Genomic DNA, 121,896 nt, shown 5'->3' with positions numbered 1-121,896 from the left:
AACAAGCCGATATCCTTTCTTTAACATACAATTTCCTATACTTTTTAATAGGGTGAAATATGAGTTTAATATAAATTTATATACATTTAAATATTTATTTTTAAATCCCTGAACACTGTTATATGCTTACTGTTTATATTTAAATTCATGAGAATTATATAGGCATTTTAAAATAAGAATGCTTATGTCTTCTGTTTAAAAAGTATACTTCTCAGAAACATAATGATACTTGGCCTATTAATAAACAAAATTGCTAAAGCAAAAGGAAATCTGACTTTTGCTATAAATACCTTAAAAATTTTTGTCCAAAAGAGGTATAAAGATTTTTACTTTTGACAGTAAATTCTTCAAAATTATTAGAAGGCAGACAATGGCACAGATTTATTCCAGCTGTAAAATTTTAATTTCAAATGAAACAATGTGATACTGATAACGTAAGAATACAATCAAAGGTGACAGATAACCTAATTCATTTTTCTGGTTTGTTCCAGCCTCCAGGCACCAGTCAAATATCGAAGTCGTATAAAAAGTAGATCCTTTCCCATCTGTAGCCAGCTCCAAAAGGGAACTAGTTTAGAACCTGTAATTTGAAAATAATTAAAAATATTTTCAGAGGAAAATGTAATAGTTAAAACTGTATTTTAGAAGTCAATCTACACCATCTTTGTGAGCTTCTAGTCACCATAATGTGTATTATCTGTATGTAAAACACAATTCCATTTGTACACGTAAAAATGATTTTTGGGGGTAAGTCTTCATGTTGTACACACTGCTTTTCAGTTTCATATACTACAGAGAATTGGGCAAACCTCTGTATATAATACAAGTACAGATTAATAATCTGAGATAGAAATCCAAATTTTACTCTATTTCTACTAAAGATTCTAAATCAGATCAAAGAAATACATCTTAGCTAGGCCGCCTTCTTGTCCAGTGGTTGTCAAATGGTAATATATCAAGCCCAGCTGACTCCATGAGATTTGCCTCCTTGAGCGTGTTTTAAAGTTTAGATTCCTTTATTTTACCCCTTGGAATTGTTTTTAAGTAAGTCAGCAGTCCCCTCCAGTTTCAGTTAACTGGGGTGCTGGGTGGTAAAGTGACCTGGTCAGGACCACAGGACAGTCACTGACAGTTTCCCGATTTAAGGCCAAATGCTCTGGCTTTCTCTTTTTCTTCCTCCCCACCCCCCCAGCTTTACTGAAGTATAATTGACAAATAAAACATGTATTTAAGGTGCACAGTGCGATGATCTGATACCCGGATACACTGTGAAATGATTACCCACAATCGAGTTAACACATCCACCGTAATTTTATTTAAATCGTGGACAAGACAGGTAAACATCTTTAAAACCAAAGTGAATGGTTTCTCTAAAAACAATAAAAACAAAACACCTTGATGTGAAATAAAACTTGGGAGGATCTAAACTCAGAATTTCAGATGGCCCCTGCTCGAGCAGGGAGTCTCGAGCAGAGGGTCTGGGGATGATGAACACAAAACCTGCTCACTGAGTGAAACGGTTAATGAGATTTAACACTCAGCTACCTGAGAAATGCAAAGTGAGCAAATGATCTAAACTGAAACGTACTTTTACTTTCCCCCACTTCAGCGTCCCATAGAGTCCATGCTGGGCGCAGAGCAACACGGACACTGGGATGGAGCCGATCACAACGGGTCTGAGCATCCTCTCACCTGCTCCCCTTCCCCGGCGGTCTGTGCTGCCACCACGGAGATGAGTCAAACTGCTGTAAACTCAGTATGACTCAGCAAGACTCCCAGACGTGAGCATAGTTTGTATGGTTTCTAGGCTGGTTCTTAAGCTTTTTCTGTCCCTAAACAGCTCAGGTTGCTTAATACCACACTGACTTTTCAAGAGGAGGCCATGCTCACCTGGAGGAGAAGTAACTGAAAGTCTCTAGTAATGCTCCTCCCACATGGTGAATTAATTTGGGATCATTCTAAGCTAAGCAAAGGAGAACACTAGAATATATTTTGAATTCTAAACAGTGAGAGCTGTTTAAGCACTTCTGAATAGAAATCAGGAATTATGATAGATTTCACATTATTATAAACCTTAGAGAGGTTTACATTTTTGGATGTATGTACAGACACTAGCTAAAAACCAGCTGTGAATGACTGTGGGTATTTGGAGTAAAAGCAGCTATAATTCTTCATTTAGCTTTCTTTGCAAAGTGGTTTTTAGGTATTCTAAACTCACTGAGCAATGACATAATACAATACTAAAAAAAAAGGTATTATAAAAAGTAAAGTTTACTCCAAGACTGTCCACCTTGCTTGTAGCCCAAAGTCATCACGATTCTGTCTACTGTACAAGTTTTCACTGAATTTCTTAGGCAAGCCAGTAGGCCTAATGAAGACCCTAAGAAGAGACTAAAAAAATCCAGAAGGCAGTAAGCCAGCTGGAGGCAGGTATCGGGGATCAGTAGGCAATCCTGTCTATGAAACTGCCTCTCTGAGTCAGGAGACCTGAGTGGGCCCTGAAGGGGGGCGAGGGGTGACAGGAAAGCCAGCTGACGTCACTGGCAACGTACTGTATGGTCTGAGGTCTTCCCCCTACTTAAGATCAGCTGTAACATAAACAATATGCTCACCTTCAATTTCAGTCCAGTTGACAGCAATTTCTGCTATTGGGATTTTAAAGAACTGTGCTATGTAAAGCAGTTCTACATCAAATGCCCTGAAATAGAAAATATATGGCTATTTATTATAAAAAGACAAACAGTGTAACTAAATCTCTATCTACCTTGGCATGTTTTAAAGAAGCTTACACGGCAGATTATAAAAGCTTATATTGTAAAAGTGAAGGTCAGATAAACGTAAGGTCAAATAAAAGTCAAGGAGTGGAGGAGTTTCAAGGCAAATAAAAATGTTGAGTGTCACTGTGTAACATTTAAATGAGAAATATGGTGTCTCTCTCACAATGCAGAATGCGCAGAGGTAAAAATGTTCTCTTGGTGTCCAAGAGAAAATTTAATCCAAGAGAAATTTTTAAGATGGATGGTTTTCACATCCCCACTTTAGCTAGCTCAAGATAGAGAACTGATAGCATTTTAAACTGATTAAGAGAGCTGATAGAACAACCATTGAGAAGCACTACGAGAGAATGTTCTCAATCGCTTTAGAGCTGCTTGGTTATGTTCTTCTACCATCACAGAACCAAGGTTTCATTTCTAAGTACAGGGTCCCTGTGGCCTACCTTCCGCCTTCCCTCCCCAATGCTGTCCCGGACTGCACAGTAGTGGCAGCTGGCCAAAGTGAAAAGCCAGTTTCGGCTGGTGTGAAAGGCCTGGGGGGTATGTATAACTACAGACATACAGAGATCATCTTCAGTTTCAATCCCCAGCTCAGCCTTCCTTCTACCTGTGGAAGGTTCTTTCTTAAAGATCCTCTTCAGTCAGTCCTTTGGTTTAGGTCAAATCTGCTTCCCTTAACATTGAATCCTGCGATGTTGGATTCTTACAGCATTCTCCCCCAGTTGCTTCCTTTCACTCACATTAGTACCCCTCCCTGTGGTATGTTTGCCTGTCTCTAAAGGCACTGAAGTCTTTTACTGTTTTGCTTTCATTGTTGAGACATTAACACCCCCTTCTCACTCCACTTTCTTGACTGCACAGAACATACTTCAAACTTCCCAAGCTTTTAAAATTTTAAAATATTAGCACAAATAGCAAAATGCCTCAAATCCACTTCCATTTGATTTCCCTGATGCCAAGCAATCTGAATTTGGAGTTTTGTTTTCTTGGCTACAATACTACCAATGTCCATTATGCAACTAGTTTAAATCCCAAGTGTTTGGATAATTCAGTATGAAAACTTTTTTTTTTAAACATGTAATGCTTTTTCTTATCCTAATAAAATATTTACTTAAGATGATAAAACCATCTACAGAAGTGTTCTTTGTGTTTCTAAAAGGACTATGTAAAACTTCCGTTAAATAGAATTGTGATATTCATGAAAGAAGGAAACAATTTGAATATTAAGCCTTGTGCTTAATCCTTCACTCTCTCAACACAAAACCCAAAAATTACCTAATGGGCTTCTGAGTTAGTTCTAATGATATTCAATAATCTGATCATTAAATACTTCTCCAAGGTTATTAGTATAGAATCATTGACTCATCAAAGGCACAACACAAGAATGATGAATGAAAAGGAGAGGGGTGAAAAAGCAGCTGAATAACTGAATTTATATTAAAAAAACTGAAAGGGTTATTCATCTTCTAAACTATTATTTTTATTATAGCCTTCACCCCTTAAACATTTTAGATGTGAGATGTTTATTAAAACAAAACACATTACCATATTATAAATAAAAGACCAATCTGGTACCAAAGCAAACATTATAATTCAAGTACCAAGTCCTTCTAGCTGGATAATGAAGAGAAGGGTCATTCTCCAGCTAAGTGACTTCTCGAGCTTTTTAACAGTGGAGAGGGCAAAGCTGCCACGTTTTCTTTTGTGACTTAGTTCCTGGTATATGTTTCCTCATGAACAGATCTATTTCTGGAGAATGAAGAGTGTGCTGACTGTTAAACGGCAGATACACACATACCCTCCTGCTCCCTCCTGAAAGACCACTAAAATTAAAACGGCAATGAAAGGACAGTAAGACAAGAACAAAAGCTGACGAGAGTAGTAAAAAAAAAAATCTGAATATTGGAAAGTAGCTGGACAAGTGGTACCCAGGCAGAGTGGACAGTGGCCGAGGGAGAAGCCCAGAGCAGCTAATGGTCACAGAGGCCCCTGAGGTTCAGGCATCAGGGGCCTCGACGGACCTGTAGGAGGTGCAGTGGGCTGCAAACTGGAGGACTCACTGAAAATCTGTGTAAGATTCTCCTTTCTTCCAGTTGGTTCTGTAAATGCTGGCAGCCAGGCTCATGTGTCCTAGGCAGGAGATTGAAGGATCTCACTTTAGTGAAAATGACCAGCCCCCAAACAAAGTGACAGCTGGGAGCTACCCATACAAAGTGGCCCCTCTCGTTTAGTCCGCAGTGACATTTACCAGTCGGTCAGAGTTCTTTGACCATGCACACGGCTGCTGATGAGCTTTACAGGGTCATACTAAAGATACCTGAAGGTAAACTTTAATGATAGAAATAAACATAAAAAAACTGCAGCAAAACAACAGGCAAGGAAAGAAGAAAATCTCCAAGTGTTAAATGAGACATTAAGAGACGCAGTGGAAGACACTATAGTCGTAAAACAGAAAAATGAATACTGGAATACAAGAGTTGTAGGAAATTGCAGTTTTGATAGCAGAGATAAAAATTCAACAGGAAGGTTAGATGATAAAATCGAGGAAACCTCAATAGAAAAATAGGAAGAAGAGAAAATAAGAGGATCAACAGGGAAGTTCTACGTGTGTTTCACAAAGAAGAAGAGAGAGGAAATTGTTGAAGAAAGGATTAAAGGGCATTTCTGAGAAACAAAGGACATGGGTTTCCAGAGTTAGAGGCCTACTGAGTTCTCAACAAAATGCATGGAAAAGAGCCATGTTAAGTTGCTGAATCATGACATTTCAAAACACTCTGGAGGAAAAAAAGGCTTCCAAAGCGGGGTGGAAACAATATGCCACAGAAAAGAATCAAGATTAGATTATCGACAGAACTGGACTTTTCCACAGAAACACTGAGTGCCAAAGAATACAGAGCAACGCTTTCCAAATCCTGAGGAAAAATGATTTCCAACCTGTAACTCTTTCTCCAGCTAAATGGTAAACGAGCATGAGGGTGGAGTAAAGGCACGTCTCCACACGCGGGGTCTTGCAGTGCCTGTTTCACATTTTCAGAAAGTTTCATAGAGGATGTGCTCTACTAAAATAGGATGGAAGCCAAGGAGAACTAGATGGAGGACAGGAGCTGCAGCAGACCAGCAAACAACTCGAAAGGAAGAGCCGACGAGATGTCTCTGAGAAAAAGATGGAACTGAGGCATAATCTGACGCCTCTGGGATTCACGCTTCTGTCAGAGTGAGCATGAGGAAGTGTCAAATCCACAGTCAAGAAATGCCAACAAAAAGCTCCAGGCAGTTATTACCTTTAGGAAAAACAAAAAGTACTACAATTATATGGGTCTATAATCTCATTGCATGCTACAGATCAAATCTGAATTCTCCTTACCCAGCTAGAATGATCAACGCTGAGCTGAGCAAAATTATTTTAAAACTGCAGTAGGCACGTAAGTGTGCAGGATAAACAGGAGTTTAAGAGAATACTTAAACATTCATTTCCTACTTTGGAAAGTAATATCTAAAACTGAAAAACTGAGACACAGCTATGCAGATACTTTGTTCTGAGTATGGAGCAAATGCCACAAGCAAGCAGTAAAGAAATGACGGTGGCTACAGTCAGGGAGCAGAAATCGGGGGGCGGCAGGGGGCGCCACGGCGGGGGACGGGGGAGTAAAAGGAGATGGGGCCAAAGACAACGGTCGTCTTCTTATAAACCCGATGGAATGATTTTAAATTATGAATAACACCGATTAAAAATAAAAAATATTTACTGGAAGAAGGTACATTTCAAAGAATCCATTTTAAAAATTACTCATAAACAGGGTCAAATTATACCTTAACATTAAATGGGAAGACTTTAGGTGAGGTAGAGTTCAGAGGATGGAGACTATATTTATTTAACATTTAACGTTACTCATACTCAAGCAATTCTGAGTCAAAGAGATGGCTGTAGTTTTTCAACTTGGGCAATACAGTGTGTATTATACCTTGATGTTTTCTAACACCTAGAAACTCTACTTGACTTGGATTTCCTGAAAGTTACGAGAAAAATTTCAGTGAATCTTTAGAATAAGTCCTCTTAAGAAAACTGTCTAAGGTGACACCTACATGGAAATGAGTAGATGCACAATTTGATTTCTAACACTTACACGGCACAAGAGAAAACCCACATCAGCTCTATAGTGTTTCTTGATTGAAGTGTAGGAACAGAGATGTTTAAATAAAAACAGTGAGACATTACTGCTTATCAGGCTGATACAGGCCTATTTGATGGTTCTCCTTTATGGGCACCAAAGAAACATTATTGGATCCTAAAGAGAGATGTCAGAGGTTAAAATTTTAAGTCAATCAAATCTCAAATAAGTAATGAGAAAGGAGTGCACATGAACATAAGATTTACAGAAGAAAAAAAACCAAAACACATTCTTTTACTTAAAAGAACACATAAAACCTGGGAATGGTGCTGGCCAATAGGGCAGCCACGACCCACATGTGGCTGGTTACTGGGCACTGACATGTGGCTGGTCTGAACCGATAGGTACTATACTCTCAAGACATAGTACAAAGAAAAGAATGTAAAATAGTTCAATATCTTTTTCATACTGAATGCATGCCAAAATGACTATGCTTAATACTGTGCTAAAGATAGTATTAAATTTCATCTTTCTACTTTTTAATGTGGCTACTAAAAAGTTTAAAATTACACATATGGCTTGCATTCGTGTCTTCTATTCTATTTCTGTTGGACAGTGCTGCCTTAGAACAATCCTGACAAGGAAGTTTCATGATTTTAAAGTCAAGCCTAAAACCCTACTGTTCTCCATTTTTAAATCCTTCCTTTTAAACTACAAAGAACCTAGCTCTTTGACCCTAGATTTGGACACAACTGCTGAATGAAAAATACCTATTGCAGAGGTGTGTTTCTGGAGTGGCTTCTTAGAGTCTCTGATTTTGGAGTCCATTAACTATCAGTATATTTTCTTCTCCAACAACATAACAGAAACATGCATTTAAATTTAAAGACCAAATGTAAGTACTTAAAAAAATTTTAACCTAGGGAAAAAGGATTTAAAAACATGTTGATCATTTTAATTCTGAAACTCCAGTTTCTTTATAAAGTTATTTGGGAAGATTAGATGACATCTATTTCTAGGGGTTAACAAACATTTGCAAATACATGCATGAAAGTTACACAGACTACATGAATGAATATCTACCGGAATAATTATGCAGACTCCTGCCACAAACAGAATTCACACAGAACCCAGAACTAGCACTGAGTATTAATTCTTTCTACAGTATTTACGGAGTAGATATGATGGGTCAGGCACTCTCTTAGACAGTGAACTATACCATATGTTAATATTTTATATTGTCATAAATGTTATGACACTTAATCATCGCAAATCCATTTACTTTTTGTTTTTAAAGTGTGCAACTGATTAGGATTTTCTGCTCTTGTGGAGTTTATGTTTTAATAGAGAAAAATAAACATTACACAAATAAAACACTACAGATGTGACAGGTGCTACAAGAAAGGTTTATGGTGCTCCAACAGCACACAGTAGGGGCATCTGGTCTACTAGAGAGTGAAGGCAGGCTGTCCTAAGGAAGATCTGAAGGATAAGTGGATGCTGATGGAGAGGCAGTGGTGATGAGAAGGGAAGAAACTGCATGCGGAGACTCAGGTGGGCAAAATCATAAAACCAATATTGATGCAGGTATCATTATCACTCTCAAGGCCCAGGGAAGGCACTCAAAGGCAATGGGTAGCAAAGAGGTGTGTCTGATCATTTCTAATTTTTAAGAGATCCCCCTGGCTGCAGCACAGGAACCGATGTCCTATGGAGTTTTTAATTCTGAAACTGGAGTTTCAGAATTAAAATGATCAAGCTGATGGTGGTGAAGATGAAGAGAAATGAAGGGACAGTAAGAATGACTCCAGGTTTCAGGCTTCTGTGTTACACTGTTAGTCCCTAAACAGGCTGAGAGCTGAAGCGAGGTCTGGAATGAAGAGAGGCTGAGATAACAGTATATTTTAAGCTAGAGTGCTCTGAAGTATCAAATGTTGCTGATGGATTCATCAAGATGGTAAGTAGTCATATTAAACAAGACAATTGGATTTAATAATAGGAGGGTAACGAGATGTTTAGATGGGAGGACGGGTGAGGAGTGGCAAGCAGGAAGACGGAGACAATGAATACAGACCATTTTTCCAGGAATAAGTTGGCTGTGGAAGGAAAGAGGGCTAGGACTGGAGGGGTGCTGGTGGCTGGTGTCAATGGAGACCATGCTTTTTTATTGGCGAGGGAAATTTAAACTTGGAAAAACTGATGAGAAAAACACGGCTGAGAGAAAAGGCTAAACACACAAGAGAGAAAGTAAGTGAATAGGATTGGGTTCTTAGAAGGTGGAAGGGGATGCAGAGATCCAAGAATTGGCCTTAGGCAGGAGAGGGAACTCACTCCTGTAAAAGAAAAAAGAGAAACTGGATACCCTTTTCTGCTTTGATATTTCTGAATTTCTCTGCAAAGGAAAAAAGGAAGCTTAAGGAAACAGGATGTTTTCAGGCCTCTTGAATGATGCTGTCTATAATTAAGGTGAAAATATAACTTCATACCCTATATTTGGTTTGAGATGTTAAAAATAAGAACCAAACCAGGATAGGCACACATTAAGTTTACAGATGTAAGTGTGAATTTTGTTTAAACCTGGAGGTTCATTAGGAGAATACAGGGTTGCTTCCCATTACCTGGAGTAACTGCTGCATAGGAAGACATACCAGACACACGCCGGTTAGGAACCTACCATCGTTCAATGTGGAGAGATGAAAACGTCCGTGACGCTGCTTCTCGAGTTAATAATTTGAACCCACACTGTGTGTCCCTGATTCCTTTGACACAAAGGAACCACACCAGAAAGTGGAACCCATACATGAGAAGAGTACGGAAGTAAGAACGCTGCAACAGAGACAAAATATAAATGACTTTTCCATTTATCTATAAAGGAGACATTGAAAACAATCTGGCTGCAGAGAACCGCAATTTAATATTTAACTGACTGGGTAGATCTCACACATGAACACCACCATCCCATTAGCTGCCCTGGCGAATTCTATTCTACACTGAGGATGCCTACTGCTTGGAGCTGGCAGGAGCTAGAGAAGTAGTTAGTCCCTTCCTGGAGGTTTAGTCAGACAAGAAGCAGCACAGTGACTGTGAGAGCTGGGGCTTCAGCTGCCAGAAACCTGCTCAGCAGTTGGGGGGCTGCTATGGGCAAGAGGGACATCTCCTCTACCCCGTCTTTTGCGCCTCTGTGCCCCAGACATATTTTGGTTTCAAAAAAGGTGAGTTACCAGAATATCTTGGGAAAATGAAACATGATTTCAACCTGAAGTTTGATACCTGGCTAATGAGAATACAACAGCAGGGGTCAGCAAGAGTGTCAAAGAAGCCACAGACCATCAAGGAGTTTGAAACAAAAACCCAGTCTCCCTAATTAAGTATGACAGATACTTCTGATAAAATATATTTTAGCAGGCTAAGTTATTTAATATTTTGGAAATTAAATTTAAGTAGTCTTTTATCTAAGTATTCCCTATTGTTAGCAGTCATTAATTTTATTATTAGTAGTAACACAACACATATTTTATTCATAAAACAATGAAAACTTAAAAGCATAAGAAAAACAGATCAGTAATTACCATGGCAGTCAAGACTTTCATATTTAGGATTAAAAAAAGATAATATCTTAAAATTTTCTATAATTACGGTAATAGACCCATGGAATGATATATTACATATGCACGTAAGAAACCCCATAAAAGTCTATGCAAAATAATATCTCGTCCTAGTAAATCAAGGTCCTTTCCTCCTTCTGGCTTTTCTTTTTCATTACTGTAATCTTTAGGATCATTCTTCATTCACATGACTTTTCCTATCACCAAGGAACAAAATCATGACTCAACAGTCATATAAGATGACATAAGAGAAAAGCCACTGCACTGAGCAGCCTCTATTTGAATCCTGGCTCCATTAATAATTAGGCTGACCTTGAGCAGGTTACTTCCACTCTCTAAATCCCACTTCCCTCATCGAGAATGGAAGTGCCTGCCTCACTAAGGTAAAGATTAAATGGTACAGTATTAAAGTCTTTAGCCTGGTGTTTGGTACAGGAAGTAACAGACATTTAATAAATGCTTTTAGTAAGGGAAGAAGGTTTGAAAGCTCACTTTAACCTCCTGACTGAATTTCACTTGTGTATTAAACAGGACAAGAAGGGAAGGAAGACTAAAATATCAAACTTATCTAGATGGTACTAAAAGAAAGTCTTTGGAAAGCTCTAGCACTTCTCACTGATCACCTAGAATCGTTAGTTAGGTTTTGATGTAAGTATGTCTTACCTCTCTAAGCAGATAGGGCAGAAACCTCATCTTAAAATACTCTGGGAATCTCACAACAGCTTGCTCTGTGCCTTCCATTTAAAATATTTCCAATAAATACTGGTTGACTGATTAAACCTCCAAAAGACCATTTATGCTTAGGAAAGGAACAAATAGAAATCGAAAGATAGAAAAATAAAAATTAAAAGGTAGAAAAACAATACCTATAAACTAGTTCTCAAATGATTTTTAATGTGATTGAGATGAGCTTACTAGCAACCAAATAAAAATATTCATGACTGCTTTTGCTTGGATGTTAATACAAGATTTTTGTTTGTTTTAGGATAATGGCTATCTTAAAAAAAAAACAAAAAAACCACAAACATGTGGAGTTCACATGAGGACTTTAACTTATTTGGTTTCTAACATATTGAAAAGCAAAACAATATAAACAACAGGATCTTTAATTTTTAAAACTTTAAAAAGTATCTTAAAGTTTAGAAGACATCTAAAAACACAGACCTATTTAGTTAAATGAAGGTAACAAAGTCATAGGAGAGCATTATATGAACTTCTGAAGTAGATATTTTAAAATATTTACTATTTTAACATTAACAATAGTTTCTAATATTTATGAAACATAAACAAGGAATTCAGGTGAAACTTAAAGCTGACTGGTAATTTTATTATCTTAAAAAGAGAAGTTAAAGAAGTCTCAAGATATAAGCAAAGACTCTTCAAAAATATAAAGAGATCAAACAAACAGTAATGGATTCTATTTTGAATCCTTTAAAAATGATAAATTTGAGAATACCCAGACAATATAAACACAACTGTTTTAACTGTTACACAGAACATATGGGCATATGAACACATTTAAGGAGGCTTAAATGACCCCACTGGTGCTGTATCATGCATGTCTGTCTTCTAGGAGGGCAACAGAACAGACAGTAGGATTAACTGAGAATACGTACAAGGGTGTTTAGGTAAGGTAAGTCTGAAAACTACATAGTTTAGTTACCAAAGTTGCTGTTTACTGTGTTAATTAATACTCCTGTAATTTTCTCACTGTCCACAGATCGACCACCATGGAGGATCTGCATCGCCTGTAGCATGTTCAAAGAACCCCAGTGGCCAAGAAGTGGATGGCCATGCCAGTTTCTTGGACACGTGGCCAAATAGACATGTTGCCCCTTGGAGACAACCTTCTCTAAGACAGACATAGTTCTATGAGAATCACCTAGACTTGAACAAGCAGCCTACTCAGCAGGAGGTATACATAGCGGCTCCAGTGAACAACTGCTGATCAGTTTAGCCTTTCTTTCTGGAGCAGCTGCCAATTCTATAGAGCCCTAAAGCACTATGTCAGTCACTAAGTTTTAGAGATGGAGGAATGGATGGACAGATGACAAAAGAAAAGATCCCTTGATGACTGGTTAAAAGCAGCACTCAGTAAAAGAAGGTCCAGACCATAGCACAGTCTCATTCTAAATACTATCTTGAAAAAATTCAAAGAGTTTTCAACTAATGGAAGTTCTAAATGAAAAGAATTTACATCGTTAAAAACAAAACCAAAAACCACAATTCCCTTCTATTGCCAACAACAACAACAGGTCCCAGTCATTTCTTTTCTAGATTACTTCAACTGCTTCCTATTTCTCCAATCTTTTTCCTTTCCAAGTTTATTATAATTTTTCCCCATTTATATATTTTTTTTTAAAAAGGGAAAAAATTTACTCACAAAACCCTTAATCTCTGTTTTCATTAAGTGTTTTTGTTTGAACAGATTTTTTAACACAAACAAGTATACTGCATTTATAGTATCATACTGTTTTCCATGCAACCTAACATTTTAGTATTTCCCTACATTATTATACAGTCTCCACCGTGAAGTGAAATTAAAGTCGCTTAGTCATGTCCGACTCTTTGTGACCCTGTGGACTACACAGTCCATGGAATTCTCCAGGTCAGAATACTGGAGGGGGTAGCCTTTCCTTTCTCCAGGGAATCTTCCCAACCCAGGGGTTGGACCCAGGTCTCCCGTATTACAGGCGAATTCTTTACCAGCTGAGCCACAAGGGAAGCTGACTATCATGTATTTTATTGCTGTATGCCATTTCATCCAGGGGAAATATGTACACTTTCTAGCGTTGGGATACAGTACCTTGTAGTTTTTAGTATTTCACAATTATAAATCATGTTCTGAACACCTTGCACATACACTTTTCCTTTCCTTACCTCTTGTGTATCAGTGAAGTGATGAAGTTGGACTAGCTAGCCTCTAAACTCTTTCAGCACTATACTTCTAGGAGTTTAATATTCTCTATGGTTAATAGATTAACCTTTTCCAAATACCAGTAAGAGTTCATAGGGTTACAGAGTTACATTTAGACTAGATGCTGAAGATGATATAATAATTTATTTCTTAAAAAAAAAAAAAAAAAAAAGGAGAGTTCAAATTTTCGCATTTGAGCAAAATCCTTAAGGGATTTAATGGTTCTGCTATCAGTATATCTTTGGAAAAAATTAGAATTTTTTCATGTCCTATTTCAGAATCACTGAGGGAAAGGGTCAATCGTATAGTCCATTGGCTCTCAAACTCTGGTTGCATAAGGTGACCTGGGAAACTTAAAAATGCAGACTCCTGGTCCCATGGCTAGAATCTGATTTAGTGTCTAAGACTGGCCTAGGAATGTGCATTAAAGAAAAACACAAAGAAAAAACGCCCCAGATGATTTTGACCTTCCTCTGAAAACTATAGCTTTATGCTCAATCTACGTGACCACTCTAGCAGATGAACATATAAGAATACAATGGACAATTACTGAGTCTGATACATTAAGTCTACATTTTTACATGAAAAAGAAAATAAAAAACACTGCATAGAATGATTTCGTTATATTTTTTCCTTGAAGTCACTCCAGCTTCTTAGCCTAATCTGTAAATTACCACCTGAAGAAGTTAATATCTTCACTGATTTTTTTAATATACTGAAAAGGGCAGCACAACTTTACTCATGTGAAGTCATGTTGCTTTTCTAAGGGAAACAGTTTTTAAAAATTTAAACTTTGAATAAAATTTAAAATATAGTATTTCAGTGTGCTGACATGAGAAAGACTAAAGGCAAGTTGATTGGTTCAAATACACGTCATTTGGAGAAATTTGCCTTATACGATAACTGAATGGGGATGCTCTGTCTTCAGAAAAGAACTGCTTGCATCCTAACTCAAAGTGAAGTCTACACTCTCCCTTTATACTCATGAAAAAGAAAATAAAAATAAATCAATTCCTCTATGTGCTAATTAATACTTTCTTTTGAAAGGAACTTCATTTTTATGAGATTAATTATGAAAGCTTAAGCTTATTTCATGCTAATGTATATATAGAAAAGAAAAAAAAAGATGCATGATTGATGAAAGCCTCACCTGAGCAATTGACTCTTTTTCCAAATGAGCTCGGGATCCACAAGCAATAGCCATTTGATCCTGAAGAAAGAAGCAATGAAATAAGTTATCACTAATAAAATCTTTGCTTTCAATGTAAATATCTTATTTTTAGAAACTATTTTTTTTAAGTAACGTTAAATATCTTTAAAGGTTTACTGAGGAGTTCAGAATCTTAAAGAAGTCTAATTGTATTTACTGAGATGACAGTTTTCCCTGCTAAATATAAGAGGCATGGATTATTTCAGAATTCATATATTTAAGTAATTTTTCTAACTGAAAATACTTTGTCAATATAATTATAAGAAAAATTAGTAGTATTAGAAAGAAAAGGGTTATCTGTAGATAATGTGATTTTATATGTAATCACTGCATTATGGAAAACCCAAGAATATCAACTGAAAACTGATTACAAATAAGAGAATGTAAATGATGAGTGGGCACAAAATGAATATATATATAATATTTTAATCTTATATGTAGATACAATGATCAGATAATCATAATGGAAGCAAAAACAATATTAATAATATGAATAAAAAGGAAAAATTTATAATCTTTACAAGAAATGTAGCAAGATCTAAATAAAGGAAACATACAAATGCAACCAAAGGAAAGAAAAATATCTAATCACAGAGGGAAGACCATGACCATGGATGAGAGGGTGTGATTACAGCATTAAAAAGGCAACTCCCTAACTAAATTTTCAAATTTAAAGCCATAACAATAGAAATATAAAAATATTTTTTCACTGATTTAGATAAGCTAATTTGGAAGTTAATATTAAAAAATAAAGAACCAAGAAGAGCCCAGAATATTCTAAGAGTGAGAAAGGACTAGTGCCAGATGATTTAGAGTTACATTATAAAGCTAAAAATAATTAAAACGAAAGTTGTTGTTGTGTGTCTGACTCTTCTGCAACCCCATGGACTGTAGTCCCCCAGGCCCCTCTGTCCAGGGGATTTCCCAGGCAAGAATACTGGAGTGTGTTGACATTTCCTTCTTCAGGGGATCTTCCCAACCCAGGGATTGAACCCATGTCTTATGCACTGCAGGGGAATTCTTTACCACTGGGCCACCAGGGAAGCTGGAAAAACTAAGGCGCTATGCTGTGCTTAGTCACTTAGTCGTGTCCGACTCTGCAACCCCACGGACTGTAGCCCGCCAGGCTCCTCTGTCCATGGGGATTCTCCAGGCCAGAGTACTGGAGTGGGTTGCCGTACCCTCCTCGGGGGATCTTTCCAACCCAGGGATTGAACCCAGGTTTCCCGCATTGCAGGCAGATTCTTTACCGTCTGAGCCACCAGGAAGCCCAAGAATACTGGAGTGGGTAGCTTTTCCCTTCTCCAGGGGAACATCCAGACCCAGGAATCAACCAGGGTCTCCTGCATTGCAAGCCGATTCTTTACCAGCTGAGCTACCAGGGAAGCCCGAAAAACTAAGGTAGTAGAATGTAAATAGATGAACCTACGGATCAGAAGCGAAAGGCCAGAAACACACACACAAAACACATGTGTACTTAAGAGTATGGTAAAGACAAACATGTTTAAATCTGTGGGAAAAAGATGCTGTGGGGCACCTTGGTAGCCATTTAGAAACCAAATTAAATTGGATCTGAACCAGTCACTGACTAGAACATACTCCAGATAGCACTGAAGATTTAAGAGTGAAGTTATCAGAAATAATATTTTAAATGATCCCAAGGAAGGCACAAATATACAAACTCCAGAAAAATTCATCAACTTGACAAGAAAATTTTAAAAATTGTTGTATGGCAAAACAAGAAAAATCCAACCACATTAAAAATTAAAAGACAAATAAATTGGGGCAAAATACAGCAATAATTTATATTACAGACAAAAGGCTAATTTCCAAAATGTATTTTAAGTGCTCCTACAAAATTATTAAGAAAAGTACTCAACAACTGATTTGGAAAGAGATGAAGGTTATAAACACAAGTGCACAAAAATAAGAAGTGGAAATACCTTTTAAATCACTGAAGAGATTCCTACCTCAATCATGCTTATACCAAGAGCAATGTAAATAAAATCTATTAATTTTTTACCATATTGTACACACACATTCTATGTAGACAGCAATTTGAAAACTGTTATCCCAATTACAAATATACACACAATTTGACCCAGCAATTTTACAGCTAGGGATTCTTCCCATAATAAACTTGCATATGTGTAAAATGACATCTATATAAGGTTGATCACTTCAGTACTGTTTGAAGAAGCAACCTGAATGTCCATCCAAAGGGACTGGCTATGGACCTGTGAAAGTATAAGGGAGGATTCTGATGTACACAGAAGGCTCAATCTCCCAGATACGCTGTGAAATGCAAACAACAGGAACAATGCATAGTGTGTATTTAAAAAATAAAGAATACAACATACATCTTCTAGGTGGATATGCAGAAATGGATAACACTAACTTCTGAGAGTGACTGGGTGACTGAGAAATGCAGAGCTAGGTTCACTGCATACCTTCTTATACTATTTGAACTTTGAACCATTAATCAGAATAAATTTTTAAAAAGTGTTCATTGTAAAGAAATTGCTAAGTATATAAATTTACATGCATACGGAAAAAAGTTGTTATAAAAACTCATGCATAATCTCACCACCTAAAAGCAGCCACTGCTAACATTTTGTATTATTTCCTTGTGTGTTTTTTGCTTTTGCGCTCCTTTTTCAAGTACTATTTACCCCAGTCTAGGGGGAAAAAAACCTAAAATACTGGCTTAAGAAATCACTCCCTGCATGCTAGTCCCAGTTGATTCTATTTCCAATAGTTAAACTACTAAACAAGTGATCATCATGTACTTTGCTCAAAAAATTATTTTATAAAATCAAACATATGTTTATTGAGGTAGGATACTACAGGTTAGGAAACTGAAAAGCTGGGAGAAAAGCTTTACATTAAAAAAAAAAAAAAAAGATGAAATACTTGGAACTATAGATCCCTATTTCATGTGTTTGTCATATAAGGCTCTACTTGAATTATACACATTTAGTTCACAACCTTAAAAGAATAATCATCTTCAGAGAAGGGACTGCAGGAAACTTTTTAAAGTTCACCAGGTAAGAACAATTAGACTAGGATACGCGACCTGGGTACTCTAAGAGGAGACACAAGAAAGAAGTACAGCTCACCCTTGAACAACCCAGGGCTGACCCGGGCAGGTGCAGGGAGGTGGGGTGTAGGCACTCCTACACCCCGATTGTTGTTCAAGGGTCAGCTGGAGCAGCAGATTTCTTATTGTTGCAGTTAAAAATAAAACCAGCCAAGAAGAAAGAGGACAGTGGAAGCCACTGAAGAACATGCTGGCGATCCTGTCAAACCAATGCTGTAAAAGACATTTAAGTTAACTTCTGCCATCTAGTGAGTCAGTTGTGTATTCATTAGAGAACTCCACTACTTTGAAATTCATGTTCCTGCTTCACTATTTTCAGAACTATTCTAGTCAGTCTTCATTAGGGTTTAAGGAGATACATGTGAGGCATGCTTACGGGCTTTGTGGCTCAAATGAATTGAAAAGGGAGTACCAATTACATTAAAGACAGAACAAGAGTCTGTATCCTGAGAAACTGAAATTGAATATGCTGGTGTGTAATAAATTCAGAGCCACACTTCCACTTCCTAACAAAGCAAAAGAAATACAGAAACAGAGGTAACACCTGTACCAGTATAAGGACGGGAGTCAACGTTCAATGGCAGTATCTATGAGGTAACGGTGTCATGTTGTGACTGGATCCTCACCAACTTTGGTAGAAAATGACCAGGATGATAAGAAAAAGAAATCTGCTATTTAAAAACTGAAATAACTATTGACAGGCCAAAGTCGAGCAGACACACGAAAAACTGATAAAAGTTCTATGCAGCTTCATTGGGTTACCTGGGTTCCTTGCTGTTGTGAGATTTTTGTCATTCCTGTATAAGGGTGCACAGCTCTGAAGAATGGATCCACACCCAGCTTAAAGCCCCGACAATGGGGAGCCCTGGTGACTTCTGCTAAATCCTGGGATACTGTGTGTCAGTGAATGCTGTCCAAAGGCACTGACTCATCCTCAAAGTCTGACTCTTTCTGGATCAGGAGTATTTGGTAAAAAGCTCAGAATATGGTCAAGTTATCTTCTTTCTCTAAATGGCTTTTAAAGGCTAGAAATGGCACCAGGATTTTCTTTCTTTCCTCAACCTTTACTTTTTTTTTTCTTTTAAAACAAATGTTGATACTGCCTTTATTCATAATTGCCAAATGCTGGAAAGCTGCCCAAATGTCCTCCAACAGTTGAATGGATAAACAAGCTGTGGTACACCCACACAATGGAATACCACTTAGCAGTTAGAAGGCATAAATCACTGATATACACAGCAACTGGGATGAATCTCAGATGCATTATGTGGAGTGAAAGTCAACCTCCACTTTTTGAAGTTGTGACACAAACAGACACATAATCTTTTTCGAGTGGTTGTTGCTTGTGTTTTGTTTTTGTTTCGTAAAACAAGATTCTGTGGTCCAGTTTCATTACATCTCCACACAGAAGTGTCAGTCTGTGCTTTTACATAAAAGATTTAGCTGAATATGGATGATAAATATTAAAACTCTGGTGGGAGTAAAGCAATTTAAAATTGAGAGAGATGGACAGAATATTAAACAAGTAATTGTGAAGTGAATCTCAGAAAATCAGTGAATGTTAGTAATTAACTCTTTTGTGGGACTGCATATAGGAATTTCACCAAAAAAAAAAAAAAAATTCCCCAACTGTTTAACTTAAAAACACCATTTTGATTTTACTTTAGGCCCCCTCTGTTCTTTACTGAATATCATTTAAACTATACTCTTATACTCACTGGCCAAGGCTGTAGATCTTTCAGTCCTTTTTCTAATTTCTCAATATCTGGAAACTTTGTGGCTCCGTCAGCATCTGCCATAAGGATCTTTTTTCCTCGAGAACTGAATACACCCTGTATGTCAAAATTTCAATTAAAAGAAAGTTGCTTAAAATCAAAGTTAAATTCGGTGACATAGCAATTTATTCTGCTTTACTTAAAATATCCAAGAAAGAAATATTAGGTATGACATGGCAGAAGGAGGCCAGAATTCCCTGAAAACAATTGATAAGATCATTCCAGAAGTATCCAGTGTCTACTCCATGATTTTAAAAGCTTTGTGAGGTCATACTACTAATACCTTGGAAAATATCGAGATGAGAAAATAGATTTGGATAAAGATATGCTGCATCAGTAAGAATAAAAATGTAAAATACCTACTATAAATATTATATCTGTATTATTTAAGTACAATGGCACTTAACAGGGACCAGGGGCTCCTTAGAGGAATATATGGAGAAGATATTTATGGAGAGATTGAACAAATATAATATAGACAGGTTTGCGGTGAAATGCATCATGACAGAGCTTTGGTATTTTTTATGATGGGATCTAAAATTAATTGTTGAGTAAAGAAATGTAGAATGCCACTAAAATTTAGGGAGTGTGGATATATTCAAATATTATTTTAGGTATCTGACACTCAGCAAACTTATGCCACTAAATTTTGAATTGATCAATCTTTGGGCAGAATATGGCCCTGCCAGTGCATACTTCACACAGAAACTATGCATCAGCTCTTAATTTCATGGTGCATTTGAGTGAATACATTGTTTCTTCAGTGGGAATACACTGTCACTTAACAGTGTGACTATAGATAAGATACACACATACAAATCTAGGGGGCTTCCTTGGTAGCTCAGCTGGTAAAGAACCACCTGCAATGCAGGAGATCCTGGTTTGACCCCTGGGTTGGGATGATCCCCTGGAGGAGGGAATGGCAACCCACTCCAGTCTTCTTGCCTGGAGAATTCCATGGACAGAGGAGGCTGGTGGGCTACAATCCATGGGATTGCAAAGAGTTGGGACACGACTGAGTGACTAAGCACAGCACAGCACATACAAATCTAGACAGAAATCTGATCATCTCTTCTACTCGATTAAGCCACTTATTAGTAAATGTGATGTCTTTTTATCATATTCATTAGAATATGGGTGAAAAAGAAGAAATAAAAAAGTTGTATTTAACATCTGAACATCACATACTAAGTTTTCAGAAAGAGAAACATTACAAGGTACAAAATCTATAGCTATAAGTTTAAGATTAAAAAATAATAATAATAAAGGAGTAACTCAGTGATACATGATAAGGGGGTTTCTTGAATGTGGGCGACCCTCCCGATTCTACCACCGAGGGCCTCCACCTCACTGCTAGGTCAAGATGAATACTTGTTTCCGAATCACCCAGCACATCATAGCTATGACATGATATTTTATTTTTATTATGATCACATTATATATACATATATGTAAGAAGTTATTATTAAAAGCAATTTACCAGCCTTATTTGAAAGGCTGATATTTAACATGCCCGTTGCAGAACATACATGTGCTGTAATCGACAAAAGAGGCTATTCAAAATACCTTCATATTTCAGATAAAAATGTTGAAATTAGGTTATTACCATCCTAATTGCTCCGCCCTTTCCACGGTTCTTCACTAGCGTTATCACTCGTACTTTGTCGCTTCCATATTTCTGGCAGTATTTAAAAGCTACCTGTCAAATTACATAAAAGTCAGAATTAAAACAAATTTGAATTCCAAGACAGTAACAGAAACTGGGTTTCTGATTTTGGCTTAAACACTTGCTACTCTAGTTGCTGTCTCTCTGTGACCAGGAGGCGCCCACGCAGGTTCTGGTGGCCTAGAGAAGCTGCTCAATTCCTGGGGCCGAGATCCGAGCCTGACTGCTGAGGTCACGGCTCTCTCTCCTGCAGGGGAGACACCAGAACAGGCAGCGGCTGCCTCTTTTTTCTTGACTCCTCTGCCTAAGCTACAGAGCTTCTAGAGAAAATAAAAATAAAAGCCACGTGCTCCTTGACTGTGACACGTTTGTGACTGGGTTCCCAGAACTGCTTAAAGACCTGTTTACTTGTCAGCAGCCAACCTTCCTCCCCAGAGAAGCTGTCTGTATCCTACACCATTTCCCCCAAATCTTCTCCTCGAATTCCCCACTCTCAGCAGAGAATCCCACCAGACTTGTCCTCCTCTGAGTCTTCACCCTCTTTCTCTCTGCTGGCTCCTCAGCAGACTTACCTTTGAAGTCTGGTCTTTGCTGCCATCATCAACTACTATCACCTCATAAGTGAAGGTGGGATCTTGTTTCTGCAAAAAGCAAAAATAAAATACCACCATTCGGCATGGCCAACATCAAGAATTCTAATTAAGTTGTAAGGAAGCTAAAAAAACAACTAGTGTTTTTTTTACTGTTTATGTATATAAATATGAACACAAGTTTAAGTGTACAAAGCACACTTACAGAATGTGACTGTACAAAGTGTATAATGTGTAAAAAGGCCAAGGCAAGAGGCTGAGCACAGAGGCCAGGGCCGTGACAGCTCCAGAATGGCCAGCACCGCCTCTTATCACGGATCCAGCCTGGGGTCCACAGCTTGGTGACCCGTTCTAGTATTAATTAGACGTCAGAGAAAACATGATACCTGTCTGTCCTCCAGATAACCCAGAGCTTCATCCATCATTACAGGCACTTAAAGAAAAAAAAAATATATATATATATATATATATATATATATACACACACATATATAAATTGCTTTTGAAAATCACTTTGTCCCAGCACACAGTTTATGTATCAAAGAAGCCTGACTAACTAAGCCCTCCCGGGCTGTCCCCTCAGAGGCTATTTCTATCTGGAACGTCTGTCTTCTGCTCCCCTCTCGCTCCTCACTTCAACACTTCAGCATCAGACTGGATGCTCCTTTCTTGTCTAATCCACACTCATCCTTTCTCGTCTAATCCACAACTACCAACTATGCACACTCTCTACAGCCCACAAGTATCAAGGCTCTGGCCAAGTCCAAACTTTCAATTTCCTTTTCTTCCCAAACTACCCCTTACCAGAAGAATCAAGAAGGGCTTACACCGTTTTTCTTCATTGTATGAAGGCACGACCACAGAAAGCTGTTTGGTAGGTGAGTCCTGAATGCCGGGTAAGGCTTCCCTCTGGCCCCTGGCATTTAAGAAGAACTTCTCTTCTTCATGTCGATGAAGGTGTGGCATCTCTGTAGCAGTTATAAATGCAACAAAGGAAATCTAAAAGCAGATATGTTAATAAGAGATTATATTGTGGTGACCTTTTAAAACATGTGCTATGTTAGAATAGGGGCTTCCCTGGTGGCTTGGATGGTAAAGAATCTGCCTGCAATGCACAAGACCTGAGTTCGATCCCTGGGTCAGGAAGATCCCCTGGAGGAGGGAATGGCAACCCACTCCAGTATTCTTGCCTGGAGAATTCCATGGACAGAGGAGCCTGGTGGGCTACAGTCCATGGGGTTGCAAAGAGTTGGACATGACCGAGTGACTAACACTTATATTAGAATACATCATTTACATGATGCTTCCCCCATGAGGTGAAATATTTACTGTTTTTAGTCCATTAACAATGGTCTGGAGGTGACTTCAAAACTCCAACCATTCACCTCTTCTTGTAAACTGATTATTATTGTCCTTTTTTCCCTTACTAAGGTACTAATGCCCCAGGAGGCTCTCTGTGTCCTGTCATGCCCCAGGCTTCTGTCATCTCAGGTCTAAGAAGGAACAGTCACCCCGGAAGTGCCACCTACCCCGAGATGCCCTGCACCCCCAGCCCCTCGCCCCACTCCCCCCACTCCCCCCAGAGCCCGTGTGAGGAAGCACACACTGCAGGGACAGCCTGCGGGCGAGGCCGGGCCTCTCACTCAGGACCAGGCTGATCCAGGTTGCAAGGAAAGCGTTTGCCGGCCCCAGAATAAGCACAGAAAGGCTGAAGAATATATACTCATCCCAGATTTCAGTTCAGAACACAGGATTTTTTGGAGTCAAGTATCAAATTTGGAGCTTGTAGGCACTATGAACTGCTAACATTATATAGCCCTCTTCCAGATTCACTAGGGAGCTGGCTTTGGAAATAACCATCATTTGTAGCACTGTTTCTACTGATATACTTTCTGCTTTCAAATCAATCAACTTTTTGATTCTAATCAACCTACCAACTTTGGGAATGCAATTCATTTGTAATTCAGTGACCATTTATAACATCCCACTGGAAACATACTGAAATTGAATGTGCTTCTGATTAGCACGAGTAGGAAGGCAGTGTGCTGCCTAGTGGTTAAAGAGTTCCTGCTCTGTACTCCAAGCATCCAGATTGTGGTTATTAAACTCAATTTCCTACTAAAAGTAACCAGTGCTCCTAGGAGGAATGGCTGATTCAAGTGGAGTAGCAGTCAGGCTAGGAAGCTACAAACGTAATGACAAAGTAGTCAACTTGACAGGGAAGAATTGAAGCTTCAAAAAGAATAACTAGTGCAGTGTATCAAAACACAGGAAAAACTTTGTGTCATGGGTTCCTAATGATACTGAAAAGAAAAAATTAATTAATCACCTTTGTAAGAAGCCAGGGAACCATCTCATTATTTTGAAAACTTCCCTTTTATCTTAACCTTTTAAAATATGAAAGGTATTTCAGAGTAACTGAATAGCTGAGGATGAATTTTTTTCATTACAAAATTCTAGGTAACACATGAAGGAATGATACAATTAGAATATTCCACTCTGCAACCCCCAATGAAACAGTGGATTTAGGCAGTGATCATCAATGGCTGCTAAAACCATTAGGTTAATGACAAACTTTATGATTGGTGGGTCAAGCTGGTAACTCCTGAAGCTGTGAATCCCACTAGACACCAAAGAAAATCAGACATCACAAGCTTCCTGATACAACACAAAAGGAGTAATCAGCACCATTCACACACTTCTCTTGATTAAAACTCAAATATGTATTTCATCAAATTGCAGCTGTAACCAGCAGTTCACAGGAAATTCAGGGGACAGAGCAAAACGTTAAAAGTCACCTAAGGGATGCAGTTACTAAAATCCAGATTGTGAGAAATTCTACAGAACAAATGACTCTTTATGAAAGACAAGAGAAAAAAATAGAGGAGAAATTGTTTAAGAGACTTGAGACAAACCGATCTAGTGCTAAGTGTGTGTGGATACTGAATGAAATAAACCAGTTATACTAATACAAACACGAGGCATTTGAGCCAACAGTGTATTTTAAATCACTTAACAATGTTAAACTTAAAACTGCGATAACCTTATTGTGACTATGCTTTTAGAAGGCGGTCCTAACTTCAGAGAAAAATGCTTAACATTTACAGATAAAATGTTATGTCTTGGATTTGCTTCCAAATTAATTCAGAAAGGAAGCGGGTAAAGAGACAGTGGGGAGATATATATGAAACAAGACTGATGTGTTCTGTAATGATTTCCTGCTCTGGCATCTAAAGAAATGAAGTTCCACTAGTTGGGTGACATTTGCCTCCATGAGTCCATCTTTCCAACATCAGCTTCCTCACCAGTCAAGGGAAACTAATGATAACATTTCTGTCAGTTGCTGTTTCAAAGCTCAAAACAGATAATCCTGGTTGAAAGCTGAATACAATATCCAACATATTGGAAGTATTCAATAAATCGAAGCTCTTATAACCACTTTGAGCTACTACGATCAAATACTTCTAGTACAACCTCATAAGGTGCACATTTAACAGAGTCAACGCAAGACAGATTCAACCTAGTATTCTGTCAAACTCTGCCCCACCAAAAACCTGAAAAAAACAAACAATTCTCCATATACTACTGAGGGAAAAACAGACCTCTTCTCTCAGGCAGACACAAACACTAAACATGTCAGGATACATTGCTTGTTCTCTATCTAAACTACCTCTAAGCTGTAAATTCTGAGAAGCTGGCCCAGTGGCCTCCCTGGCAATGCTACCTAGGCTGCTAACCTCAACGTCAAGGAAGCGGAAATCTCTCTCTTTACTAACTAGATGGCGGGCCCATCCCAAATTATATGGGAGAAAGTTCACTTGGCAAATTTTCCACTACTTACGGATCAGGAAGTGTTAAAATGTCTCTGTGTTTCCACAGTAGTGGCAAAGAAAATCTGAGTTTGAATACCACTGTACTGTTTCGTGCAGATGCAGTAAACTTAGGGGGCTGAGTTCTGGGACATAACGACCCCCAACCGTACAGTAACACCAGGCCTTGGCCAGCTTGGTCTTCCTGATCCGCTGACTTATCTACTCTGCTAATAGCTGGCTTGGTCAGTGCTGTCACCACTTTCCATCTGCTTAACTATACCAGGAAAGAGAGTGTCTAGAAAGCACAGACTTTCTGGCGGGGCTGAGGACCTCCCCGGGTAGGGCCAGAACTGCAGACCCGGGAGGGAATCTTGGAGAGGTCAGGGCTGAGAGGGCGGATGGGCAGAAGGTCCAGGAACCAGGGGACTAAGAGAAGACGGGGTGGGCATGTCCCAGTGAACGCCAAGTGCTAGGTTCTGGGCATGCAGGGAGAAGGAGCTCCAAAATAAAAACGAAGAACGGAAGGAAAGGGGGTGTGAAATTCTGGGGTCTAGGCTTGGGGAAGCGTAGTGCAAGGACACGTCAAAGAGCGGACAGCTCCGAGGAGAGGATGCCTGGGGGGCCGCGCCTCCAGGAGCCCAGTGAGCCCAGGCCCGCGTCTGTCCCCAACCCCTCTCCTCACCAGAATCAGGGCTGCGGCGGCCAGCGCCGCGCCGAGCACCGCCAGCTGCAGCAAGAGCGGACCCATCCTCCATGCCGGGCCGCCAGCCGCCCTATCCCGCGCCTACACACATGCGGAAGTGCGGCCGTGCAGCCCCGCCTCCTGCCCGCAGAGAGGCTACGCCAGCCGGGCGCCCGCCGCCCACAGCGCCGCCTCGCGGCCAGACCCGGTCACGCCCGGGGACCCGCGGGGCCCACAGCGCCACCGCGTGACTATGTGTGCGATCGGCTCTGTTCAAACGTAGTAGGGTTGTCAGAATCAGCAAGGAGAAATAAACGGATGTCCACTTAAATTGAATTTCAGGTAGCAACGGATCGGTTTTTAACAGCATTATTAAAATATAACACACACTCATAAAGTTCACCCATTTAAGAGCTTTTTGTTATATTAATTTTGAAAAACTGATAAAACAAAATTTCCCATTTTAACCAGTTTATGTGTCTACTACAGTGACATTGATTGCATTCACAGCTTCCTGCAACCATCACTACTATTTCTAAAACTTTCCCAGTTCTCCCCCAGCTCTCGGTAACAACTAATAACATGAACTATTTTGCGTGTACTCTTGGTCCACCTGACATTCAAATTGAATCGGATGCTCTGCGTTTTATCGGCAACCCTTTCTATGAAGGTGAAGTGGAGGTTTTGAGCCACGACACAGTCTACAAAGAACGTTGTTTCTTTGGAGCCCACTCTTGGCAGCTGCGTAATGTAATCTGATGTAGATAACGAGAGCATAGAATTTTTAAATTTTCGGTGCTCGAGCAGGAGGCTTTTACCTGGAAGAAGGCAAGCCCAGGGCTCAGCCTAAGGAGGAGGGGGAAAGGACGCTGAAACTTTGGAATAATGCTCCACGCTCAACACTTGATTCTTTGCTGTAAGTTCGGTTTTCTCTGAAACTCTTAAATGGTGGCTTCCCTGGTGGTTCAGCGATAAAGAATCCGCCTTCAATGCAGAAGACACAGGAGACGGAGGTTCCACTCCTGGTTTGGGAAGATCCTCCCACTCCAGTATTCTTGCCTGGAGAATTCCAGGGACAGAAGAGGCTGGTGGGTTATAGTCCCAACGGGTCGCGAAAAGTCTGATTCTACCTAAGAGACTAAGCACGCACGCTTGAACTGTCAAATTGTTTCTAAACAAACACTCGTAACTTCCGTAAAAGCCGATTCGCCAAAAAACGTCAGGGTCAAGAAAACCAAAAGGGGCTTCTGGCTGGGGTGGTCGAAGCTAAGCCACGCGGGAAACCACCCTCACCTCTTCTCCCTCTACTCTGGGCCACACAGCCGTGTCTTCTGGATATCAGGTAGCAGAATCAGTGTTGAAAGTGCTGAAGCGAAACAGCAGCGCGGGCCGGAGGGGCGGTGATACGCAGGCGCAGGCGCGGGCGCACGCGCAGATCCGCGGGCGGAAGATGGCGGCTGGGTTCAAGTGAGTGCGGTAGCCTGGCGGGCGCGAGTTTGTAGCCTAGCGGTCGGCGGCTACTCTACCGTTGGGGTTTTCTCATCGGGAGGCCACCCCACCTGGTTCCTATTTGTTTCCACCGCAGACGCAGACGTTGGGCGGGAGAACTGAAGGTGGTTATAGTGAACGGAAAGGGCGCATCTTCTCCCCAGTGAGGCGGGCGATAGGAAGTACTGTTGAGCCGGTACCCGCCGCGAGCGCTGAGGCTTGGTGTGTAGTGGACTTTGCTGCCCAGGAGAGACACTTGTAATCTTGTAAAAAGCGTTGCGTCAAAACCTCAGGGCTCCTTGCTCTCCCTGCCCCATAGTTTATGTGTAAAAGCATTCTGCCTCGTTAGAAAGGTTTTCCTTAAGCGTTTTGGGGGCAACTCTATGGGGAAGGCTTTTCGTTCTGAGTCCAGTTTTAAATGGATGAAATAAATAGGATTCCGAAGGAAACCAATTATATTGAAACGATTATGTATTTGTATAAACTCTGGGTTTTTGACACAGTGAAATATCTGTTTTGAAATTAACTTTATTAGGTAAGGCCTAGTGGGAAGTCTAAAGTAACTCCTGAAATTTCGAAGTAACCATACATCTTACACTTACCTTAGGCAACTATAAAGTAAAAACGAAAACATTTAATCTGTGGTTGTTAAAGTCGCTGCTGCTGCTGCTGCTAAGTCGCTTCAGTCGTGTCCGACTCTGCGACCCATAGACGGCAGCCCACCAGGCTCCCCCGTCCTGGGATTCTCCAGGCAAGAACACTGGAGTGGGTTGCCATTTCCTTCTCCAATGCATGAAGGTGAAAAGAGAAAGTGAAGTTGCTCAGTCGTGTCCGACTCTTAGCAACCCCATGGACTGCAGCCTATCCAGGTGCCTCCGTCCATGGGATTTTCCAGGCAAGAGTACTGGAGTGGGTTGCCATCAGGTACAGCTAACATTATAGTGGTTTATTGCCTATGCTTGTAGTCGAAGAATATGCTAAATTTAAGTCACGGGTAGTGAAAATAAATACGTGATTGTTCTGTTTTGTTTTCTCCTACTAACGAAGTATTCCTGCTTCAAAGTGTGAGTGATGCACACCTGGATTAATTCTCTTTTTAAAGAGGCCTAGGGTTTTGGTCTCCATCCTTATAGTAAAGTCAGTCTTTGAGTGTGATTGTTATTGCAAAGGTAGCTACTTTTTATAATTAGCAACATGTGGCAACATAAACTTTAGAATTAATAACAGAGACTTAGTTACAAATTTTGAAGATTTCTGCTCCATCACCCCACTATTAAGATTGTTGCGGTTCTGGATTTATATTGATTTATAATTTATCTCATATTTTTCACGTGTCTTTCAGAACTGTGGAACCTCTGGAGTATTACAGGAGATTTCTGGTAAGTAAAGGTGATTATGTGATGCCTTTTGATAATGGTATCATATGCTTTTTTCACAAATAAAAGTATTAATCATTATGTTATATACCTAATGTGCCAATTATACTTCAGTTTTTAAAAGACAGTTTTAAAGTAATGCAGATTAATTTATTTGAGTTAATGAGGTTCAGTGTGTTTTCCCTGGCCTGTGTGAGATACACATGTAGCTGTAATCTACTTTCATATATTTATTTAGAAAGAGAATTGCCGTCCTGATGGAAGAGAACTTGGTGAATTCAGAACCACAACTGTCAACGTAGGTGAGGGTATTTTTTTTAATAGCAAGTTTTTATTTGTAGAGTTTTTTTTTTTTTTTAACTCAGTCTCCTGTCAGTAGTGGGCTTCCCAAATATCTCAGTGCATAAAGAATCTACCTGCAATGCAGGAGACAGGTTCAATCCTTGGGTGGGGAAGATCCCCAGGAGAAGGAAATGGCAACCCACTGCAGTATTCTTGCCTGAAAAGTTCCATAGACAGAGGAACCGGGTGGGCTACAGTCCATGGGGTCACAAAGAGTCGCACATGACTGCGCAACTAAGCGCGTCCTTTCAGTTTTTATGTTCATGTTAAATTTAAAGTAACTCTGAAGTGTTTTCCCCTTTTCTTCCTTCAAAACTTGTAAGATTTGGTTTCCTTCTATATCTTACACTTATTAAATCTTCTGTTGCAAACATGGAATTTTCCAATTTTACCAATATGACATTCCCAAGTTTTAGACTCTGAGCCATTTAAACAATATTTCAGACAAATTCTACCATGTCTAAGGGATTACAGTGATTTTTCTGTCAAGAGATTTTCATAACAGCCCTGTGATTGAACGTCAAATGATTCACTCAAAATCAAGAAAATGAATAATTCCTAAAACAATTTGGTTGACCCTTGAACAAAGAGGGGGTTAGGAGCACTGACTTTCACAGAGTTGAAAATCCAAGTATAATCTTACCGTTATGGATTGGCACTCCATATCCAAGGTTCAGCATCCTTAGATTCAACCAACTGTGGATCATGTAGTACTGTGGAAGTATTTAGTGAAAATAACCTTTGTATAAGTGGACCGGTATAGTTCAAGCCCATGTTGTTCAAGGGTCAACTGTAATTTTACAAAGACTCAAGTAAGGAGTAAATTTTCATAGACAAATTAGATATTTAGAGATAAAAATCATACATATCATACATAAAAGAAGAAAACTTTTTCATTTTTTAAAAATACTTTTCAGGTTCGATTGGTACCGCAGATGGTTCTTCTTTAGTGAAGCTGGGAAATACTACAGTAATTTGTGGAATTAAAGCGGTAGGTTTAATATACTTACTACCAAGATTTGAGTTACTAAGATAGCCTCATATACTCACTAGATTGTTATATCCATCTGTAGTTCTACTGTTGACTAGGCAGTCAGGTGTTTTAGTGTTTGTTTTCATTTCCCAAGTTTTCAACTTTGAGTTTTAGATAATACAACCCAAGTTTAATGACTCTTAATTATAATTTGTGAACATTTGCAAATGTGCTGAAATGAAACGATTTTTAAAAAAATCCTCATCTGCCTTTAATTTTTAAAGAATTTGGTTGTAATTTGAGAAATTTTAAGAGGTTTTTGGTGATGTATTTTTATCCGTTGATGGCATTTAATCTGTGCAAATGTGTAGAAAATTGCTCAAAAGCTTGAGGGAGTAATAGCTACCATTTACTGAGTACTTGCTGTTTCTAGCACCTTACATTGGGTGCTTTCAGAATTGCCCAGTTTAATCCTCTGAAGAGTCACTGGAAATTTTTCTCTCCAAATACTTCAGTATAAACTGATCCAAAGTCTCTGCTTTGACTCTGAACTCTTGAGTTACTCGGCCTAAGTTGAGATTCTTCCTCAGTAAAGGTGGGGTGACATTTCATAAGACTTGCCAGGTTAGGGGCTTAACATTGTCTCATTTGAGGTTGGGATTTAAATTCAGATTCTTGACTACCGAGTAAGAAGAGAGGTGGGGCAGAACCCCATGATCCTCCGGTCATTTCGCTGAGGCGCACTCGTCAGCTTTGCCGTGCCGCCTTCTTGCCTTGGCAGAGCTAGTGCGAGTGCTGCTGATGTCCCCAGAGCCCCCGACCCACCTTCCCGGGCACAGTGGATGCTCATGATGTTGCTAACTAGCTAAGATGGTCTTTGGTGGAGCCTTCCTTGACTGACTGCTGTCCTCACAATTTTCTAGTAGCTTCTTTCATAGGAAATGTTTGTATGCTTCTAGGAATTTGCAGCACCACCAACAGATGCCCCTGATAAAGGATATGTTGGTAAGTTAAACAGTTTTGTGATTTTAATAAATATTTTAGTATTATTATTATAGTTAAATCTTAGTGGGTGAATGGAAAATTATTCAGAAGCTTCAGACAGTCCTGAAAAGTTTAATGTATGTATGTTAGACGATAGTGTAAGTTAAATAATCCTGTTAAATATTGAAATTGTTAAAAGAAGATGGTATAACAGCAAGGTACAGGATGTTGTAAATACCTTTGTCAGACTTGTCTGATCAGTTTTGCTTATACAGGTGTCATCAACCATCAACCTTTGACTCTTAGGCAAAGGCTGTAATTGCAGACTTTTCTATTTCTATAAACACTTCCTTTATACCACTATGATTTTCTTTTTCTTAACTTGGACCATCTTTTCTTTATGGTGGGAACCAACATTTTAAAAATGCAGAACAGCTGGTATGATTAGTGAGGCTATAGAATCCCAGGGACGGGGGAGCCGAGTGGACTGCCGTCTATGGGGTTGCACAGAGTCGGACATGACTGAAGCGACTTAGCAGCAGCATACTGTTACAGATTGGGGTACTTTGAAAGAAACCTAAAAACTTTTGTGAATAATTTACGATTGAAGGAAGTCTTAAATAGATGCTTGGGGTGCTGTGTGGTGATGTATTATTTTTGTGCAGAGAAAGTCAGAAAATAAATTTTATCTAAGCCTAAGATTTTCATTAAAAATGGAAAAGAATGTAACTGATGTGTTATATAATGCTTTCCACTTGCCTTTGCAGTGGGTAACGCCTTTAAAACTAAACCAGAGGTGAAATTTGGTTCACAGCTGCAGTGTTTCTTTCAGTTCCTAATGTGGATCTGTCACCTCTGTGTTCCTGGAGATTTCGGTCTGGCCCTCCTGGAGAAGAGGCCCAAGTGGCCAGCCAGTTCATTGCAGATGTCATTGAAAAGTAAGATCATCATGATAAAGTCTGACTGTCATTCATTTTAGAGTTTTTGAACTTTCGTTTACTGTGCTCTTCATTTTAAATCAAGTTCACAGATAATTCAGAAAGAAGACTTATGCATCTCTCCAGGAAAGGTAAGAGGAGTAAAGCTGTGAGTTTCTAATTCTGAAGTGTTTTTTGGGGTGGGGAAAATTAAAAAAGCACAGCAGCCTTAAATACAGATATCTTGTCTCTAGATGGAATTAAAATCACTCTTAACTCTAACTATCTAGATAAACTGTAGTTCACACAAAAAAAAACCAGTAAATTTTGATTACTTCATTGCCTGGCTAGAGACTATCTTTTAAGCTGATGTAATCTTTTTTCATCTAATAATGCAGTCATTTAAAATTTTTTTTCCAGCAGATAGTATCTGATCAGCGAACATGTGTTTAAGGTGAATCCACATTATAAATTTCAAGTCTTTTTGACAACTTTGAACTACATTGACAAGTACCTAGAAGCTTTTCATGTTTGATTATATTGATTTATTAAGCAGTGTAAGACCTAAAAATTTCATGTATTAAGGTTTCTGTGGTAAGATACATTTTCAGTCTCATTTGGGATTTTCAGAAGCAATTCCCTCATCTGCTAACTTAGCAGTAAGAATGGAAATTCCTCCTACATCTGTAGCTCCCTTGAGGGGAAATGGAGATGTTCACTTGTCAGCTTTTGGTATTACCAAACTTGCTCACTTTTTTACTTTATAAAGGTAAATTTTTTTAAGTTTTTGAGCCTCAAAAGTTGACTGTTTAACTAAGGACGTGGTTTGTGAGTAGAAACAAATACCACATTATACCCATCAGAAAGCTTTAATTTCTGTGTCAACTCTGTTTTAGCTTGCTTGGGTTTTGTACTGTGATCTCATTTGCCTCAACCATGATGGAAACATTTTGGATGCTTGTACCTTTGCTTTGTTAGCAGCTTTAAAAAATGGTAAGCAACTTTAATAAAAGGGAATATTCCTACTTATATGCCAGTGTTTCGTTTTGGTAAAATTGTCTGAAGGTTTTTGTGAGGATTTACCTATCCACATGTTTCTAAATTAAAGAACAATGTTTGTATCCACCATATCTGCTTTAATTGTACTTCTGCTACTGTATAGCATATGGAATTCTGCTCAGTGTTAATGTGGAAGCCTGGCTGGGAGGGGGTTTGGGGGACAGTGAATCCATGTATATGTATGGCTGAGTCCCTTCCTTGTTCACCTGAAACTGCCAACATTGTTTATTAGTTGGCTCTGCGTGCGTGAGTGCCAAGTCTCTTCAGTTGTGTCCGACTCTGTGCAGTCCTTTGGACTGCAGCCCGCCAGGCTCCTCTGGGATTCTCCACGCAAGAATACTGGAGAGGGTTGCCGTGCCCTCCTATACCCCAATACAAAAAAAAGTTTAAAAGCAAAATACTTCTGGACAAGTTTAAACAGAGGGAAAAGTAAATTAACCAAGCATAGAATGCCCTGTTTAACTGGAGTGAGAAACTGACTTGACGTATTTGCCTTTTTGTAGTACAGTTGCCTGAAGTTACTATAAATGAAGAAACTGCTTTAGCAGAAGTTAATTTAAAGAAGAAAAGTTATTTGAATATTAGAACTCATCCAGTTGCAACTTCCTTTGCTGTGTTTGATGAGTAAGTTAATCAAAAGGTTGTGTATTTAACTGAAGGGCAAAGATTCTTACAAGTGGAATTTTCAGCTTGCTACTAGCGTTTCTGGTTTCTACCGGTTCTGTCTAGCTCCCACCTAAGCTAAAATGCAGGTAGTAAGTTTAATTTACTTTTCTAAAATAAAATGTGTCTCATGGGTTGATAATGTATACTTTTTATTTTTAAAATAGCACTCTGCTTATAGTTGATCCTACGGAAGAGGAGGAACATCTGGCAACTGGAACCTTAACAGTTGTAATGGACGAAGAAGGCAGGCTCTGTAGTCTTCACAAACCAGGCACGCACTTTCCTTCCATCTCAGTACTAAACATGTAGTTGAAAATGCAGATCGAGCTTCTTTACATTAGGGAGGGCCAAATGGAATGTGGGATGTTTTGTTATTTTACCTAATGTAAATTTACTTAAGATGCCTTGCATCTTTTATGTCAGTGGTTCTTAAACTTCAGGAGGTCTTGTTAACACATAACCTACAAATCTTGAGACCATATCACTGGTTTATATTATTCAAATTTTGTTTTATAACTTGACATGATGTAGGTCATGTAAGAGTAATTATGTGTTGGCACAATTTTTCAGGTGGAAGTGGACTGACTGGATCTAAACTTCAAGACTGTATGAGCCGAGCGGTTACAAGACACAAAGAAGTAAAAAAACTGATGGATGAAGTACTTAAGAGTATGAAACCCAAATGAGCAACCACATTTTCAAAACAGATTTGTAAAAACTGTATTTGTTACACTGTGCACAAACCTTTTATACTAAATAAATACCAAACTACAGTTTTTTGAAAGATGTTTCTAGTATTTCTCAGGTCACTTCTGTATTATGTACAGTGAAACCATTTTTAAAAAACAATGACTTAGGCAAACCAACCTTAATGGTTTGTTAAACCATTTCCCTGTTTTTATTTAAAAATTATTTGTTTTTATTTAAAAATCAAACTTCTGTATAAAGTTTGTATATCTAGCAATGTAAAATACTGACACATTTTTAAAAAACAAAAATGAAGTAGAAACTCCGAATCCTTTTGATTCAATGCTCTTATGTTTTTGAAAAGAAAAACTATTCAAGACTCAGAATTTTGGAGTGGTTGGCGTGCCTCTCTTCATTTTACTTTTTGACTGGCTGCCTGTATGCCGATGACGATGTAGCTGAGCTGTTTGTGCTGCTGCTGCTGCCATAGCCATTTGATGCTGCAAGAATCGTAACTGCTGCAAACAGAGGGAAAAAAATCTAGTTAGGTTAAACGTAGGTGGGCATGGAAAGATGATTTTCCTGAGAGTGATGAGAACAACAAAACTGAAAGGGAGAGAGCACCAAGGTAACAAAAAGGGACTATACCACATGGAGACAGTGCACAGTCAGACAGCACCAGTGGTACAGAAGCCTGCTGAGGGCTTTAAAGACAGGGCTTTTAAACTTCAGAAGAAGCTCTGTTACTTTGCCTGGCCAGTCTATATTGCAGTAACTCAGCAACTTCAGTTACCATTGTGTTGTATGATAGTTTATAGCAGTATAAAACCACCCTGCAAATTAAAGATAGTCAAGTATACTATTCTGACTTCCTAAGAATGGAGTAACACTTTTCTAAAACAGGTAGGACAATTTACAAATAGGAACACTGGTATACTTGCCTTTTTCTGCAGTACAGTATTAAGAAGTTAACCATTGGCACTAACAACTGACTATTTAAAAATATAAAGGAATCTAAAAATGTATGTTAATGTGCCACCAGCACTTCATGAAAGATTTAAAATTAGGCAGAGAGTATGACTTAAATGTACAAAATATATGCAGTGCTCCAAGCTGACTCGCTAAAGCTGTCAGACTTTTAAATAAATTTGCTAAATTATTTACCAATTACTGTATAGTCTCAAAAGATAGTAACATTAAAACTGAAGTAAGGTATTATTGAAGTACTTTTGGAGCAAAGTATCTTTAAAAATGTAAGCAGAGTGAAGTTGCTGGATTACTTGGATCTGTTGCTGCTGCTGTTGAAAGGCAGAGGAGAGCTGGAGTCTCTGCTGAGGAAGGCTTTGCTCAGGTCTGTTCTCGGCAGAGCCAAGCTGAGACAACACTACAGAGAGGAGAAGGGGAAAGCAGGCCAGTCAGAAAGTTTGAAGGCTACCAGGGTTAGAAAAGGACAACACAGAAAATGAAATAGAAAAGTATCAGGATGATTAATCTTAAGTATCAAATCACAGACATTTGAGAATAAATTTAGTACAGTATCCTGTTAGTTGAGGGGGACGCTGCCCGCAGGACCTCCTGGACATGAAGAGGGGGGAGCATGTGGCCAGAGCACTGCGCCCTCTCTTCCTGCATCTCTGTGCCATTTCCCTGAGAAGGCTTTCTAGCAGAATGCTGACTATGCCATGTTTAAAATACAACCAGTCAAGTAGGAAATGGAGTGGGAGAAACTAGGACAAAACTGGTAGACAAATGCCAAAGACGGTACAATGACTATCAGACCACACTATTAGCAACAAAGGTGGTGAACCTTTTAGAGCGGAGTGGGATCAGGGGTTAAGTTCAGCTCTACAGATGAGGAAACTGCAGGCCTCAATGGTCTGAGGGACTCACTACAAGGTAATTTAGTGGCAAGTCTGGAGCTAAAGTTCTTTCCGTTAAAATTACACTACTGCTATTTTAGGAAATTTATAGTTTGTAGGGTAAAGGTTTATTAATAAATTTCCATTTGGAAATTCACTAGCTCTAAATTAGAACTTTATGTAGCTATTCCAAATTCAGACACTGGAAATTGTACTGAATTCACAGTAAGTCCAGTGAAAATTCAAAATATTCACAAGTTCACTCATTAGTCTTGACACACTATCTCAGTTTCCACAGACATGTGACTTACTGATTTTAATTAAATATGAACTTATAACTGTGGTCTTAAATTGATGAAATAATCTTCACTAAAGATAAATCTTTGGTTCACCATTTATTACTAGAAGTGGTGAGCAGTCATTTAGTATATCTAATTTTTTTTTTACAATTGTCTTAAAGAAGCTTTGCTACTTGACTATTAAGTCCTAATTCATGCACTGTAAGCTATTAGAATGAGACAAAAAACTGCAATCTAGAAAAGTGCAGTCTCAATAACCCTGATAAACTAGAGTCAACTGCTTGGAAGCATCCTACTAAGTTGGGTAATTGTACAGAATTTTGCTAACAAAATTTAGCATGAGGTAAACAACTGCTATTAATATATGTAGGTCAAAGCACTTTATCAAAATAATGAAAAAATCTCAGTGTCTCAATCAACAGTTCACAAATTAAATATAACTGAAAATTTTCCTTGTTTTTGCTTGCAAAAAAGAAAAGAAACAGTTTCAATGGTGAGATCCCAAGAGATACTTTTAATAAATTCAACATTATTTAGTTAGGAAAATACCAACCAGCTGCCTGTGAATGCATAAAACTTCCTACTCCAGCAAGGTTAATAACTGCAGCGTGTTGAGCAGATAAGGCTTGTTCCTGACTGGTCAAACTTTGTTCAGAACCCTGAATTAAAAAAAAAAAAAATATGACATGTACAAAAAGAAAACACAACTTTGGGTTGGTGGGAAGGATTGGTATTTTTTCCTGTTATTAAGAATCAACATTAGAGTAGGTCTTATAAAAAGAATAACAAGGAAAAGCCTTCAAAGGTATTAAGAATTAGCAAGAAAACGGTATTTCAAAAGCAGGAAACCTAATTTTCAGAACTGATTCCGTATTGGTTTATTATTTGATGTGGCATTAATAATTACTAAGGTATCTAGAAAGCTTCATCAGAACTATCTTTTTTTGAGATGTAGCTGATTTGAAATACTATGTCAGTTTCAGGGGTACAGCAAAGTGGCTGCACCAATTTACATTCCCACCAACAGTGCACAAAGGCTCCCTTTTCTCCACACCCTCTCCAGCATTTATTATTTGTAGACTTTTTGATGATGAACATTCTGACCGATGTAAAGTGATACCTCATTGTGGTATTGATTTGCATTTCTAATTTGATTAGCAATGTTGAGAGCATCTTTTCATGTGCCTGCTGGTCATCTGTACATCTTCCTTGGAGATACGTCTATTTAGGTCTGCCAATTTTCTGATAGGGCTGCTTGTTTTTTTGATATTGCTTCTATAAAGCGTCATCAAAATATTTTTTTAAAAGCTTAAAACAAACAAAAAAAAAGCTTAAAACACTCTTTGCAACACAGTACTACAATTTCTAGTGAGCACATTAGATCAAGAGAAGGAAACAGACAGACATAGATTATAAAGGGAAAAAACCCATTCTTATTTGCAAATGGCAGACTATTACAGGGAAAAAAAAAATCCCCAAGGAATCTACAAAAAGAAAAAAAAACAGAATAAGTGAGGTCAGTAAGATCACAGAACAGAAGATCAACACCAATTGTGCATACTAGTGATAAACACGTAGAAAATGAAAAACAGTACCATTAACAACCCCCCCCACAATGGATAAAGGACAAAAACAAAACTTAGGTGTAAGTCTATAATACACATATAGGACTTGCATGCTGAAAAACTAGCTGATTTTAGCCTAGAGACATACCATGTTCATGGACTAGAAAACTCACATAAACATGGTAAACCTTTCTCAAGATGACCTATAGGTTCAAACTCAATTCCTTTAAAAATCCCAGCAATATTTTTTGTAGATATAGACAAGGTAATGCTAAAATTTACAAGGAAAAGCAAAGGATCTAGAATAGCTAAACAATTTTGAAAAAGAACACGAGAGGATCCCTTTGATTTTAAGATTTACTATGACCTCTGACAAAGGTCAAAAGTAATTCAACTCAGAAGGATGGCTTTTGTAACAAATGGCGCTGGTGCAAATGGCCAACAGTTCCCCCATAAATGAACCCAGACCAACGTCTCACCCCTTATACAAAATTAACTGAAAATGGATCATAGGTTTAAAATGGAAAGTATAAAAAATTCTTTTGGGCAGAGAAGCCAGAGAGGAGTTCTTAACACTTCACACCTAAAGCAAAATTCATCTAAAAAAAAAAAAACAAAAAAAACCTCAGACTTCCATCAAAAGTGGAAGCAACCCAAATGTCCATCAATGGATGAATGGATAAACTACAACATGGATGAACCTTTTGGATATTATGCTAAATGAAATAAGTCGTCACAAACAAATACTGTAAAATTTCACCTATATGAGGTGCCTGGAGTAGTCAAATCCACAGAAAAAAAAGTAGGCTAGGAGGAGGGGGAAATAGGGAATTCCTTCATAGGTATACAGTTTTAGTTTTGCAAGATGACAGAGTTCTGGAGATTAGTTGCACAACAGTAAGAAATCTAACGCTACCAAAGTGCACACTTAGAAATGCATAGGATGGTGAATTTTGTATTACATGTATTTTACCACAATTTTGTAATGAAAAGTACAAATCAAGATTTTATTGAGCTAAATAATCCTTCATATGTTAATAAAACCAGTTTTTTTTTTTTTGCTTCTTTTGACTTCGCTCTTTTTTTTAAAGAACTTTTTATTTTGTATTGGGGTACAGCCAATGAACAATGTTGATAGTTTCAAGTGAACAGCAAAGGGACTCAGCCATACATATACATGTGTCCAAAAAATAAATAGTTTTAAGTACGCCCTCCTTGAGAAATCTAATAGAGGATGAGCATTATCCAGCCAAGACTTGACTGGGCAATCTGGCAAAAGGACTGATGGTGAACATTTCATATATTTAACAGTGAGCGAACCTGACCTGCCTCTTGAGAAATCTGTATGCAGGTCAGGAAGCAACAGTTCGAGCTAGACATGGAAGAACAGACGGGTTCCAAATAGGGAAAGGAGTACGTCAAGGCTGTGTACTGTCACCGTGCTTATTTAACTTATATGCAGAGTACATCATGAGAAACACTGGGCTGGAAGAAGCACAAGCTGGAATCAAGATTGCCGGGAGAAATATCAATAACCTCAGATATGCAGATGACACCACCCTTATGACAGAAAGCGAAGAAGAACTAAAGAGCCTCTTGATGAAAGTGAAAGAGGAGAGTGAAAAAGTTGGCTTAAAGCTCAACATTCAGAAAACTAAGATCATGGCATCTGGTCCCATCACTTCATGGGAAATAGATGGGGAAATAGTGTCAGACTTTATTTTTCTGGGCTCCAAAATCACTTCGGATGGTGATTGCAGACATGAAATGAAAAAGACGCTCACTCCTTGGAAGGAAAGTTATAACCAACCTAGACAGCATATTAAAAAGCAGAGACATTATTTTGCTAATAAAGGTCCGTCTAGTCAAGGCTATGGTTTTTCCAGTGGTCATGTATGGATGTGAGAGTTGGACTATAAAGAAAGCTGAGTGCCGCAGAATTGATGCTTTTGAACTGTGGGGTTGGAGGAGACTCTTCAGAGTCCCTTGGACTGCAAGGAAATCCAACCAGTCCATCCTAAAGGAGATCAGTATTGGGTGTTCATTAGAGGGAGTGACGTTGAAGCTGAAACTCCAATACTTTGGCCACCTGATGCGAAGAGCTGACTCACTTGAAAAGATCCTGATGCTGGGAAAGATTGAGGGCAGGAGGAGAAGGGCACAGTAGAGGATGAGATGGTTGGATGGCATCACTGACACAATAAACATGGGTTTGGGTGGACTCTGGTAGTTGGTGATGGACAGGGAGGCCTGGCATGCTGCGGTTCAAGGGTTCACAAAGAGTCAGACATGACTGATCGACTGAACTGAACTGAAAGGAAATGTTGGAGGTGGGACTCAGGAATCAGTACTTTTAAGCATTCCAAAGTGCAGCAAATGTTCAGAAAACCCTGAACATTTTAAAAGTAAAGTTCCTTTTACTACTTTAGTGCAGTTCTTATTCAATTTCTCTTTGGCAATATACAGAATATTTGTTTTTGTCTATTTTCTGATTTAAGCTACACAATGAAAAGAATTTCTCTATTCTAACAGAAACAAAATACTATTAACAGAAAGATGATGATTGGGTAGAAAATACATGGCCTATAGAGGCAGAAAGACCTGGACCTGAATCCCTATTCTGCCACTCTCTGTATGGCTGTGAGCAAGTTGTCACTTGAATCTATTTCAGACTATGCAAGATGGAGGTGACATCATCTGTTCAGTACGGCTGTTGCGAGAATTAGAAATAGGCCTTGATAACTGATAGCTACTATTGTTAATAAAGAAAGGACAGCATATGAAAAGTTTGTTCAAACAGTCTAAAAACAGTTGAAATAGGCCTGGAATATACCAAAAAAAGACACAATTCTACAACACAAAGCCTGTCACATGGAAGGGAGAAAGGACGTACCTGCTCCCCAGGCTGTTGGGGACTAGAAGTTGCGGGCTGCTGGGGCGGCTGAGTAAACTGGGACAGCTGCTGCTGCTGCTGCAGAGCATTAAAGACGAGCGAGCCGCCTGGGAGCTGTTGAGAATTTGAGCGATAATTAATTAGGCGATTTCGGATCATTTAAATTTCCTTATTCTACAAATGTTTCTGGGGCATTCCCTATGCGTCAGGTATTCCTCCAGGGATGAGGAAAACGAAGTCAACAAAGTTGAAAACAAAACAAACTCCCTGCTCTTTAAAAAAAAAAAGGGACAATCTCTTTAAACACAATTTTCAAGTGCTATTACTCTGGTTCTCAAATACATTAGTAATCTCCAACATAAATCTTTCTGCTTCAAGTTAATACTTAGCTGTCTAAATAAACATACTGCTTTTGCTTAACTGTTAATACATCAACACAAAACAGCACTAAATGCATTTGCAAGTATATAAAAAAAGCTAGTGATAATGAGGAATATATGTTAAAAAAGCTCATTTCCCTAACTTTGGTCTAGCTTTTGCCCAAACCCAGAGGTGCATGGGTTTTTATATAACATAGCCAGGAAGTCCAAAGCCGAAAAGAAAATGTATTAGATGTCCATATTTAGTTTGGAGACATTACAAGCTCTGTCATTATGAATCTAAATAATAAAAAAAAATTTTTACAAGAAGCATCCAGAAAATTCCACATTAAACACTAAAACTATGCATTCCAAATGTATCAGAAAACAAATGTTTTTCCATTTTATTCTATAGGGGTTTAAGTTAAAAGCACTTTGAAGTTTTGGGGCAAAATCCAAGCAAATACCAAGTGAGAAACTCTTAGATCTGTATAGTCAAAAAAGAGGTGTCTAGGGTCAAAAGTTCCACACCCAGCATAGCTCATTGTTAGGTAAATCTGGACAAAGTACAGGCCAAGTGTTTTTTTCTCAATTAGCTAGATAATAAAAATGTAGCAGAATATAATTTGTAAGGTGGTTTTTGATGTTATTATCAGTGCTATTAAGGAATGCCACTACTGTTAACAATGAACTTGATCTCTACAAAAATTCCTACAGCAAAATGCAGGAAAGCGGGCTAAATAAGCTAACCCAAAGTGTCCATATTATAATTAGATTATTCTGCGATGAGTCTGTAAATACTGACACTGTCTGCATACTGTATAGGAAGTAAGTTAAAGTTTTAGTTCTAAATGTATTTCCTGATTTACTATTTCTGAATATCAGGTTGGATGGATGTGATAATTATTTTCCAATAATCCATAGCTCTGCCATTCTGTGTCTCCAAATCTTTATTTTCATGTCTACCTTTTCTAACAATTCTTGTAGACAATCTCATCCATCCCCAACCTACTAGGCTTAATACTGACCGCGATCCTTAAAGGACCAAGCACAGCCCAAAATACTCTAAGTTCACAACATGTACTAAATTCTCTACCTACCTTTTCTCTTTGTATGTTAATACTGAGAAAACGTATCAGAAAAGTCTCATCACTTGACACAAACTGTAACCTAATGGACATTTACTGAATGACTATTCAACAGTGATTGAAGAGCCACCTGCCTGGCACTGTGCTATTAAGTCATACTCTCCTCAGGAAAAGAACACACATACTTAATCTAAAAACCTTCTATTCATGTATAAAATCTATTGTAAGCAAACAGCAATACTTCTGTATATACATAAAAAGTCTGTGACAGAACAATTAATTTCTAAGTATATTTGCTGCTACTACTGTAGGCAAGTTATTCTTCTTGGCATCTGTGAACTCTCCCCTCTGGAACTAGTTCTTAATTTGGCAGGGCTGTCAAAGCCAACAGAAGTGTGGTACATGGGCACCAATTTTTTCCCACTTATCCACTTAATCATACTTATAGATGATTCTCAACAACCTCAGAACTTCAAATGCTAAAATGTGCAAACATACATGGCTAAAAAACAAAAAGCACTATAAAAAACTTAAAAAGAAAAAAACAACTATCAAAAGCAGGGTTTCAGGTTTACCTGGAGTAGATTTAAGGGCCTGAGACTTGAAGTATTTTTTAAACCAAATGGAACACCTATTAAATAAAACTCATGGTTAAAACAGGAAATTAAAACTTTATTATACTTGGAGGTACTTTATACTTTAGCATATAAAAAAAAATTTTAAGTACTCTCTGCACAGATGTGCTTATTTTCTATACTTTAAAATTTTCTTAAACCCAGCCCCCCAATTTCATCACTATTTGTTGATAACAAGATCTTATTCAAAGATGTGAAGCACCAGATGTACTTTATATTCTGTATTTCAGAAACTGAGACTTCTTTATAACTACTTAAACTACTGGCTGGAAAAGTAATCTGGCAGCATGCAGACACCACAGGTATGATAAAACCATCACTGCTGTGCAAACATGTCTCACACACTGCTGCCTACTTCTATTTCTCAGTGCTACGCGGCCTGTGATCAACAGCCCTGTCTCAGAACCAGTATGCTTTGTGATGTTTCTTAAAGCGCAAATGTGAACATTAATAATGCTGAAGAACACCGAATTCTGTGTGTAAGGATCAAGCTGAAAGTCAGGAAACAATGCTCTGTTAATCCTGAACGCATTCCCCCAAATCTGTGACACAGCACAGAGCAAATCCGAAAGCAGGCGTTGGCAGACGCTTCCAGCAAGCTTCGTGGGCCACAGAGACTCTGTCCCTTATTCTTCCTCCTATCTTTTTTTAAGAAAACAAACCTTAAAAAATGTAAAACTATTCTTAGCTTGAACTGTTTGCTGATACCAGTCTTCAAGTATGTATGTATCTTCCTCACTAAATATACCAATTTGAACTCTAGTTTAAAGGGAACTAGTCCTCTAAGCAGGTAATTGTATTTAGAAAAGATGAAGGGTAGATAATGCACAAAAGACAGTATGAAAGGCTTGTCTGAAAAATGGAAAAAGCATAACCAGATAAAAATGTGACAATACAGATAGTCCCTCCAGGAATTCTCATAAAAAAAAAAAGAGACAGAGATAACTCCCTTTAAGGGTGGATGACATCTGGGTAATGCTTTACAGCTTACTAAAGGCACTTCCATATCACTTCATTTATTTTCTTGTAAGTAGCCACTTAAGTTAGCTACATTTACTCCGGTTTTAGAACAGATGAAACAGGTTGCTGCTGCTGCTAAGTCGCTTCAGTCATGTCCGACTCTGTGAGACCCCATAGACGGCAGCCCACCAGGCTCCCCCGTCCCTGGGATTCTCCAGGTAAGAACACTGGAGTGGGTTGCCATTTCCTTCTCCAGTGCATGAAAGTGAAAAGTGAGTGAAGTCGCTCAGTCATGTCCGACTCTTAGCGACCCCATGGACTGCAGCCTACCAGGCTCCTCTGTCCATGGGATTTTCCAGGCAAGAGTACTGGAGTGGGTTGAAACTGAGGTTGAGGGGGAACAATTAAGTGCCTTCTTCCAGGCCCTAAAATAAGCATTTGGAGCTACGAGTAAGTATAAGAATTACATGTAAATATAATATCCCAAATTCAACACTGATCCATTTTCCAGGGCTCCTACCCCTAAAACATACTTACACACATTAAAATAAGAATATCAGGTAGAATTAGAAAATCACAGCAATATATTAAACATATTCATATTATATTCTTTGGGTTCTCTTTCTCCTACTCATAGAAAGTTTCTCCTAACTCATAGTAAGTTTTTCTTACTATGCTGAGTTTGTTTTTCTGTTAATCTTTTTTTTCCGAGTAAGAAATGAGACTGTTCTACAATACATTCTCTTAAAGAACTTTAAAAGTAGCACAAGTTGTTAAAACATTTTTCCAGTACATGTAATTACATTAGTACAACTACCACAATAAACTACTACTAATGATGGTGACAGCAGTTATTTTTGAATGTTTATCACGTCTCAGGCATAAACACCTCATCTGTATTTATTCATTTAATCTTCACAACTGTGAGGTAAAGTATTATTATCATCATCTTTATTTTATTTATAAGGAAAATGAGGCCCAAAGGTAACTTTGCTATGATTATGCAGTTATGCTAAGTCACACAAGAAGGATTCCATCCAGGCAGTCCGACTTCAGAACTGAGGCTTTTAAATGCCATGCCATGTTGCTTCTCCTGCTTACCTATGTTTTCAAAATATGTTTCTTTTACCTGGAGCAGGACTACACTGGTAACCATCAAAGTTACTTTTATAATAATGTTTGAAAGTCAAAGATAAAATTTGCAAAGACTTACAGTTTTACCAAGTTTCTCCAGAGAATTTAATAACGAGATGGTTTTTAATTCAAATATGAGAATTTTAAAAGCTTTTGAAAGGAAATATTTTCAACATAATATTTCATGAAAAAAGGATGTTAAATGTTTAACATCGCTTAAATGACATTTTAACATAAGCATGGAGTGTTAATTTTGTTAGAGGTTATTATTTCCAATATTCTGACCTGCTTGAGAGGCTGACTGCATTGCACCCGGCAATGCATTTGGTAGCAGACCTCCTGAGGGTAGAAGGCCACTCAGGTTTATTCCTGCAGGAGTTACGGCACCAGTGTTACAGCCCAGCATAGGGTTTGAACCACTCATCAGAGCTTGAGCTCCGCTGCAGGAGAATAAGACAAAGCATTAGACTAGTGCTGTAAAGGAAAAATCAGCTACATAAATCCTTGGATTAAAAAACAAACTGCTTCACAAACAGATATTTCTGTCTTAAATATCAACAGCGAAGCTGGCAAAAATTAAGTACTACGTATCTACCAAGGTTTAAAATATAATCTGGTAGAGTAATGTACTCATCAATGGATTAAAAGACGGTAACACAGGATAAACAAGAAAAATCTAAGCTGCTGTCAATGTGAAATCAGTAGTGCCACCTTAGTGCCTATAATGGATGTATTACTACCTAAAATTCAAATGTACTTGCTGAGATAAATTCTAGTCATGCAGAAACCATTTTTTTTCAGTTTCAACAATATACAATTTGTTTTTAATTTCACAAGTAATTTCTTTAGATTGGTGAGATTATCTTAAAAAAAAAAAAAAAAATCAGGGCTTTGATGCAAACTTACCAAACAGAGCCCACTACATTGATGAAGTTAAGTCCAGCAGAGTTTGCCATGACCTGGGTGGCTGTGGTTCCTGTGGTTATAGATGTTACCATGGTGGAAAGAGGAATGGTCGTTACAGGCATTGCCTGGCTCAGAGACTTTTGCTGCTGAGCAAACTGAGTTAACAAAGTGGGCTGAGGGGTGAAGCCTGAATCTTGGGGAGTAGGGGTAGCTGAAGGGGTAATAGGAGTTGAGCTCTGAGCATCAGGAGGGTGTGGGGTCGATGAAGGGGTTGGTGTAGGAGTAGATGGCTTAGGAGTTCCAGATCCTGCTCATTGAGAAAAATAAAAATTGCTAGTTTGTTATAAATGGCCAGTCCTTTTTCAAATAAGGTTAATGGAATCTTATTTAGCACTGACAGTCTGTTCCAGTTTTTTTTTTTTTTAAAGCAGTTAACTGCAAGTGTTAATTTCTACACATGATACATGAGTGTTGCTACACTCAATTACAATTAAGGATGCAGTATATCACCTACAAATGCCATCAGAGATGCTATTACAGTAACAGTAAAAATATACATTCGTATTCTATCACAAAACCCATTTAAAAGTTAGTTTCCTACCATGCTATCTGTGGCCTAAAAACTTTAAAAGGAATTAAAATTAAGTTTTGTTATTCACGATTTCACTAATTTAGGACATCACTTAGAAATATTGCTTATTTTCTGTTAACAGTCTGAGATAAAACTCTGAACATATTTAATAAATTACATACAGTTAACCATCGTATTTGGCACCTAAATATACATACTTAATTCCTAACACATCAAGTTTACCCTGACAAACAAATTTTACAAAACACAGTAATAAAGCAAGTATTTGATAGATAATACTGCATCTTTAACAGTAACTGTGTACTTCGGTTTAAATGTAGAATGTATAGAAAATCTGTTGTGAATGAAGTATGCACAGTTTATCAACTTTTTAAAAAAAAAACAAAAAATAAAAAAACAAAAACCAGAAAAATAAAACCAAAAGCTCTTGAGGTGTTTTCTTTTTTAGCTTTCATGTCCTGCAGAAAGAAAGGAAAGAAATGTGAATGTCCAGAAGCTGTCACTCAACCCTTACTTAAAGTAACAACTGTGTGCAGTAGATTAACATAATAATCCATACCCACAACATAAGAAGTGTGAATAAGACTTTCAGGAAATTTATAAATTTTTTCTTTGTGCAAAACAAGAAGGCAGAAAAATTACACCTTTTGAGCTATCAAGATGAAGATGTTTACATCTAATGCAAAGACCACCCTGTCACTGTGCAGTGTACTAAAACTTTCAGCACATATTAGTCATTTATTAAAAAATCTAAAAAACTGGAATGCTTTTTTTATTTGCAAGTTGGTACCTAAGTATCTCAGATATTTGTTAATTTGAAGAAATTCAAACTAATGCTAAAATTCTTGAGCAAATTCTTCTTGATGTTTAAAAAAAAGTATTCAGTAGTAAAAATTACATTTTCTTATCTTCAGAATGCTTTATGATCATCCCACATTTTAGTAACTGACAGCAATTAATGAGAGTGTACGGGTATTATTAAAAAACTAGCTTTCAGTTTACTTCTTACATTTACAAAGATAGGACTGCAGCAACAACTCATATGACATTTTTTTCCATATCAGCTGCATAGTTTACATAAAATGTAAAATGTCCTAAGTTACACTGGTATAAAAAATAATTTGGAATCTTACTGCTACATTTAGCTATCAGATTAATTTTTTCAGGAGATGTGTAGGTTGCAAGTCTATAAGAAAGGTATACACAAGCTGCATACATAAATACAGAAAAACAAATACAATTACAATAAACACATAATACATACAGTCAACAAGAGAGCTGCCTGAAGCTTCTTAAAACTTGTACATTTTGGGTAGACAGTACATTCAGATTTCACTATGTCACTGGAAGAACTATCTTAAGAAACACTAATGCAAAAGCTTATGAAGAGTTAATGAAGAATTTAAGCTACAACTTACTTTGTGATGAACTGGCAGGTGATAGGGCAGCTGGAGAAAGCATGCTAACTTGATTAAGATCCACGGATGACTTCCGAGAAAGACTTGGTGGCTTAGAAGCAGGAGGAGGAGTTGGAGATTTAAGAAAGCTGCTGGCCTGTTGTGGTGTAAAATAGTTACCTAGGGAAAAAAAATGTAGAAGTTATTTGCTAGGTTTACAATTTAACATTCTATGAATTCTGCTATTTATGAAATGAAATCTAACATTCTTAGATTTACAATTAAAAATTCTGAGCAAATCAAAATATGAGTAAATGGATTATGATCATCTGTTTCTTACTCTAGATTATAGGAAATTAAGGAATGCAATACCTGAGGAACTATTTCCTGAGGCTGAGGGAAGTTTGATGGGTGGAGGTCGATGTTTCACTCCCTTCCCCAGTACTGAAGACTGAACTGACACGGTCTCAGGCTGCTGAGAGACAATGACATTAAGCATACTCATTAAAATGAACTCAAATCACAAATTCACAAATTCAGAACACTGCAACTTCTGGATGAAAACACAGTTTAAAAAGATTAGGTATTACACAAATTTCAAAAGACTGCAACTTCACAAAGGGAGAAATATTTCTGACTAAAAAGGTGAAGAAAGATTTTGAAGAAGAGCAGAGTAAGATGACAGCAAAGCTTCACCCTTAAATCTTCCCCAGAAAAATGATAGCTGTGGAAGTCAGGCAGGTGATTAGTATACATAGATGTTCATTACACTTTTTGTTTTATACCTCTGTGTACGTTTGAAAATTTCCATTATATAAAGTTAAATAATGAAAAGAAAATTAAAGTTAAAAGTAAATACAAAACTAAAAAATGGACATGAGTTTGAGCACATTCCAGGAGATGGTAAAGGACAGGGAAGCCTGGTGTGCTGCAGTCCATGGGGTTGTAGTTAGACATGACTTAGCAACTGGATGGCAACAATCCCTCAAAAACTAGTCATTAATATTTCTCAGATTCCTTGAGAACAATCAGGCAGGAAAAAGTAACAGCACAAAAAAGTTAACCAAACACACTTCTGTTTCTCTCCCTGGAGAAAGCTGACTCAAGCTGGCTGAGCCACTGGAGCTATGCGACATCTTCACTGGACATTTGGCTTCATTCTGGACCAATTCCTGGTACTGATTGACTACTCTGAAATATTAGGGGGAAAACAAGTAATGATTAGCTAACTCTATTTTAAACATAAATTAATTACATAGAAAATGAGTAACTGTTAATGAAAAAAGTTCTATGAAAAATAACACAAAAATTAAAATTTAGACAATTTATCTTTGATAAAAGCACAGTCTTAATTTTTCAGTAACAAGCTAAAGCTGAAAACATTTTGCTAATTAACTATTTAAAGATCCTTTCAGTATCTTGTCTCTAATATAAAATTACAGGGATTACTTCACCAATAAGCAGCCAGAAGAATTAACCATTGACTCTGACTTATATTCTGATTAAAAGACCACCGAAAACTCATTCTCCTTAGCTATTATAGATATATCTAAGTTTTATTTAAAATAAAGCTGTATTTTAAACATTATCCTTTTAATTGTTACTTTTTAAATTCTATTTAAAAATCCTAAGAGTACCTGAGATATAATTAGAATCAAAGCTTTGACTCCTAACAAAGTATTCTCTATCCTACAAGAGTAAAGTTTATCATACCCATCCAACCAAAAATAAAAATGCAAATATTTTTACCTCTCAGCATCAGTCTTTGATCCAATAACAAACCTAAATTGTTTTTTAAGAAAAGAGAAAAGTATTAAATACTTGTTTCATGGAGCCCCGAGATTACTTTTGAAGGCTTTTTAGTAATTTTAAATATAGAATTAAAATCTATCATGATATCATGAAAAAAATATTGAAAACACATTAAAAAATATTAAGTGATGACCAAGTCTTGCATGCATTACAAAATAATTCTGTGAATAAATTGGCTGACTTAATTTAAGGGAGATTTATTTGGGGCTGAAAGTTGCCAAGTGCTACATACCCTTACAAGTGTCTGGCCTACACCAAAATTCACTGAACTACCTTGTGCAAGGCCTGTGGGCTTCCTCCAGCTTTAAACTTTTGATTTTGGAAGTCATTATTAATGTTTACACAGCAGGACCTTAGAGCACATTTTGACAAACAAGAGTTTATCGCCAATTCAAGTAAAGTCTTTACCAACTCTTTTAAAAGAATGACATTTATATCATTTCTTAACAGATTAAAATAGTGAGTTTGTTTATTTTTTAATTACCAATTTGAATGATCATCTGTGGAGAAGCTGAAATATAAAATGTAAAAAAAAAAAAAAAAGAAAAAACTTGTTAATGCAGCTCAAACTTTAACTTCATAGCTATTAAATCAAGTAATTTATGAATGTGGGAGAATGACTGGAAGGTAATAAGCCATGCAGCATTTCTGCAGCAATGTCCTGAAGTAAAAGGCAAAAAATTCAATTCTCTAATTGTCAAACAAATATAATCAGTTGGCTTTCTGAACCAATTTTTTTTAATGAGGGATCATATGTCATTCCACTGTGTTTCAGAAAAGTTAGTAACTATTTAAAATGACCAACGTGTGTTTCTAAAGGGAAGACTTAAAAAAATATGGCTAATCAAAATATCTTGTCTTTCTACTAAGTATAAATAAAATAGTAGCTGAGGATCCCCTGACTGCTATTTCCTCCTAGTGACTTTTACTTAGGTATTGGTGAGGTTGTTCTTTAAAATCCATCTTTCTGTTATAGTTTCAACTTGTATTTTGTTATGATTTAACATAGAGCTGGCTCTTGCTATTTTTATGCTCAAGTTCTCTTTTTCCTTCTTTTCAAAACAGCATCAACTAGACTAAAAGAACAGAACCAATAATAAAACATTAAAACAAAACTAAATACTGGGTACCTCATAGTAAACATATGCAGCCCATAAGTTTAGAAAGATCAAGTACAGTTGGCCCTCTATATCTGCAGATTCTGTATTCTCAGATTCAACCACCATGGAGTGAAAATATTTGGGGGGGTGGGGTGGAGAAGAGAGAAATATTCCAGAAAGTTCCAAAAAGTAAAACCTGAGTTTACCATGGGCTGGCAACTATTTACACAACATTTAAGTTGTATTTACTACTTATTTACATGGCATTTACATTGTATTAGGTATTGTAAGTAACCTAGAGGATGTGCCTAAGTTGCAAATATGTACTATTTCAATGTAAGAGATGACCATCTGCAGATTTTGGTACCCAAGGGGTCATGGGACCAGTGCCCTGCGGATAACGAGGAACAACTTTATACACATTGCTTTCTATTGTTTTTGGCCACACTGTGCATCATGCAGGATCCTGGTTCCATCACCAGGGATCAAATCTCTGGCCCTGCAGTGGTAGCGTGGAGTCCTATCCACTGGATTGCAGGGAAGTCCCATGTAAATATATTTCTAGACCCAGAAACTACATGAAGCACTGAGTCTGTTTCCTTACAGGCAGTGCTGAAATATCAAGCATTTTAAACAGCTTTTACATTTACAGTAAACTTGCTTCCCACTTAAACAAATTATTGCCAGAAGCATTTTATGCTCACTGAGGTTAAAGTCATAAGTCAAAGTGTTAGTCACTCCGTCGTGTCTAACTCTTTGCAATCCCACGGACTGTAGCCCGCCAGGCTCCTCTGTCTATGGAATTCTCCAGGCAAGAATATTGGCATGGGTTGCTATTCCCTTCTCCAGGGAATCTTCCCTACTCAGGTCGAACACAGGTCTCCTGCATTGTAGATGGGCTCTTTACTCTCTGAGTCACCAGGGAAGCCCCCAAAAGTCATAAGTGGCAGCATATAAATATACCAAAAGGAATACCACAGGCATATCTTTTATAGCAAATATAAAAATAATTAAGCATAGTTTTTAAAAAAGAAATTACTATTTTAAAGAACGTCACAACGTGGTAACTACAATTTAAGTTTACTGAGGTCTGCTGCCAAATCTAACTGAAGTTAACAAAAAGGGGAAATTTCTGTTCATCAATAGCTCATCAGTAGTCACTGAATAAACTCTTGATGGTTTCCTTGGTCAAATACACGCATTTAACAGAACTCACTGGGATGGCGACATCGGACTGTCACTCTCCTCGTCTTCTTTACACGGCTGGATTTTACCATAGTAAAGTGGATCACCAAGTGACTGCAAAATGGTCAGCTTTGTTTTCTGATACTGATAACCAGCTTCACATTCAAATATATAATCATCTTTTACATCCTGAAAAAAAGTATCCCAAATAAAATACCCTCTTCCAAAAATACATAATCAGAATTAACAAAAACCAGGGATAAATGACACACTAACTTGTATCTAGTGATTAAGACACATGGAACATGCTCTGTAGACCTATTTAAGACTGCCCAAGAGGACCTCCCTAGTGGTTCAGTGGCAAAGTCTGCCTTGCCATTCTTTAAAAACAGAAGGAGATCCCAAAGGAAAGGCTATTGTACTTTACGTTTAATAAATTCAGATTCCAGATTAGAAATGGCATCAAAAGAAATGGAGCCTACAGTGGCTACTTACATGGGCTGGCCAGACTGTTGGTTGTGAGTCATCAGACTTGATAGATTTTTCTACTTTGGCATATTTTTCCACCTAAGCAACCAAATCAAGAGACACCAGATATAATGAAACCAGTATTATGACCATAGACAAAAACGTAAGTAACTTAATACAATATGCTTTTTAGCCCAAGAATTCTTGAATCACTAATAACACCAACTATTTATGCTTAAGTAGTTTAAAATTCTCCTGATATATATTCAATTAGACCAACTGGTTTTACAATATAAAAAAATTAGGATCTCTTTTGCCATTAAACAAATGTAATAAACACAAATGCCTCTTCCTTTCATTCCTTAAGTAGGTATCATATTTATCTTTCAGGAAAACTGGGATGTCAAAGAGGTGATTAGGACCAGGATCTTTTATTTTGGCTGGGTCTTTACTGGAATTGACTTCCCTGGTGGCTCAGATGGTAAAGCGTCTGTCTACAATGTGGGAGACCCAGGTTTGATCTCTGGGTGGGGAAGATCTCCTGCAGAAGGAAATGGCAACCCACTCCAGTATTCCTGCTTGGAAAATCCCATGGACGGAGGAGCCTGGTAGGCTACAGGCCATGGGGTCGCAAAGAGTCGGACACGACTGAGCGACTTCACTGTCCTGGAGTTGTCAGGCAACAGTGCGGACACAACTAGAAAGAGACTAGGGAAGTTATACTAAAATTGGTAAAATTTCTGTAAATCTCCATTTTCTAGTCAAACTCAAACCATATATCCCATGTATTTTCTACCAGACTCTGTGAACCAAAAGTTCTCATCTTTCTGGTAACTATGATTCTTAAGAGTAACAGACTCACTTGGGCATCTGGTAAAAATTCAGATTCCCATGTCCCTCCCCTGGAGACCTGACTCAGTAAGTTGGACTGAAGTGGGGCTTTAAATCTGTATGTTTAACTGGTATTCTAGATGTTTCAACTGATCAGTCAGACTGAGAAACTTTGTATTAGGGCTTTGCTACTCAAAGTAAGGTCTGCGGAACTCAGTACCATGCAACCTAAAAGCTTGTCACGTACTGCAGGAGATGAGGCCCTAGCCCAGACTTGCTGAATTGGAATCTGCACTTTAATAAGCAATCCACGTGATTCTTATGTACATTAAGGTTTGGGAAGTGCTGCTTTATATACCCAGATTGCCCTCTGAAGTCAATTCCTCCCTTTGGTATTTGCACCGAACATCTCTTCTCAGGCCATGTTTCTTGAGGGGTGTATAGACAAGACACACACTGAAAGATAATGTGGCTTACTTTCTTGAGTTGTATATTGTATATACAGTCTACTTCTAATGCTTTTTTTGGCTTTGTGCTTTTGAAAATTTTTTTAAAATCACAGATAGTAAGATTTACAACTGTGCTGGCCTAGGAAGTATGCACCCGAGCAAACATCTGTGAAAATAACTAACCACTTCTAGAGAGTTTAATGAATAATAAAAACAGGAGAAATAGGAAAATAAAAGAAACATGGAACCTCCTATCAAAAGAGCTCTTTCCTGTCTTTGCTCATTTATAGTTCATGTACATTACAGACCAGCAAAGAATACTACTCAAGATGCAAACCTTGACCACTGCTCCAACATTGTTAATTTTTAAATGTAACCAGTGAGAAGTATTATCAGGAAATTATGATGAAATATTATGAAAAAAAATCAGAGGCATTTTATGCATATAATGTAATATGTACCATCTTTACACATTTGGAAATACTCTGTATATTTTTCCTGCTCTAAATACAAATCTATATTAAGGAGTTACATACTTAGACAAGTAATGTGAAAGAGCAGCTTCTGAAAATGAGCATTTGACTTAAGAAGTGTTTTTGCACAAATATGGAGAATGAACTAGTAGTTAAAACTAGGGGGAAAAAAGCGGTTATTACGGGATTGTAAAAATCATATGTGTGAAAATTTTGAAAACTGTAAAGCACTATATAATTTAAAGAATCTTTCATTCAATAAAATTAAAAGAGAAAAGTAGTAGTAATAAGAATCTCTGTTTTCCCAAGTATAAGATACTATTAGTGAGATTTAGGAACTTATATATGAAAATAAATGCAATTCATGAACTAACTTACATCCACCTCAGAAGGTACAGCCAAATTACAGGGACTCCGTTTCCACATATCTACACACTAAAAAAAATTAAAAACAGTATAAATAAATATACTTAAAATGCAAAATAAGGCATTTGGCATAATAAGCTTCACTTAAAAACATATACTTACATTTCCTGCTTTAGAAATTTTGAGGTCATAATGCTGACCTGCTTTTCTTTCCTTTCTTTTTTGTAAGAAATCAAGTAATTTTAGCTGAGGAGGAGGTGGACAATGGGACAGATCCTGTTGCCGATTCAGAGAGGACCTGGAATATCTCTTGAAACATCTGGAATATTAAGAGATTAGAACTATTGATACACCAGGCTAATAAAAGAAACTCAGAATAAATATGGTTTAAAAAATGTGTAATTAAATCACAAATATCTGGAGGACAATGTCACTTGCCAAGTAATGTTCCAGGCACTGGTGAAATAAAAATGAACACAATGAACATAATTCCTGCTCCCATGAAGCTGACAGTCAAGAAGGGAAGACACATATACATTCACAAAGGAACAGGTGAGATCACTCCAGATAACAACAGTAGAGTACACATAAAAACCAGAGTCCTGGGAGGAATAAGTGATATGGAGAGCAACACTAGGGGAGGGTAGGAAGGACTCTGAAAAAATTGTGTGAGCTAAGACATGACAAGAAGAAACAACCTGTGGAGAGATCAGGGAATGAATATTTGAAGCAGAGAATTTTAAGTTTCTGAGGCAGGAACAATGCTGGCTTGTTTTCAAAAATGAAAAATACAGGTGGGACTAGAGCACCAGCAGGAAATGAGGTCAAAGAGCAAGCCAAGGGCCTTGCAGATGAATGATAACATAAAGTACAATGGGATGGTTTTAGAGGGATTTAAGCAAGTGGTAGCATGATCTGCTTTGAGGTTTTTAAAACATTACTTTGGTTTGCCTGCAGGGCAAACAGACCAAAAGGGAGCAAAGGTGAAGCAGTCAGACCAGTTAGGAAGGCGTTTTATCACAGAAGTCAAGATGAAGATGACAGTGGCTTGGTCTAAGGTACTGGCAGTGGGTGTGGAGAGATGTGGAAAGAGGCTCCAGGACACTTTATGGGACAGCTGAAGGATTCTCTATGGACTTATTTCACTGTTTCCAAAGCTGTACCTTTTCCTCAGCATATATTACTTCAACAGTAAAACAGAGAATTCAGAAAATGGGTAGGTTATCTCAGCCCCTTCAAACTTGAAGATCCAAAGTGGACAACTGAAACAATTACTCAAAGAGAACTTAATGATGAGCCAACTATAACTGCAGTCTAAATTAATATGCATTCTTTTACTTTATTGAGATGGCTAAAATATTCAAAGAAAAATTACCATGTTATAAAAAGGCATTCAGCTATAATTTGACTTCTCAAACTATAATCACTTTCCCCCAGATCTGTAAAAGAAATTATAAACACTTTCCCCCATATCTGTAAAAGAAATTATAAATTGATTTTTTAAAGGAAACATTAACAAAAATTACACTGGTATTAGGAAGGGATAAATTATTCTTTATTCTCATACTCGTCTCTGCTCAGAATTTATTTTTGGTGAACAGACTGAATTTATAGGTAGTTTGTTCTTCAAAAGAATGCACAGAACGCATCATTTCAAAATAAAGAAGAGTATTAAAAAAAATCCTAATTCTTGCACTTTTACTGTTTAGAGGGAAAAGATACCATAAATGTCAAAATTCAGAGCTCTCTAGCTCTCTTTCAGTTTATCCTTCCACAAAGGTGATTACCGTTTCATCGGGCGCGTGTTCATCTTTTGCCTGTTATAGAGCAGTCTGTTTGCAGTGCAGGCTACAGCTATGGAAGGATCAAGACACAGTGGTTCCGCTGTAGCCAGAATCAGTTGGCTCTCAAGCAAAAGTTTGTCTTCCTGAAATGGGTAAGAGTAAATATCAGTACTAGCTTTAAGATTTTCAAATCGTACATATCACTTAATCTAGAAATATTCCTGGGAGTATTTCTGCTAAGGAACAGAGTAAAATGTAGTATTTCAAGTACCAACTTAAGTGTGTAAACTTTAAAAACTGAACAGCATGACACCACTAATGGAATTTCAATAATTTGGACAAACTGGTCAAGCTGTAAGAATGTCTATCTGTTAGCCCAACAAATATTTACTAAGAACCTATATGTGAGGCACTGTTCTAGAGGTCAGAGAGTTTTTGTTTAGACTATAGGTTTTTCACATCTAAGAAATACAGCTGTCTAGATTCATTAATATTCTCAGGTTGATGACATTGTCAAATGAAAATGAAATTTTTCTGAAGAATTTTCCTTTAAAAGGTACAATAAAGTATATAGCCTCTCTCTTTATTTACCAATTGCCAGAGTTTGAAATCAATACCCTTGGAATCTCCAGATGACCAATGATTTTGTTTTTGAATATTCTTTTAATAGCTTTTACCCTTATACTACCCTTATAAATGAAAACATTACAGCCCAAACTAAAACACAATGCTTGACAGTTACTGATGAACTGAATCTTATTTTATAATCCTATTTCACAGCTAAAATAATTTTCATTACTGACATTTTCTTTAGTTAACTATTCCTCTTTATAGTAACAGAGAAATAAGTGAACACCCTTGTGAATGGGCCCCTCACTGAATCAGCACTGGAGGACTAACTGGCTATTCTCTGAATAAGAGAGGTCGGTTCCTAGGGCTCTACCCAGTACAGATGGCAAAAAGACAGGTTAGATGTGCTTTAGAACCCAAGATGACAGAATATCAGCATCTATTTGTATCCACTGTGCAAACAAAACATTCTACTTGAGAGAGGATAAAAAACTAAGTTTCACACTGGGTAGATTAGGTCAACCTCACCCTAGTTTACCATGTCCTAAAGCAACTGGAACTGAACTGGTTTAGTTTCTTGTAGGATTAATGCATCTTTGTAGAGCTCATAATGAACAAGATACTTTACTCATAAATCATATTATGAGCAGGAAATATCTTTTGCTTAACTTAGTAAGCATTGCTTCATCCTATATATTACCTGTTTGGGATTAAAAAAACAACAGAACTAACCTGGGTCCACTTATGGTTATCACTTGTTATTGAATGTACATCACAGATTAAAGTCTAAAAGAAATAACAAAAAATATTACTATATAGGCATACAAACACAAGAAAACATTGAATAGGTAAAACTCAAAATGAAATCTGAAATATTTCTTAATTAAGTATTCCTTACCTGCATTGTTGGACGTAACAGAATGTGCCTACTTTGGTAACCAGGAGATTTCATGTTACTGGACTGCCTATAGTCACGTATTTCTGCTATGACACATCCACAATGAAAAATATTAACCTGTTTTGAGTGAAAATATGTAAGTAAATGCCATTTTTCAAAAGCCTACGTACGTAGGTTTATACTGAATGTTTCGGGTTCTTGGCATTCTCATGCACTGTTTCTGACCATCCACATACTCAAAATTCCTTGGTGAATTCACCACACACACTCTTTGAAAAGGGAACTGTTTTGTGTTGATCACTGTTGACTCAGGAAGCAGTTTAACACTGTCTCCTAGGTGCAGACTGACAGTTGGCATTTATTTACTATTAATGTTACAGATCACTGAACTGCTGTTCCTGACACTCACTGGGTCACTGTTGTACTCTGCTAACACTGTCACTGTTATAAATTTGTTAATAAACCATGCCAGAATTTCAGCTTACAAATACAACTGCTATATCTGCTCTGCTAAAATTTCCAAGAGACAGGTTTCACTATTAAGAGGAAGAAAGCTAACATTAATTCAAATAATAATATCCTGCTAATGGTATTATTTTCTAGTTCTAAGTCCAAAGGTAAGGAAGTGTATCACTCAAGTCTTGCTAATTATCACTTGCTACAGTTGATTCTTTTTTTGGGCTCCAAAATCACTGCAGATGGTGATTGCAGCCATGAAATTAAAAGATGCTTACTCCTTGGAAGGAAAGTTATGACCAACCTAGACAGCATATTAAAAAGCAGAGACATTTCTTTGCCAACAAAGGTCCGTCTGGTCAAGGCTGTGGTTTTTCCAGTGGTCATGTATGGATGTGAGAGTTGGACTGTAAGAAAGCTGAGCGCCGTAAAAGTGATGCGTTTGAACTATGGTGTTGGAGAAGACTCAAGAGTCCCTTGGACTGCAAGGAGATCCAACCAGTTCATCCTAAAGGAGGTAAGTCCTGGGTGTTCACTGGAAGGACTGATGCTGAAGCTGAAACTCCAATACTTTGGCCACCTCATGCGAAGAGCTGACTCACTGGAAAAGACCCTGATGCTGGGAGGGATTGGGGGCAGGAGGAGAAGGGGACAACAGAGGAGGAGATGGTTGGATGGCATCACCGACTCGATGGGCATGAGTTTGAGTAAACTCCGGGAGTTTGTGATGGACAGGGAGGCCTGGCGTGCTGCAATTCATGGGGTCGCAAAGAGTTGGACACGACTGAGCAACTGAACTGACAGTTGATTATGGTCTTTTGTGTTTTTTTCACCATTTAGAACTCAAATGAGTACTGAGATTTCCATGTTATCAGTCATTTTTCTGTTTATGCTTTTTAAAAAATGTTTACTGAGCCACTACAAGGTGAAATGTTAAGCACTATTCAAGTATCCGAGAAGCTTCACAGATAAAGTGGTGAGATACTTGCTATCAGTGTGGAAAGACAGGCAATAAACATGTAAACAAAAACAAGATAACTTGAGAGACTGAATGCTACAGAGGAAATAAAATAGAGAGTGACTAATTTAGTTAGACTGTGTGCTCAGGCAGAACTTTGGAGTAATTTTCAGCCGAGACTTGAATCATAGCAAAGGGCCAGACACCTGGGAGAGATCACTCCAGACAGAAGAGCAGATGAATAAGATATGAATAAGCTTGGTGTGTTTTAGTCTAGAAAAATGGCATGGATGGCTGGAGTGTAGTGAGTGGGGATGAGAACCAGGAGGTGAAGACAAATACAGAGGCAGGAGTTTTGTACAGTGAGAGGACACTGGAGAACCTTAAGCAGGGAACTTTGTTGTTTTCTGTTTTTGTTTTGGAAGCTTAATCAACCACATCTATACATTTCAGTATATAGCCTAAAGGATAAATATCCCACAATAAACCAATTTTCATATAGGCATATACATATTAGGTCTCGCTTCCCTTTCCAAGAACTAATGAGAGTAAAACGAAATATTCTTTATCACAAAACAACATGTATTTGACAAATCTAAGGATATTTTATGGAGATAAATTTTGTACCTGAGATTTTTCTAGGAGATCAACCAAAATTGGAGGTAATTCTTCTGCATCCAAGTATTCAAGCAATTCTCCTTCTTCATAAGGCAGTCGAATGGTCTCAGAATCTTAATTTTAAAACATAAATGTTTCTGAAGGTCATCAGGCTCACCAAAAAGCTTAGGTAATAATTTACGTAACTTTTCATAAAAATAAAGAGAATAAAACTAAAAGCTCTCCTTAAGTCCTTCATTTAAGTCTAAAAAATAAATCACCTCATAAAAATCTTGATAAACTGTATATAAACAGTTTTAGACTGGAAGAGAGAAAAATACCTAACATCCTATGGAAATACATCTGGCACAACAATCACAAAACAAATCCCAGCCAGCAGTACAATAATCAGAGTGTGATAAAATTCCGACTGTTAACTAAAACTCCCTTGGATTCCTTAATCTAATCTGGAAGTCAGACTGATAATCTGGTATAGCTTCTGAAAAATGACTACTTACAGGCCAAACTTCTCTTGGTGTTACATTTTACAATAACGACCAACACAAGAAAAAAATCCTTAAAAATCTTTAACTGGGTAAGTTCCTTACAGAACTTATAGTATCATCACCGAATCAAAATTTAAATGTCTCTTTGGTGAAATCTCAGAGTGTTAATACTTTAAAATTCTATTTGGACATTCACATTAATCAGAATAAGATGTTGAAGACTATTCAAAAGGTAGTTGAGTCTGCTTAACTTTGAAAGTTTCACACTCAAAATATATTCAAAGCATAGAAGAAAAACATAGATTAAAACACCTTACACTATCTTAAATACATAAACAGCAACAGAATGAAAGGAAATTTTGATATGTCTTTAAAATGACATCTTTTATGATTTAATTTCAAAGACCTTTCTCAGTCAGAATATTTCTCAAATTCAGCAAGGCTAATCACAGGAGAGTTAACTTCTCATATTCTAACAAAACATCATAAAGAAGAAAATTTGAAATCAAAGTTTTCTGTTGTCAGGCATCACTGATGTAAAGGAGGGTGAGACGCTCCCTCTAAAACACAACACATCCTACCCAGCAGACGCAGTTTCCTGGCTGCTGCCCCCTGGAGGGTCTTACCTGATCCATTTTTTCCCCTGAGCATCAGAGAATATCCCTCATTTCCTGGGTACAGGTTGACGACTAAACATGACAATGTCTCTTGCATAACAAGCTTCTCTAATAAGTTCACATTTCTTCTTAATTTCTGCTTTAAAAAGAGGCAGAGCTCATGAAAATAATCCAGCATAACTTCAAATAATGCAATCACTTAATGAAACTAGACCTAAGTTAGTTAATCTTTGATGATCCTTCCACATCTATATAAAATTAATGTTGATCTACTACTGTTTTATGCAAATGAATATCACAAAGAAAAAGTGATCCAAAAAATAAAACCACTAAATACAAATATATGTACCTGAGTACACAAGTAGCAAATATTAAAAATATTTAGAAAGGAAAACCATTAAATGTAAATTTTTTTTTAAAGAGGCTATAATGTATAGTTAGTTTCTATTAAGATTCAGTTCAGTTCAGTTCAGTCGTTCAGTTGTGTCCGACTCTTTGCGACCCCATGAATCACAGCACGCCAGGCCTCGCTGTCCATCACAAACTCCCAGAGTTTACTCAAACCCATGTCCATCGAGTCTGTGATGCCATCCAACCATCTCATCCTCTGTTGTCCCCTTCTCCTCCTGCCCCCAATCCCTCCCAGCATCACAGTCTTTTCCAATGAATCAACTCTTCGCATGAGGTGGCCAAAGTACTGGAGTTTCAGCTTCAGCATCAGTCCTTCCAGTGAATACCCAGGACTGATCTCCTTTTAGGATGGACTGGTTGGATCTCCTTGCAGTCCAAGGGACTCTCAAGAGTCTTCTCCAACACCACAGTTCAAAAGCATCAATTCTTCAGCACTCAGCTTTCTTACAGTCCAACTCTCACATCCATACATGACCACTGGAAAAACCATAGCCTTGACCAGACAGACCTTTGTTGGGCAAAGAAATGTCTCTGCTTTTTAATATGCTGTCTAGGTTGGTCATAACTTTCCTTCCAAGGAGTAAGCATCTTTTAATTTCATGGCTGCAATCACCATCTGCAGTGATTTTGGAACCCCAAAAAATAAAGTCTGACACTGTTTCCACTGTCTCCCCATCTATTTCCCATGAAGTGATGGGACCAGATGCCATGATCTTAGTTTGTTTAAATGTACATAAATAATTTGAGGCATTCTCTTTAGTTACTGTTACAGAGCACATTTATTAAACATTTTATGGCCTAAATTAGATTCAAATAAGCTCAACAGCTCTAATTAGCTGAAATGTTAAATTCAAAGATATCCAACTGGTTAAGAGGATGAAAGTGATTTAAGTAATTTTCTGTAAATTGAATCGAACAGCTTCCTAGAAACCACTTTGCTTAAAAAAAACAACAACAAAACCAAAAACCAAAAAACTATCAGGAAACATATATACACCAAAATCCATTCTTTAGAAACTCAAACAATTTAAATTGAAACCCACTTTTAATAATTTCTTTCATCAAATCTTATTTGTGAAAGATATCAGTTAATAGACTATTTTTGACCTTAAAAAACAAGCCTGTTTTGAGTATCTGATTTTCAACATGGATATGCTGTGAAAGTGCTGCACTCAATATGCCAGCAAATTTGGAAAACTCAGCAGCGGCCACAGGACTGGAAAAGGTCAGTTTTCATTTCAATCCCAAAGAAAGGCAATGCCAAAGAATGCTCAAACTACCGCACAATTGCACTCATCTCACACGCTAGTAATGTTCAAAATTCTCCAAGCCAGGCTTCAGCAATACATGAACCATGAACTTCCAGATGTTCAAGCTGGATTTAGAAAAGGCAGAGGAACCAGAGATCAAACTGCCAACATCTGCTGGATCACTGAAAAAGCAAGAGAGTTCCAGAAAAACATCTATTTCTGCTTTATTGATTATGCCAAACCCTTTGACTGTGTGGATCACAATAAACTGTGGAAAATTCTTAAAGAGATGGGAATACCAGACCACCTGACCTGCCTCTTGAGAAACCTGTCTGCAGGTCAGGAAGCAACAGTTAGAACTGGAATGGAACAACAGACTGGTTCCAAATAGGAAAAGCAGTAGTCAAGGCTGTATACTGTCACCGTGCTTATTTAACTTCTATGCAGAGTACATCATGAGAAACGCTAGGCTGGAGGAAGCACAAGCTGGAATCAAGATTGCCAGGAGAAATACCAATAACCTCAGATATGCAGATGACACCACCCTTATGACAGAAACTGAAGAGGAACTGAAAAGCCTCTTGATGAAAGTGAAAAAGGAGAGTGAAAAAGTTGGCTTAAAGCTCAACATTCAGAAAACTAAGACCATGGCATCTGGTCCCATCACTTCATGGGAAATAGATGCGGAAACAGTGGAAACAGTGTCAGACTTTATTTTTTTGGGCTCCAAAATCACTGCAGATGGTGACTGCAGCCATGAAATTAAAAGATGCTTACTCCTTGGAAGGAAAGTTATGACCAATCTAGATAGCGTATTAAAAAGCAGAGACATTACTTTGCCAACAAAGGTCCGTCTGGTCAAGGCTATGGTTTTTCCAGTGGTCATGTATGGATGTGAGAGTTGGACTGTGAAGAAAGCTGAGCCCCGAAAAATTGATGCGTTTGAACTGTGGTGTTGGAGAAGACTCTTGAGAGTCCCTTGGACTGCAAGGAGATCCAACCAGTCCATCCTACAGGAGATAAGTCCTGGGTGTTCATTGGAAGGACTGATGTTGAAGCTGAAACTCCAATACTTTGGCCACCTCATGCGAAGAGCTGACTCACTGGAAAAGACCCTGATGCTGGGAGGGATTGGGGGCAGGAGGAGAAGGGGACAACAGAGCATGAGATGGCTGGATGCTATCACCGACTCGATGGACATGAGTTTGCGTAAACTCCAGGAGTTGGTGATGGACAGCAAGGCCTGGCGTGCTGCGATTCACGGGGTTGCAGAGTCGGACAGGACTGAGCGACTGAACTGACCTGATATATACAGTCATATGCAAAAATTATGAATTCTTAGTCTATAGTCAACATAGAAACAAAAAACTGTATTTTGAAAATAATAAATATTTACAAAGCAAAGCAACTTTTAACCACTGTGATGGAAAGCTGGAAAATGTCTTTATTCTTAAGGAACCACATAGCACTTTAGCCTGTGGGTGATAAGGTCTGTGTTGCAACTAGTCAACTATGCTATTTATCTCAAAATCAGCCACTAACAAGACATAAACAAGGGGTGTTGCTGGATTCCAGTAAAAGTTCATTTACAAAAACATGCTGTGAGCCAGATCTGGCTGGTGGACAGTGGCTGTCAACACCAATCTGGAATCTTTTATGAATCTGGGATCTTTTATGTATCTCTCCTACCTTAGTTCTATGTATGCTCATCATATAGACTGTGGTGATAACTGATGGGTGTATAATGTGAAAATTAATAAAAGTAAACCTCAACTAAAATTGGAGTGGGGAAGGCCTGCAGAGGAAACTCTCCTGCTCCACCACTCATCATCCATTACCCCACCAGGAAGACATCAATTACTGATCCCACCAGGAAGAGAATTACCGAGCGCTCCGAAATAGGAAATGCAACTATTTTCCTTCCCCAACTCGGGGAAGACTTTCTTCTTGTCCAACAACAAGCTCTGTGAGTGGGAAAGGACTGCAGCTCAGCCAATGGAAAACACCTGCAGTTCAGCCTACGAAAAGCCAGCATCTCTTGAAGTTTTACTTTCCTCCACTGAACTCAGTTCTTCCTTGCTGATGACTTTCTTTCCTTGTCCCGCCCTCCTTAACAATATACCTCTTCCATGTTGTGTAACTCCTCAGAGTATCTCTGTCTGATGAGATGCTGTCCAATTCATGAGTCATTTAATAAGGCCAATTAGATCTTCAAATTTACTCAATTTTTTAAAACAATGCATGTCAAAACTTACAAAATGTGTTACATACTTCAAACATACACAAATCATTGTAGGTCAACTATACCTCAATAAAATGTATGGAAAACATGCCATAAAACTCATGGTTTCACAATCATGTTTTTCCTAAATATTTAAAAACAGATACTACTAGAATTCCACTGATTTTTTTGCCTAAGAGGTATTCATTTTTAAATTAAAGACACACAACAGAAGCTCACTAGAGCCTTTAAGGCCCTTACAACCCAAGGGTCCAAAAAATATCAAGAAATCAATTTCTATTATATTTCTACTGCCCATATGTTCATGCTCAATAAAAATAAATTTAACTTGGCCATGAACTAATTTTTTTGACCAAATTCACCTTTTATTATCGTATCTAAATTTCCTACATGTCCTGCAATAGTTCTAACTTTCCAGTGCAAACTACCATGAGGAGATAGGTTACTTTTCTCCTGATCTTTGGTCTACAAGTAATTTCTTAGGAATAAAAAGAAGCAAAAGACAACATACACGGTGGTTTCGCTTCTTCGAATTTCCCAATAAGATAGTCTGTTACTCAGCAAACATGTTGAGTTTGCTCGCCTCTCCTACCAAGTAGGCTATCTGCCTGGTGCCAGATTAGCCAGAGCTCTAGTTTAGCTGCAGAACCAGGTAGTCTGGTTAGAAAGTAGTAGATTTGTTCACTAACAAAAATACAAACCGTTACATGCTTCAAATCTAATTCCTTCAAACTTCCCTTCTTCCACTACATTTCAAAAGCCATAATAATATAAAAAAATTATACTTACCTTAACCTCAGGCTCTTTTTCACATTCTTCAATATATAAGTCATAAAGTTTTTGAAATATAGATTTTCTAAAATAAAACAAAGACAACATACAAAGTACTGTGAATATAATAATCATAAAATAAACATTTTGAATTTTCCTGTCATTCCCCCACAATTTCCCAAAAACCGGGTGTGAAGAGGGGCTGGACATGGCAGCTGACATCAACTTAGAAATTACTGATACAGCTGACCCCTGCACAACATGGAGGTTAATCCTCATGTGACTTATAGCTGGCCTTCTGTATCTGTGGTTCCTCTGCATCCAGATTCAACCATGAAGTACAGTAGTGTTTACTGTAAAACATCTGCAAATAAATGGACCTGCACAGTACAAACCCACACTGTTCATGGGTCAACTATATATGCTAAGTACCCATGATACGACATTTCTAGCTCAGTGTCTAGTAAGAAATAAATGGTGGCTATCATCACATTTCAGCATATCTAAGATACCAACAATTAAGTACTCATACCTTCCACTAGATAGGTATTTCCTTTTAGGAGGTCTCTGCCGGGCACTTTCAATGACATACTAAAAAAGAAAAGTTTAAGAAAACAGCTGGCCTTTTGCTTAGTGCATGAACAACTGCATTAAGTATATTTAAATCATGTGTAAGGCTAAAGACTATTCAATCATTTGAGTCCCGCATGCATATTAAATCATACCTTTTAGGGAAACCTACTAAACTTCTAAATATATGTAATAAACAAGTGAAATTTAAACTGTAGTAAAATTTAGCTCAATATTTACTTGCATGTTATGAGCAAAATCATACCATTTCACCACTGTGCTTTCACAGTCAATAATATTTTCAATGTTTTATAGTTGTTCAGAATATATACAGCATACCCAATCACAAAGACTCTATATATTTGAGCTACTTCCCCTTTAATTAAGCAAATAGAAAATTGCTTAAAACAGAAAACATAGTTTCAGAAACTCTATGTCCTTGTTTAAATATTTAACTCACAATACTGTTCAGTTTTTATTCCACAGCATTACTATCTGAGCATTCCAAGTAATAGATGATTCAAACATCATCTGGTATTCTTATATATATATATATATATTTACAGAAAGTATACTCATCCTAATATTAATGTACGTCCTAGACAGTCGCATACGAAAATCTCTTAAAACCGGGTTTTGTCAATTAAAGACAATACTATTTCAATATGTAACTTAGTCATGCCTCACCTCTGCACGATCCAAAGCCAGTTCTAAAGCTTGTTGCTGTAAAAAGCAAATGGTGTATTTTATCACATTAGTTATTTTCACACAAAAATAACTTAATATACATATAACATTTTCTAATTAAATGTTTAAATGTGTTTTACTTTTTAAAGTAGGTATAAAATTTTCTTTTCTTTCTCTCCTCCACCCACCTCACTGCATGCTCAAGACATATTACAGGAAAAAATACGGTCATCTCAGACATCTGATTCTGACCACAAATTAGTTAAGAAATGCTACAATGATTTTCTCTGGTCACGCTTGTACAGCTGATATAGGGCTAAAGATTCAATATGGTAACTATTACCATTTTATGAACTTCAGCATTTTAAGAGCATCATTCAGGAAAATATACTGGCTATCAGGTATGCAATTTAGTGAAGCAAAAACTAAAATCCCTTAAGCTGCTAGGAATCCTAAAAACTGAGGGGGCTATTATGTTGGTGCCTAGTATCAACTCAGACATTCTTAACATTATGTATAGAAACTAGGCCAGTGCCTAGTAGAAACAGAATAAGTGATGGCTACCCTTACCAATTTTTAATGAATTTAAGATACCATCAGTTACATGCCTGAATTATTATTTAACATTAGGGAAGAAGAGTATGCTGCCAATAAATTTAAGATGTCACTGACTGTATCATAGATACATTATTAACTCAGTAATTAAAATGTAAAAGCAAAAGCAGATGCACCTTAGAACTGATGAAAATACAGTGTTATTATTGCATGCAGTTTGAGATCTACTAGTAGATCCCTATCCTTCTTTGATTTCTTAGAATTGCTTCTTGGCCTTTTGGCTAAGATCAAGTGTGATTTCTTAGAGACCTATCTTATAGCGCGAGAGAGATTAATAAGAAGGGTAAACTCTGTCTTCTTTATCTGTATAGCATTCTTTTGCAATGATACCCAACAATAAAAAGTACTAGATTAAAAAAAATTTAAGCCAATATACCACCAAAATCTTTCTAGTTTTGTGGTTTGGGTATCACAAAGAATTATACCATTTTTCATTCACAATGACAATCACTTTTAATTTCACTGAGAGGCAAATAATTCTCTATTTTTAAGAACCTATATTTTTCTGTGTCATTTTGGACTCTCCAACAATTCAATCTACCAAGTTCCATGGAGTAAAAACTCCTAGCACGCATCAAAACCCCAACTGTGCAGGAGTAAGAACATATATGTCCAGGTCTCAGAAATCACAAAGGCTGAGGTGACCCTGTCATCCCAGTTATAAGGATAGAGAATTAACATTACAAAAACAGTCAGCCTTTTAGAAGAGCAATAGAACCTGTACATTATCAAGCATCTAAATGGAGTAGGTAAAAGAAAGTCTGAAATATGCCATTACTTCAGAAGGTTGTTAAATTTATATCAACTTATTAAAAAAATCTCAAGGGCAGAATTCAGTGAAACTGCTTCCCAGGGATTCAAAATTAGATTCTTGAGCATAAACTATTTTCCATTATATACTCTTGACAAAAACGCAAGGTTCTTTTATTTTGGCCATAAAACCTTATAGAGTAAGTTTATAACTTATCAAAAAGTTATGAAACACAATCAAATGTATACTCCAAGACAATTTCAAACAGCCACTCTTCTCAAATATTTAATCTTCTGATATCAAAACTGTAAAGGGTCCAGTGAAATATACCTGCTATGTAAATGTTAGTATCATTTATTCACTACTGCATTCAAATACTTAAGATAACATGAAAGTAAAATATAAGGCAAGAAACCCATTGTGATAGCTCCACTTTTCTCTAAAAAGGCAAGGGTACACAGGCAAGATCCCAACAAGAGAAGACACATGTTTTCTGAAGTTTATTCAACATGGTGGTCAGTGCTCTTTATATCTCTGTCGAATGCTGTTTCTTTATAACATCAGAAAGTGATCTTTTTCTTCTGTTTTTAATTTTTTAATGTCTAAAGTTAAATGCCCAGCCTTAAGTATGTTTAGTGACCGTAAGTGGTAAGCAGAAATGTGCCATTAGAAGGCTAACCCTAATGCTGCTTAAATGTTAATTGCAGTAAGCAGGTTATATTTGTTAAAAAAAAAAAATCTGTACTAACAAGAACTTCAAAATATGAGAAACCTGTGCCCCCAAAACTATTTATACTTATACCCAAGGTTCTTGCCAGTGATTTGGACTATGGTAAAGTAAATAGAGGACTTCCCTGGTGGCTCAGATGGTAAAGAATCTGCCTGCAATGCAGGAGACCAGGATTCAATCTGTGGGTTGGAAGATCCCCTGGAGAAGGGAATGACTACCCACTCCATTATTCTTGCCTGGAGAATTCTATGGATTTTTTTTTTTTTTTTTACTACTTCACATAAATAAGGACAGATAGATTATCTGTGTACCCTGGATATGATTATAATACTGAATTGAGAGATGAGCCTCGTATTTTAAGATTTTGCATGCAATTGCTAAGTAATTTCCCAGGTAGGGTAACTAGAGCAGTTAACAAGAATATTTGTTTCATATTGATATTTTTTGAGGGAAGAGAATATTCTAAGAATATTAACATATTGATTTGTAGCTCACCATTGTGATATAAAACAAGAGTCCAAAAAGGAGAAAATTTATGTGCGTTGATGAAGCTGGATGAAAACCATATCTTTAGAAATCAATCTTAAGAGTACTGAAAAACAAAAATGACAAAACCCCTAAATTAACATAAATCAACATATATCAGATTACTTAGTAATTAACAAGGAAAGTTATTTGAGGTATATATATTTGTATGACACTTTAAAAATAACCAGTCACAAATTCACACATTGACAGTCTATTCACTCATTCTGAAAAATACTGTTTTAACTAGGTAGAGCAAAAAAAAGCTTGCAAGTTAAAATCATTACTCAATTTCTTACAAATATTTAACATCCAGGAGAGAATGTTTCTTTAATTTCTTCTATCTTCACAGTTACTGCTCTGTGACTCAGGATTTTAACAGCCTGCCCTTTGGCCTTGGTCACTGCACAGTTCATTTTACAAATCAAAACATTTCATCACATCTGCAGATAAAAGTCCTCTCTGACATTCTCTCAAATGCCCCAGGCTACACTGCCCAATGTAGCTCCAGTCCTTCCAGCTTTTCCTTTCCTCAAGCAAACAAGATACACTCTAGAAGAACCTCATTCCTCTCATCCTGGCTGCACAACAGAGTAACCTGGGGACTTTTAACAGGTGGGACATACCCATGCTCCTCCAGAAATTCTCATTAATTGGTCTGGATTAGGGCCCAGAGGTCAGCATTTTTGACTCTCCCTAAGCAATTCAAAAGTGCTGCCAATGTTGAAGTCTACTGCTGGATCTTCTCTGCCTCTCACAGAGATGCTATGTTTGCTCTGAAAGTGATGCTAAATAAACCTTATTTGTAATCTAATTCTTTACCTAACTCCTTGTAATCACCCCGTGTGTCTATACACAACTGAGCACACCTTTAAGCAACAGAAAACAGTATTTTCCATGTAAAATTATTTTGGTTTGTTTTCGGTGAACCCAAAGTTTAAGTTTTGCCAGTTCGGTCTTTAAAAAGAAGAAGGTAGAATACAGGAGGAAATTCACAAACCCACCAAAAATGACAAGCACCGTACAGGTTCCAGGAATAAGCATTTCACAAATGAGTAAGACGTTAATCCTATTCTACAAAAGTTCGTGGAAGATTTAAGGTGAACTTAAGGTGAAATTTTTCTGACCCCTGAATCTAAAGATGAAGATACACTAGGTATAGGCAAAATGTGATGACTTTAAAATCAGACCTCTTGTCACTAAACTGTGGGGGATGGAGGAGAGGAGGGCTTAGTGACTTTAAGTATTTAAGTGCTACAAAACCCCATAACCACTTACAAATCCAAACATTCTGACCGTAATACAGAATTTACTAGAACTGTCAGAAAACCACTGTAACTATCATCGTAGCCATTTTACAGAATAAGGCTCTCAGAACTAGTGATTTTGTCAGGATCACACAACTAGACCGGAATTCAGACTCCTCTTTTTAATCTTGAGATTTTTACTGTTAAATCTTACAACCTTCAGACCACTCAACCCAGCACCCGTTTTTGAATTTTTAAAAGCATTTAAAATAAGGACTTGATTCTGCTCAGACTAATACTTTGTCTTAATTTTGATCTATTTTTACATCATGGTTATCAAACATTTTTCACTGTACTCAATGTAACTCCGAAAACCGAGCTAATCACTTTCTATCCCGAGTCCTAACAGAGACTATTAGGCGCGGCCCCTCCCCGGTGATGGTTAACGGAGATGGCTTCCAGGGGCGGCTATTCGCCAAGTTTATTTCTGAACTCCCAGGAACCACAGCGAGGATCGTCAGCAATCCAATTCTAAATACCGCCATCAATCCCACTGACTTCCCTGACGGACGTGAGTCTCTTGCAACTGCTCGAGCTTTGTGAACAACTTAGACTTTACTTGAAAAACGCCCCAATTCCACAGCCCAGTTGACAGTCTTATTCAATATGGACACCAAAAACCCCGCCCCCGCCACCCTCCCCACAAAAAGCGCTATGCAAAATTCTAGCGAATTTCCGGAAATAACTGCAAATGCAAACCAAACGTCAACACTAAAATAAAACACCCGAGAGGCGAAGAAGGCGACCGCCGGGGGTGCTGCTGGCTCGGCCCGGCCCGCCGCGTCTCCAAGAACACCGTCTTCCTCCCGCGGGCGCCGGGCCCCGGAAGCGGCGAAAAGCCACTCGGGAAGCCGTTCGTTCCCCTCTGACCCCGCCCCGAGTCTCGCGCGCCTACCCCGCCCGCCGCGGGCGCGCCGCTGCCCTCCCGCCGCGGCCCACCTGTGCAGACTGCCGACTCTTGACCGCGCCCTCTGCTCGGCCGGAATGCAACGCACCGACCTCGGCCCCGCACTGGCTGCTGCGCACTGGCTGCTGCGCGCTGTCCCCGCACGCCCCGCCCCCGCTCCGGCCCGCGCGGCGCCACAGGCCTGCCGACCGCCTGTTCCGGCGCCCACACTTCCGACTGGCGCGCTGGGCGGTGCGGGCGGCCGGCCGCGGGCGGAAGTGGTGGAAGTGGGCAGGCTGGGCCGCGGCCGGCGGGCTGGACGCCCGGATGCTCCCGCCTGGGTCCGCCCCCGCGTGCCCCTTAGTGACTCGAGCCCGGTGACGGGGCGAGGTCCACGAGCGCCTTCGCCGACCCGGCGTACAGGTCTGTAAAAGGCGAGGTAGCCTGTGACTATTTGTGAGGTAGGGAGCCCGGTTGAAATACTACAGTGAAAGAAGCTTGGAACGAACTAGCCTTGTTGCTCAGTCCATCCTCATGCTCAGGAACCACACCATTCCTGCCTATACTGGTGCCGGCCTTGCAGTCTGTGATGGTGTACCAGTCAAATGCCAATGAATTTAATGTTAAAAAGCAAAACACTTCACTGAAGAGTTCTAAAAATTCAGAAGCGGAATAATCAGCGCACATTGCAGTGTCTGATTGTAATTCTCCACTTTTGAACAACTTCGGCTGTTGGGTTATAAACTTAAGAAAAAATTATTATTGAAATGAAACTCAAAAAACCTAAAATGAAACATCTTTAAATACACAATTCGGTGTATAGTATAATCGCAATGTTGTAAAACCACTAACAATGTCTAGTTGCAAACCATTTTTTTCTTTCCTATTAAAAATTACATTATTTTCTGCTCGCTCCCGGAACGTAGCAGGAACAACTGCTTTCAGACTTGAAAGAAAGAGAGGTCACTTTTCAGTCGTGTCTGACTCTTTGCGACCCCATGCACTGAAGCCCAGACTCAGTCTGGTTTTACCTAATCCTAGTATTTCACGTAAATTGATTATATGATTTTGTGCTGTCTGCTTTCACATAAAGGTGTTTTCCAGGTTCCTCCACTGTATGGCAATTATCAGTATCTGATTATTTTTCATGGCTAATACTCCATCTTATTTGTATGTATATACCACAATTTACCCATCCATCCAGCGGTGGACATTTGGGTTGTTCACACCTTTGAGCTATTGTGAATAGTGCTGTTATGAATATGTGTGTGGAAGTATTTGTTTAAACCCTGTTTTCAACTCTTTGGGGTATATACTGTTCAAGAAAATCAGAATCTGACAGTAATTCAACCAGTGAATCAAAACAAAACAATTTATTTAGGAATTATTGCAATAGAGAAAAGAGACCTTGGTATAGAACTGGGGTCAGTTAAACAAAAACATCATAAACAAGTGAGAACCTATAGCCAGTGGGTGGATATTTCCTAAAATGAAATGCCATAGATAAGGGCTAAATTCTGGCCCAACCATTTTATCAGGTTTCTTAACTGAAGGCAGACCAGGTTGATGTAATATTGAAGATAGGGGATGAAGAATTTGATGAGATATTGAGGATGATAAGCTTTCCAGGGAGGGGCTCTTAACTGACCTAACTGAAATCTTATGACAAGTAGTTGATGCAGGTCCCACAAGGCCAGTACTAAAGTAGAGGCTGAGAGGGCTTAGAGGAGCCTGACTAAAGTCAAGGAAACACTCCTTGTGAATAGCCAGGAATGGAACTGCTGGGTCATGTGGTAATTCCATGCTTAAATATTTGCAGAGTCGATAAACTGTTTTCCACAGTGGCGGAGATGTTTTACATACTAATAACAGTGTATGACAGTTTCAATTTCTCCACATCCTCACCAACAGTTTTGTCTTATTTTGTTTTTGATAGCCATCCTTGGGTCTTCCCAGGTGACTCAGTGGTAAAGACTGGCTGCCAATGCAGGAGATGCAGGAGACTCCGGTTGTTGGATCTCTGGGTCAGGAAGGTCCCTGGAGGAGGAAATGGCAACCAACTCCAGTATTGCCTGGAAATTCCCATGGACAGAAGAGCCTGGCCAGCTGTAGTCCATGCAGTTGAAAGGAGTTGGACACTGCTGAGCACACATGCATAACTGGCCTAGTGGGTATGAAGTTGTGGTCTCATTGTGGATTTGAATGGTTTGCCTTGGAAACGAACAGAGATCATTCTGTCTTTTTTTTTTTTTTCATTCTGTCTTTTTTGAGAGTGCATCCAAGTACTGCACTTTGGACTCTTTTGTTGACTGTGATGGCTACTCCATTTCTTCTAAGGGATTCTTGCTCAGAGTAATAGATATAATGGTCATCTGAGTTGAATTCATCCATTCCAGTCCATTTTAGTTTGTTGATTCCTAAAACGTTGATGTTCACTCTTGCCATCTACTGTTTGACCACTTCCAATTTGCCTTGATTCATGGACCTAACATTCCAGGTTTCTATGCAATATTGCTCTTTATAGCATCGGACTTTACTTCCATCACCAGTCACATGCACAACTGGGTGTTGTTTTTGCTTTGGCTTCGTCGCTTCATTCTTTCCGGAGTTATTTCTCCACTGATCTCCAGTAGCATATTTGGCACCTATCCTGGGGAGTTCATCTTTCAGTATCCTATCTGTGAGGCTGTCACGGCTAATGCCATGACAGGCAGCCTAGATTAGGAGTAGGCCTGGTTTCCCGGGGTAACATAATTATCAGGCCTCCTGGAGCTAGCCAATCAACATATGCCTAGCAAGAAAAAGGGAACCTATAAGGGGAAAGCTGAAAGCCCCACGTTGGGCCAACAAAAATTGCCTTGCAACTGTGTAACCAATCCGCTTGCGCCAACTACCCGCTGTGTAACCAATCCGTTTGTGCCAACTACCTGCTGCTTTTTTTGACCTAATAAATACCCGAGAGAACTGGGGCTCGGGGCCTTTTCGTCCTCACACCCTTGGTGAGGGCGGGAGGCCCTGGTTCGAGTCAGTAATAAATTCCCTTATTGCGAGTTGTATTGTTTTGAGGAGTCTTCTCTCCCGACCGGGGATTTGGACTATGGGCGGAACATTTGGGGGCTCGTCCGGCATCCCTTGACCGGGGAAGAACGCTCTTTGGAACAAAGGGGAAAAAGGACAGGTAATAGCACCGGTGCTCAGGCAGGTCTGGAAAAGCCCGGTGTAAATCTGAGGCCCTGCTGTGAAGCAGGAAGGTATCTGGCGCAGGAAGCCCAGTGTAAATCCGAGGCCCTCCTAAAAGGCAGGAAGGAGTCTGGCGTGAGGGAAAGCTTTCCGTAAGGGAGCGGATTGGCCGTTCCGGCTGGCGTGAGGCCGAGGCCAGCGAGCATGCTGGAAGGCAGCCAGCTCTGCGGGAAGGAGACCTCCTCTCCTAAGCCCAGATCTGGGGAACAGTGGATGCCATTCGGTAAGGTGACCCTTGTTCCAGAGGATAGGGAAACTCAGGGGGTCCCGCCCCCCAGTTCTGTGTTGTCGGCCGATGTGTGTCTGTCTCTGTCTGTGTGTTTTTCTACGCCCTTTCGCGTCTGTATAACTGCCGGCATTGTCTCCTGTCTCGTTGTTCTTTGGTGTGTCGTTGTCTACTTCCTCCTGTAAAGCCCTGGAGCCTCGTTTCTGTTTCTGAGAGTTTCAGTGAACAGGCAGACAGTTGGGGCAACTGATGAGTCCTGGCCAGGGCTACTCCCTGGTGGATTCTGAAGGCCTCCCAACAAGTCAGCCCCGGTAACGGGAGCCCGAGAGGGTGAAACTCTTTTCTTTTTTCTCGTATTCTAAACCGAGAATCTGGCCAAATAAAAACCCATCTGTGTGGGCACGGAACAGGCACTTAAGAGCTGATAGGGTGCCTGCCACTGGAAAACTCCCATGAAAGGATAAGTGGGTCACGGAATGGGCTAGAAACCCTTAGGGTGCCTGCCCCCAACAAGAAAACTTCCGTGCAACGACTAAGGCACTCAAATAGTTCCACGAAGCATACCACAAGCCCAACCTCCTGGCCGCCACCACTCCCGATAGGATTTTTTGGTGGTAATTCTCAGTGACTTTCTTCTGACTCTTGCTATGGGGCAAGGAGAATCCACCCCACTCTCTCTCATGACTGATCATTTCTTGGATGTCAGGGCTAGAGTGTATGATCTGTCGCTACTGGTTAAAAAGAGTAAATTAATAACCTTTTGCTCTGCAGAGTGGCCCGCCTTCCAAGTTGGATGGCCTCCAGAGGGAACTTTTCAACCTTCTATTATTCGGGCGGTGAAAGAGAAAGTTATGGCTCCTGATCCCTGGGGCCACCCGAGCCAAGTCCCATATGTTAGGGTCTGGCAAGATCTAGTAGAAGATCCACCCGAATGGTTAAAACCTTTTGTTTACAAACTCCCTGATTCTCCTAATGTACAGGCCCTGGTTATGGAAACTCCCACTCCCCCAGAGGAAGCCGAGAAGAATAAGGGCCCAAAACCGGTCTTGCAGGAATCCTCATACCGGAACCTGATTGACTTGGAGATGGAAATTAGGCCCCCGCCATATGCCCCTCCTCCGTTGCAGGTTCCCCCGGGGGGAAGAGCACCCCCCCCCCACCGATGAATCAGAAGGGATAAGGGAACCCCGACCCCGGAGAAGAAATAGAGGAAATAGGGGTGAGCAGGATCATGGGGACCCAGAGTTACCTTCATCTGCTGTACAGGCAATCCCTGTCCGAGTGGGACCAGCTAACCCGGACGGAGAGCAAACCTATCAGTACTGGCCCTTTTCCACGAGTGATCTGTATAATTGGAAAACCCAAAATCCTCCTTTTTTAGAGAAACCCCAAGGCCTCATTAACCTCTTAGATTCCATTTTGTTCACTCATAACCCCACCTGAGATGACTGTCAGCAGCTGTTGCAGGTGCTCTTCACCACGGAAGAACGGGAGCGAATCCTGGCAGAGGTGCAGAAACGGGTCCCGGGGGTCGACGGGAGACCAACCGCCCAGCCTCATCTCGTGGACGAGGGGTTTCCTCTGTTGCGGCCTAACTGGGATTTTGAGTGAGTGGAAGGTAGGGAGCGTCTCCGAGTGTACCGCCAGACTCTAATGGTTGGCCTGCAGGCCGCAGCTAGGAAGCCGACAAATTTGGCGAAGGTAAATTTAGTAAGGCAAGAGCCCACTGAGAGCCCGTCAGCCTTCCTAGAGAGGCTAATGGAAGCCTTTAGGCAATATACACCTATGGACCCCCAGGCTGAGGAATCACGCGCTGCAGTTCTACTAGCGTTTGTGAATCAGGTAGCCCCATCAGGCAGCCCCAGATATTAAGAGAAAATTACAAAAGATAGAGGGGTTAGGAGAACAGACAATACAAGACTTACTGAAAGCAGCTGAAAAGGTATTTAATAATAGGGAGACCCCAGAAGAAAGGGAGGAACGACTTCGTTGGGAGGAAAGGGAACTAGCTGAGAAGATCAGGAAAGAAGATAGGGAACATAGGGCGAAGGAAAACCGGAAGAACCAGAGAGAGCTAGCCAAGATTCTTTTTGTGGGGATGAAGGCCAGAACAGAATTGAGGGAGCCTCGAGGCCCCCAGACGGGAGAAAAAGAGAGACCAAAAAGGCAGGCCCTAAAGAAAGATCAGTGAGCTTATTGCAAAGAATGGGGGCACTGGAAAAATAAGTGCCCTAAGAGGAACCCAAAGAGAGGAACAACCCAGAGAGAGAGAATTTCCCCTGGAACTCGAGTTCTATATGCGGGGGAAGACAGTGACTAGGGGAGTCAAGACTCGGCACCCCTCCCCGAGTCCTGGGTAACCATACATGTGGAGGGGAAACCCGTTGGCTTCATGGTGGACACTGCCGCCCAACACTCTGTTTTAAATCAAAAACTGGGACCAATGTCTAAGAAAACCAGCTTGGTGCAGGGAGCCATGGGGACAAAAAGATATTGTTGGACCACGGAACGGAAAGTAAATCTGGGGACCCACCAGGTGTCCCATTCGTTTTTGGTGATACCAGAATGCCCAGCCCCTCTACTTGGACAGGACTTGTTGACTAAAGTTAATGCTCAGATCCATTTTGACCCTGGGGGAATGTCAGTCACGGATGGACTTGGACAGCCGATACATGTCTTGTCTCTAGCTTTAAGAGATGAATATAGACTTTTTGTGCCTAAGCCCTCAGAGGTTATAGCACCAGATATACAACCGTGGGTCCACAAATACCCGTTGGCATGGGCAGAAACAGCAGGAATGGGACTGGCTAGACAGAGACATCCGGTCGTCATCAAACTAAAAGCCGAGGTGACTCCTGTGAGGGTGAGGCAATACCCTATAAGCCAGGAGGCTCGGCGGGGGATCACTCCCCACATTCGACGGCTCATGGATGCCGGAATTCTCAAGCGGTGCCAATCCCCTTGGAACACCCCCTTACTACTGGTGAAGAAGCCAGGGAGTACGGATTACAGACCTGTCCAGGACCTACGAGAAGTCAACAAGTGGGTGAGTGACATACACCCTACTGTCCCCAAGCCGTATACCCTCCTGAGCAGTCTGCTGCCTGAGTACACTTGGTACACTGTCTTGGACTTGAAAGATGCTTTTTTCAGCCTACCCCTGGCGGCCCAGAGCCAGGAGATATTTGCCTTTGAGTGGACTGAGGGGAAAGGCCAACCGGTAGTACAACTAACTTGGACCCGCCTCCCACAAGGGTTCAAAAACTCCCCTACCTTGTTTAATGAGGCTTTGAGTGAAGACCTCTGTGAATATCGGACTCGCCACCCAGAGGTCATCCTGCTGCAATATGTGGATGACCTTATGTTGGCTGGAACCACAGAGGAGGCATGCAGCCGTGCCACCGGTGACCTCTTACAGACTCTAGGCACCTTGGGATATCGTGCTAGCGCAAAGAAGGCGCAAATATCCTGGCAAGAGGTCACCTATTTGGGGTATAAGATCAGGCAGGGGCAAAGGTGGCTAACTCAGGCCATGAAGGAAACAATATTGCAGATACCAGAGCCCAAGACCCCCCGCCAGGTGAGAGAGTTTTTGGAGACTGTTGGATATTGTAGACTGTGGATCATGGGGTTTGCTGAGAAGGCCCCGCCCTTGTATGAGAGAAGTAAAGAGACCCCAAACTGGACTTGGACTGAGCCAATGAAAGAGGCTTTCCAGACACTCAGACGGGCCCTACTAGAAGCCCCAGCCCTTGCCCTGCCTAACCCAAATAAGCCATTCCAGCTGTTTGTAGATAAAAAGCAAGGAATAGGAAAGGGGGTCTTGATGCAACAATGGGGACCATGGAAGCGGCCGGTGACATACCTTTCAAAGCGATTAGACCCGGTGGCCGCTGGGTGGCCCCCTTGCCTCCGCATCATTGCAGCCACTGCCCTCCTCGTCCGCAATGCCGACAAGTTGACGTATGGACAGCAACTCTGGGTTTACACCCCCCACGCCATCGAAGGGGTTTTAAAGCAGCCGCCGGGTAAGTGGATCTCCAATGCCCGTTTGACACATTACCAGGCCCTGCTGCTTGATGCCCCACGGGTGCGTTTTCAGACCCCTTGCTTCCTGAATCCAGCCACTCTTCTACCTAACCCAGAGAAGGACCGCCCTCTCCATGATTGCAGTGAGATACTGGCTGAGGCCCTGGCGGCTCGAAAAGACTTAACTGATGTGCCGCTAAACAACAGTGAGCTAGTATGGTTCTGTGATGGGAGCAGCTATGTAAAAGATGGACAAAGGAAGGCGGGAGCCGCTATAGTTGATGATTCAGGACAGACAATATTGGCTGAGACACTTCCCCCAAACACGTCTGCACAAAAAGCAGAGTTGATTGCCCTAATACAGGCTCTGGAACAAGCAAAAGGGAAGAGAGTCACCATTTTTACGGACAGCCGATATGCTTTTAGCACTGTCCATATTCAAGGTCCGATATACCAGGAAAGGAGATTTAGAACAGCAGAGGGAAAAAAAAAGTCAAGAATTTGCCCGAGATCCGCAGGCTCCTGAAAGCTGTTCAACTGCCCCGGGCAGTAGCAATTGTACATGTCCCCGGTCACCAGAAAGGAGAAGACCCTAGGGCACGGGGCAATGGGGCTGCTGATGCGGCCGCTCGAGAAGCGGCCAGCCGGGACTACGCCGCCCCCATATTAGCCATGGGACTTCCACCTCCTGGTATGGGGACTCTGCCACCAGTCCCTGACTATTCCCTCCCTGACCTCGTTTGGATCAATGAGGATCCCACCCTCCAGAAGGATGACAAAGATGGATGGTACCAAGATCAAAACAACAACCTGATATTGCCTGCCATCCTGGGTCGTCACCTATGTGAACACCTGCACACAACTACACACTTGGGGGAGAAAAAGACCTTGACACTTCTCCAGATGGCCTGCCTGAGGTTCCCTCGACAAAATGCAACTGTACAAGAGATAATCCAGGCTTGCAAAGCATGCCAGCTGATGAGGACAGAGAAAAGGCAGCACATTGGAACGAGGTACCGAGGGGAAGAGCCAGGGCAACACTGGGAGATAGATTTCACTGAGGTAAGACCAGGCAAGTACAGGTATCACTATCTGTTGGTTCTGGTAGATACCTTCTCGGGGTGGGTAGAAGCCTTCCCCACTAAGGGAGAGACAGCAACAGTGGTTGCTAAAAAGATCTTAGAGGAGATAGTGCCTAGGTACGGGCTGCCAGTGACCATGGGCTCTGATAACGGACCTGCCTTTGTGAGCCAGATTGTACAAGGGCTGGCACAAGCTCTGGGGACAAAATGGAAGTTACATTGTGAATATAATCCCCAGAGCTCAGGACAGGTTGAGAGAATGAATCGGACCCTAAAAGAAACTTTGACAAAGTTGGCAATAGAGACTGGCGGGGACTGGGTGACCCTCCTTCCCTCGCGCTCTTTCGAGCACGTAACACCCCTTATAAGCTGAATCTTACCCCTTTTGAGATTCTGTATGGAAGACCCCCTCCTGTGTGTCCTATGTTTGAGGGAAAATGCCTACCACCCCCTACCTTGGGACAATTTCAGCAAACACTGATGGCATTAAGTAAGGTGCATAGCCATGTTTGGAAATTAATTCGAGAGATACACGAGGGTCCAAGCAAGGGGACCATCCCCTCACATAATATTGGCCCGGGTGATTGGGTTTGGGTAAAACGACACCAATCTAAAGCATTAGAACCTAGATGGAAAGGCCCTTATGTTGTTCTCCTTACCACTCCTACTGCTGTTAAGGTCGACGGGATCCGGCCCTGGGTTCACTGCAATCACGTGCGGCAAGCCACCCCGGAAGAACAGGAGAAGGCGCAAGCAGAATGGGAGGCAAGACCTCACCCGTCAAATCCTTTGAAACTGAAACTCGTACGACGGGAGCCCTCTTAACTCTCCTGCTGATAACAGTTTTCATCAGCCCAGGAGCAACCAGCCACAACCCCCATCAGCCAGCTAACCTGACTTGGGTGATCTACAATCCTGAGACTGGAAAAGTGCTTAATTCGAGCTCCAACGTGGCCCCCAAAGGGACATGGTGGCCAGTACTGACCTTTGATTTGTGCGTGCTGGCGGCTGACGGTAATGGATTTGGTCTCCACCAACTGACCAAGTTCTTTGCCCACGGCTCTTTCGGTCTGTTCCCCCGTAACTGTGAGCGAAAAGGCCCACAGTACTACGAACAGGTGCCTGTCTATGTCTGCCCGTGGGGGAGAAGGGATCGGAACCAAATTGAAAAATGTGGGAGAGTTGACTCTTTTTATTGCGCCGCTTGGGGTTGCAAAACCACGGGAACAGTCCATTTCGCACCTACAAGAATCCTTGAGCTCCTTGGCTGAAGTAGTGTTACAGAATAAGAGAGGTTTAGATTTGTTGTTTCTGCAACAAGGAAGATTATGTGCAGCACTGAGAAAAGAATGCTGTTTCTATATCGACCATTCAGGGGTGGTACAAAAATCTCTCCAGAAAGTAAGAGAGAGACTAGCCCAGTGGAAGAGAGAACGAGAAGCCCAACAAGGCTGGTTTGAATCTTGGTTTCAGCGCTCCCCCTGGTTGACCACTTTGATTTCCACCCTCCTGGGTCCACTCATAATATTAATATTGTTACTGACCTTTGGTCCATGCATTTTAAACCGTCTGGTCTCATTTATTAGGGAGCACCTAAATACCCTCCAAATAATGGTATTGAGACAACAATATCAGCCAATTTCACAGGGTGAGGAGAAAGATTCCTCTACAAAAGTACAAAGACGGGGGAAATGTGAGGCTGTCACGGCTAACACCATGACAGGCAGCCTAGATTAGGAGTAGGCCTGGTTTCCCGGGGTAACATAATTATCAGGCCTCCTGGAGCTAGCCAATCAACATATGCCTAGCAAGAAAAAGGGAACCTATCAGGGGAAAGCTGAAAGCCCCACGTTGGGCCAACAAAAATTGCCTTGCAACTGTGTAACCAGTCTGCTTGCGCCAGCTACCCACTGTGTAACCAATCCGTTTGTGCCAACTACCTGCTGCTTTTTTTGACCTAATAAATACCCGAGAGAACTGGGGCTCGGGGCCTTTTCGTCTTCACACCCTTGGTGAGGGCGGGAGGCCCTGGCTCAAGTCAGTAATAAATTCCCCTATTGCAAGTTGCATTGTTTCGAGGAGTCTTCTTTCCCGACCGGGGACTCAGACTACGGGCAGAACACTATCTTTTTGCCTTTTCATACTGTTCATGGGGTTCTCAAGGTGAAGAAGGAATTCATAGGGCCTGGACTCCATCTCAGGCTGTCCCTGCTGATCGTGCTAGGCCGCCTCACCAATGGACTCTGAACTCTGTGCTTAGCGCCTGTGGGAATGACAATGGAAGGATAAGACCCGCTCTGGGCAGGGGAATCTTGAAGATCACATCCAGGTTAAGAGAAAACAGACACTAATCACCCCTGCCTCGGACAGTATCTATCAGAATGTAACCACAGGCTTATCGGTTATTAACTGGTTGGAATATAACTGCGGGCTTATTGATTATTAACTGTTTGAACACAAAACACATGAATGATGGGGTTATTATGATTGTATTTACCCTTCCTTTGTAAGCCTCAAGGGATTTGGGCTGGTGGGTTTGGACATGGGGTATAAAAGATTTTCACAAATGCTGGTCGGGGTCCTTGGCTAAGAGGAGACTCTGCCTTGGGCCCGCCGGTGTAATAAACTGCACTCCACTATCTGCATTGTCCTTCTGAGTGAGTCTGTTTCCCGGAAAGCATGGCTATGACAAAGGCAAGAATACTGAACTGATTTGCCATTCCCTTCTCCAGTGGACCACACTTTGTCAGAACTCTCCACCATGACCCGTCTACCTTAGGTGTCCCTACATGGCATGGTTCATAGTTTCATTGAGTTGGACAAGGCTTTGGTCCATGTGATCAGATTGGTCAGTTTTCTGTGATTGTGGTCAGTCTGTCTGCCCTCTGATGAAGAAGGGTAAGAGGCTTATGGCAGCTTCCTGATGGGAGAGACTGACTGAGAGGGAAACTGAGTCTTCTTCTGATGGGTGGGGCCATGTTCAGTAATCTTTAATCCAATTTTCTGTCCATGGGCAGGGCTGTGTTCCCTCCCTTTTATTTGACCTGAGGCCAAACTATGGTGGAGATAATGAAGATAATGTTGACCTCCTTCAAAAGGTCCCATGCACACACTGCTACACTCAGTGCCCACAACCCTGCAGCAGGCCACACTGACCAACACCTCCACCAGAGACTCCTGGACACTCATTGGCAACTCTGGGTCAGTCTCATGGGGTCATTGCTCCTATCGCCTGGGTCCTGGTGCACACAAGGGTCACTTCATGATCTGAGCCACAGTCAACTCCCAGTCTTGTTTTTGCTGACTGTATAGAGCTTCTCCATCTATGGCTACAAAGAATATAATCAATCTGATTTTGGTATTGACCATCTGGTGATGTCCATGTATAGAGTCTTCTCTTGTGTTTCTGGAAGAGTGTGTTGGCTATGACCAGTGCATTCTCTTGGCAAAACTCTATTGGCCTTTGCCCTGCTTCATTCTGTACTCCAAGGCCAAATTTACCTGTTACTCCAGGTATCTCTTGACTTCCTACTTTTGCATCCCAGTCCTCTATAATGAAAAGGACATCTTTTTTGTGTGTTAGTTCTAAAAGGTCTTGTAGGTCTTCACAGAACCGTTCAATTTCAGCTTCTTCAGCATTACTGGTCAGAGCATAGATTTAGAAGATTTGATTATCACACCAGATAATCACGATGGTGGGATCACTCACCTAGAGCCAGACATCTTGGAATGCAAAGTCAAGTGGGCCTTAGGAAGCATCACTAAGAACAAAGATAGTGGAGGTGATGGAATTCCAGTTGAGCTATTTCAAATCCTAAAAGATGATGCTGGGAAAGTGCTGCACTCAATATGCCAGCAAATTTGGAAAACTCAGCAGTGGCCACAAGACTGGAAAAGGTCAATTTTCATTTCAACCCCAAAGAAAGGCAATCCCAAAGAATGCTCAAACTACCGCACAATTGCACTCATCTCACACACTAGCAAAGTGATGCTCAAAATTCTCCAAGCCAGGCTTCAGCAGTATGTGAACCGTGAACTTCCAGATGTTCAACCTGGATTTAGAAAAGGCAGAGGAATCAGAGATCAAATTGCCAACATCCGCTGGATAGTCGAAAAAGCAAGAGAGTTCCAGAAAGATATCAACTTCTGCTTTATTGACTAAGCCAAAGCCTTTGATAGTGTGGATAACAACAAATTGTGGAAAATTCTGAAAGAGATGGGAATACCAGACCACTTGACCTGTCTCCTGAGAAACCTGTATGCAGGTCAAGAAGCAACAGTTATGGAGAAGGAAATGGCAACCCACTCCAGTATTCTTGCCTGGAAAACCCCATGGACGGAGAGGCCTGTTAGGCTACAGTCCATGGGGTCGCAAAGAGTCACACACGAATGAGCAACTTCACTTTCACTTTCATGGTGGTCCAGTGGTTAAGACCCTATGCTCTCAATGCAGGGGGGCCTGGGTTCAATCCCTTTTCAGGGAACTAGATCCCACATGCTGTGCCTAAGAGTTCACATGCTGCAACTAAAGATCTGCATAAATAAATAATAAATATTTTAAAAAAGAAAAAAAAAGAAGCAACAGTTAGAACTGGACGTGGGAAAACAGACTGGTTCCAAATAGGGAAAGGAGTACGTCAAGGCTGTATACTGTCACCATGCTTATTTAACTTATATGCAGAGTACATCATGAAAAATGCTGGGCTGGATGAAACACAAGCTGGAATCAAGACTGCTGGGAGAAATATCCATAACCTCAGATATGCAGATGACAACACCCTAGTGACAGAAAGCGAAGAAGAACTGAAGAACCTCTTGATGAAAGTGAAAGAGGAGAGTGAAAAAGTTGGCTTAAAACTCAACATTCAGAAAACTAAGATCATGGCATCTGGTCCCATCACTTCATGGCAAACAGATGGGGAAACAATGGAAAGAGTGACAGACTTTTTTTTTTTTTTGGCTCCAAAATCACTGCAGATGGTGACTGCAGCCATGAAATTAAAAGACGCTTACTCCTTGGAAGAAAAGCTGTGACCAACCTAGACAACATATTAAAAAGCAGAGACATTACTTTGTCAACAAAGGTCTATCTAGTCAAAGCTATCATTTGTCCAGTAGTCATGTGTGAATGTGAGAGTTGGACTATAAGGAAAGCTGAGCACTGAAGAATCGATGCTTTTGAACTGTGGTGTTGGAGAAGACTCTTGAGAGTCCCTTGGACTGCAAGAAGACCCAACCAGTCCATCCTAAAGGAGATCAGTCCTGGGTGTTCATTGGAAGGACTGATGTTGAAGCTGAAACTCCAATACTTTGGCCACCTGATGAGAAGAACTGACTCATTGGAAAAGCCCCTGATGCTGGGAAAGATTGAAGGTGGGAGGAGAAGGGGATGACAGAGGATGAGATGGTGGATGGCATCACTGACTTGGTAGACATGAGTTTGAGTAAACTCTGGGAGTTGGTGATGGGCAGTGAGGCCTGGTGTGCTACTGTCCATGGGGTCGCAAAGAGTCGGACACAACTGAGTGATTGAACTGAACTGTGGTCTTGATGTGCAGTTCTCTAATGGCCAGTGATATTGAGAGTCTTTTCATGTTCTAATTGGCCATTTGTCTATATTCTTTGCAGAAATGTCTATTCAAGTCATTTGCCCATTATTAAATTCGGTTGTTTGTTTTTATATATTCTAGATACTAGACCCTTACCAGATATATGATTTAGAAGTATTTTCTCTAGTTCTGTATACTGTCTTTTCACTTTTCTGATATTTTTTTGATATACAAACTTAAATTTGTGATGAAATCTAATTTATTTTTTTTCTGTTGTGAATTGTGATTTTGATATCATATTTAAGAATCCATTGCCAAATCCAAGGTCATAAGGATTGTTGAAAACCATCTCTGTATTTTGTTTTATACAAAGCAGAAAGTGAGTTTATCCCAAGGTTTTCAACCTGCAAGCCAAGAAACTCCAGGCTATGGGAATTCTGAGTTCCTCACAGACCAAAGGGTGTATATAGGGTATATGCAGAAGTAATTTGACTTTTTCAGCTGATCTTTATTTGGATCAGGGTAGTTGTGTCAGGGGAACAAGGAAGTCCAAAGATAGCATAAACAGTCTTGGTCTTTGAGGATGACTGGCATCTTCTGCTGATTTCCGAGAAGGGTGTAAATTCTTGCAAATTACATTAGATAATGTTTTGTTTTTCTTTAATGCACCTCTGTTGTCCTCCATTTTGTCCCCAGTATAAGTGACATCACTTTAGTTTGGGTTCTACAGGATTTACCCCTATTTTCTTCTAAGAGTTTTATAGTTTTAGCTCTTATATTAAGTCAGTAATCCATTTTGAGTTTACTTTTCTATCTGTTCTGTGGTAGGCATTCCATTTCATTCTTTTGCATGTTGTCCTTGAACCATTTGTTGCAGAGAATGTTCTTATCCTCAATGAATGAACTTGACATCCTTGTCAAAAATCAGTTTGCTATAGATGTATGGGTTTGTTTCTGGACTGTTAATTCTATTCTACTGTTCTATATGTCTGTCCTGTGCCAGTACCACACTGTAGCTTTATACTAAGTTTTGAATATTGGGAAGTGTAAGTGCTCCAGTTTTGTTCTTCTTTTACAATATGGTTTTGGCTATTCAGGCCCCTTGCAATTTTATATGAGTTTGAGATCAGCTTTTTTGTTTGTGCAAAAAAAAAAGCAACTGGGATTTTGATAGGGATTGAATTAGGCATTGAAATAGTAGGTCTCTTTGACAATTGTTGTTATCTTAAAACATTAAGTCCTCAAATCTGTGAACATGATGTCTTTACATTTATTTAGATTCTTTTTAATTTTTTTTGCAATATTTGTAGTTTCCAGGGTACAAGCTTTCATCTCTTTAGATAATTTATTCCTATATATTTTTTTTCATTTTTGAATGCTATCTTAGTCTGCTCAGGGTCGCTATAGCAAAATGCCACAGGCTGGGTGCTGTAAACAATAGAAATTTCTTTCTCACAGTTCTGCTTGGGAAGTTCAAATATCAAGATGCTGACAGACTTGGTTTCTGGTGAGAGTTCTCTTCCTGGCTTGTAGAAAGCTGTCTTCTCCTCACGTGACAGTGAAGGAGAGAAAGGGAGCCTTGGTAACTCTTCTTATAAGGATAACTAGGCCCTCTCTTCAAAAACAATCCCACTGCAGAATAAGGCTTCAACATCTGAACTTTGGGGAACACAACTTAGTCAATAGTGGTTGTTCAGTCAGTCATGTCTCACTCTTCGTGATCCCATGGACTGCAGCACACCAGGCTTCCCTCTCCTTCATCATCTCCCAGAGTTTGCTCAAACTCATGTCCATTGAATCAATGATGCCATCCAACCATCTCATCCTCTGTTGCCCCCTTCTTCTCCTGCCCTCAATCTTTTCCAGCATCAGGATCTTTTCCAGTGAGTGTTTGTGATGGACAGGGAGGCCTGGCGTGCTGCGATTCATAAGGTTGCAAAGAGTTGGACACGACTGAGCTACTGAACTGAACTGAACTGAACTGACTCTTCGCATCAGGTCACCAAACTATAGTAAATTCAGTTATAAATAAAATCATTACTGAATTTTCTTTTCAGGTTATTCATTGTTGATGTATTAAAAAAGAATGGATTTTTGAGTATTGATCTTGCACTCTGAAAACTTGCCACATTTGTTTATTAGTGCTAATAGTTGTATGTGGTGTGTGTGTATGTGTTCTTTAATACTTTTAATATATGGAATCATGTCATCTGTTAAAAATTGGTCAAGTTTTACTTATTCCTTACAATTGGGGTGCCTTTGATTTCCTTTCCTTGCCCAATTGCTCTGGCTAGTCATCCCTTCATTTTAAAGAATTGGTTCATGCCAGGAAGAAATAGAAGATCTTAACAGAGCCATCACAAGCAAGGAAATCTAAACTGTAATCAGAAATCTTCCAGCAAACAAAAGCCCAGGACCAGATGGCTTCACAGCTGAATTCTACCAAAAATTTAGAGAAAAGCTAACACCCATCTTACTCAAACTCTTCCAGAAAATTGCAGAAAAAGGTAAACCTCCAAACTCACTCTATGAGGCCACCATCACCCTAATTCCAAAACCAAAGATGCCACAAAAAAAGAAAACTACAGGCCAATATCACTGATGAACATAGATGCAAAAATCCTTAACAAAATTCTAGCAAAGAGAATCCAACAACATATTAAAAAAATCATACACCATGACCAAGTGGGCTTTATCCCAGGAATGCAAGGATTCTTTTTTTTTTTTTTCAACAAAGTCAAGTCATATTTCCAAAAGCCAAAATCTATTAAGAACAAGTAATACACATGTACAAGAAATTACAAGAAATGAGGATCACAGTTAGTTACAAATGCAAAATAATATCTAATTATCCCAGACTTGTGAACAGAATAATTAAAATCAATTTCATATGCTAGTTCAAATATTATATACAATTTAGATAAGCTGGTCAAGTATTACTTGAATACACACCATGTCTGATAAACTTATAATTACACTGCCTCTTATCCTCTTTTAATATTTGTAGGTACATGCCAATATAGGAAAAAAAAATGTAATTTCCACTTGTGTGTTTACTGAGAAGAGTAACATTCTACTGTGTATGTTTCATATTGTAAAAAAGTTGTTATATTTTCTTTTAAGAAGAAAAAAAAAGGTAAAAATTAACTGCCAAAAGTTTAATATCCACTTATAAAACTGAAAAAAAAAAAGTTTTGAAACAGATACCATTATGTGGTCTCCCTACTGACCTGAAACTACAGAAGGCGTTTAAGGAAGGGACACTATGTCAAAACCAGAGACTAACCCAAGGGAGGCAAGTTACTTTAAAAATCTGATTTGCAGGAAAACTAGCTAGTTGACCTAGTCTTAAAGCTAATTACAAAATCCATCTTCTTAATGGTCCAGATGTTTTGCCAATGCTTCCAACTCAACAGAACTTCCACCGGTTTCCACACTCGTTGCAGACGACAAACGTTGTCATGGGTTCATCAGCACTCCGCGTTTGTACCTGTGTGTAGGTGCAGTTCTTCTTCTTAGACTTGCCACACGTGAACAAGTCCGTCTGGGTCCCACCCGTCTTGGCCATCTGATGCTCTCTGATGGCTTCTTTGGTCAAGTTTTTCCGCATCTCTTTGAGCTCATCACTAGCCATCTCCTCTGCTGTCATTCTAGCAAACAAGTCAGGAGGAATGTTCCCACACAGCACGTTTTTCCTTAAATTTGGATTTTTGGCATCCTTAAGATTTGATATCCTACTTCGTACTCTATTTTTGTATTTCATGTCTGTATTCCTTATTTCTTGATAGACAGCTTCCTCGATCTGAGAACCCAATTCTTCCTCTTCAGCTCCAATGGCGATGTAGTCATCTCCCGTTCGTAGAGCAGTAGCGAGCATCTCCCAGCACTTTAACTGCACAGAATCTGAAGTGCTCGGCGCCCGAGGAAAAGATGAGACTTACGTGTCCCGGGCATTGGTCTCGTCCTTTCTGCTGCTCACGTTGCCGCTAGAGCTGCTTTCCTCTCTTGCTTCAGGGCTATTCTGTGACGTAGCTACAGTATCTTTTTTCTTTTCTTCAGAGTCTTTATCTGTTGATGGTCCATCTAATAACTTTTTCCAGGATTTGATGAGGGACTTTGCTAAAGATGTAACTTCTTCATCTGTGCTCTGCTTGCGAATAGCATTCACTGACATTCCAATTCTTGTGGACTGTAATAGTTCCAGGGTCATGGGAATATTCTTAAGCTCCTTCAGTAAATCCAATGCTCCAGCCGCGTTCTTCTTCTGCACCATCTTGTCCATCTTCTTGGCAATGCGGATCACCTCGTCCTCCATGGCTCCGGCGGGCCTGCCCCGCGCCCGGCCGTATGGGACGGGAAGTGCGTGAAGCTGGCTGGCGGTGGGCGAGCCCAGGCGTCTGCGAGGTGCCTCAGCAGGCTGGGCCCAGACGCTTCCTCACCCACCGAGCCCGCGGCAGCCAAGAATTCTTTAATATCCGCAAATCAATCAATGTAATACACCACATTAACAGATTGAAAGATAAAAATCATATGATTATCTCAATAGATGCAGAGAAAGCCTTTGACAAAATTCAACACTCATTTATGATTAAAACTCTCCAGAAAGCAGGAATAGAAGGAACATACCTCAACATAATAAAAGCTATATATGATAAACCCACAGCAAGCATCACCCTCAATGGTGAAAAATTGAAAGCATTTCCCCTGAAATCAGGAGCAAGACAAGGGTGCCCACTCTCACCACTACTATTCAACATAGTGTTGGAAGTTTTGGCCACAGCAATCAGAGCAGAAAAAGAAGTAAAAGGAATCCAGATAGGAAAAGAAGAAGTGAAACTCTCGCTGTTTGCAGATGACATGATCCTCTACATAGAAAGCCCTAAAGACTCTACCAGAAAATTACTAGAGCTAATCAATGAATATAGTAAAGTTGCAGGATATAAAATTAACACACAGAAATCCCTTGCATTCCTATACACTAACAATGAGAAAACAGAAAGAGAAATTAAGGAAACAATACCATTCACCATTGCAACAAAAAGAATAAAATACTTAGGAGTATATCTACCTAAAGAAACAAAAGACCTATACATAGAAAACTATAAAACACTGATGAAAGAAATCAAAGAGGACACAAACAGATGGAGAAACATACCGTGTTCATGGATTGGAAGAATCAATATTGTCAAAATGGCTATTCTACCTAAAGCAATCTATAGATTCAATGCAATCCCTATCAAGCTACCAATGGTATTTTTCACAGAACTAGAACAAATAATTTCACAATTTGTATGGAAATACAAAAAACCTCAAATAGCCAAAGTAATCTTGAGAAAGAAGAATGGAACTGGAGGAATCAACCTGCCTGACTTCAGACTCTACTACAAAGCACAGTCATCAAGACAGTATGGTACTGGCACAAAGACAGAAATATAGATCAATGGAACAGAATAGAAAGCCCAGAGATAAATCCATGAACCTATGGACACCTTATCTTCGACAAAGGAGGCAAGGATATACAATGGAGAAAAGACAACCTCTTTAACAAGTGGTGCTGGGATAACTGGTCAACCACTTGTAAAAGAATGAAACTAGAACACTTTCTAACACCATACACAAAAATAAACTCAAAATGGATTAAAGATCTAAATGTAAGACCAGAAACTATAAAACTCCTAGAGGAGAACATAGGCAAAACACTCTCCTACATGAATCACAGCAGGATCCTCTATGACCCACCTCCCAGAATATTGGAAATAAAAGCAAAACTAAACAAATGGGACCTAATGAAACTTAAAAGCTTTTGCACTACAAAGGAAACTATAAGTAAGGTGAAAAGACAGCCCTCAGACTGGGAGAAAATAATAGCAAATGAAGCAACAAAGGCTTAATCTCAAAAATATACAAGCAACTCCTGCAGCTCAATTCCAGAAAAATAAATGACCCAATCAAAAAATGGGCCAAAGAACTAAACAGACATTTCTCCAAAGAAGACATACAGATGGCTAACAAACACATGAAAAGATGCTCAACATCACTCATTATCAGAGAAATGCAAATCAAAACCACAATGAGGTACCATTACACGCCAGTCAGGATGGCTGCTATCCAAAAGTCTACAAGCAATCAATGCTGGAGAGGGTGTGGAGAAAAGGGAACCCTCTTACACTGTTGGTGGGAATGCAAACTAGTACAGCCGCTATGGAGAACAGTGTGGAGATTTCTTAAAAAACTGGAAATAGAACGGCCATATTACCCAGCAATCCCACTCCTAGGCATACACACTGAGGAAACCAGATCTGAAAGAGACATGTGCACCCCAATGTTCATCACAGCACTGTTTATAATAGCCAGGACATGGAAGCAACCTAGATGCCCATCAGCAGACGAATGGATAAGGAAGCTGTGGTACATATACAGCATGGAATATTACTCAGCCATTAAAAAGAATTCATTTGAATCAGTTCTAATGAGATGGATGAAACTGGAGCCCATTATACAGAGTGAAGTAAGCCATAAAGATAAAGAACATTACAGCATACTAACACATATATATGGAATTTAGAAAGATGGTAATGATAACCCTATATGCAAAGCAGAAAAAGAGACACAGATGTACAGAACAGACTTTTGGACTCTGTGGGAGAAGGCGAGGGTGGGATGTTTCGAGAGAACAGCATGTATATTATCTATAGTGAAACAGATCACCAGCCCAGGTGGGATGCATGAGACAAGTGCTCAGGCCTGGTGCATGGGAAGACCCAGAGAATCGGGTGGAGAGGGAGGTGGGAGAGGGGATCGGGATGGGGAATACATGTAACTCCATGGCTGATTCATGTCAGTGTATGACAAAACCCACTGCAATGTTGTGAAGTAATTAGCCTCCAACTAATAAAAATAAAGGAAAAAAAATAAAGAATTGGTTCATGCAATTGTAGAGGCTGGCAGGTGTGAAATCTATAAGGCAAGCTGGTAGGATGAAAATACCAGATCTCTTTGTTGTTTTAACAAGACCTGCCCTCAGGGGAAACTAGTTAACCAGAACCTAATCTGCTGGAGTTTTATCCCCTGGAGAAGGGAATGGCAACCCACTCCAGTATTCTTGCCTGGAAAATCCCATGGACAGAGGAGCCTGGCGGGCTGCAGTAATGGGGTCAAAAAAGATTCAGACATGACTTAGTGACTAAACAAGAAGCTGAAGGAAATACTTGAATCCAATCTACTGTAGCTGTCTTCTCTCACCTATGGGCAGGGGAGTCTGAGAAACACTTGAAGTTTGAAAAACACTTCAGGGACACAGACTCACTAAAAGACTGAGACCTAATCAAAGGACTATAGACTGCTTCCTCTCCCCACACCTCACCACCACATAACTAACAGCTTATTTACAGCAGTTCCTTTATCCACTACATAATTTTTGGCTATCAAGAAAAATTACAAGGCATACTGAAAGGTCAAAAATACAGTTTAAAGAAACAGAACAAGTACCACAACCAGATGTGGCATGGATGTTGGAATTATCAGACTGGCAATGTAAAACTATGATTAATGAGGTACAAACTGTTATGGAAAAAATAAGCTACAAGAATATATTGTACAACACTTGGATATAGCCAATATTTTATAATACCTATAAATGAAGTATAACCTTTAAAAATAGTGAATCACTGTATTGTACACCTGTGACTAATATAATGCACAACACATAAACTATACTTCAATAAATAAAACTATGATTTATATGCTAAGAACTCTAAGGGATAGATAACATGCAAGATCTGATAGGTAATGTGTGCAGAGATATGAAAATCCTAAGAAAGAACTAAAAAGAAATGGTAGAAAAAAAACAAGCAACAGAGATGAAGCATTCCTTTGATGGACATACTGTACACTGGATATGGCTGAGGAAATAATAACTAATGGTTTCCATTAGTGGAATAGTGAAAGGGAACTTTATAAGGAACGGATCAGGCTGACAACACTTGATCAATCTCTGCAATACAAAAAGTGAGCTGGTCAAGCATTATATGCCTCTTGACGTAGGGTACTTCATACTATTGCTGTTTATGAAATATCTTCACAAAAAGAGAAATTGAAACTGAACTGAATCAAGCCCCTAGGTCTAACTATTAGTACACTAGAAAAAAAGAGGCACAGGGTAACAGGTTAAAGTGACAGCATGATAATACAATCTGCCCAATGCGTAGTGTAGTAAACTGTAGGAAAATTGGATGTGAATTGGCTATGTGATTAATACTAAGGGATTACTGTTAACTGTTACAGGCTGAATTGTGCCATCCCCCAAATTAATATGTTGAAGCGCTAATGCCTGGTATCTCACAATCACATTGTGAAGACAGGGCCTTTAAATTAAATGAGGCTGTTAGGGCGGGCCCTAATCCAGGATGACTGCCAGCACACAGAGAATAGACCTTCTGAGGATACACCAACAAGGGGCTATTGCATGCCCATCAGAGAGGCCAGAGAGGAAACCAGACCTGCTCTCCCCTTGATCTGGGATTTCAGCCTCCAGGTGCTGAAAAAATTAACTCCTGGTGTTTAAATCTCCTAGCCTGCAATATGTTGTTGTGGCAGCTGTGGCAAACTAATATAATGACATTAGGTGGAATAGGGATTTTTTTCATTATGAGAATAAGAAAAAATGGACTTTATTTATTAGAGATACAAGATGTAGCATTTACAAGTACGTAAATAAAAGGAAAAAATAAAATTCTGTTCGAATTTTAAGTCCTTTTTACATTAATAAGCCAAGTATAATGTTTATACACAAACCCAATTATCTGTATATTTTATATTCCTTGAAAAAAAAGGAGGCAACTTCAAACCTGTACTAAATGTTTAATATGTCCAAAAAATGTATTTCAGAGCTTAAGCTTGGTAGATAAGTGGTTGTCTAGAACAGTGCCTTAAAATTATTATTAATCTTTTAGGCTTAATTAAATAGAAACATTAATCAGATCGGGAGGTAATAAAACAAGATTTGTCATATAAAAAATTCAGTACTATAAGATTTTTATTTAACCTCTAGCTCCTAGATCTGATAGCCTTTTTCTCACACTGAAAATATTGGTCCCCAGCTGCATCAAAATCATGATTGTTTTATCCCACATAACATTTCCTGCCATCTCAAAATGACAACAGGAATGCTTACCATCAACAGTATGATCTCTGGGACATTTAAAGATTTTTATTGAAGGTTTTTTGACCTTAGATTGTATACTACTAGGAATATATATATTATGAGTTTTTAAAGTTGTTTAAAATAATTTCTCTCTGGCTGTCTCTATCAACAACTTGATACACAGAGGTGTTTGTTTTTGCTTTTAGAAATTGAAACCTTTTTTCCCCTCAGGAATTATTTTATAGTTTATTTTTATAAGTATTTAAAATAATCATATAGTTTCAAATCAAATCTACAAAATAAAATTGAAGTCAGAAATTTTAGTTTCCATTCCAGTTTTTCATTCCGTTCGTCATTCCCTCAATTGGTAACCATTATGTTTTAGTTTTTTGCTTTATTCTGCTATTTTAACATATTGTACAGTATAAGAGATACAGGAGACGTCCCTGGCGGTGCAGTGGTTGAGACTTCACTTTCCAGTGTAGAGGGTGCTCATTCAATCCCTGGTCAGAGAGCTGAGATCCCACATGCCTTATGACCAAAAAAAAAAAAACCCAAAAAACATAGCACAGAAGGAATATTGTAACAAACTCAATAAAGACTTTAAAAATTGTCCACATCAAAAAAAAGTAATAAATATAGAGAAATACTTATATCTCCTGTTACTAATACTAATGAAAACTGGTAAATAAGTAGAATTAAGCATTTACCCTATTTTTATAATTGACTGTTCCTCAAGGGATCCAATTAATTCATGAGCGGGTATTTCCTTTTAATGAAGTATAAAGGCTAATAAACGAAGAAGGACTGGTAGGATCAGATTTTCACCATGTTAAGATCATTGGGGTGCATGTATCTTTTTGAATTAGAGTTTTCATCTTTTCTGAATATATGCTCAGAAGTGGGATAGCTGGATCGTATGGTGACTCTATTTTTATTTTTTAAGGAACCTGCAAAGATACACATTTTAAAAAAGGTTTTAACCTCCAAGCTTTTAATCTCCTCCCTCCCCCAGCCATCCATTTGAAATGCAATCATCAAGGAAGATAGGGGGCCCCATCTCCCACTGTCTGCTGGAAGAGTGGGATGGTGCCTGCTGGGAGAGTTAGCAAGGCTGCCTAGCTCCAGGTTGTAAAATACCCACCATCATGAGGATAAAAGGAGATGCACTCTTCCTTTGGGTAAGGCCAGTTAACACAAGTGATCAACAAAGTCCTCACCCCAGCTCTTGAAACCTTTCCTGCTATAAACTTCCATATTTCCAAGGATTGAAAAGAATCAACAGTCAATAGAGTGAAAAGGCAGTCATGGACTGGAAGAAACTATTGCAGATCACATATCTAATGTGGTATTAATATCTGGAATACATTATGAACTCCTACAACTTAACAACAAAAAACCCCAAACAACTTAATTGCAAAATGGCCAAAGGAGGAGCTTCTGGTTTTGGTGAATGCATCCACGTGCCAGAAGGGTGTGGCCACCTTGGTTCCCTGGGGACAGAAGCTCCTGGGCTCCTAGTACGCTTCTGTACTCCAACCTGTGTACCTCTTCATCTGGCTGTTTTTCTGTACCCTTTACAATATCCTTCACAGTAAACGGGTAAAGGATCTTTCTGCTGATTCTTATACTCTTGTTCTTCTGGATCGTCATTTGTGTCATTTTATCAAGAAAGAGATTGTTTCAAAGGACATTTGGAATTATGAGAGCTTATAAGCTATGAAAGGGATTTTTGTGTGTGTGTGCGGGGGGGGGCGGGGGAAATATAAGAGAATGCTGTTTGGAGAGAACGAGAAAATAAAATGAAGGCGATGGCAGCACTAGTGCCTAAGATGCGTTTGCAATAGTTCCTTAAATTGCCTTTAAAGATACCTGCACTTTATTTCTGTTTTTATAAAAACTGAAAGTCAAATGCAGAAAAAATTGTGTGATAGATTGATATATTTTTTCATTACTTGAGAACATGTACTATTGTTTTCCCCTATATATTTAGCTATTTTGGCTTTGCACCTTTGTACTTCAATCAGTATAATATTGAAGGAAGGCCGTCTTAGGCTGTATTGAAGACTCAGCCATGTTTACTTTTTTATTGACTGCACTGGAATGAAGCACATCTTGGCAGAGAAATCATACTGCCTGCCACCATATGAAGTACCCACTGCCCATGGGTGTAATTGTTTGTCAACCCTATAGAGATCTGTACATTTATTTGGAAGACCTGCTAATGATAAAAAAGAACCTGGAGAAAACACTGAAAACAAATATATTTCTGTTATCACTGACCTCAGCATCCACTGTGGCTGGTTCCATGATAGAAAACAAAGGAAAACATTTTATGACAAGTGGCAACATTTCTGACTGATTTTTAGCTATATCCTTAAGAGGGAATAGGTGTGTGTAACCTGTAATTATTCAGCTGTTACTCTGAATGTGCATGTCCTGATATACTACATTTTAAAGTTTTAAATGATGTCATAAAGACTATACTGGTATATACCCCTACAGAGCCAACACTCTTGTCATAAATACTGCTGTGAGCTCTAATAACCAGCTATGTGTTAGGCAAATACATTTAGGTTTAGAAAATAGCAAATTATTGGCCATTTGCTATATAAATATATATATATTGAGGGAATTTACAAACACTCCAAGCTCATACGTGCTATGGAAAAATTTTATTTATCATTGAATTATTACTTGACCTTTTAAAATCATTATTTGGCTCCCTTAGACAGTTTACCTAATAAGGACAAGTACTTTCCTCCCAAGAGGGAGTAGTTTTACTAGCATGTGCCTCAGAGGATCAGAAATATACTTTTAATTGTTTCTTTAGAGTTGATAGCTTTTTTCAACTGTTAAGAGGACTAATCATCTTATGTAAGTACCAATCCAGTGAAATAATATGATATTTGTATTCACAGCAATTAGATAGCTACTTCAATTTCTGTTCTATAACTCAAATTGCAATAAGAAACTAGAAAAAAATGGGCAAAGGACTTGAATAGATATTTCTCCAAAGATACACAGCAAGCATATGAAAAGTAGTTCAACATCACTAATCATTAGGGAAATGCAAGTAAAAGCCACAATAAAATACCACCTCACATTCCTTGGGATGGCTATTACTGCCAACCCCCTGCCAAAAAAAAAAAATCAAAATTATAAGTACTGGCAAGGATGTGAAGAAATCAGAAGCTGTGGACTTTGAGGGTAGGCACATGAAATGGTGCAGATGTTCTGGAAAACAATACTGCATGCTCAGTTGCATCCGACTCTTTGTAACCATAGGGACTGTAGCCCTCCAGGCTCCTCTGTCCATTGGATTTTCCAGGCAAGAATACTGGAGTGGGTTGCCATTTCTTCCTCTAGGGGATCTTCCCGTCCCAGGGATTGAACCTGTGTCTCCTGCATCTCCTGCATTGCAGGTGGATTCTTTACTGCTGAACCATCAGGGAAGCCCAAAAAACAGAACTGTGGTTCCTAGAAAAGTTCAACATGGAATTATCATGTAATCCAGCAATTTCACTTCTAGGTATATTCCCCAAAGAACTGAAAGCAGAGACTGTACACCAGTGTTTATAGTAACATTATTCACAGTAGTCAAAAGGTCGAAACAACCCAATGTCCATCAACAGATAAATTCATAAACTGTGGTGTATATATTCAACAGAATATTCTTTAGCCTTAGAAAGGAATAAAATTTTGACACACACTGTAAGATGGATGAACCTTGATAACATTATATGAAGTGAAATAAGCCAAACACAAAAGGACTATAATTGTATGATTCCTTCTAATGAGATACCTAAAATAGTTAAATTCTATTTAACTATGTATAGAGACAGAAAATAGAACATTTTATTAGGGACTGTGGGATGGAAGGAATGGGAAATGATTGTTTAATGGGTATTGAGTTTCATTCTAGAGGATGAAAATGTTCTAGAAATAGATAATTCTGATGCACAACAACTGTGAATGTACTCAGTGCCACTGAATTATATACTTAAAAATAGGTTACAGTAGTAAATGTGTATTTTACTATAATGAAAAATGTTTGAAAGCCACCAAAATAACTCTCTGATTCTTTGTTTCAGTAGAGATGAGTTCAGACTGTGTTCTGATCTCTTGTAACTATTTAGACAGCCTTGAGTCAAGTCTTCCTAACCTTTTTAACTTTGTTGGGGGCAGTTTTTGCTTTGACAGTTTGTAGTTCTGGCATTGCCTTGTATGTTCCATGCACTATGTATAGTTGTTTGAGCACACATCTGTTTCTATGCGGCATTTTAAGCCCGGTGAGGTCAGGAACCATGCTGTGTTCATGTTTTCATCATCCAGAATGCACATTCTGGTGTCCTTACAAATTAGAGCCTCAAAACATTTTTCTGAATACAATTTCAATTGTTTCTGTTGTACATGGAGAGTTTTCTTATATACAGGTGACATCTTGTGGCACCAAATGGAATTGTGAATACTCTGTCAGTATTTTTCTCAAACAAATTGTTCTCTTTTAAAAAATCTGGATCTTATATATCTTTTAAAAAGTTTACCCCAAATAAGCATTGTGCATTTGGGGTAAAAGGATAATGGTATTGTTAAAGGATGCTTTTGTTCCATGGCTGGAGCCTACCTGGGACAGTTCACAGCCCCAACCAGGTCGGGAAAGTCATCACATTTTTAAGAGTCCCTAAGTAATAATGATTAATTTATTAATAATTGAAATAAAGGTGATAGTTGAAACCAAGGAAAAGGAGAAGTATGTGTGTTGGTTGCAGAGGCACAAGGCTTGCTAATTGTCTTGAGGGAAGATTTTGTGCTTGAAAAAACTATTTACAGTTGCCAATGTTTTAATGAATATTCAACTTAGATCTTTTAGGCCTTTAAACTCAAGGTACTTATTTTATTATAAACTTAGTAAATTTTGTTTTGATTAAAAGTAGTCTCCTTTTCTAACTCCTCAGTGGATTCTTACATGCCATGAAACTTGAGAACTGTTAGAAGGGTTTCTAAATTACAATGAATGACTCTCATTCTTGAATTATTATCTCAGTGAGGCCATAAAGACTACATTTTATAGATTTGGCATGAAGATTCCATGGCATGTTCAGTTCTCATTGGCACAGGAAAAGCCATAGTTTTTTTTTACCTGGCACTGAGGAGAGTGTCTAACTTTCTCCCAAGGAAAGATAAGGAAAGAAAGCAAAGGAAAAAAACAGCAAGAATGGAAAGAAGAGTTCCACAGCAGTCCCCACTGTAGAATTTGATTTCTGTCTCTGCCCCTCTCTTCCTTTCCTCAGGCAAGCGTATTTGAACGAGTCTAACTCTGAACATCTCAAGGACTTGATCTGGTTCATGCTTGCATCTCTAATGCCTACTGAAATCTGAGTACCTACTGTTCATTCATTCGTTCAAGAAGTATTTACCGAGAACCTGTAATCTACCAGGCAAGGTTCTAGCTGCTGTCGATGTTGTGTGTATATGTTAGTCACTCAGTCATGTCTGACTCTTTGCAATCCCATTGACTGTAGCTCTCTATGCTCCTCAGTCCATGGAATTCTCCAGGCTAGAATACTAGAGTGGGTTGCCATGCCTTCCTCCAGGGGATCTTCCCCACCCAGGGATCAAACCCATGTCTTATAAGTCTCCTGCATTGGCAGGTGCGTTCTTTACCACTAGCACCACCTGGGAAACCCAATATGTCTCTTAAGATCCTTTTAATCTATGAAGTTCTGTCTCTGTTTTTCCATGTTCTTTTGAAAAAAAGAAAACAGATTGGGCCTTTTGTGAGGTAGAATTTCTGTTTCTAGATTAATATTGTTTAACATGTTTATCTTCTGTTTATTTCCCCTAGCCTGGCTATTAGATTAGATCTGAGTCGAGATCAGATTCAAGTTTGAGTTTTTTCACAACTATTTCATGGATGTGTTTGTATTTTGCCTATTGCATTACATTAATGAGAGGCTATGTCTGACTTTCTCTTCCTGATGTCAAGATTGTTCAATAGATTCGGGTATTGAATTAATTCAGTTTAGCCACTAGAGGTCAGGACTTTATTTTAAAAATAAGTGCTTCATGCAGGATCTAGACTTAAGTTTTATAAAAGAGTGAAAAAAATTATGTTTATAAGGTGTCATCTTTAGGAATTTATGGGTAAATTTTTTTGACTGAAATATAAATGTCACTTTGAATACATTTTTTTGCAATATAATTTTTCTATGTTTAACCATTATTACTATGCTAAACTTTTGTTTCTTAGATTTAAATATTCCTTTACCCTAGAAGTTCAAGTCACTTTATATGCTGTTTTAACTCAATATAGTACTCTGGGTAAAATGGGAAAACAGGAAAAATACGACAGAAGGAAAAATACTGGTGAAACCAAACGTGGAATAAAGAGCACTGAGCAGGGGAGGAGAGGAAAAAGTAGGTTTATGTTGTCCGTGGCTGCAGTGGCAGCCCAAGACTGCTTCCTCTCTGGGGCAGGCTGTTTCCCAGTGCTGTCCCAGCACTACCTATGAAACATGCCTTGCTCTGAGTAGCCTTGTGGGTCCAAAGAAGCGCCTCAGTTTAATCACCTTAAGAGTTTTGTTTGGGGTTGCTGCTATGCATTGTCTGTGTTCTTCACAAGTGGGAGAAATTTAACTCAGCAGTGTAGCTGTTATGATAAATTACTGGCCCCAAACCTTACACCAAAACAATAGATGAGTATGATGATAGCAGTACATTGTTAGAATCACATCTTTTCTCCAGTGAGCAATCTTACAGGGGTAGAAAAGCATGGACTAACCCGGAGGGCTCAGGGCTTAGATTCTGGCTCTTCTTCATTATGGCATCTTGTACCATGACCACCTTGAGCTTCTGTTTCCCTGTATGTAAAGCAGGACCAATGAGTCCTAGAGCTGCCTGGGTGGTTGCAAGGACTGGCTTTTCATCTTATTTCATTGGTTGCTTCTGTTCAATTTCCCTTGCTGGATCCTTGTAGAGTCCCAGCCTCATTTCTTTCTTTTTTTGTGGTCACACCACATGGGGGATCTTAGCGCTTCCTGCAGTGGAAGAGCAGAGTCTTAATCACTGGACTACCAGGGAAGTTCCCTCGTTTCTTTTTATTGTTGAATATTCCATCTTACGGATCTATTACATTTATTTATTAACCAGTTAGGGTAATTTGGTTTGTTTTCATGTTTTGGTTATTCTGATGAATGTTGTTATAAACATTTACGTATAAGTTTTATGGTGCACATGTTTTTTTTTCCCCCCTTGGGAATTTATCCAGGGATAGGATTATTAAGTAATTTGATAACTCTGTATTTAACCTCTGTATTTAAGTGTTAGTCACGTAGTCGTGTTGACTCATCGCAACCCCAGGAACTGTAACCCACCAGGCTCCTCTGTCTATGGAATTCTCCAGGCAAGAATACTGGAGTGGGTTGCCATTCCCTTCTCCGAGGGATCTTCCCCACCCAGGAATCAAACCCAGGTCTCCCATATTGTGAGCATATTCTTTAGGGAATGCCAGATTCCTGTGTTGAAGCCCCCTCACTGTGGCTAGATTTGGAGTGAGGAAGTAATTGAGGTTAAGTGAGGCTGTGGTGGAGCCCTGATCTGATAGGATCTATGTTCTTATAACAGGAGTCACAGGGAGCTCTCTCCTCATCTTCCTTCTCACCTGTGAAGACCCAGGGAGAAGCTGTCCACCTGTAAGTCAGAGGAGAGCTGTACCCAGAAACTGAACTGGCTGCACCTTGATCTTGGACTTCCTAGCATCCAGAACTGTGAGAAAACAGACTTCTGTTGCCTTTAAAACATTTATTTTTAATTTCTATTGTTTAAACCACTGAATCTGTGGTATTTTTATGGCATCCCAAGGTGACTAATGCTTCCCTTGTGGCTCAGCTGGTAAAGAATCTGCCTGCAATGCGGGAGACCTGGGTTCAATCCCTGGGTTGGGAGGATCCCCTGGAGAAGGGAGAGGCTACCCACTCCAGTATTCTGGCCTGGAGAATCCCATGGACTGTATAGTCCGTGGGGTCACAAAGAGCTGTACACAGCTGAGCAGCTTTCACTTCACAAGGTGACTAAGACAAGTGATGCTCCTACCATGAATCAGTCTTTTTTGTCCTTGTATTTGTGACTGCAGTTATATAATTTAGTTAGGTATTGTGTAATGCATGAAATAATGAGTAGGAAAAGTTATTTTTCTGAAAAATAAATAGATCTTTGGAAAGACATGATGAAGGCACATCTCTAAAGAAAAAGCGTTGAATTAGGTACCTGTTTCTGAAAATGCATTGTTAATAGTAAAGTTCTCAGAAAATATGTTATCGTCAGTTCTGGAAGGAATCTGTCATACTGAGTTCTCTTCACTAACCTAAATTTGCATTCTACTCCCATAGAGCAATTTCAACCACAGCACGGTACATGGCTCCACCAGATTAGAAGCAGGGGGTGGCTCAGATGGTAAAGACTCTGCCTGCAGTGGGGGAGACCGGGGTTCGATCCCTGGGTTAGGAAGATCCCCTGGGTGGGGGGGCACGGCAACCCATTCCAATGTTCTTTCCTGGAGAATCCCCGTGGACAGAGGAGCCTGACAGACTACAGTCTGTGGTGTCGAAAAGAGTTAGACACCACTGAGCGACTAAGCACAGCACACATAATGAACTAAAATAGACCATAATCTGGGTGGCAGAAACCTAGAGCCAAAGTTACCGAGTGTACCTAACTCCTAGGAAAATAGTGAAATGAGCCTGAGTCAGGAACTACGGAGTCAGTACAGGAGTTGTAAATGCTGCGAAGAAAATAGCATTTCTAGAGTTGGCTTCTAGAAACAGGAAGGATTAGCAGCACAGAAAACTGCCCTGAGGCTCCTCTATTTTATTTTTTTTTAATTTCATTTTATTTTTTTTTTATTAGTTGGAGGCTAATTACTTTACAATATTGTAGTGGTTTTTGCCATACATGGACATGAATCAGCCATGGATTTACATGTATTCCCCATCCCGATCACCCCTCCCCCCCCCCCCCCCCCCCCCCCCCCCCCCCCCCCCCCCCATCTCCCTGACCCCCCATCCCTCTGGGTCTTCCCAGTGCACCAGCCCCGAGCACTTGTCTCGTGCATCCAACCTGGCTGGTGATCTGTTTCACCCTTGATAATATACATGTTTTGATGCTGTTCTCTCAAAACATCCCACCCTTGCCTTCAACCACAGAGTCCAAAAGTCTGTTCTGTACATCTGTGTCTCTTTTTCCGTTTTTCATATAGGGTTATGGTTACCATCTTTCTAAATTCCATATATATGCGTTAGTATCCTGTATTGGTCTTTATCTTTCTGGCTTACTTCACTCTGTATAATGGGCTCCAGTTTCATCCATCTCATTAGAACTGATTCAAATGAATTCTTTTTAATGGCTGAGTAATATTCCATGGTGTGTATGTACCACAGCTTCCTTATCCATTCATCTGCTGATGGGCATCTAGGTTGCTTCCATGTCCTGGCTATTATAAACAGTGCTGCGATGAACATTGGGGTGCACGTGTCTCTTTCAGATCTGGTTTCCTCAGTGTGTATGCCCAGGAGTGGTATTGCTGGGTCATATGGCAGTTCTATTTCCAGTTTTTTAAGAAATCTCCACACTGTTCTCCATAATGGCTGTACTAGTTTGCATTCCCACCAACAGTGTAAGAGGGTTCCCTTTTCTCCACACCCTCTCCAGCATTGATTGCTTGTAGACTTTTGGATAGCAGCCATCCTGACTGGCGTGTAATGGTACCTCATTGAGGTTTTGATTTGCATTTCTGTGATGATGAGTGATGTTGAGCATCTTTTCATGTGTTTGTTAGCCATCTGTATGTCTTCTTTGGAGAAATGTCTGTTTAGTTCTTTGGCCCATTTTTTGATTGGGTCATTTATTTTTCTGGAATTGAGCTGCAGGAGTTGCTTGTATATTTTTGAGATTAATCCTTTGTCTGTTGCTTCATTTGCTATTATTTTCTCCCAGTCTGAGGGCTGTCTTTTCACCTTGCTTATAGTTTCCTTTGTTGAGGCTCCTCTATTTAAAAAAAAATTTTTTTTAAATTTAAGTTTATTCATTTTTGGTTGGAGGATAGTTGCTTTACAGTACTGTGTTGGTTTCTGCCATATATTAACATGATTCAGCCATAGGAATATATACATCCCCACCCTCTAGAACCTCCCTCCCACTTCCCACCCATCCCACCCTTCTAGGTTGTCACAGAGTACAGGATTTGAGTTCCCTGCGTCATACAGCACATTCCCACTGGCTATCTATTTTACATATGGTAATGTCTATGTTTCCATGCTACTCTCTCTTATCGTCCCACCCTCTCCTTCCCCTACTGTGTCCACAAGCCTGTTGTCTATGTCTGCATCTCCATTGCTGCCCTGCCGATGGATTCGTCAGTACTATCCTTCTTGCCAGGTCTCTTAACTTGGGAAAGCAGCTCTGCCCCAAAACGTCTTATCCATACTCCTTGGCACATTTTGATTAGTGACAGATGAGCTAATAGTTATAAATTTGTCAAAAAAGTTATTTGGTTTTGAGATAAAAACAGCTCCTGGAACACCGAAGGTAGGGAGATACCAGATTACTCAATGTGCACAAATAGACTCCCCCCACCCCATTTCTGCAGGGTTCCTAGTTCCCAGAAAGTAAAACTAAACTGGTATTTTCTCTTTCAAGTAACTTTTTCACAAAAAAGCTCAAATTCCAGATATAGTTTATTTTGTTAATGATTTTGAAATTTATAAAATATTGAGCTTTTAATTTTAATATTTGCACCATAGGTTTAAAACAGTGTTACACATAGCAATGTAAGTTCATTAATGTTATTTCTATAATTAATTCAATGAACAACTATTTAGACAGCACTATTATGTACCAGAAGTTGTACTGTAGGCATAAGGATGAAAAAGGGATCTTCTGTTTTAAAGAATCAACTGTGATAAAATTCTAATATATATGGTAGAATGGATCCATTCATATGGGGATGTGAACAGAAAAGAAGACGTTTTCTTCAGAAAATATGGGAACGTTCTTTCTCTGAGTACATGAAAACCAGGAGTGTGTTTACTGTAACAAAGCTGGGGTCTCATGAACCAAGTATTAAAAAAAAATACACCAAGTCTATTAAGAAGATGGTTGGGGGAGGTTGACTCTTAAGCAATAAGATTATCTTAAAATTTAAAGGGATTTGTGTATGTTTGTAGTCTATCAGTGGAAAGAGAGAGATTCCATCTATCAGAAAGAGAAAATCTTTGTTATTGTTAAATGGGGCGTCTGAGTATGTTCAGAAGGGATTACAAAGAGTAAACTAAAATGGGACATAAAGTAGCCTGTGAAGAGTGCTTGGAATGATTGGTGGATAAACAACTCCTCTGTTGTTTATATTTGCACTGGGGAGTATGTAAGCACCTGAATTTTAGTTAATCCTATTTCCCAAAGTAGTTATGTTCTCCATATTTGTATAGCAGCCCATGGAAGCCAAACAAAGGTAGATTTCCAGCATTTTGATGCTAAATCAGATATTTTTCCGTATCAAAGTCACAGACTTAATGTTGTCTGTCTTGGGCTTTAAGCAATATATCTTTCTGCTTAACTGTCCCATATGAATGGGAGACATATAAACCAGAAGTAATAAAATACTCCAGATTGAGCTATATCAGAGGAGAGGCATCAACATGGTGAGCAAAAATAATTTTGTAAGCAAGAATATTGTAAGGCTATTGAATGCTACAATGGGTTATCAAAAGAAGTTGCAGAATTTTTATATTTTAAGAGCTTTAAACTTATAACATAGATCCATTTAAGTTAAGAAAGTTTTAGAATAGCCTCTGACTTTGCACATGTGGTTATCATAGTATATTTTCTATGACCCAATTCAATCAGTACCATCACTAAGAAGACTTTCCTTAGCCATTTACAAAGATTTGATTATTTCTTTTTGTGTATGGTCATGTCACACTATCACAACAAATGTATAAAATTTTAGGACACATTGTCTATATAGATTTTTCTATATTATAACTCTTCTAGAGCATAGATACTCTCTGATTTATCAGTTGTATTTCAAATTTCTAGTTGAGTGCTGGCAAAAGAAAAATAGAGAAGGATTAAATAAATCCCCTATCTCTTCCATTCTACCTAAATTGGTCATCTCATTGTTCTCAGAACTGGCCCCACACATTCCAATTTCTTATGTTTATACCATTTCTCTTATTTTGGAATGCACTTTCTCTTTTCCATTTGAGTAATTCTTATGTATCCTTCCAGCTCCAGCATGAATCTCACTTCTTTCATAGAGTCCCCAGGAGATTAAAGGCTTGAGTGACCATTCTTTCCTTGGAAATCCTAAAGAATTTATTTACAGATTTGATGGATTAAAAAAAAAATGCATGTCCCACAACTCCCCACCTAGTTTGCGAGCATCTGGAATCATGCCTTTTCCCTCTTTGTCACCTCATTTCCTGGAGCAGTGCTCTTTTCAGAGAGGCTAGTCAGTAATAAATAATATTTGGTAATGAGGGAGGTGAGAAAATGGCTAATCTCATCACTTATGGAATTTTCTTTTGAAGACACTGATGTTAAATCTAGTTTCTAAAGTCTACACACAATGGAGAAACAGGATCAACTTTTCCAATATTTCAAAATAAAAGGACAGGTCCCCACTCCTCTTCCAGAACCCTTGGAGCCAGATTGTTTTAGAACTTAGAATCCTTCCTCTTCATTGAGGTAGTACTCCCCATTAATATTTCACAATAAGTAGGTGAATAAAAACAACAAAGACTGTAAATATCCTCATGTTCAGATCTGGTTTGAGTTAATAAAATGAACCTCAATAATCTTAACTGTGTAGACTGTGAAGTCAAATTATTTGCTTGGTGATTACCTTGCAAGTCATATTGTTGACCTTGTAAATTGCTCATAGTCTGAAATTTAGCCTTTGCAGCTAATTCAGTATTCTTTTTTTGTTTCGATGGGGAGATGCCATTTAAAATAAGTTCACAAGAAGACTGTAAAATCAGAATCTCAGGATTCAGCAAATAACTATTCCTAGAGTTTGGTGGCTCTTACATGTAGGGTAATTTATGTATCTTAACTATTTTTTGGTGAGACTTCTGGCAAGAGTTTTTTGAGTATCTGTTCAAAACAACTACTTCTTCAGATAGAATGAAATTGAAGGACAATGAACTTCAAAACGTGGGAAAAACACCTTTCAGTTGATGGACTCTTTCAGGAGCACACTCTGTTTTTTTCTATGTTTTGACTATTTAAAGAGGATTTAGAAATAATAAACCACATTTTTATTGACCTGAACTATATACAGTATTTTATATTCTCAGCATCTACTCTTCTTGGCTAGAGTTTCATTATATTTTGTGATCCAACATTTATGGGTTAGTTGAGCAAGCTCTCTTGGCATGTATTTAGGTCAGTTTATTTGTTCACAGAAATGAGGTCATTGTCATATGGAAGCACTTAGTGTATTATTTAACTAATACACTGGAACAGTGAAACCTAGAAAGCATTTTTTTTAAATCAAGTTAAAATATCAAACCACACAGTTTTTTCCTTTTCACTCAGCGTAAAATTGCTCCTAGGAATTGTGTAATTAATATAACATCTGCATTTTCTAAACATGCTTTTCTTTTTTGAAAAATTAAAAAACAGATTTTGACAGGGAGGACCCCAGATAGCATAGTGACATAAATGGATATTTAAAAAATAGAAGAGAATCAAAAAAGAGAATGGAGGTGAGAGATTGGAAGTAGTAGGTGAGAGGAGGAGAAGGAAGTGCTGAGTGGTGAGGAGCCTGGATGGAATACAGTGGCAGTGGATTTGGGAAGACATTTTAACACATTCCCAGGACCCATGCGATGAAGGGTGGCTGAGGGTGCTTAGGACCAGACCCTAAAAGGATGTGACTGTGAATATAAAAGGACAGCGTCACCCCTAAGAGGCCTCATGAAAAAGAAGCAACAGACCATAATAATAGACCAAAGGTAGCTGGCAAAGGAGAAAGGGTAACTTTGATAGGAATGAGGAAATTGGGAAGGGATAATTATTGGTTGAGATTGGTGGTATGTTGTTTTCCTCTAAGTTTCAGGCCACTAACACACAGGTTTTGTGTATGTGTCATGGCCTAACCATGAAAGAGTGAGGATGGCCGTGTTGACAGACAGAAGGTAGGCTTACCTCTGTGCTGGGAACAAGCCAGTCCCTCTGTATCTGTGTGACCACACCTTTCCACTTGAAGGTGGTGTAGGTTTAAAAATAAAATAGGCCTATTAAATATTGACTAACTGGGAAGCTCGTCACAGTTATTTAGCTGGTTGAGGTTCAAAAAGAAAGAACATAGTTTCTGTGACACTGTGAAATATATGGTGGTGTGTGTGCTCAGTCCTGTCCGACTCTTTGTGATCCTGTGGACTGTAGCCCACCAGGCTCCTCTGTCCAGGGGATTTTCCAGGCAAGAATACTGGAGTGGGTTGCCGTTTCCTACTCAAGGAGATCTTCCCAACCTAGGGATCAAACTCGTATGTCCCATGTTTCCTACATTAGCAGGCAGATTCTTTTACCACTGAGCCACGTAATGGTGGTAAAATATTTTCCCTTCCTTAAAAGTGACTGTGGAGTTGCTCTGTGGAAATGGAGATAAATTGGTTCAGTTGTTTTTCTTACAAGTGACAGAAATCTAACTTGCACCATCTTAGGGAAAAGAAGATAATTTATTGGTTCATATAACTTGAAAAGTTCAGGGATTCACTTCTTCAGACATGACAGTCCCCAGTTACTTAAATAATGTTGTCAGGCGTCTGTTTATTTTTTACATCTCTTGGCTCTATTTTCTTTCTGTTGGCTGTATTTCTGTGTCAGCTTCTCTTTCAAATGATAGGAAAGATAGTTTCACATATATTTGGATCAAAACAGCCCTTATAACTCTACCCTGGAGTATTCTATTTTTTATGAGCCCATTTGGCCATCTGATGGAAGAGCCGACTCATTCCCTCATGCTGGGAAAGATTGAAGCCCAAAGGAGAAGAGGGTGGCATAGGATGAGATGGTTAGATAGCATCACCAACTCAGTGGACATGAGCAAACTCTGGGAGATAGTGAGGACAGGGAAGCCTGGTGTGCTACAGTCCATAGGGTCACAGAGTCGGACACAGCTGAGTGAACAACAACAAATCAGTCCTTTAAAGATAAAAAAGGCTCCAAGTGATATTCTGTGAAGTTAAGTACACCAGTCATTGAGTCTTAGGGAGCAGGAGTGTCTCTGATTGGCAGGTCTGGGTCTTGTCTGTGTTCCCGGGACAAGAGAGGTGATGTCTGATGATTGGCAGCCCCCAAGGCATCCCATGGAATGGAGGAAGTGGGGCTCCTGAGAAGAAATGATGAGAGGCTGAAAGCAACCTCAGGTGGGCTTAAAGTTATTGGTAGGATGGAAACATTAAAGAAAAAAAAATGGTGTCTGGGAGATGGGGGGTGGGTAGAGACACCCAATAAATGCTCATCAATTACAGAGGAATTTAAGAAAAACTCAACAGCTTAGTTTCAGCCCTCGGAGAGCTCTGAAGCCAGAGAAAGCCCAGGCTCCTGACCCACAGAAACTATAAAATTAAAAGCTATTCTCTATGTGGCAATAAAGAGCCGGTACACTGGGCAAGCAACACATCAACCCCAGGCAGCAGGACTAATGGAAAGTCCAGTGGAGTTGATAGGCTGGGTCATGAAAGGAGCAGCTGTAGGATAACTGGGAAGGAGCAAGCACTAGAGAGTCTAGTAATGGCCTCAATAGACCCCCAAGGAGGTGCATAAGATGAAGATGATGAATTTGCCAAATTCCCTATTCTTAGAGGCTTTATAACATGGTGAAGACCCAATAGACCCCATGGTCAGAAAGAAGTTAAAAAAAAAAACAAACAAAAAAAAGAACAAAAAAAAAAAGAAAGAAGTTCAAAGCCCAACTTTGTTAAGAGTTACTTAAGTTGTCTTAAGGTTACTTTTCTTCTCGGTGAAGTAGGATGACCTCTTATTTGGAGGACTGGCTGAGGTGCACGCGTCTGACTGTGCCTGACCCGGGACTCACAGCACATGGTCTATACTGGTAGCTTGAACATTTTTTTCTCCTTGTCCAAACTGTCTCTAGTCCATATTTGTCTGATTTGCATTTCTGAGACACCACCCTCATTTCTTGATTTATCTTTCTGGCTGCCCCTTACCTTTGCTGCTTCTCTATTCTTTCTTTTCCCTGAGATTGCATCATGGGTTTCCTCTTCCAATATTATCACCAGGGAAACTATTCTTTCCTTTCCCAAAGTTCCTTTGGGTCATAAACAGGAACTTCCACCCACACTTTCACACACATAGAAGCACTCATTTGGAAGCAAGCTTCCATCTTCTCCATACCTCCAATCTACTTTTATGCCCAGAAGTGGAAATGACTTTACTTTTTGATGACATTGGGAAAGGGGGATTCTGTGTATAAACATAGCTTTGGATTGCTAGAGTTCTCCCTCCCTCTGTTTCTTTCTTTCCTTCTTACCCATTCCTCTTCTTTTCACCTTCTGTTTCCAAGTCTTCTGTGATATTCTTTTCTTGAAAGTAAGCATATTAGACAAGCCTGGGATGGCCCAAATTGAGCAGGTAAATCAACTTTGTTTAATATGGAACAAACAGCATCAGCATAAACATTGTTGACATAAGTGCTTTTAGAATTCAAAGTGTAAGTTTACAATGTTTACTGTTTCATTTTGGATAAGAATGATTAAGGAAGGACAGAATTTTATTGTTGATCTCATGTTAAACCTATAATGTTAAGACCATGTTAACCTCAAAGCTTATTCAAATGTTTGCTATAGGAAATTGTGTTCGCTCACTAAAGTTGTAAGCTGTGTTTGTGCTAGGAAATTGAATTTGCTCACCAGCTTTGTGATAATTAACCCGCTGACTGTGACCTCATTGATCTTAATAAAATTGACCCTGTCCATATTTAAACTTTGTAAATTCTCTTTAGATAGGAATGTATTTGAAACTCTTTGCCTAGATATTTCTTCCTGCTGGTTGTCGAGTTGAAATAAAATGTCAAACCTCATTCTTACACAGTACTGCTTGAGGTCCCAATCTTATTTTTCCAATAATAATAAAGACTATATTCTGATTTCTGTATTTTTTCTATATTTCTTGATCAATTTTGAATCTGGAGAGGATGGTTAAGTTCACCTGGGGACTTGTTTTCATTGTAACATGCTACCTGTTAGTAAGGTTGAGGAGGAGGGAATGAATAACCCTACTCAATTCTAACACGGGCAACTATCAACATTTTAGAAAAGACATCACCAGGATGGCAATATAGGAGGATTCTGAATTTTCATTCCTTCTGCATTCCCATGTGCATTGCAGCCTTATTCACAATAGCACAGGCATGTAAACAGACTGTGTCCACTGATGAATGAATGAATAAGAAAATGTGGTATATGTAAACACAATGGAAATATATTCCAATGTGGTATACATTTGACCTTAAAAAAGAAGGGATTCCTGCCATTTGGGACAACACGGTTGAATCTGGAAGGCATTATGTTAAGTAAAATAAGCTAGGCACACAAAGACAAGAAGAATCTTTCTAAGTCAGTTTATAGAGAATTTCCCCACCTTTGATATATGATCTCCCTGGCTTGCCTTCAGCAAGAATCCTGCTATATTGATTTAACAAGAATCCCCCTACTCTTGATGTCTCTTTCCTCATAGTAACTTTCATCAACTGACCTCCTTATCTTGTTCTTTGGCTATAAATTACTGCTTATCCTTCTTATACTATATTGAAGTCTCCTTTTTCTCAATTATGATAGTGTCTGAATAAAATCCTACTTTACCAACTCGATCAGTATTTGGCTTCCGGTCTCTTTGACGGTTTTAAGAATCTTCATTTATATTCCTCTCCAGACTCCACAGATCTTGTTGTTGCTCAGTCACTAAGTCATGTCCAGCTGTTTGTGACCCCATGAGCCCATGAACCCAACATGCCAGGTTTCCCTGTCCTTCACTATGTCCCAGAGTTTGCTCAAGTTCATGTCCACTGAAGTCAGTGATGCCATCCAACCATCTCATCCTCTGTCGCCCTATTCTCCTTTAGCCTTTAGTCTTTCCCAGCATCATTGTCTTTTCCAGTAAGTAGGCTCTTCATATCAGGTGGCCAAAGTATTGTAGCTTCAGCTTCAGCATCAGTCCTTCCAATGAATATTCAGAGTTGATTTCCTTTAGGATTGACTGGTTTGATCTCCTTGTAGTCCAAGGGATTCTCAAGAATGTTCTCCAGCACCACAATTTGAAAGCAACAATTCTTTAGCGCTCAGCCTTCTTTATGGTCTAACTCTCACATCCACAGATATTAGGGGTGGGTATTTACCAAGCATTTATTATTTGCCTGTCACAGTGCCAAGTGTCATTTATCATATGATCCACATGCTAGCAACTGATCGGTCCAATTGCTGACCTCAGCTTACACACAATAAAACTTGAAACACGGAGATGTTAAGTAACTTTGTCAAACGTCTCCTAGCTCAGAAGAGTCAGAACTGGGCCTGGAATGGGGCTACTGCCTCAGAGATTGGACTCTTAGCGTCCATAGAGCTATTAAAATGGCAATTGTGATCCACATTTATTTTGAAGTGAATAAAACAGACTCATTAACCACAAGCAGTGAGGTTGTCTGGAGATAATAATCGTCTGGGAATCTGCAACAAATTGTTCAGACTCCAAGATTTGCCTTTTCTCTAGACATGAGGCTAATTGTAAAAACTGTTTACATTAACCTGTAATTAGTTCTGCCTTAAGTAATATAACTGCACAATGGAAAGAGTGGGTAATCTTGTTCAGATGGGAGTTTCTTCAAATAAATGAGCAAAGGAATGAAAAGAATCTACTTGAAACTTGAACGAAAGTAGCTCTGTATCACTTATTGAGAAGTGTTAATAGGTATGGGAAAGGTAGACTTTTGCTTGTCTTGAGATTGAATGACGGTGCTCAACAATTCTCTCTCTATATATTTTGTTATATATGATATCTATGTTATACATATGATATATATTATATGTGATATATATGTTATATATCAATCCTAAAGGAAATCAACCCTGAATATTCATTGGAAGGACTGATGCTAAAGCTGAAGCTCCAGTGCTTCAGCCACCTGATTCAAAGAGCTGACTCATTGGAAAAGACCCTGATGCTGGGAAAGATTGAAGGCAGGAGGAGAAGGGGACAATAGATGAGATAGTTGGATGGCATCATCGCCTCAATGGACACGAGTTTGAGCAAACTCTGGGAGATTGTGAAGGACAGAGAAGCCTGGTGTGCGCCATCTGTGTGGTCACAAAGGGTCAGATATGACTGAGTGACTGAACCACAAAATATATATTATATAAGATATGTATACTTATATATATCTTTACTCTTAAGATTTAGAATGTACTCTACTAGCAGGCAGGATCCACACTGTGTATCTTTTTTTTTCTATTAAATTTTTGAAATTTTGTATTGGAATATAGTCAATTAACAATGGCACAGCATGTATCTTTAAATACTCAATGTCAGAACAAATCTTTACCCGCTCAATGTTAGAACTGTCATCTAATTTACAGCATCACCCCTGTTGGAACTTGGCCCTAGTGGAAAGTTTACAGATCTGTGGCAAACCTGTGTTTGTGGTGCTTCTTTGCTCATCGTATTTATGTTTGTTCCTATTAAGATCAGCTTTTAATTTGAGAAATGTCATGTTTTTTGGCTCTTCATATGACCATGAATTTTCCAAGCTCCTGATGAGTTGTAAACCACAGGACTCAGCAGCTGGAATGCATTAATTTAATAATAAAGGCAGGGAAAAGTTTGATCTTATAAAGTAGCAGTTATGCAAATGTCTCACACTGAACAGTGGCCTTGATGGTCGCCATGTTTCAGCCTTAGCTGGTTTCTCAATTACTTTTAGGTTTATTTATTTTTTTTTTGCATGTGATTATAGAATTCTGATTTATTTCCAGGATAACTGAGTCTCTTTAAGATTTTCCTGCTTGCCCCTTACTGTGTTTTATCTTTCACAGTATTGCCTAAGCAAAGCGTAAAGGAAATCTTGACTCACGGATGGAATCAGCAATGAAAAATTCTGTGCTGTCTCAATCCCCTGAGAAAAGGTAAAAGTATTTAGAGAGACCATCAAGGACCCCTGGAGGTAGATAAGGCTACATCGCTGTAGAGGAAGAACCAGTCATATTGACTGCTGCCTGTTAGGTATCCCCATAGGTATTAGCAGTCAGCAGCCATCATTAGGTATCTATATCTCACAGCAATCTCAAAGATATAACAACACACAAAACTGAATTCCCGATCTTGCCCTGCCCCGAATACATCCTGCCAAGGTCTTGTCCATCTCAGTTTACAGTAACTGTCTTCTGCTAGTTACTCAGTCCAAACATCAATAAGTCATCTTTATCTTTTTTTTCCCCGTATGGATAAAGAACACCATTGGCTCTACTTTTCAAGTACATCCAGAATCCAATAACTTCTTATTCTTTCTCAGCCTGATCCTAACCATGGTCACCTGAGTACCTAGATTTCTGTGGTAGAAACTGAACGGGATTTCTGCTTCCAAGCGTGTCATCCTTCCTTCAAGCTCTTTTCCACACATCAAACTGATTCCATTAGACCTTCATCGGGTCATGCCACTGCTCTGCCTAAGACCCTGCAACCTGTCTTCATCTCCTCCTTCCCCTCCTCTCCCCTTCTCCCAGCTGTGACCTCACCCCTGTTGCTCTGCTTTCTAGCCTTAGTGGCCTTCTTGTGCTCAGTTGTGTTTGACTCTATGGCCTGTGGACTGTAGCCTGCCAGGCTCCTCTGCCCACGGAAATTTCCAGACAGGAATACTGGAGTGGGGTGCCTATTCCAGGGGATCTTCCCAACCAGGGATCCAACCTGTGCCTCTTGCGTCCCCTGCATTGGCAGGTGGATTCTTTAACACCAGCACCACCTGGGAAGCCCTGCCAATTCTCAGATACTCTTAGCCTGTGCCTGCTTCGGAACTTCTGCGCTTATTGGAATGCTCCTTAGGCTCCATGTCTTTGCTCAAATGGAATTTTCTAAGTGAGGTATTCATGACTACCATATTTATGTCTGTAACTGTGTACAATATTCCTTATCCCCTCCATTATGTTATTTTTCATCACAATTATAAGTAATTTAATTTACTTGTTTCTTTTATTTATTTGTCCCCACTAGAGTACAGATTCTGTAACAGTAGGGATTTTTGTCTTTTTGTTCACTGATACAACCCCAGCAACCAGAACATTATTTGACCTGTAGTGGGTACTCCATAAATGAATACTGAGTGAATAAATGAAGATGTGAATGAACTGTGCTGGAACATGACTTTGTCCTCTTCTCTCCACTGTTTAATTCTGTAACTATTTCCCTGACCATGGAGAACAACACTCATGCCCAGTTAGGTGTTTATCTATCAGAATATGTCTAAGGTTAAATGTTAATAGGGGCAGAGGAAGACTATTTTGTCTGAATTGATAAATTCTCCTGTGTGCATTCTCTTTTCTGTGACAGGGATAACTGAGACTGACCATAAGGGATTTGAGGGGTAAATATGAGACTTACAGTAAAAATTAATTTTATCTATAATTTTCAAGTCAAATATCAGACTAAGAGTCAACAAATGGTTTCAAAGAAATGCAGCAGGAAGCCTTTGGGATTTTTTCCCCAGGGTTTATATGAACAAGTCAGTCCTTATGTGTGCAACTGTTGTGGCTGGTCGTGCTTGTACTGTAGGATTGGGGTGAAAAATGTGTATTTTCAAACTTCTGTGATCAACTTGGGTTGGAAATGTAGCACCATTCTTGGCTGTTCCAGCTTCATAGTAGGTGGCATAATGGCTCTTGGGAATCACTGGTGCAGAAGATGCCTGGAGAACAGGAAGAGGGTGAAGGGACTAGGAAGATTCCATTCAACTTGTTTAGTCGCTAAGTTGTGTCCGACTCTTTTGCGGCCCCCTGGACTGTAGCCTGCCAGTCTCCTTTGTTCATGGGATTTCTCAGGCGAGCATATTCGAGTGGGTTGCCGTTTCCTACTCCAGAGGATCTTCCCGACCCAGGGATCAAACTAATGTCTCCTGCATTAGCAGGTGAGTTCTTTACCACTGAGCCGCCTGGGAAGCCCTCCATTCAACTCACACATGAATAAAACAGCTATCCTTCCTTTTTCCCTCTTTTTTGGTTTAAAAAGTTCCCCCTAGCATTTTGCAAATTTTTTGTTTGTTTCTGAATTTCTTTATGATAATTTATGACTTTTCTGGGTTTTTCATTAAGATTTTACATGTTGAGGGACACTTCTAAATTCCATGATTCTCCTGTGCCTACGCCAAGTTTCTATATTATATCATACTTGGGAACTGTAGCCAGGAGTTAAAAACCTGGCGGTTAAAAACTTGGATTCAGTATAGGTTTTCTGCTGTTCCTTGGAATCACTAAGTATGACCTCTTGATGGGTGGGGGCTCCCTCTCTCGATTTTCTAGTTCCTGGGGATTTCAGAGTTGAAAGTCAAATAAACAGACAACTGATAATGTGCCTTTGGAAAATGTGTAATTTTACTTCTACGTATTTCAGATAAGTGCTTTTTTGGTGACCCATGTAAAGGTATCAATATGTTAAGAAAAATATCTACTTATAAATGTATGCATACTTAAAAAATGCTGTGAACTTTAAAACATAAAATGTTTCATTATCATCCATCTTTATGTGGTAGATTAAAGTCATTTTTACTAATCTGTTGGAGAAGGGAAAGTCTACCCACTCCAGTATTCTGGCCTGGAGAATTCCGTGGACTATATAGTCCATGGGATCACAAAGAGTTGGACACAACTGAGCAACTTTCACTTACTACGCTATAAGAGATTCCCAACCTGGACACAAAAGGACTTGCACATGGATTGTTGAAGATTGATTCAGGGTATGGAGAGAAGAGTTAATGTCAAAGAGCCGAGAATGGGAATTTTTTGAGAAGCTGTTACTGTCCAAGTGCTGTTTTAGTGCTCCACTCACCTTAATCCATTTATTACTTAATAGCAATCTTATCCGGTAGCTATTATTTCCCTTAATTTACTGGATAAGGAGGGTAAGTCTCAAACTGCATAACTGGCATAAGGTTGTACAGAGATTGTGACTGAGCTGGTATTCAAAGCTCAGAGGCTTGTGTAACTCTAAACTTTGTGTTCTTTCAACTTCCTCACACAGAAATGGGAGTCGCAGGGGCTTGGGCCAAAAAAAAAAAAAAAAAGATTTTCCTGTTTTCTTGCCCAGTCATGAACTCATCTGCTTCCCTAGCCTTCATCTTTTCCTGGTTTATTGAGAATCATGGTACCATCTCTTGGGTTTTTCCTCTGCCACCTCTTTTATTACTTCCTTGTTGAATTTACTCAAAGTTTGTTTTTTTTTAAACTGCTAGTTAAATTGAAATGTCTTTTTTTTTTTTTTTAAAGCTATCTTTTAAATGTCCCCCCCTCCCCAGCCCCCCGGCCCCTGCGCCATGAGATCCTCCAAGTTAAACAGGATTCCATAGAGAAGTTCTGATAAAACTCTGGCTAAACAAATAAGTAAGATTTCACCAAAATTCAAAGGGAAACCAGACTTAAGTGATTCTGAACATTTTCTCAGAAGAGTTGGGGCAAGCACTAGCATGAAAGGCTATATCATTTGAAAGATAATCCCACTTTATTATTCTTATGGGAATTAACATCAAAACTAATAAAAAAAAACCCAGGGTTCTTTTGTTTTATGAGGTATGGTGAGGAGATGGGACAGGATCTGAGTATACTGCTAATGGGGCAGTAGCATTGGATTTGAGGAGGCGGTGGCAGAGAGGCAGTGGAGGGAGGTGCAGCTCTGACAGTTGGTACCCTATTCTTCCTTATTCTGTCACATTGCAAGTTTCTGATCTGCAGCAACCTGAGGGAGAGAAGGAGATAGCTTGAGGTATGAGTATGAGTAGGCATAGAAAGTTACAAGGTGCTTTAAAATATATTATTTTATTCAATCCTTATAACACGTGTGTGAAGTGGGTAGCACAGCATGTTACTTGGCTTACCCTCAAATCTGAGTGACTTACAGCAACAAAGTTGATTTAACATTTACATTTAGTGTAGGCTGTAGATCAGCTGCATCTCTGCTTCCCATGTCCTCTGTCATTTTAGAATTCCAGCTGAAAGAGCAGCTTCCTTGCAGGCACACTGTTGTAATAACAAAGAGATGGGACAAGCGTCACATTCCAGCAGACACATCATATGATCAGATCCAAAGACAGTGGGCTGAAAGTGAAAGTGAAAGTTGTTAAGTCGTGTCTGACTCTCTGCGACCCCATGGACTGATACAGTCCATGGAATTCTCCAGGCCAGAATACTGGAGTGGGTAGCCGTTCCCTTCTCCAGGGGATCTTCCCAATCCAGGGATCCCGTTCCCTTCTCCAGGGGATCTTCCCAATCCAGGGATCGAACCCAGGTCTCCTGCATTGCAGGCAGATTCTTTACCAGCTGAGCCACAAGGGAAGCCCAAGAATACTGGAGTGGATGGCCTGTTCCTTCTGCAGCAGATCTTTCCAACCCAGGAATTGAACCAGGGGCTCTGGCATTTCAGGCAGATTCTTTACCAACTGAGCTATCAGGGAAGCCCGTGTTCAAAGTGTACAATAATAATGCAGCACACCACTGGAAAGTTTTATTATTGCGATTGTGCTTCTTATTTTACAGAGGTGGAAACCAGTGCTTAGAGAGATTAAACTGCCCAAGTTCACACCACTGACAACTGGCAGAAGCCAACTTGGAATCTTAAGTTTTGACCCAAGGCCATTACTTTTTTTGTATTATACCAACAAAAATGGCAGCTTCATTTACTCATCTGTCTTTGTTGCTGTTTGTCTTGAGAATGGTTTTCCTCATAATGACTTCCTAGGAAAGTAGTTAACCCAGTGCCCATTATGCTTTCCTTCCCTTTCAATTCGCCAATAAAAGGCTTTGAAATGGTTTTGAAATGCAAATGTGTTCCACGTGAGAGAAATATTTTGTAAGTTACCGATAGTCCATTCTTGGATGAAAGCTTAAATTAAAAAATAAAATCCCTTTTCAACACTGGAACCATATTAACTTAAATTTCCTTTAGCAATCTTAAGTCTCAAATTTCTTTGCATCAATTAAAGACATTGTATCAGTTAAAGCCAAATATAATTTATAGATGGTTGTGTGGAGTTTTAGTGAATAGGAATTTTGCAAGCATCTCCAGATTGAGGTGCTTTGTTAATGAAAGTGGTGATATGACCCTGAATTTTTTCCAGCCTCCCACGAATTCTCTAAACCTTAAGGTGGCAGGGCTGCTGACTTTTCCAGAATCCTTAGATTTCTGCATTTCCTTGTCTCTGGGTCTTGGCTTAGTCTATTGTTCCCTCAGCCTGAAATGCTTCCAGCCTGCTCCACCTTCTCCATCACCCAGGTCTAATCTTGATAATTTTTCAGGCTCTGTCCTTACATGCTTTCTATTCCAGGCAGGAGTTTCCCAATCTCATCAAATACAAGTACACATCCCAGTAAAAAAAAAATCCAAACAATGCTTTGCATACACTCCAGTGTTCCTTCTTACTAAACTATGACAAACCTAGACAGCATATTAAAAAGCAGAGATATTACTTTGCCAACAAAGGTCTGTCTAGTTAAATCTATAGTTTTTCCAGTAGTCATGTATGGATGTGAGAGTTGGACCATAAAGAAAGTTAAGCACCGCAGAATTGATACTTTTGAACTGTGGTGTTGGAGAAGACTCTTGAGAGTCCCTTGGATTGCAAGGAGATCAAACCAGTCCATCCTAAAGGAAATCAGTCCTGATATTCATTGGAAGGACTGATGCTGAGGCCAAAACTCCAATACTTTGGCCGCCTGATGCAAAGAATGGAAAAGACCCTGATGCTGGGAAGGATTGATGGCAGGAGAAAAGGGGGATGACAGAAGATGAGATGGTTGGATGGCATCACCGACTCCATGGACTTGAGTTTGAGCAAGCTCCGGGAGTTGGTGATGGACAGGAAACCTTGATGTTCTGCAGTCCATGGGGGTTGCAAAGAGTCAAACAGGACTAAGTGATTGAACTGAACTGAACTGACTCTTTTGCCCAATACCTTTCCTCTAAAAGACGTGCAACAAATAGTTTTTAAAATTGTTACATTTGCTAAATTGAAAGTCTTCTGGACAGTGTATGGAGTTGATGTGTGTTCCTCTTTCTTCAACAAGTAGTTATTCAACGCCTTTCATTGCAAGATACAATTGACTCACCAAAAGTGCCATGGCT

The 121,896-nt window shown here is 39.3% G+C and overlaps 5 protein-coding genes across 18 annotated transcripts; 2 read left to right on the top strand and 3 right to left on the bottom strand.

Moving 5' to 3' along the window:
• Nucleotides 1-380: 380 nt before the first annotated feature.
• ALG5 (ALG5 dolichyl-phosphate beta-glucosyltransferase) lies at nucleotides 381-26,377 on the bottom strand. The gene is made up of 10 exons (XM_043891573.1): nucleotides 26,241-26,377; nucleotides 22,574-22,745; nucleotides 22,133-22,179; nucleotides 21,729-21,797; nucleotides 21,097-21,189; nucleotides 19,434-19,547; nucleotides 14,556-14,615; nucleotides 9,558-9,709; nucleotides 2,613-2,698; nucleotides 381-580 (listed from the first exon to the last, which is right to left on the bottom strand). Exons 1-10 carry the CDS (start codon nucleotides 26,304-26,306, stop codon nucleotides 465-467), a joined length of 975 nt encoding a protein of 324 aa, XP_043747508.1. The 5' UTR covers nucleotides 26,307-26,377; the 3' UTR covers nucleotides 381-464.
• Nucleotides 26,378-27,637: 1,260 nt separating this feature from the next.
• EXOSC8 (exosome component 8) lies at nucleotides 27,638-34,829 on the top strand. Its single transcript, XM_043891633.1, has 11 exons — nucleotides 27,638-27,707; nucleotides 29,071-29,107; nucleotides 29,343-29,406; nucleotides 30,364-30,437; nucleotides 31,379-31,424; nucleotides 32,236-32,341; nucleotides 32,427-32,472; nucleotides 33,217-33,313; nucleotides 33,883-34,003; nucleotides 34,210-34,316; nucleotides 34,616-34,829. Exons 1-11 carry the CDS (start codon nucleotides 27,691-27,693, stop codon nucleotides 34,729-34,731), a joined length of 831 nt encoding a protein of 276 aa, XP_043747568.1. The 5' UTR covers nucleotides 27,638-27,690; the 3' UTR covers nucleotides 34,732-34,829.
• On the bottom strand, nucleotides 34,741-72,439 carry SUPT20H (SPT20 homolog, SAGA complex component). Of its 14 annotated transcripts, none has more exons than XM_043891618.1 (26): nucleotides 72,288-72,439; nucleotides 70,012-70,108; nucleotides 67,421-67,456; nucleotides 66,696-66,754; nucleotides 66,182-66,248; nucleotides 61,499-61,628; nucleotides 60,397-60,500; nucleotides 58,356-58,472; nucleotides 58,190-58,243; nucleotides 56,891-57,030; nucleotides 55,266-55,422; nucleotides 55,116-55,172; nucleotides 53,012-53,083; nucleotides 52,548-52,705; nucleotides 50,716-50,742; nucleotides 50,169-50,201; nucleotides 49,493-49,610; nucleotides 48,792-48,894; nucleotides 48,441-48,599; nucleotides 46,431-46,737; nucleotides 45,810-45,964; nucleotides 43,371-43,426; nucleotides 41,349-41,462; nucleotides 37,444-37,549; nucleotides 36,013-36,116; nucleotides 34,741-35,250 (listed from the first exon to the last, which is right to left on the bottom strand). In XM_043891618.1, the coding sequence occupies exons 2-26, from the start codon at nucleotides 70,012-70,014 to the stop codon at nucleotides 35,113-35,115; spliced, it is 2,574 nt and encodes an 857-aa protein (XP_043747553.1). In that variant the 5' UTR covers nucleotides 70,015-70,108; nucleotides 72,288-72,439; the 3' UTR covers nucleotides 34,741-35,112. The 14 variants fall into 14 exon arrangements, with proteins under 14 accessions (XP_043747553.1, XP_043747563.1, XP_043747559.1 ...); XM_043891628.1 differs by having other exon boundaries at nucleotides 46,431-46,500; XM_043891624.1 differs by having other exon boundaries at nucleotides 48,792-48,891.
• Nucleotides 71,727-74,225, top strand: LOC122686658 (wiskott-Aldrich syndrome protein homolog 1-like). The gene is made up of 3 exons (XM_043891862.1): nucleotides 71,727-71,859; nucleotides 72,079-72,657; nucleotides 74,171-74,225. The coding sequence occupies exons 1-3, from the start codon at nucleotides 71,727-71,729 to the stop codon at nucleotides 74,203-74,205; spliced, it is 747 nt and encodes a 248-aa protein (XP_043747797.1). The 3' UTR covers nucleotides 74,206-74,225.
• A 15,227-nt stretch (nucleotides 74,226-89,452) lies between these two features.
• Nucleotides 89,453-90,675, bottom strand: LOC122686522 (transcription elongation factor A protein 1-like). Its single transcript, XM_043891634.1, has one exon. The coding sequence runs from the start codon at nucleotides 90,673-90,675 to the stop codon at nucleotides 90,298-90,300; it is 378 nt and encodes a 125-aa protein (XP_043747569.1). The 3' UTR covers nucleotides 89,453-90,297.
• Nucleotides 90,676-121,896: the final 31,221 nt, after the last annotated feature.

The sequence above is a fragment of the Cervus elaphus genome, chromosome 30, assembly GCF_910594005.1.
Source record: "Cervus elaphus chromosome 30, mCerEla1.1, whole genome shotgun sequence".
Taxonomy (NCBI): domain Eukaryota; kingdom Metazoa; phylum Chordata; class Mammalia; order Artiodactyla; family Cervidae; genus Cervus; species Cervus elaphus.
This window is presented reverse-complemented; position numbering and strand designations above follow the sequence as displayed.

Excerpts from the sequence above, each read along its gene's own strand:
- LOC122686658 (XM_043891862.1), top strand. The coding sequence starts at position 71,727 with ATGGTTAACGGAGATGGCTTCCAGGGGCGGCTATTCGCCAAGTTTATT. Across the intron at positions 71,860-72,078 it reads CACTGACTTCCCTGACGGAC|AGGCGAAGAAGGCGACCGCC; the intron begins GTGAGTCTCTTG and ends AAAACACCCGAG. Across the intron at positions 72,658-74,170 it reads TTCGCCGACCCGGCGTACAG|CCATCCTTGGGTCTTCCCAG; the intron begins GTCTGTAAAAGG and ends TGTTTTTGATAG.
- LOC122686522 (XM_043891634.1), bottom strand. The coding sequence starts at position 90,675 with ATGGAGGACGAGGTGATCCGCATTGCCAAGAAGATGGACAAGATGGTG.
- ALG5 (XM_043891573.1), bottom strand. The coding sequence starts at position 26,306 with ATGGGTCCGCTCTTGCTGCAGCTGGCGGTGCTCGGCGCGGCGCTGGCC. Across the intron at positions 21,190-21,728 it reads GCAAAGACCAGACTTCAAAG|GTAGCTTTTAAATACTGCCA; the intron begins GTAAGTCTGCTG and ends GTAATTTGACAG. Across the intron at positions 14,616-19,433 it reads AAGATCTACAGCCTTGGCCA|GATCAAATGGCTATTGCTTG; the intron begins GTGAGTATAAGA and ends TTCTTTCTTCAG.
- EXOSC8 (XM_043891633.1), top strand. Across the intron at positions 29,108-29,342 it reads AGTATTACAGGAGATTTCTG|AAAGAGAATTGCCGTCCTGA; the intron begins GTAAGTAAAGGT and ends ATATTTATTTAG. Across the intron at positions 34,004-34,209 it reads TCCTTTGCTGTGTTTGATGA|CACTCTGCTTATAGTTGATC; the intron begins GTAAGTTAATCA and ends TTTTTAAAATAG.
- SUPT20H (XM_043891618.1), bottom strand. Across the intron at positions 58,473-60,396 it reads ATCTCCTAGAAAAATCTCAG|GTTAATATTTTTCATTGTGG; the intron begins GTACAAAATTTA and ends CACTCAAAACAG. Across the intron at positions 55,173-55,265 it reads AAATTTCTAAAGCAGGAAAT|TGTGTAGATATGTGGAAACG; the intron begins GTAAGTATATGT and ends AATTTTTTTTAG.